The sequence below is a fragment of the Triturus cristatus genome, chromosome 10 (genome assembly GCF_964204655.1).
Source record: "Triturus cristatus chromosome 10, aTriCri1.1, whole genome shotgun sequence".
Lineage (NCBI taxonomy): Eukaryota > Metazoa > Chordata > Amphibia > Caudata > Salamandridae > Triturus > Triturus cristatus.
Genome location: NC_140593.1, coordinates 330,604,025 through 330,748,203, shown reverse-complemented (window position 1 = coordinate 330,748,203; position 144,179 = coordinate 330,604,025). Strand labels below are relative to the sequence as shown.

The 144,179-nt window shown below is 45.1% G+C and overlaps 1 protein-coding gene across 3 annotated transcripts; it reads right to left on the bottom strand.

The window, feature by feature from the left end:
- Positions 1–37,192: 37,192 nt before the first annotated feature.
- CCDC126 (coiled-coil domain containing 126) lies at positions 37,193–142,425 on the bottom strand. Of its 3 annotated transcripts, XM_085631535.1 has the most exons (4): positions 141,900–142,023; positions 113,767–114,397; positions 90,326–90,713; positions 37,193–38,351 (listed from the first exon to the last, which is right to left on the bottom strand). In XM_085631535.1, exons 3-4 carry the CDS (start codon positions 90,561–90,563, stop codon positions 38,170–38,172), a joined length of 420 nt encoding a protein of 139 aa, XP_085487661.1. In that variant the 5' UTR covers positions 90,564–90,713; positions 113,767–114,397; positions 141,900–142,023; the 3' UTR covers positions 37,193–38,169. The 3 variants fall into 3 exon arrangements, with proteins under 3 accessions (XP_085487661.1, XP_085487662.1, XP_085487659.1); XM_085631536.1 differs by lacking the exons at positions 113,767–114,397; positions 141,900–142,023 and adding an exon at positions 142,407–142,425; XM_085631533.1 differs by lacking the exon at positions 113,767–114,397 and having other exon boundaries at positions 141,900–142,048.
- Between the last annotated feature and the right edge of the window lie 1,754 nt (positions 142,426–144,179).

Below are 144,179 nucleotides of genomic sequence, written 5' to 3'. Positions count from 1 at the left end.
TACATAAAATAGCAATAAGTAATCACTCTAACATTAAAGTTAATGGAGAAAAAACCTTTCACTTTAATAACTCGTCCTAGTTGTTAGATATGGTCCAAACTCTAGCCAATCAGGGGACAGCGCCCTCTAGAACCCTCTCCACAGAGGTTCCAGGCGCTCAGATTTTCAAGCACAAGTGTAGTATAAACGTACAATAAAACAGGGGAGCCTCTATGGGGAGGTGGGTGTTTCACATGTGAATTTATGAAAGATACCAATACTGGAGAACCACAGCTTACAGGTAAGTAACTTATTTTCTTCTCCAGTATTGGGATATCATTCATAGATTCACATGCTAGAATCAGAGTAGATAGCAGTTATCACATAGGTATGAATCTGTCATACGGGAAAGAATTATCGTAAACAGGGTACGAAAGAAACACTGTATGTTACCCAATAAGACATACTTAAGAACTATATATATATATATATATATATATAAATAGTCCAATCCGCTCTTCTCACGGCGGAAATGTAGGCACGGACCTCTCGCCTCCAATCCCAAAATTAGTCAGTCCACAATCAGAAGTGGGTGAAGCAAGAGTTTAATACCCAAAGTTAAAAAGCAAAAATATATTCGGACCAGTGTCCTCCATGACGCGTTTCGCTCCACACAGGGAGCTTGATCACATGATGCGTCACCGTGTAATGAGCTCATAAATAGAGAGACGCTGTGCACCAATCAGAGAAAATAGAAGACAGACTGCAAAATGAGATCTTTGTATACAATATACAAGCAAATCCTAATAGGCATGATCAAAACAGACTCCATGTCATGTGCAAATACGCAATTACTAGCAGCAGGGTTCAATAATAAATTACAACACAGACAATGATAGTAATATTGTATAAATATATAAATATATATAAAAATACAAAAATTCAATACTAAACACGCCATTTAGGGTGGTAAACAAATTCATGCATAGTGCATATTATCCTCCTAAAAGGCAACTTAAATGAACCTATATTGTCAAAAAAATGAGCTGTCAAATTTAACAAAAATAGTCAGAGTCCAATACACACGAACCCAGAAAAAATGAAACAAAACTAAATGCGTACTGTATAAGACAAAACTACGTATAAAATGACAAAAATAGCAGCATATATAAATAAAACCAGTCAAACGAGACTAGATCCATAAATATATTAAAAAAGCCATTAAAAGATTAAATATATCAAATTCATTTTATAAAAAAAGATCAGTGGCCAAGGAAAGAGCTGAAAATCCAAAAGGGGAAGGCAGTCTGAAAAAATAAAAATAATAATAAAAAATGTCAAAACGACATTGTGCAAGAAGTGCAAAGACCTTTTCAGCAAAAAAAGTTTAAATGGGAAAGAACGACACAAAGTTTTCAGACATCACATAAGGGCCTAATAATCCTAAAAATATAGCAGAAAGGCACAGCTAAAGTGCAAAAAACAGAGTATAGCAGCACCAAGATACAGGCAATCGTAGAAAATTATGAAGATCCTCATTGATATTCAGACCATTTGGCGCTCTAGTATCTAAGGCTAGTATAAAATGTGATTCTCTCTGTCTCAATAGTTTATCACGGTTGCCTCCCCGTCCGGGGTTTGCAACTGATCCTATGACAGTGTATTCAAAGTCTTTTAGCTTGTTGTCATGAATGGCTTTGAAATGTCTGGCCACTGGATAATTAGAGTCAGAGTTCACTATTGCCCTAATGTGTATATATATATATGCCACGGAACGTTCTGAAATTCACAAAGAACGGGAGGGACACAGAGGGGAATAGGGAAAGGATTTATTTTCACTAAAAAAAAGCTTAAGGCATAACGCGTTTTGGAGCAATTTCCTTTTTCAAATTCCAGCTTCAACAAAGGCACTCCCACCAGATCTTTGAAATAGCCCCAGTCGTTCCGCCATTGGTGGCCATCCAGGTGGGCTGGGTCAAAGTTCCAAACGGACCTGCAGTCGCGTTGGCTGACTACAAGTTATATATATATATATTTATATACGTACATATATATGTCTATCTGTAAATAGTAATTTTAAAACTTAAAAGGAAGTGGGAATAATAGAGGCTCACCTTACATGAAGAGATTACGTAGCACCGCTTGTCCCACTGCTGTATCAGCATTACTGGCAGCTTCAAGACAGTAATGCTTGGTGAAAGTGTGCCTGCTGGACCAAGTTGCTGCTCTGCAAATTTGTTGAATAGGCACTCCGGCAAAGAGAGGTGTAGATGATGAGACTGCTCTCGTAGAATGCGATTTTACTGTTGCATGCAATGGCAAAATTGAATTGCACAGGAAATCCAACATGCAATAGTTTGTTTAGTCATCGGATGCCCTTTTCTTATCTTTCCATAGGCTACAAAAAGCTGGTCAACTTTATGGATACAGGCTGTTTTCTGTAAATAAAATGTTATACACCTCTTAACATTCAGAGAATGTAAAGCCCTGTCTCTGGTGACTGTGCATTAGGGAAGAAAGTCTTAAAAATGACTGGCTCATTTAGGTGAAAATCCGATGGTACCTTAGGAATAAAGGCAGGATTTGTTCGAAGCACAACAGAGTCCTTAGTAAATTGAAGGAAAGGGTGTCGAGTAACGAAAGCATGTATGTCGCTTACTCGTCTAGCCGAATTAAGAGCCAGAAGAAGTGATGTTTTCCATGAAATGAATTTAAGATCCGCCCTATGAATGGGCTCAAACGGGGCTTTCATGAGTTGAGCTAACACAATGTTAAGATGCCAAGGCGGAGGTGGGCGCCTAATTGGAGGGAACATTCTAAATAATCCTTTGAGAAATTATTTTATAATTCTTGAGGACCAAAGGGATTGTGATCCATTTTTCCGTCGAAATATGGAAATTGTGGCAAGGAATACCTTAATAGTAGAATGAGAAAGGCCAGATTTTGCTAGTTGGCGGAAAAAAGGCAGTAATTGTTCTGGTGGAGAAAGAACAGGGTGCACTTCGGAGACTTCACACCAAAGACAGAATCTCTTCCACTTGAGTTTAGAAGTCTTTATAGTGGAGGGCGCTTTGGCGTTAGCTAGAACCTCCCGACAATCATCAGGTATAACTAGGTCGGCAAACTCATAGTATTCAGGAGCCAGGCTGCTAATCGCAGAGCTATTGGATCCAGATTGCAGACTTGGCCGCAGTTCATTGTCAATAAGTTCTGTAATGGGTGTAATAGTTTGGGCTTGCACTCCGACAGAAGTAGGAGCTCTGTGAACCAGAATTGGCTAGTCCACCTGGGGGCTATGAGAAGTATTCGGCAAGGTTCCTTCCTCATCTTCCGAAGCACCCTTGGGTGCTTAAAAGCGTAAGCATACATTTGTGACCAATTTATCGAAAACGCATTCCCGCACCATCCCTGATGGGGTAGCCAACTTGCGAAGAATTGGCATTTGCAGTTCAGATTGGTTGTAAATAGATCCAAACTCGGTTTGCCCCACAACCGAAAGATGTGATCCAACGTTGGTTGGTGAAGTTCTCATTCATGGTTGGATGAAATTGACCTGCTCAGAGAGTCCGCTAGGATGTTGGCCACTCCTGGAACATGAACTGCCATCAGTGTTATCTGATGTTGTATAGCCCAATCTCAAATTTGCTGAGCTTGAAGGGATAGCATAGTTGATCTTGTACCTCCCTGCTTGTTTAAATAATGCATGCTTGTTGCATTGTCTACCCAAATTAACACTGAAGCTCCTTTTATTATGGAACGAAAGGATTTCAGAGCCAGGAATATCACCAACAACTCTAATATATTTATGTGCAATGTTCTTTGTTGACTGTCCCATTTTCCCTTCACTGTCAGTCCTAGTAGATGTGCTCCCCAGCCCTCAAGGTATGCATCGGTTGTTATTATGAAACTTGGTGAGTACACTATAAACGATAGGCCTGCTGCTATGTTTGGGATGTGAGTCCACCATAGTAGCGCTTTTTTCATTTGAGATGTTATTCTGACGAGATCGTCGAAGGACCCCGAGACCTGTAACCATGGTTTGTCTTGAGCCTCTTGCAAGGGTCTCATACGCAGGCGACAGTTGGGAATTAGGGGAATGCAAGAGGACAACAATCCCAGAAGTGATTTGAACATGCAGACAGAAATTGACTTTTTGGGGAGTAGTAGAGCTGCTAACTTGTAAATCCTTTGTTGTCTTTCGTGTGAGACAAAGGCCTTTGCTTGGTGAGTGTCTAAGGTTGCCCCTAAGAAAGTCTTTACCTTTGAAGGGGTTAACTGAGAATTTGTTAGATTTATCGAGAGACCCAAGGACTGGAAGAGAGAAAGACATCTTCGAGTGTGACTGCTACTGAAAAAGATTTCGTCTTTATAAGGCAGTCGTCCAGATAACGGAAGATTTGGACTCCATCCTGACGAAGATGAGCGGCCACTGGTGCTAAGACCTTGGTGAACACTTGGGGCGCAGAACGAAGGCCAAAGGGTAGGACCTTGAATTGGAAATCTCTGCCAGCCACTCTGAAGTGCAGGAATTTTCTGAGTCTGGGAAGGATAGGGACATAAAAATAGGCATCCTGAAGGTCCAGGGTTGCCATGAAATCCTCTTGGTTTATCAATTGGGGCACTTCCTGAAGAGACAACATTCAGAAGGATTGCTTCTTTAGAAATTTGTTGAGGTAACGAAAGTCCAAAATTGGACGCCACTCTCCCGATTTCTTCTTTATGAGGAAAAACCTCGAATAGAACTCTGCTACTTTCTGTAAATTTGGTACGACTTCGATCGCTCATTTCTTTAACATTATTTTTATTTGGGACAAAAGTACCTTTAAATGAGCAGGAGAAGGACCTCTGAGAGGATAATTTGGAGGAATCTTCACAAATTCCAAAGTGTGACCCCCGGAAACTTTGTCCAAAACCCATCTGTCTGTTGTTATTGCAGACCATTTGGAGAAGAAATGGGAGATTCTTCCTCCAACGTTTATCGGATTGATGGGAAAAGTGGTTGGCATTGGGCAGTTGTCACTGTTTCTTGGAGTTATCTCTGCCCCTGTAGGTAGTCTTCCCTCTGTAATGCTAGTAAGAGGTGGCCGGAGGTTGCTTAAATGACTGTTGCTGCTGTGAAGATGTGTACCTTTGTTGTCCTTGGTACGAATGATATTGTTTATATTGATTGTATCCTCCTCGAAAGGATGATGAACCACGACCTCTTGCTCCACGAAAGGGCTGTTTTCTAAATTGCAGAGTGCCGAGAGCCTTTGCAGTATCCGTATCTTTCTTAATGGTCTGAAGAGCTTCATTAATATGTTGGCCAAATAGGGATTCACCATCAAAAGGCATGTCAATTACTTTTGTTTGCACTTCTTGTCTAAAAGAAGTAGCCTTCAACCAGCCCCGATGCCTCAGGACCGCAGCCCCAGCCAGTTGGCGGAATACTGTGGAAGAGACATCCACTGCCCAGTCATTGATCTCAGCAGAGATCCTTTCTCCCTCTTGCAAACATTTTAATGCTTCGGCCTTGGATTCCTCTGGCAACAGCTCTATAAAGGGCAAAATGTCCAACCACATTTGCCTGTCATATCTGCCTAAGACAGCAAGTGAATTGGCCACGCTGACAGTTGTTGCAACCATGGTGGAAACTTTCTTGCCAATGGAATCAAGACGCCTTCCATCTCTATCAGGAGGGGCCGATAATGGAGATGAAGGATTTCTGGCACAACGTTGTGCTGCCTGAGATTTTACAGATATGACTCTGGCGTTGATATATCGACGACATCCTCCTCATCTGGAGGGGGATCACCTGAGTCCTTAGCTGCATTCAACACCTGGGTCAACACTCGTGACAATTTTCTACGGTTTACCCACACAGCAAGTCCTGATACTCTGGACTTTTTGGATCTGACCCTAAAGAGTGAGAATGGTATAGTCACTACCACTACTTTTTATAAACCCACATCAAAAAACTCACTCTTACACTTAAGCAGCTTCCATCCGAGACCTTTAAGGGAAAATCTCCCTTTCGGCCAATTTTTGCGATTACGCAGAAATTGCAGTTCTACCACTGCATATAAACACCAGGCAGCTGCTTTAACCGAAAAACTACAACAGAGAGGTTATCCCCAAAAGATGGTTGCAATAACCAACAAGAGAGCCCGCAATCAGAACCACAATGCCCTCCTTGAAGACCACATGAGAGAAGAAAAAGCCACACCCTTGACATGCGTTATTACTTTCAACTCGGCTAGTAACCATGTGAAGAAAATTATCAAAAAAAACTGGCACATTCTCAATACTGGCACCAGACATTGGGACTTGCCTTTGTTTGCCCATAAACGTGCCACCAGCCTCAAGGACCGTCTGGTCCACACTCGCCCTAAACAAAAGCAACCGACTAGTAATTCCATTTGCAATGCTTGGGGCCTCCCGAATGTGGTGGGCCACTATCCCTGCGGAGATTGCAGTGTCTGCCACTTGACAAAACCCTCAAAATCATAGGATCTGGAGCCCAGTAGCGTGTGGTACCAGCGTAAACACACCAATTGCAACTCAGCTTAAGTAATATATCTGATTGTATGCCCTTGCAATCTTAGATATATTGGAATGACTACACGTAAAGTGAGACTCAGGATCGTGGAACATCGCAGTACGATCCGCTGCAAAAAGACTATAAGTAAACTGACCAACCATTTCTTAGAAATGGGTCACACTCCTAATGACCTTCATTAGACAGTCTTTGAACACTTCAGTTCTCAAAATGAAGACATGACTAATTTTCTCTTGAACAAGGAACAACGCTGGGTGTATCGCCTCTCAACCAACATCTCTGGTCTGAACGATCAGATTTCATGGAACTCCCTTAATAACGGACTCTCCTGTAACTACGTTTCACTGGAAACACTTTTTACATCCAAGCTTTCACTGAAATTTGTTTACATCCCTCCATCATATCATAAGCGTCCCTTTCCATTTCTGGATTCGCTCCCCCCTCCCCCCCCCCATTTTTTTCTTAAACGTTTACACATAGGTACTGCCATGTTGTTGCATAACATGCCCTTTGACATCACTTCCGCGTTAACAATTTATTTTTCTCGTTTTCTACAGTCCCAGGCATTTCTAAAAACCGCCTTTTTTAACTCCTTTTTTTTTAAACTGTCTCTGTTCACACTCAATTTGAACACACAATATCATGCGTGAGGCTGCCTTTCATTTCCCTGCATCTGTGGCGTGTGTCTGTTTTCTATGTTCACAGGCCCAAGTTTTGGCGGTAACCCCGCCCCTCCCAGCTGAACCAGATCTGCCTGAGGCCACTATTTAAACCGGCTCTCTTCATGTCTCATCTACCTTCCATCGGAGCTGGAGAGTGGCCACGGAGGTCTCTGGTAGGAGGTCTGTCAACTGCTAGTAAGTTTTGGATGCCAGGGTTTGTTTTTTTCCTTTCTCCTCTCCACTGCAGATTGCTAGCGGTTCCTCTCGCCATTTGTTTTCTGTCTAGATGGTATTTTGACAGCCCACCGCACTCCAGACTCATGGAGCCGGTCCCATTAATTTATGGAGTAAGCATTTCTAGGTTTACTTAATTTTGTACTCACCTATTCATTTACCGTGTCCGTAGCACCTGACACTTTTATCGCATACATTAGTGCACACTACCACTGTAGCACCTTTGTCGCCGCCTCACATACCGTACCGTTTGACACTTTCACAGCGGTACTCTTTGTCACTTGCTTTTTGTTGACAACCATAGAGGCTAACTACTTGTTATATGTTGTACGTCTGTGTGTCTTTCTTTTAATAGGATTGGATTTAAGAGGGACACACCCTCTGCCAGTTAGGGCACCTTAGCGTGTGCCACACAGACGGTTCTAAACACTCTGCTAGACTCTGTCTTTTTCACTTCTTGCACTGTGGTCCTGATGAAAGCCAGCACCAGTATCTAGGCACTGGCTGAAACATATTGACCCCACAGGATGGTGGTGGCCATTGATACCTCCTGAACCATCCTTCGCCTTCCTTTTAATACTGCCCATGGCCCATCATTAAACTAATTTACTTGATATCTGGGACCATTGGGACAGCTGTTTTTAAGTTACACATGCACTTCACTTGCACTGCACACTCACCTTACAAAAAAAACCCGCTCCGCTGTAGTTCAGGCGTCGCAGCACACCTGGGGTACACTCGGTGCCTCAGGTGGGGGCCGATGATGAAGCATGCCACCAACTAGGTTGGTGGGTGAGGCCTTTGCTAAAAAAACCTAATGGTTTTTCAATGAACTAATCAGTATTTACGTACACATACCTCTCCCTGTTATCTCTGGGGACCAGTTCTTGTTGATTAATTATACTTATACCTAGGGGAATTGAACGGTTTCTCTTTTTTCTTCCTCGCTCTCTTATTGATTCTTAGAATGAGATTTTACAGAGTCAGGTTTAGGTTGCCTTATAAGACAGGCAGGAGAGTAATCCGGAGCCTTGCATTTATTTTCTAATTTAGGCAAGACTGCAGGAATTGAGGCTGGGGTCTTCCTGACCTTTAAGTCCTCCTGTCATATGAAGTCTATAATCGGGATAGCACAGACTTGTCTCTTTGTTTGTTCATTAGAATCATATAAGAAACAGTCAGCTTGATTGGTGACCATAGGAAGCTGAAACCTCTTCGCTGCTCTTTCCATAAGGGTATAGAAACCTCCCAAATCTTCAGGTGGTGAATCTATAGGAGGTGGAGTGGAAGGCGATGGTGTCTGTATCTGGTAATCATCCCATTCGTTAGGGAGGGATACTTTGTCCAACTCTCCCTCTTCTCTTTCTGCATCAGTAGTATGAGTCTCTTCATGATGTTGAGTCACTGTGGGTACTGGAGAAACTGGAGGGGGAGATCTGATGAGCAAGGAAGGTTGCGGAATAGGTGTCTGAGGAACTGAAGATGCCGGCTCCGAGGGAGGAAATCTGCGGTAGTAATCCTCTACCATATGTTGCAAGTTTGATACAAGAGACATTGGCATTTGTACTGTCTGATTAGCTTGTCTTTCCTGATTAGTAACCTCTGGGTAAAAAACGTATTCTTCATCCTCATCATCCTGGCACTTTATAAGGAGTTCGGAAGGAATTCGAGCAGCACGAAACCTACCATCATCATCTGACTCCTCTTCATCAGCTCCATAGTCAAAAATGTCTTCTGGAGGACAAGGAGATACCTTACTTGGAGAGGATGGAACAGGCAAAAGAAGCTCTTGAGAATTCTTTCTTTTCGGCAGTCCCAAATCATCTCTAGAAGTAGCCAAAACCGATGATGGGACAAGCATCGAAGATGTCAAGCCTACTGCAGATGTCAAAGTTGAAGATTTTAATCAGTGGTTCTTCCTTCGACGTTCTGGACGTCGACGAACTGCATCAACGAGGATCTGTATCGGAAATCTTCTGCTCAGTCGATGAGGCTACCGTAGTTGAAGGAGATTTACTCTTGAGAGCCGCCGGCAGTCTCAGCGGCGACGGAGCTTCCGTCGAACAGAAGGCTTCACCTTCACTGATACAAACGTCGACGAAGAAGATGCCAACAACAATCATCTTGGGCTGAGGAGAAGAGAAAGTCGATGTCGTCGTCGTCGTCGTCGTCGTAGTCGAAGGAATCGACGGATCGTCGATTTTTGTGAGGTACAAGCGTCTCAAGAAGAGACCTTGACGCCTGCTTTGATTTTGAAGAGGATGTTGGAGGTGTAGAGGGCACAGATTGACCCTTAAGAGGGACAGATGCCTTTTTTGAAGATGAAGGCTGATCTTCCTGTTTTGAGGTGTGGTGGTGTTTTCTCAACACCTTAGCAGCCTTAGGAGAGACCAGCTCCGCCTCACTAGCTCTCTTTTTAGAAGCTGTTGTCCTTGGAGAAGAATCACTCTCCTCATCAGATAAGGGATTGTCCTTTTTCTTGAGCTTCTGTAGCCACAGAAGAAGACGTACTTCCCTGTCTCTCAACGTTCTACAGATTTTGCAATCTCGCATCTGGTGGTCTGGGTGAAGACAATAGATACATTTTTTGTGGCGATCATCTGAGTGAAGTCTTAGCTTTCCACAAGATTCACAATGCCTCAATAGAGATCTTTCAGAAGCAGACATGTTCAGAAAGTAAAATCTGAAGAAACCTGAAGATAAAGTTGAAGTACTGAGAAGAGCTCAGGTATACTCCCTTCACACGACGTGCGGTAGAAAATCTGAGAGCCTGGAGCCTCTTTGGAGAGGGTTCTGGAGGGTGCTGTCGCCGGTTGGCTGGAGTTTGGACAATATCTAATGACTAGGTTGAGTTATTAAAGTGAATGTTTTTTTCTCTATTAACTTTAATTTTAGAGCGATTACTTATTGCTATTTTATATACCGTGGGAGTCCCAGTTCGACGACGGGGAATTCTTCAAGCATGTGAATCTATGAAAGATGTAAATGTAAATTGATACTTGTATAGCGCACTACTCACCCGCAAGGGTCTGAAGGCGCTTGTACGAATACCGCTGTGGAATCCATCCTGGCTTTCCCTGTGAGGCGTCCACTCCTGGGCACCCCCAAGGTGGAGGCCAGGCATCCTTAGCGTTGTGGGGGCCGTTGTGGAGATTAAGCAAGCTATTGCCCAGAGTTGCAGAGTGGGACTCCATGATTGGAATGGCACCGAGGCGAGAATTATCAGGTCCGTGGAATTTTTTAGCCCAAGACCCGCCGAGGCGGGGAATTGAACCCTGGTCCCGGGCTAGACGTCTGCATCAGGGTCTGCCGCTCTAATCATTGAGCCACACTTCTCCACCCCAATACTGGAGAAGCTCTCTTGTAAACTAGGATCATTAGTATGCATGATGATCTGGTCGCGGACCAACTAATTGTGCAATGCAACAAACCTATATGTAATTACTAACTTTTTGAGTGCAGATACATAGTCTTCAATAGGTTCAGATTTGTTCTATTACCTTTGGAAAAAATGAAACCAATCAATTGCAGTGCACACTGCCGGTTGATAATAATTATCAAGGTCTTTTAATGCATTAATAAATACATCCTGTCCGCTAACAGTTCTAGGTTTTTTCTCCCTTTGGTTGAACACCCTTAACCCTCCTGGGCCCAAACTGTGTAAAAGGGCCTTCTTCATTCTCGCTGCAGGGAAATTCTCCGAGCCTTCATCTTCAATTGGAGAAATTGAATTTAGGAAATATTCCTTCCACTCTGACCACTTCATTTGGGGTTCTCCTGGAGAAGGAAGGAATAGAAGGGGTGGTGCGAGTGAACATGTTTGGGCACACATACTTACCACAACAAACTGTCGTTCGGATAAAAATGTTATATAAACCAACTCAAAGGAGCTAGCAAGATTTAAAATAAAGGCACATTATTCTATATAGAAAAGAGGCTAGTAAGAAGTGTGCGTGTCACAGCGAACTGGTGCCCTTGAGCGCTTTAATGCAAACAATTTTTGAGTGAGTCTCTTTGGCACAAAAGACTGTCGACACCACAGCCTGAAATACCACAAGGCTTGGTGTGTCCAGAAAACTGAAGCAGTCGAAACTCTATTCCCGTATGTAGGAGGAGAGTATTTCACTTGTGTGGTGTGCGTATCATCATATGTGCAGTACACCGTGCCAAGGAGTGTACTAACTCAAAGTGTACGCATGGTGTGCTTATCACAGAGGAACTATAGGATTCAGCAGTAGGCGTGCTTCTTCAAATCCGAGTTAACATGAGGAATCTATTGAATCACAAGAACTGATGTCTGTTGTGCTCAAAAGGATAACGCATGGTGTGCATATCACCGAAAGGTAAAGAATTAAAACCACCAAGATGGCCGCTGGGTCTTGTATGCTTCAAGGTAAATGCATGGTGTGAGTATCAACTAAAAATGAAGAAACAAATACCATCAAGATAGCCACAGACGTGTTGTGTATGTGTAGACGTCTGGGAACAACAGCCACTTGAGACTAGCTTCTGCGACCAGGCAAGGCCTGAAGACACATTGGTGTTGCACAATCAGGCAAACACAACCGACGCGATGAAAGGAGCATGCGCACAATCTCCTCAGCACGTGCTGGTAACAGCTTGTCACGTGTCAGAAATACTCTCCCCCCTGCACCTACCACGAAATCAATGGAATAGGCAGTGACCGCATACCCTAACAAGGACGTGGTCACTATTGCAGCAGTGGCACCCAAGATATCGCTGCTGGCAAGAACCTACAACTGGTCATATGCCGCAGCTGTGTTCACATCGCACATAGTTCCTCTGAAAGTAAATGACTTGCAGAACGGTCATTGGTTTCACGCTGCAATTGTCCCCAAAACTGTAGCGAAGACAACTCCATCCAGGTAAGAGAACTCAAAGTTTATTGGTGGTGCAGGAGGAGAGCTTAATTACAGGTCAACTCTATATGGAACTTCCCCTCCAACTGTAATACTCCAGAGTTTTCAGGTAGAACTCTGCTGTGTGGCATCATTTACCTGGAACCCTAGGATACCACAGTCGCCTTAACCAATTTCGGCCTTCAGTTTTGAGTACAAACATTTCCACAAGGCAACCTTCAGACACACAGTCATAATATAAGAAAGGTATAAACAACTACAGTTGGCTCCTAAGAAGGCCTAACAAGGAGTCTCACAGGGAAAACTGTCTGTATCCACTGCAAACTACGGTAATCTGTGAGGTTCCATTTATCAAAATACCAATAGGCTATAATATAGAGTAATAGCAATCCACATTTGAATGCCTTAAACACATGCTTTTCACAATTAACACGTCAGGTTTAGTGTCTTTATCATATTTCACAATAAACAGACCAGGGCTGTAGCCATGATCCAGCGGCGGCCGGTGATTAGAGCATATGGCGGTGAGCACACACTCACATGCACACACAAACCCATTCACATCATGCACTCATATACACATACATTCACACATACATGCAGGCACCAAACATTAAATAAAAACGTAACACTTACTTTCTGCAGCATCTCTAAAGAGAAGCCTCAGGAGGCTCTAAGAGGGTTGGGACTACTGCCTCCTTTCAATAGTTAGCCATAGGTCACTTAATGAAAGAAGGTGGCAGTCCCTATCTTGTAACAGAGTGGGATGGGGTCAGTGAGGATTGCTGACCCCACCACACTCTGTGACAAGATGTCAGTGATGGACACTCGGCCATGGGCACTTCAGGGCTTAAAACGAAAGCACCCAGTTCCCAAGCTATCAATGATGCACCACCTCGTCATGAGGGAGGGAACCTCGAGGTGCTCTGCCAGGCCAAAGGACATCACGCTCACAGGATATGTGCTGAACATAAAGAGTTTCTGTCACACAGGCTTCATAACCAACTCAGTCCTGCTGTATCAAATATAAACTTCACCACAGGCCAAAACGCGCAAGAAAAGCAGTCTTTTAGTGGAAGCACACAAATTTAGCCCAATCAATCCTGTACTCAGGAAAACATGTGGATGGAGCCTAAACCACCCTCTTAACAGGAATCTGAAAGCTTTGTTTTGTTTGTCACAAAAGGTTTATCAACAGCTGCACTATCAACCCAGACCTAACAATCCATGTAGCCCTGGGCTCTCAAACACCTAAGTGCACTCTGAAGTCTACAGTTAATGACTGCCCTTCTCCAATCTGTGCTGCTGGCAGAGAAAAGCAAACACCATAAATCATCTAGTTATCTAAGACCCTTTTAGAACATCACAGTGTCATGTGTGTGCCCCCTGAACGGTAAAATGTAGCCAGTTGGATAAATAAAGAAAATTCTCTCTGTGGCATGGGTGGCAAGCACTTTTCTGTGGAATCAAACACGTTCTGCCCAATCAAAACATGTACTTCAGACTTGCACAGAAAGAAGGAGCACAAAGAAGCACAATTATTGTTATGTACACACTTTGATAATTATTCACAAGGAAGGGCAATAAGAGGAGGCTAAAACAACACAATGACAAAAACAGACATGCAAAATCTGTATTGCTTTATAGGAAATTTGCTTTTTATTCCTTATCTTGTTCATAAAGACAGGGACACGAACACAGCCAAGACGTTTTGTACTTATACATAAAAGACTTCCTCAGGACAGAATTTCTTGTTCTTTGTAACTCATTGTTACTAAGCTTGTGTTGTACTTCCCACAAAGTTCCCCAAAGGCAAAGGGGGGCACTCCCTGCAACAGACACTCCCAAGTTGCATGTGAATACCGCTCCCCAAGTCCTTCCCACTTCAGGAGACAACAGTGCTTTATAAGTTTATTTTCAAATGCATTCTATAAAGCAAGATTTGCTGGGAGAGTATTTATTTAATTTTTTTCTTGCAGGAGGAAATGCCATACTCAACTATTTGAACCATGTTCTATAAGATCTTGGTGTACAGACCACTCTGTACAGGGTCATACATGCGGATGATGAGATAATCGAGGTGAGAGGAGAGCTGATAGTCAAACCTAGATTGCAGCTCAGCCTCGATTCATGAGATGTGGTGGCCTGATCTAGTTGGGTACAAGACTACAGAAATGACCAATTCCTGATGACTTTGATGCAGTCAACCAATTTAGCTGAACAGAAGGAGCAGTGGACTTCCACAGTTTCTTGTTCGGTTGCTGTTTTTTTGTATTCCTTTCATTTTCCCCAGGGTGTGCACCATTTCCACAAGTAAACAGCTCATGGGTACTGAGTGTCCTCAATGGGGCAACACGCATACTGTTAAGATGAGGAGTGGTCCATCAATCAACAACTTTAACTACAGTATTAACAAACATTGGCATAGCCAATAAATCTCGCTTTTGGGACCTTATAAGTGTTTAGCCATGCAACAGTTAATGTTGTTGCAGTAAGGATAGTGTGCTGCATAACTAAATACTTATAAGGTCCCAAAGGTGAGACCTTGTGGCTATGCCAATGCTTGTTGTGAATGATTTCAACACAGCAGTCTGAAAGAGGCCTTTTGGTGGAACCATTCAGTTGGTCTTGTGGAGCAGTACTGGGAGCAGATTTAAGGGCTTACAGGAGAAGTGTCACACTAAGTATACCTTTTCCCTCAGATGCCAGCTGAGTGAATGCAGCAAATGGCCCTCTGCACAGAGTCCTAAAGGCTTTTCAGTGCCACAGGGTGTGCTTTCATGCAATAGGTGGACTGCAGGAGATAAAACAAAAACAACCCCTTATAGTTTGCTCTTCTGAAATACCCCCAAACCATCTCTGTTGAGGTACTTTTAGAGACTAGACTGGAAGGGTAGGAAGCGCTACAGTTCAAGGGGGTATTTGAGGAGGGTAAGCAGCACATGATGGAGAGAGCTAGAAAACATTCACCCTCATGGAGCCCTGAATGAAAAAGAAATATGCAGTTCCCTAAATGTGAGCAGAGGTAGGATACAAGAAGAAGACAAACCAACGATTAAGAAGCAAGCAGATGAGTTTTTGTTTTCATGTGTATTTCTATTGGGTGCCTGTTGAGGCCCTTATGCAATATTGGCTGTCAACAATAAAATTATGTTTTGAGAAAAAAAAAGATAAAAGAAGCAAGCAGATGAGACTGACAATAAAACCAACCAATTGTAAGCAATGGGCAGGCTGTAGGTCCACTATACGTTCACAACAGGTCTTTCGCAACCAGGCAGCTTGTGATGAAAGCAGGTGAGCCCAAAACAACAAAAAAGATGATTTGGGGTATAATAAAAGGCACTGAGAATGAAAAGGATAGAACAAAAGAGACAATGTGTAAGAGAACGATAGAAGAAAGAGTGGTGAATTAATAAAAACTCACGCTGCAGCAGAGAAATGTTGCTCTTGTGCACCTAGTAGACAGGCTCTGGATTTTCAGAATGTTTCATTAATTCTCCTCCAGAACTGCATGTAAGCTGTATGGCTTTTAGCCAACATACTTGAAAAAACGTGAAATAAAATGCCTTGAGATGTTTTCCTCAATTATTCTTGGGGAGGAGGGGAGCTTCACAATTCCCACAGGAAGAGCTGGGATAACTTGCTTAGTGCCATGCAGGGCTGGTATGAAGTTATAGACCAGGACTGGTTATATAAGTGGCCACTGCTCCCCCACACACTCTAGCCTATCAAGTAAGAAGGAGCAGTAGCTCATAGATTATTTAGCGTGCAGCTACAGAAGGCATTACTGTCTCTTTTCTACCCAACAACAACTTGAGGCTGCAAAGGCTGTAAAAAGGTTACCAAGATTTCCGAGAAGAAGCTCCTGCCTTGACAGGACACCTTCCGGTAGTAGTGGAGGAAGTCACCTGCTAAGTTCACCCTTGAGCAACGGTGAATAAGCTGTTCAAAACTTGTTTGAGGCCTCTGAAGTAAAGAAAGGGCCCCATGCGGCAAAAGAGGAAGTGTCTTGGATTTACAAAACGTCAGATATGGTTGCCAAGCAGTAATTGTGCAGTACGCTACATTGCACAAGGTTGTGGTATATATAGTCCAATGTCAGAGAAATATGTTTTCAGACCAGTAAGCCGTAATCGAGCAGTTATATGCTTGCTAAATGTCAATCTAAGCAAGAAATAAAATGCCTGGAATGGTATGAAAAAACAGAACCTGATTAGCCCCCAGGAATGTCCTGATGCTGGGACTCAAGAGAAGGGTTCGGGTTTAACTGCAAAGATTCTGCACCTATCACAGGGGCCTCGAGTTCGAACAAAAAAGTATAAAGCAACACAAATAAAAACAAGACCCAGTAGGGAAGGCTTATTAAACTGTCCAGTTTAACTGCTAACTTAAATCACTTTCTCACCCTAATACTATATATATACACACACATAGACACACATCCACACATGGCACCACCAGTAAATGTTAAATCAGAAACCACTGCAATTACTAACCCAGTTCACAGAGTGGACTGGGCTATGCACATTCCTTTGCTAGTAATTTCTCACTGTGGATGACATAAGGACACATTCAGGCAAAAGCATCTTCCACTCTGCCAGGGACATGTGTCTGGCAGTCGATGCACAAGGGAGGGTTTAGACATTAGAAATGTAAGGGAGCCATGGTAGTGAATATCTTCTTAATCACATCTGACGGAAATACAAATAGATCAAACACTGTTTGCATAATGACTTCTTACTTTTTTAATAAGCACTTCTTCCATATAAGTGCACAAATATCATTTTGTATCCTGCTTCTCAAAGCCTTTAGAACAGGAGAACCAACCGAAGAGGAAAAATCATAAGATCACAGTATTTCGTCCTTCCCGGATTCACTCAAATGTTTCCTGTTCTGCTTTTACTTTCCAAACGCGTGCAATTGTGAGTACTTGACGGTGCACACCTTGCTTTGAAACCGAATGCTGGCTTTAGAGCATCACCACTTCAGGAAGTGGGTATAGTTTGGGTGTGTGGCCAAGGTAACAGGAAATGACCCAGTACCAACACCACTTACATCTCTAGCAGTGGAAAGGGATACATTGTCAGAACTTACAACCTTAGCTTTCTTCTCAGTAATGCGGGAAAAATGTGATGTCCCACATCTATTTGGATACCCCCTAAGATAGTTTTTGTGGTAGTAGATCTCATTTAAAAAAAAAAAATCTATATTTCCATAGAAACTGGTCGAACGCATCCTATTTGATGCGATTTTTTTAAAAAAGAAGTGTAGAACAAAGTATCATCCTAGAGAAGGTTTGATATTTTAACTCGTAAGTTTAATTAAAGAATGCTCATGCGCAAAATGTTGTAAACCGCTTAAAAATTTGCATTTGGAAGATGCTCTCTTCCTTCTCTGTCCAAAGAGGTTGTACATGGTCAGGTGAACACTGCCTCGTGAAAATTAAGGCTGCGAAGCGCACGAGCAAAGAAATGGTTTATTCTCTTTGCAAGTCACAAAGCGGGCAATATGCCTCATTTGCTCCCCCTTTCCAATGCAACCTGCAAAGGTGTTCAACGCCTGCACTTTGATAACCTCTGCAATGCACATTTGTCCACGTATAACTACTACAAAATTAGTACTTTATAGTAGTCAAACGTGCTGCCAGGAACTTACCAGGCACAAGCCTCCTCCTATTTCTGAGAAACGCATTCTCTATTGTAAAAGGAATCATACTTAACAGCATTCTATTAAAAAGCATGCGACTATAATACCAAGCTTAACACCCCCTGCATGGGACAAAAGTGCTCTGAAGGAAAGGCCCCAAAAACAAAGCATTAGTCAATTTTGTTTGAACAATTATATGAGGGATTCCTTCTCCGATGAACAGAAAGCAGAAATGCCAAAACTAAATATAGTCTGAACAACTGGGAGTGCACGGCCCTGACGACTCACGAGGATTATGAAACAAAAACGAAATGTCGAAAACCACAAAAGAGGATCTTAGATGGTGTAAACGGACATCACTGCTAAACAAAGTTGCTGGGGCCCAGGATAAGTAGTGCTTATTCTGCTCGTGGTTGCAGGTGGTGAGCATGACGCTCTTTTTTGGATCTAGACTGGAACTTCCTTTTTATCACCAGACTTTGACCCCGAGCAAGAGAGAGAAAAACAGAATAGACGCGTAAACGAGATCAGAGGACGGTGACAAAGGGAGAAAGAATGGATGAACAGCGTGTGTGTGTGTAAAAGAGAGAGAAAGAGCAAGAGAGGGAGAATGCGGATGGAGGAAGAAAGAGGCATGAAGTGAGATCAATACAAGTCAGCCTTAGTAGTCGATGTCTTTGGTGACCCCGGTATTCTGCAGCAGTGCTAGTGAGCTCCCAAGAAGAGCTTTATGGCATTATACTTATTTTTTTTCACAAGTGGTGATGAAGATGAGGAAGGGTCAGTAGTCATTAGCGTTTGTTTGTGTTTTTATTTAGTATTCGCTTTACGTAGGCCGGTGCACAGAAGAGAACAATACTGTATGGATGGAGGTCCTAAGTACATACAGCAAATATTGTTAAAAGTCCTAAGTGTATAGTTCCCTAAAAGGTTATAGTATCAACCAAGTGGAGCTCTCGTGTGGGGTATTGTAAGTGAAAAAGGAATAGATGCTTTGTAATGTGGTAGTGAAGGACCAAGCGGGCTTTTCCTCACACTGCCCCAAGTGTCCTGCTGGCTAACATTTCAGAGTGTATAAATCTCAGAAGCGTTTGATATCTTCTTTACTCTTCACTCTGGTTGAACAAAAGTTTAGACAGGGTCCCTCACATCTGCCAGTTTTGGAAGAATGCGTTCCCATTTATAAGTATGATCTTTTCATTGCAAATCAGTATATAGCTAGTTTCGCATTTAGATGGCGTTGGAATCAATAGAATGCTGGCATTTAATCCACCAAGCAGCAGGAAAAAGAAGTGCAGAACTGCACAAGAGGAAGGGAGAGGGACTGCTGACATGGACTGTGAACCTGTGAGCCCCTTTATCTTCATGCATACTTCCCTGTTAGCGGTTCTTGCAATTAATCACACCACTCACATATAGGAACACAAAGGAGTGACTGGAACTCCGGAAATAGGAAGGGATGCGGGTTTCTTTTGATGAAAACCTCGTTGACTATTACCCAGAAAGAACAGCAGTTCTGACCAGTATGTCCGAAGGAGGGCTTTGAAGGAATATCCCATCCAAACAAAACTAGCTCGAAGATCACATCGTAGGTGTGGCCCACAAGCCAAAGAAATAAATAAGTAAACAAATCCACAGATATATGGCAACCTATAACTAACCACGCCACAATGAGAGGACTACAACACACAATGACAAACATATGGTAACCAGCTTCACTCCATGCTCATTGGTGTACCACCAGTAGTTGCCTCCCATGAAAAGTGGCTTTGGGCGTTATTCTGGATGATAACGGGCAATCAAAATCCAACAAGCTTTCGTAGTAGGTTAGTAAATCAAATAACAGTCAACTGAAAGTCATATCAGACTTCTAAAATAAAAGCATCTTGGCTTGAGAGGTGGTGACAGTTCTGCAGTGGAGAGTCAGGTAATCGGACAAGAGCTGCACATTCTACTTGTTCAGTCCTCTTCTAGGTCCTTACAAAGCTGGTTTCAATATAAAGTACTTGTCATGGTCCTTGAACTTGAGAGAAAAGATTAATCCAAATGTTTCTACGGGGTGCTCATTTTAAAAGGATTTTTTCTTTTTAGAATGTGAACGTGTGACCAAGTTGCTTGAAATACATTTTGCATTCACTAAGGTATTGCTGGCACTGGTCTCTGTTTAGGCCACATTTCTAGGGGTTACCGTATCTTTCCTTTGAGCAACCCTAACAACTATTTTGCAGCACGCATTTTCTCAAGACTTGAACACTACACAGGCTACAGACACACATTCTACAATGAAGATGATGCATAAGTTGTAAGCGCTGTATGAGAGCAATAGAGCCAATGTATTTAGAGAACATTGTAGATGATTCCATTCTATGCAAGTTCAAAGTTATCAGCTAAAGTAAAACACCGGATGAGCCATCAAGCAACATTAAGTTTCCAGTTGCAAATTGATCCAAAAGGACTTGGTAAGTAACAAATGAAATCACTGTTCCTTCAAAATGTTTCCTTTGATATTTTGCTACTCGCCAGTGGTGAGTGCACATAATGTGCTCCAAAGTAGAAATATCTCTACTAAGGAGTCCAGGAATGGTGTACCTAGCAGGGGTAATCAAAACCTCAGACTGCCATACAGATAAATGTTTACTAAAGGTTGTTATCCTGTACAAATTAGAACGTTTTTAGTCATGACAGGACGAAACAGAGATTTTTATGCATTTTCTGAAGATGGCAGTAACTACCAAAAAATAAGTTTAAACAAAACCGGTGACGCGCATGACTACAAGCTTTTAATTAACAAGCATTGGCTGCGCGTCCGTCAAAGTGAAAGCGAAAGTAATGCGATCGCGATCAAAGCGAAAGTCATCGCGATGACAGGACGCGCTGTGTGGTAAGCACACGAGTGGTGTGCGCGTGCGCAGTAGTGATTGGCGGCTGCGCGCGTGAACGCAAGCGTTAGGCCAGCGAGGTCTGGTAGCACTTTGGAAACCCGTATACTAAATGTCGAGCCACAGCGCATGCGCTGTTCTAGGCTCGACCTAAAAATGAACCCACATCCATGCAGGACGCACCAACTTAACAGACTTCATAAATATCCAAGGGCTGAACTTGCCAAAGAAAAGGAAAGCGCTTCTGAAATGGATCATACTAAAGAGGTAGATATAGGTATGATTCAAGCAACACACCTCCTCTTGCCACACACAAAGAGGCATCGCTCCTATTGGTTTCCACTCCAATTCCATAAGACAAGCTCTACCAAGACCAAAGGAGCAGCCCTCATGTTCACGCTGGATCTGCACATAACCACGGACAGACATACAAAAATAAAGATGGTAGGGTGGTGGGGCTGAAAGCCCAATTAGGTACACATGCTGTTACACTCTCCTCTATATATATGGCCCTAATGACAAAAAGAAAGAGTCTATGGCTCACTGCTTACACGGATAGTGGACTTCACCAGGGTTGATCTGATTATTGGGGTAAACTTTAATACAGTCCTGAACCCCATGATCGATCACTCAGTAGCACGCTACAGTACATACGCGGTCCCCTCAACACTGACCCACGGGTTAAGTGGCCTAAACTTAATAGACATTTGGAGGTAAACAATGGAGGGGAAAGGGACTATAAATTTTATTCCACTGTTCACAAGACCATAGGACTGTTTTTTCCCTAATATCCTGTTCTCTCCTAACACTAATCACAACGGCCTCTGTGTGCACTCCAGATATTATCAGACCATGCCCCGGTGTCCATTTCTAGACTAAAGTGCTGTTCATCCGCACATTGCCCTGTGTATTACATTAATGAGGTCGCCTTTCAGAATTCACCTCTACAGGACTTAATACGCAAATCCTTAGACCATTAATTTAAACAAAAAGGTCACCAGAGATATCTCTTGCGCTACCCTGGAGGATGTTGCCAAGGCCATGCTGAGAGGTGAACTAATAGCAAAACCGTCAACTAACACTAACCTAGCTAAAACCAACAAGACATACCTGGAGGCCTGACTTTCTCATCTAGAAGCCCAACATCAAGCCATGGACTCGAACAGAGTTTATAGGGAGCTAGGACGAGTTAGGGGAGAGCTAGAACAGCTTTATATGACCAATGCAGCTGTACCTTAACCAAAAGGACTAGGAAAAAGGAGATAAAGCTCACACACTGTTAGCATATAAATTTACAAAACACACAAGATGATGGACGGAATGTTGCACATTGGCAAAACATTCACCCCCAGTCACAGATCTGGGTTTAATCCATCGTTATTTTGCTCACCATGCCACCCCAGTTCAGACATGGCCATATGCAAATCAGTCTTGACCCTGTGCCTCATGGGAACAGTCCAGCCCGAACTGCCAAGCCATGTCTTCCCTGGACCGGAAGAACAAGTTACTTACCTTCAGTAATACTTTTTCTGGTGGATACAGTATCTGCCTATAGATTCCTCACCTTGTGAATATCCCCTGCACCAGCATTCCATGGACTTTTTTCCCCAGCTCTCCACGCGGATGTCATAATACCTCACAACTCCTTATGACGTCACCGGAGCCATAAGAGAGCCACGTCGGCGTGATGACGGCAGTTCCACCCATTTTTTCCGTGCCTCCGAGGCGAACAGGTGGACCGACAACAGATTCAAAGTATACAACATTTGCACAAATATACATAGTACATAAACAAAAGTAAAGCTAAAGAACATAAGCATTTCCTATAAGTGTACCAGATAGAAAGAAGATACAATGTAAAACATGTCAAACAAGGCATCTTTTAAGGTATACAAAAGGTGGACAACGGGGAGGCGGGTGGGTCAGTGAGGAATCCACAGGCAGATACTGTATCCACCAGAAAAAGCGTTACCGAAGGTAAGTAACTTGTTCTTCTGATGGATACATCTGCCAGTGGATTCCTCACCTTGTGAATAGATTCCCACAGCAGTCCCGCTCCTGGAGGAGGGTGTCCACCTTCCTATGCCAAAAAGTCCTGCAAGACAGCCCTTCCTCCACATCTCAGAGTCTAAAGCAATAATGCTTTGTGAAAGTATGGAGGGAGGCCCAAGTCACGGCCTTACAAATGTCTGCAACTGGAACACCCCTGGCCAAAGCAGAGGTGGAAGACTTAGCTCTAGTTGAATGAGCTCTAATACCCTCAAGAGGAACTTTACCAGCAAGGGCGTAGCAGACCTGGATGGTTAGGATGATCCACCTGAACAGAATGCGCTTGTGCACAGCTTTGCCTTTAGAATGTCCAATATAGCCCACGAAGAGCTGATCATTCAAACAAAAATCCTTTGTTCAGTCCAAATAAAAGCTCACTGCTCTTTTAGGGTCCAAGCGGTGAAGTGTCTCTCCTCCTCCTTGGAAGGATGAGGGGGGAGGATAAAACACAGGGAGAGTAATGGACTGCCCCAGATGAAAAGGAGTAACTACTTTAGGTAGGAAAGCAGCCCTGGACCTGAGGACCATCCTTTCAGCATGCAAGGATAAAAACGGGGGTTTCGAACTAAGAGCTTGAAGCTCACTCACCCTCCTTGCCGAGGTTATGGCTACAAGAAAGACCGTTTTAGAGGACAACAGTCTCAAAGGACAGCTATGAAGGGGCTCAAAAGGGGACCCCATCAAAAAAGTTAAGACAAGATTAAGGTCCCACTGAGGCTTCACAAAGGGAGTAGGAGGAAACCTGTTAGTAAGACCTTTGATAAATCTTAATACAATAGGAGATTTAAATAACGACAGCTGATTTGGAAGACACAGAAAAGCCGATATGGCTGATAAATAGCCCTTAACCGTGGCCACAGCACAATCTTGCTGAGCCAAGGAAAGAGCAAACTGAGGCACATTAGAAAGATGGGCTTTTAAAGGGTCAATGGATCTCTTTCCCCACCAATTAACACATTTCGACCACCTGTAGGAGTAAATGGACTTAGTGGAGTATCTCCTGGCCGATAAGATAACCTCCACCACGTCAGGAGGGAGAGAGAAAGAACTCAGGTTGCCCCGTTCAATCTCCAGGCATGAAGGTGCAGGCTCTGGAGGTGGGGGTGTAGCACCTGCCCCTCCGACTGCGAGAGGAAGTCTGCCCTGAGAGGGAGACGGAGCGGAGGGTGCGATGAAAGGAAGTAGATCTATGTACCACACCCTTCTTGGCCAATCCGGAGCGATCAATATAACTTGGGCCCGGGCTTGGCGAATCTTCCTCAGAACCCGAGGAATCAAGGGTATGGAAGAAAACGCGTAAAGGAGTTGTGAGCCCCAACTCAACTGAAACGCGTCCCCCAACGCCCCCTGCATCGGAAACTGCAGAATGACGGGCAATGCGTGTTCTCTTGAGTGGCAAACCGGTCCACCCGAGGAGTCCCCCACGTCCGGAAGATGTGCTGAGCTACCTCTGGATGAAGCCTCCACTCGTGGTCGCCGGAAAACTGTCCGCACGTACGTTCAACACCCCGGCCAGATGATTCACCATCAAGCAAATCCGATGGTCCTGAGCCCAGGAACAGACTCGCAAAGCCTCTCTACAGAGACGGTACGACCCTACTCCTCCCTGCTTGTTGACATACCACATCGCGGTAGTGTTGTCCGTCAGGACTTGTACCGACGGACTGGGAAGGGAAGGGAGAAAAGCCTTGAGCGCCAAACGTATCGCCCGCAATTCTATAAGATAGATATGAGACAATCTTTCCTCTGGAGACCAAAGACCTTTGATCTCCAGATCCCCCAGATGAGCACCCCACCCCAGGGTGGAGGCATCAGTTATCATTGTGGCCACCGTTGGAGGAAGATGAAAGGGCTTTCCTTGAGACAGGTTGCCCTCCACGCTCCACCAAGACCGATCCGCTGCAGCTTCTCTGGAGATCCTGACTGACTCCCTGAGATCCCCGTTGTGCTGATACCACTGCTTGTGGAGACACCACTGGAGCGCCCTCATGTGCCAGCGTGCATAGTTGACCAACAGAATGCAGGAGGCGAACAGACAGAGCAGGCGAAGGACCTTCAGAACTGGAACAACCGCTCCATTGTGGAATAAAGGGATCATCTCCAGAATGTCGAGAATTCTTTGTGGAGGAGGAAATGCTCGACACACAGTAGTGTCCAGTACCGCCCCTATGAATAGGCTGCGCTGAGAGGGCACCAGGTGAGATTTGGGCACATTGATTGAAAAACCCAAGTTGAATAACAGCTGAGATGTTACCTGCAGATGATGTTGCACCATCTCTGGCGACTGCTTTCAGAAGCCAGTCGTCCAGGTAGGGGAAAACTGGAATCTGCGACCTCCGGAGATGGGCAGCCACCACCGCCATCACCTTGGTGAAGACTCGAGGTGCAGTAGAAAGAGCAAACGGGAGAACCGCAAACTGGTAGTGTTGCGACCCAACCGTAAAACGGAGATACTTCCTGTGCGACTTCAGATTGGGATGTGGAAATACGCATCCTGCAAGTCGAACGACACCATGCAGTCTTCTTGCTGCAACGCCTGAAGAACCTGTGCAAGGGTTAGCATCTTGAATTTCTCCTGCTTCAAGTAAAAGTTCAAGACTCTGAGGTCCAGGATCGGACGCAATCTGACGTCCTTTTTGGGAATCGGGAAATATCGGGAGTAGCATCCATGACCCCTTTCCTGCTCTGGAACCACCTCCATCGCACCTTTTTGTAGCAATGCAAGAACCTCCTTCTGCAGAAGAAGCAGAGGATCCTCTGAGCAAATACCTTGGCAAGGAAGGTAAGGGGGAGGAAATTCCCGAAAGGGAAGGGCGTACCCATTCTTCACAAGGTTTAAAACCCAAAAGGTCCGTCGTGACCGATTTCCAACCTCGCAGAAAGTGGGCCACCCGACCCCCAACAGGCCTCACATGATCCAGGATGGGGGATCTAGGGCTGCTTCCCTGTAGCATCATTGGGAGCAGAGGAGGCTGAGGAGGAGGGATTGCGGCCAGAACCACGCCGACCCCTTTGTCTTCCTCTATTGGACCTGTAGAGAGGATTTTGTTGCTGCTGCTGAGGTTGACGGAAGGAACGAAAGGATGACCTTCCAAATCCCCTATACTTCCTGAAGCCAATCCCTTTTGACTGCGTCTGCAAACCTAAAGACTTCGCAGTAGCTCTGCTATCCTTTAATCTTTGCAGGGCGGAATCCGCTTTCTCCCCAAAAAGCTTTTCCCCATCAAAGGGTAAGTCAACCAGAGTGGCCTGAACATTCGTAGAGAAACCGGAAGAGCGAAGCCAAGCCTGCCTTCTAGTGGCTATAGAAGATCCCATAATTCTGGCCACGGAATCAGCCGTATCTAGGCCCGATTGAATAACTTGCCTAGCAGCAGCTTGAGTGTCTGCAACAACCTCCATAAAAGAGCCCTTCTCCTCATCAGGCAATTTAGGAGCTAACTGCTTCACAGAGTCCATCAAAGCATGAACGTAGCGGCCCAATAAGCAAGTGGCATTTGTAGATTTAAGCGACATACTTCCAGATGAGAAGACCTTTTTAGCCGCCTGCTAAATCTTCTTTGAGACCCTGTCAGCTGGAGCTTGTGAAAAAGCACCTGAAGATTGTTTTGAACAGGATGCCTGCACTACAAGACTCCCTGGCGAAGGGTGCGAGGAAAGGAAGCTCGGATCCCCCGGAGCCACTATCTTCTCGCCACAGTCCTGGAAACCGCAGGTGAAGAAAGCAGCTTGCGCCAAACGTCCATAACAGGCTCTAAGATAGCCTCATTAAAAGGCAACAGAGGCTCGACAATAGAAGGAGAATGAAGGACTTCAGTCAAAAGTTTTGGCTTATATTCTGCAGAAGGCAACTGTAAGTCCAACAGCTTCGCAGCCTTCCTGATTACCAAATGGTAAGGAGCCAACTCTTGAGGAGGAGGAGATCTGGAAGAAGAATGCTCCCACTCAGGAGTGGTGTCCAATCCACTTGCCTCCTGAATACCTTCAAATTCATCAGTGGAGTCACCCACTTCACCTTCCTCCACTTCCTCTGCCCGATATTGCTCTTCCTCTATAATCCTCTGAGCCTCTCTTCGAGAGCCAATCAGAGGACACGGCGTCAGAAGCGCCGTACGCGGAGTCGGTGGTGCTGGAGGAGATGGCGACATCACACGCGGCACAGCTGGAGTCGGCACCGGCGTCGAGGGAGGCTCCGACGAAGGCACGCGATCCAGTCGAGGGCGGGAGGAAGGCTCTCCAGACGGTGCCAAGATCTGCCATGACGGCGCCATCGGCAAGAAGGGCATAAAAGGTGCCTGAGCGTAGTGTTGCCATTGGACCCACGGGACCTGGACCCACGGGACCTGAAGGTGCACCGGATGGGAAGGCTGCTCTCTGGAAAACACCATACATAGCATTCAGGAAATGCGTCGGATCCGCACCCAGAGTCAGGAAATGTGGGTATGGGTTTGAACCTGAATCCGGCCGAGGAGTAGCTAGAGCCAGAGCAGACGGATCCTCTACTGGAGCCACAGGTTCACCTTCAGGCACAGGCGAAAGATCAGCAACCTGATCCGGCTCGGCGTCGGAATCTGGAGAATCCACCGGTGCCGGAGAATGCACCGGAGTTAACTTGGGCGAAGTTGACTTCTCCGAAGAAACAGGAGGAGAAGGGGAAGGCGAAGGAGAGACCAAGTCATTACTTCGACATCGAGGCGAAGGTGACCTCCAAGCCCTACTCTTCGTCGACTGGCGCCAAGAGCCATGCTTACTCTTCTTCTTGTGTCGACGACTCCGGCTTGTCTCTTTTTCGAACTCTGCCCTCCTTCTTCGCCTTAGCCATGAAAAGCTTTGCTTCTCTTTCTTTCAGTGTTTTAGGATTCATTTTCCTGCAGCAGGAACAGTCCTCCACATCGTGATCCGACGAAAGACACCATAAACAGTCTTCATGGGGGTCAGTGGATATGTGACCCCCACATTCCCTACACGGCTTGAAGCCTGACTTCATCGACGAGGACATGAGTATTCCAGAAACAGTAACTCACAAGGAGACTACAAAGTAACAGGAGAGTGCTGGAAAACCGTTACGCGTCGACGGCGCGGAAAAAAGGGAACCGACGTCATCACGCTGACGTGGCTCTCTTATGGCTCCGGTGACGTCATACAGAGTCGTGAGCGGAGCCATTGTATTATGACGTCCACGTCGGCATACCCTTCCCACATAGGGCGAACATCAAAACACACAAGATGATGGACAGAATGTTGCTCCATGCCACTGGAATCAAGCTATCCTGGCTGAAGAGGGGTGAAACCCCGAAACCGGTCCTAGGAGGACCTGGCTTGGCAGTTAGGGCTGGACTGTACCCATGAGGCACAGGGTGAAGACTGATTTGCATATGGCTGGGTTCAAACTGGAACAGCACGGTGAGCAAAAAAAAAACGATGGATTTAGGCCCAGATCACTGTACTCATCCTCTTAAAGGCCTACTACTCTGCATTATATCAGGTTAAACCCCAAACTAGTGATAACCAAGATCAATACCTACAAGGGTTTGCCTTCCCACACATAGACCCCATCCTAATTAGAGAGTTGGAAGACCCCATCACATCAGATGATGTAAAGTCATCCATCCACCAACTAAAAGGCAATAAAATCCCAGGGCTGGATGGGGTTCTCTGTGTCTTTTTAAAAAGCATATTGTGACCTGCTGGTGGAGCCCTTAACCAAGGTCTTCAACTCTTTTTTTGATTACTAAAACACTAACTGACACCATGACAGAGTCCGTAGTCATGTTCCTACTGAAGCCTAGCAAAGATCTCACGGCCTAGCCCTCATACAGGCCCATCGCACTGCTGGATTGTGATGTCAAAATATTCACTTCCATTTTAGTCTCCTGCCTGCACTCAATCTGGCCATTGGTGTTGTCCAGCTGCCAATCAGGTTTTATTAAGAACGGACAGGCTCAGGACAACGTGCAACTGACAGTGAACGTTATTGACTTAGCGGAGCAGACCAATAAAAGGACTATCCAGCTCTTGCTGGATGCCGAGAAGACCTTTAATTGGGTGGATTGGACATTTTTCAGAGTTGTCTTCCTGAGGATGGGTCTAGGTCCCACAACAGCATACACGTTGGCCATCTATACCGGATCTTATATGCAATCTCTATGTTGCACACATACCGAAGATTGAGTGGCCCTCCCTCAAAGTGCACACCAAGTTCCATGTGGGCTCTCCCTTTTTAAGTCTCTTTCCCAGTAGGTTATATATTTAGGTTTGGTTTTGGTGCCCAATTCTTGGATGCAACAGTTAATCCAAGTAATGCCCTTAAGGTGTCCGTTAATTGATAAGAGATTTTAGTTGGTTCAGTTCCCTATTTAATTTTTCTTTAGTTGCATGGTTGTTGACCCAATGTAATAATTGAATGATTCAGAATTCATACGTTCTGGGTAGAGAACTCTTATTTTTGCTGTTGTGAGGTTCCCATCCTTGAAATAAATTCTCCTAGCATAGGAGGTTGGTGTGGATTCCATTTATGGATCCTGTATCTTTGACGCATGGTGGAAATTCTTGATTGAACATTATTGTGGTTACTGGTGATGGGTTTGAGTAAGTACCTTGTCTTCATACTACTGGTCATTTAGTAGGGTTAAGGTAGTGTTCAATAATGTGCACAGTTTGGGTCTAGGTTTGGCGCAGGGAGGAGGCAAGGAAGCCACTTGAGAGAGAGACCTTTGTGCACTCTTGCTCTGCTTGGACCCGGAGATTCTTATCCGGGTCATGGTTCCAATCGAGTGCTGGATGTTTCAGACATGCTTTCATGCAGGCATCTACAGCAGAAAAGTCCATTGTCAGGTCTACAAGGGCTATTAAGGCAACCCTATACCAACAGTCTTCCAAGAAGATGTTCAGCATTGATTTTGTTAGTCACAGAAATTTCTGGGTTAAAGAAGCATAGGGGTAGAATCAGGGTCACATATAAGGGGCAGGGTATGAAGTTCATTTTGAAACTTTGTTTCCGTCCTACCTAGCAAGTCTCTAATTTGCCCGTGTGATGCATATTTTTATTTAATGTTTGCAGGAAGGAGGGTATGTTACATTCAAATAAATCTTTTGACCTGAGAGGAGATTTTATACCCAAATACTTAACGGAGGATCCACTCCAGATGAAACCATGCTGCCTTAGGGAGTTCTTGTGCCTCAACCTCGGGTTCATCAACGCCTGTGTCTTGGGATTTTGCATAGTTTATTTTGAATCCCAAGATTTTAAGAAAAGATCAAGTTCAGCTTGTAGTATTTCCAGTGACTGCCTTGGGTAGGTAAGCAAATCATTTGCGAATAGGGCTAGTTTGTGCTCCGCACACTTCGCAGTGGATAGAATGCTGTAATTAATCTCAGCCACTGGTAATTACATGGGCGAAATACTAATCCAGCATTACTTTGCACACCAGGCAACCTCTGTTTGGATCAACCTATAGCCTATTTGCAAATCAGTCTTGACCCTGCTCTAGTGGGAACAGTCCAGCCAATCTGTCAAGCCAGGTCCTCCCTGAACCGGAGCACAAGCAACCAAGGACCGGTTTTGCCCTACTTGGGGCTCACCAGCAAGGTGTAGCTTGGTTCCAGTGACACAGTGTGCATAGGAGGCCTGGGCATACCTGCCCTACTTAGGCGACACCCTTAAGTTGATATTATGGTGAGCATAAGTATAAGAGGGGGCATCCCAGTCTTACTCCCAGTGTTATTGGGGTGTTAACAGACTATTAACTGCTGATCTTGAGTTTGGTGGAGGGATGTTTAGAATGTGTCTGAATAAATGTTTTAATTTTGGGGGCCAACTGCCTCTAGACTCATTTTAATTAGGTATGGCAAATACACCATGTTGAAGGCCGTCTCTACATCGAGTGAGAGAAGGACTATTTGTTGTTTAGTTGGCTCGTCAACTTCCATTAGGGTGATCGCCAATCTTGTGTTGACACCAGTCTGTGTATTTTTAATGAACCCAGATTGCTGCATCATGATTAGTTTAGGCGACAGTGAGTGTAGCGTACCCGCAAAGATGGAAGCAAATAACTTCACATCACAATTTAATAGTGTGATGAGCAATATGAGCCACAAGACATCGGGTCCATGTCTGGTTTTATTAAAAGGGTGAGATAAGACATGAGCATGGTCTCAGTTACAATTTTCAGCATTAAGAAATTACTGAATATTTTTGTGAGTGGGATCAACAAGCAGATTCATAGACGTTTTATAGAATGAGGCAGTGAAGCTACCCGGTCTAGGGGTCATATTTTTAATGGACTCACAAACCTTATCTGTTAAGACATCTTCTTCTAGCTCTTCGAAGTCAAGTCTAGGGACGAGGAGTATAACTTGGGACGCAGTCATCTTATTGGTGTGAGTTTAGCTCTTGGTGGTGGAAAAGGGAGGAATAGTAGGCTGAGAATACTAAAATTATTATTTTAGGGGTTATTAAATATGTATTACCTTAGCCGTTGCCTAACTCTTTGATATGGTTACACATTTATGCATGCCCTAATTTTAACAGGAAAATTTGATCACCCTTATTCCCCTTTCCCGTAATAAGATAGATTCACATAAAGAGGCTTCGTTGCAGCTTGTTTCAACAATAGTTGATCAAATTTCCATCTTATACTGTGTAGCTCCCTGAGGATCCTCACTGAACCGTGTTGTTTATGCTTGTTTATCCCTTTGCTTGTGAAAGTTATTTTTGCAAGCCTAGGTTTTTTTGGGTAGCTTAAACTTTGAAAGGCAGCAGTGTGAGAGATTAACTCACTCCCGATGACCACCATTACTGTTCCCAAAGTGTTGATTGGTTTACTTCCCCATGATCAATCTCCTTGACATATCAGTCTCTAGTTTCTCTAACGTCCTCTAATAGGACTGAAAAGCTTAGAGCTTTTTCATTTATTAACTTTGAGGGTGGGGGGTTACTTTGTATTGGGAAGGGGCTCATTTATAGCCACACAAAGGCATGGTCAGATAGCATTTTAATGCCAACAGTATGATCTAAAACTCTAGGTTGTAGACTTCTAGAGACAAGGAAGAGGTACATTTGGGAATACGTTTTATGTACATTTGATTAGAATGTACTGTACCATATCGCCTTCATGCTTTGGATGACAAATGTTTGTCAAGTTAAAATCTTGTAGTCCTTGGGCCAGAGACGTTGGGCTCGAGTCTGTCGCATGTGGGTTCTATTAAGAAATGGATCCAAAACTATATGAAAGTCGCGACCAATAAGGAGCTCTCCTGGCGAGAACTGGGCTGCTAGGAGGAAAAAGTTGGTATAAAAGTGTTGCCAATTGTCATTGGGGGCATAGATTGAGAACCAGGAGAGGGCCACTTGGCCTATTTTTCTCCCCAGTACCATCATCCTTCCCTCTTTATGTGCTGGTTTTCGAAGGAAAAATGTAATCCTCGTCTAGAGTATTGCTACGCCTCTCGTTTTTGTGGTGTAGGTGGAGTGGAATTGGTGGGAAACCAGTAGTACAATCTTTTGACATAGTTTGTTATGAGATTTGTTTCCTGGAGGACGATATAGCCACCACCAAGTTAGAACCACTGGAGCAGCACCCACCAAGGAACTAAGACACTGTACATTCAAGGAGACCAATGCTAATGCAGTCATTGTGTACTAGTGAGTTTTTGCTGTTGCTGGACTACTAGATTTAACATTCTGAATAAACAAAGTTACCCAGACAAATGTATATTCAACCCTGATCCCAAATTAGTGCACCCACCCAAATCAAGCCCTCATCCCCATGCCCCCTTGCGCCCCACCACACAAGGCCGGAACCATGCATGTCTAATGAAATAGTTTTTCCTGCACCCGGATGTTGGTACTATGTAACCAAAACTCCGTTCTAAGACGATTCGATTTTGCACTTTAAAAATAAAAATATAGGTTTTTATCTTGAGGAGCGTTTTATTTGATTCTGTATGATAACATTTAATAAAATGCCTTTACACATTCCTTATTTTGCTATTATTTTCCACTATCAGCTGGATTATTAATCTGTTTAAAATTGCTTTGATTTGAAAGCCTTTTAGTAATCAGTGCCAGGGCCTTTGATCTCAGATTACTAGATTTATGCCAATAGGACCCAATCTGGAAGTTTTTTTTTTGCTTTAATTTCTACAACATTTTCCCTTAAAAGTAAATTTTGTTCTATCCATTCTTTGTCTCTATTCTTAAAATAATAATTGTGGCGAAAGCATGACTTAAGTGTGAAAAAGTTGAATTTGTTGTCTGAAATGCCAAACACCGATTCTCAGAATCAGGATTCGTTTTCTCCAAACACAAATTACATTTTGTGACTGTAGAACATTTGCAAGTAGTGGAGGTTACGGGAGTTTGGGGGAAGAGTTGTTCATGCGATATGCTTGGAACATGCAAACATGTGGACCTCCGTGCTAATTCACAAACTTTTTGTCTCATCCGACCCTGAAAATGCATGTGTACCTCTTTTTGGTAATAGTGGGGCGAGATTCCAAGGTGGAGAAAAGTGTGGAACACTAATGTTACTTTGGCTTGCAGTGGGAAAAGAGATGCCTTTATCTGGAAATATTTTCTAGATGCAGAACATAAGAAATAAATTACAAGTGCTAATGTACTCGAATACAATACCTACCTCTCTGAATTTCTCACTACAGTATATTTTTTCTGAAATATTTTTATTGACATTTTCATATTACAAAAACAGATTGCGTTACAATACATGTAATTTGACTTAATTTCATGCATTTTGCACCATTGGACATTGCCATCCTTGCATTGGGTGGACACGTATCCTGTATTTTATTGGATCCTTTCAAAAAACAATTTCTATGTATAACTGGGATGCAGATCTGGGATAGTGTTCATGGCACCTAGGGTATATGTATCGGACAGGGTATCAGGGTTGGTACGAATCTTGTTTGTTGGTATGTCAGAGTGCTGCTTGGAGGGGGGGGGGGGGCGCGTGTTGTAAAGCCATTATGGCCTATCTACGTGTCCCGTGAGGTTCGTGGTGGTATTGTCGAGCAGCGTTACGTATTTGCTATAACAGGAGATCTGGAGTGTGTGCTCCTGGTTGGGGCTTGTGATTGTGGGTCCACTGGGGCGTGTGGGGAACCGTCCGGGTCATCGTGTTGGTGGCTGTTTGAACTGGTGCAACAATAGGGTCCACTCCATAGAGATGGGGTGCTTCGCTATCCCCTTTACCACCCCCTCCCTGAGTGTTTCCTCCTCCGCTGCCACCCATTTGTGTACTGCTCCCACCCATGCCGCAATCTGGGGTTCCTCCCTACAGCATATACAAAACTTTGAGTAACAGTAAGCATGGAAATCTGGTATTTTTGCGGATTACCAATGACCCTTGACCCGGTCTTCAAGCAGGTCGCTCCCCCTCACCACACAGCTCCACCAGTGGGACGGTGTGTCCCTGCTGCTTTCACCACAGCGGCCGCAGGTTCGAGGCTCCTCTGCCTCGGTAGGCAGGTACTGCTGAATTCTTGTCTTGCATTCCAGAGTTACTGTATTGAGATTGTATGGTTTCCCTTGGCTTTTTTCCCGTGCCGCCTGCTTTTTTGCCTTCTGTAACCCCTTGCCCTGTTTTGCCTTCTGTATCCCATTGTCTCACCTGTTTTTCTCGCCGCTGCATCCCCTGCGGCAACCACACCACCGAACTCCACTGTACCAACCATCACTGCATCCACTTCACCTGCCGGAAACCCACCACGCACTACCGCACCCAACAGATCCCTCGTCGCTGCTGGAGCAAAGTCACCGAAGATCAGCTAACCACCACCCTCGCCCAGAGCTCACCCACTGACCCCGCCGCCCGCAACCTCAGACAATAGATAGACGACTGCGCCAACACCCTCACCCCGATCAAGAAATCCTCCAACAGACACACAAGCAAGAAAGTCAGCTGATTCACCAAGGACCTCCAGGCCTCCAAGCAAACCGGACGAAAGCTAGAAAAGAAATGGCACCGTGAACAGACACCGGACAGCTACGCAGCCCACAAGAACGGCACCCGCAGACACCATCACCTCATCAGATCCGCCAAAAGGGCCTCCTTCAAAGACCACCTAGACAACAACGCACATAACAGCAAAGAGCTCTTCAACATCGTGAAGGAACTCTCCAACCCCAACACTAACACCAACACCAACGACATCCAACCTTCGCAAGACCTGTGCGACTCCCTTGCCACCTTCTTCCATCGCAAGACATCTACGACAGCTTCAACGTCACGACCCCCCCCCCCCAACAGCCACTGAGACCTCTGTCTCCATGGCCACCATCCACACCGATACCCTGCTCTCCTGGACTAACAAACCACCATTAAAATCATGAACACCATCCACTCCGGATCTCCATCAGACCCATACCCACACCACATCTTCAACAAAGCCAGCACCACCATTGCACCCCATCTCCGGTAAGCCATCAACATCTCCTTCGAGACAGCAACCTTCCCGGAGAGCTGGAAGCACGCCGAGATAAACGCCTTACTCAAAAAACTCAAGGCTGACCCTAAGGACCTCAAGGACTTCCGGCACACCTCCCTGCTCCCGTTCGCGGTGAAGTTCGTCAAGAAGACCGCCAACAGACAACTGACCGGCTACATCGAGGAGAACAGCATCCTGGACCCGTCCCAGTCCGGGTTCCGCAGCAACCACAGCGCCAAAACTGCCCTCATCACTGCCATCGATGACATCAGGGCCTTGCTGGACAACGGTGAAACCGCGGCCCTCATCCTCCTCGGCCTGTCAGTCACCTTCAACACTGTCTGCCACCACATCCTACACACACACCTCCACGATGCTGGGATCCGAGAAAGCTCTGGACTGGACCACCTCCTTCCTCTCCGGCAGAACCCAGAGCGTCCGTCTCCCCCTTTCTGCTCCGCAGCCGCAGAGATCATCTGCGGCGTACCCCAGGGCTCATCCCTCAGCCCGACATTGTCCATTATCTACATGGTTCCGCTCGCCCACGTCGCCTCACTGCACGACCTCAACATCATCTCCTACGCCAACACCCAGCTGATCCTCTCCCTCACAAAGGACCCCTTCACCGCCAAAACCAACCTCCGCGAAGGAATGAAAGCCGTTACCGAGTGGATGAAGAACAGCCGTCTGAAGCTAAACTCGGACAAGACGGAAGTCCTCATCCTCGGCTCCACCCCCTCGGCCTGGGACGACTCCTGGTGGCCGACCGCACTGGGAACAGCACCAACACCCACCGACCACGCACGCAACCTGGGGTTCATCCTGGACTCTACTCTCTCCATGACAAAGCAGGTCAACGCCATCTCGTCCTCCTGCTTCAGCATGCTCCGCAAGATCTACAGGTGGATCCCCACCGAAACAAGAAGAACGGTCACCCAGGCCCTCGTCAGCAGCAGGTTGGGCTACGGAAACGCCCTCTACGCAGGAGCCTCGGCCAAACTCCCGAAACGACTTCAACGCATCCAAAACGCCTCTGCACGCCTTATCCTCGACATCCCTCGCTGCAGCCACATCACACCCCACCTGAGAGACCTGCACTGGCTCCCCGTCAACAAGAGGATCACCTTCAAGCTCCTCACCCACGCACACAAGGCACTCCACAACACAGGACCAGCATGCCTCAACCCGACGACTCCCCTTCTACACCCCCAACCGCCGGCTCCGTTCCGCCGACCTCGCCCTCGCCCGTCCCCCGCATCCAAAGAGCAACCTCTGGCGGTAGATCGTTCTCCCACTTCGCCGCCAAGACCTGGAACACCCTCCCCACCCTCCTACGGCAGACCCAAGACCTGCTAACCTTCAGAAGACTTCTCAAGACCTGGCTATTCGAGCAGAAGTAGCATCCCTACCCCCCAGCGCCTTGAGACCGCCACGGGCGAGTAGTGCGCTTTACAAATGTTCTGATGGATTGAACTCTGTTTTAAAAATAAAATTAAAAAAATAGTGTCACAATTTGTCTGTTTTTTTTTTCAGTGGAAAGGCCCCACTAGTGAACGTACCAAAGTCAAAAGCATGCATCAGCAGCAGAAAGCTAAAAGCCCTAGAGAAGCCCAAGTCTATCAGTCCTCGAAAAGGAAAGTATCAAATAGTTGTAAAGAGGAAGAAGCATGCTGTGAGGCACAACAAGAAGAATTGTCAAAATAAGCATAGGTCAACTTTCAACATGCTTTTATAATAAGGACCAGGTTAGTAAAAAAAAAAAATCTAAAAGTGAGGCTATAAATACCAGATGTATACAGGTATGGGAAGTTTGAACAGATTGCATTCTTTGGAACAAGGCTTGCATCTTTTCCTTAAATCACATTTAATTTCACACACACATTTTAATATAGAAACCCATTTTATTAAACATAAGACCACTTTTTCCACCAAGGACATGTTCCCCACATAATAACATTATATTCCAATGATGGACTACAACCTGATAGATAATGTATTTCGTCTTCTTACAGAAGAGAAATTAACTATTATGACGCAACAGTTTTCAGTTTAATTGGATAAGTGGAGCTGAGGAGTAAAAGTGGAGTATGTCATCAGGCTACAAGCATTTCACAAGTGTAAATGTGGAAAAATAGCTTTTCAGAAAATACAGCAGAAAGCATTGAAGATACCTTAAGATTGCCTTTAGACTGAGAGAAATAGGTTCTTGGAACAACAGTGTTCACTACATAATTAGAGTGTATAGTCTGTCTGAGTGAAAAATTGTGTCACACAATAAGTTAGATTCAGCTATACTCTGATAGGTAGTGCAAATATAAACATACATTCTTTGGATTACTGTTTTAAACTCTATCCTCTGACATAAAATCTCTTTGCCAAGTACCAAAATATAATATTAACAAAGTATACACTTTCCTAGTAACAATATTTTGTAATAGAAGTTAAAATGAATAACTTGTCAGCACAGTGTTTAACGTACCAGACATATTATTTTAACTTCAATAGTAGTTGATAACATAGTACATTTATAATTAAATAATACATTTTCAAGGCTGTAATAGAAGCTTACACTTTAGTGTGATGAATATTACAATTTACATCACGAGATTATAAATTACAGCACTCTATTTACTAGAAGACATTAAAACACATGATTGTTCGCATACAATACCGGACTGGTACAAACTACCAATCAAAACCAGAACATACATACACAATGCATAAACTTGAAGTGGGAACTCTTGAATGAAAAAATATTTCTTTCTAGATGTGCAAATGATAAAAACAAAGCCTGAAATGAAAAACAAAAGCCTGAAATGAAATCTACAGTAATGGTTCCTCTGAAAATCTATGCACTGCTATCTCATATTACTAGCTGCTTGTATGCGTTTACTTGTAGTGGATGACAGTCCATTCCCACTGGTGCTGTTGGTTGCGTTAGTTGAAGAGCCATTTACTACATAGTCAACTTTGTTCTCCAGTTTCACAAGGCGTAGTAAAATATCATCCAGGAGGACAGCTATAGTTCTTTTCAAATCAGCTGGAAGGAAGAAAAAATAAAGTAATTTAATCACTGAAAATAAAACTAAGTCATCGTGAGCGAAATTACACATTCTACACAAACAAGGATGATCTACAGTACAATGAAATGTAAAGGATAAAACGGCAAACTGTCTTGTGTTTAAAGCTCAAGCAAACCTTTAATGTTTTACTTTTGCTCTATATCTTTCTCACACAGTTGCATTGTTGACTGTTCTAACATGTTTGGATTCACACAATACATACAACTTCATTCTGCTTTGGGGAGCTCAAAAGCCTCAAAGTCCTCTTGTACAGTGGAATACTTCACAAGTAGAAAAAGAGAAAAAAGGAAAATGCCCAGCTGCATGTATTCAGTGACATTCCTATTTGCACAGTAGAACGTTTGAACTCGAATTGTGATATGCTAAGAAGATGAAGTTTAGATAGTATGCTTCCTTTTTAGAGCTTCGCCTAACAGTTCCTACTTCAGATGTCAAGCCTTAATGAGAAGGACAATTTCCCTTGAACTTCTCTCCCTGCTAGGATCTCTAGAATTTTCTGTGACAATTAGAAATTTGAAAAGTTCTACACACTCTGCAGTCCTTCTCCCCGCTGATTTGGTATGGCAAGACCTCGACTCTTGTGACCCCCAACTGTATGTGAAACAATAATCAGCGGTCACCGACGTATTTTTGGGGCATTCACTGTGCAAATAAGCCAGGTCATGACACAGCTCAACTGGGCCAATAATCTCAAAATAAGCAAAAGATTTAGCGGTCTTTCAGAAGTTGTTGACTTCTTCCTAGTCATCCATCTTCTCTTATGCTTTGTGCACTATCCATTCAGGAGAACCCATTGCTCTCTTGCACAAGCTTCTAATTCTTCATGTACTTTGATAAGAGGATGAAAAGCCAAGCCAAACCTATTTTCCATTGCAACTGTCATGCATACCTTGTGTTACTCATCTTTCAGTTTTGTAATAGCTTGCTGGAGGAACAAACAACTTATTGCCTGTAAGCCTCTAGCTTGCCAAATGCCAATTCAGATAGATTTAGCCACACACCACATGGGTACAAACATTTTTTGCTGAAGTTGCTTGGATAAGGTAGGGTTAGAAGTTAAACTATAGCTTGCGTCGCTTCTCAAACTGGTGCTGTAGGTAGTGCTTCCAATTTCAACTCTGTAATTTTCAAGTTGTTTGCAAGCTTTAAATCCCCATTTTAGATGCCTGTACCCAACATTCTCTGCTCCCTTACATTCCCATTACTCGCTCTCCTTGTCCTCAATCAACTTTTTTGATTTTTCAAAAACCTTTATTGAAAATTAAGCATAACAATGTGACAAAAGTTCACCACGTCAGATCACCATGCACATTTATACAATAGGTCATAGCGGAACATCACCTCATACACGCATCACTTATCAAAACAAAGGCAAAATCATCGTGGGAGCACTGAAACAATGAAGGGAATCGCGAAAGAGGCACAAAGAATGGAGGGGGAGAGGTTGGGGGAGCAAGGGAGAATGAAAAACAGAAGGGAGGCAGCTCATTGACCTTCACCGGCGGCCGCCGCGGGCAGAGAGCTGGCGGGGAGCGCGGGAGAGGACACAGGGCACTGGGAGTCATGACTCAATAGGCAGGACACGAGTGAGCCCCAGATATCGAGCGGGCAGGATCTGGCTGGCATAAGGTCCCAGAATTCGGACAGAAGCGTCTGGCAGCGCGATGCATCCTCCAGACAGAGGGCCACCTTAGGTGCAGGCCTGCGACCCAAATACATGGAGACCCTACACCGCGGAAGGACCAGTAGCATGGCAATCAGTTTGCGTGAGCCAACGGGGCAAAATTTAACAAACCCTAGCAGGCAAAGCAGGGGAGGGGGGGGGGGGGGGGGGAGGGAATCAGGTTGAACCAATGAGGAGGTGATCTCAGAGATAGCAGTGCACACCTCACACCAGTATGCCGAGACCTTGGGGCATAGCCAGGCAAGGTGGGAGAAATCGGCAGACGCAGAGCAGCGCAGACATCTGTCGTTAGCTAGGAGTCCCATCTTATGCAGTTGGACAGGGGTCTGATAGAGCCTGTGTAGATACTTAAAATGAATAAAGCGCAGACGGTAGGTAAGGGAAAGACGTTAAGTCTGAGCGCAGTAGTACAGCCAGTCAGCTTGGGAAATTTCAACACCTAATCCTTGCCCCACGCCACGCGTGCCCCATCGGTGGAGATCGAAGACGCCTCAAGCGTAAGAGCATAGATTTTAGTGACGAGCTTCTTTGGGGAGGGGGATTTATAAAGGAAGTCTAGAGCGGCCATCGTGGGAGGAGGCTGGGGAAAAGAGGGGTGAAGTTTCCTGCAGACAGCTGATAGTAAAGTAGAGTATCCATAGGACCGGGGTCAGGAGTGGGTGCAAAGAATGTGATCAGACACCGTAGAAAGTCCCAGACGGGTTGTGTGTTTAACCATCCCAGATGATTGAAGAGGGGTGGGAGGCCGGATGGTGAGCAATTGGCATCGTATCTGCGGAGAGTGTCCGAGCCTGAAAATGTACGGAGGCCGTCCCAGGCCCAGCGTAAAGTCTCAACAGTGTCAATCTCGGCGCGTGGGAGTTTCGCCGGAGCGAATAAGGCGGTCGTGAGCGGCCAAGGGGCGGCTAAGTCAGCCTCCACCATGACATGAGGCTGGAACGGAGAGGGATGGAGCCAGAAATGAAGAAAACTAGCCCGAGCGCTGAAAGCGTAAAGTTTAAAGTTTAAAATCGGGGGCACCAAGCCCACCGTGCAACACTGGGAGGGTCAGAATATTGTATGCGATCCTAGGCTGTCGGCCGGCCCAGATCAGAGTGATTAACAAAGAGCAGATTTTAGGGAAAAAATGGGCGGTTAGAGGGATTGGGATGTTGAAAAACAGATATAAAAACTTCGGGAGCACCACTATTTTGGCGATGGCGATGTAACCAACGAGAGACAGTGGTAACCGGCTCTAAAGGGGGGGGGGGGGGGGGATCTTGGATTCAAGCTAATCCACCGCGCGACCGAAGTTAGCCCTCCAAAGCTCATCAACGTCCCTGCTCAGCCAGATACCCAAGTATCTAGTGGGCTCGGATGCCCACAAAAAGGGGTAGTCTGGATCGAAGGGCACCGTGGCATCGGTGAGGGGAAACAGCACAGATTTGTTCCAGTATACCTGGATACCAGAGTAACTGCCAAAGCGTATTACCTCACGATCCAGTGGGCTGAGGTTTTCCTGGGGGTTGCGAACGTAAAGAGTAACGTCGTCCGCATACATGGATACAAGTAAAGCGCGAGCCGCAAATCCAATGCCCCTCTGGGTGTGATCTTGGCGAAGGCAGGGCGCAAGAGGTTCAATTGCGATGGCAAATAGCATGGGTGACCGTGGACATCCCTGCCGAGTACCACGCCCGATTGGTATGGGCTCAGAAATTTGGCCGTTAATCTGGAGACGGGCGGTGGGAAGGGTATAGAGGAGCAACACTTTGCGTAGAAAGACCGGACTGAAACCCAAGCGAGGGAGAAGATAAAACCGGAACGGCCATTCAAAGGTATCGAAGGCCTTGGTGACATCGAGCAGGGCGGCCACTGCCGGGAGAGCTGGGTTGATTTGATGAAGAACGGAGAAGATGGTTCGAAGATTGGGGGAAGTAGCGCGGCCAGGGATAAAACCGGACTGGTCTGGGTGGGCAATGAGCGGCATGAGGGGAAGAAGACGAGAGGCGAGTAGTTTGGTGAAAATGTCTGTATTAATGAGCGACAGGGGACAATTAGAATCTCGCAGCTCAGGCGTTTTTTCCGGCTTGAGGAGTAACGTGAGTAGTGCCTCGCGAAGCGATGGGGGGAAATTGACCCGTCTCAAAGGACTCATACATGGCGGCTAAGTGAGGGACCAGGATGGGGGCGAAGGCCTTGTGAAAGGAAGCCGGTAGGCCGTCCGAGCCAGGGGCCTTGTCACCGGGCATGACATTAATCGCGGCCAGGATTTCCTCCTTGGAGAAGGGTTCATCAAGAAATTCCCGATGGGAGTTGCCGAGCCATAAGAGCTGGAGGGTGTCGAAATATTGATCTAGGACCTCACGCGAGGGGTACAGATCCGGCAGTGTAGAGGTGAGAGAAGAATTCAGTGAAGCGCGCCTTAATTTCTTCAGGGGAGATGGTACGGGCAGGGCCGCCATCCTGGAGTGCGGTAATGAAGGACGCAGCCCGGGACGGGCGAAGGAGGTTGGCGAGGGTTTTACCGGGGCGGTCGCCCTCACCAAACCGGCATGTCCGTGCCTCCCTGCCAAGGAACGCGAGTTCCCGGTTGGCCTCATCGGCAAAGTCGGTGAGTTTCCTGCAAATTTGGGCAAGCGTCTCGGGGTTAGGATCCAGAGAGTATAAAGAGTCGAGATCCTTAATCTCCAGTTCCAGTTTGTTGAGAGATCCGCGGATAGAGTGCAGGACACCCGACTGTTTAGAAATACAGTCCCCATGGAGGACGACTCTAAAATCCTCCCACAGCGTGGACGGGGAATACGACGGAGCCCTCATTAAGCTCGAAGTAATTCGTGATCGCAGTTTGGATCTCATTACAGAAGACAGTCGCGTAGCGCATTAGGAGGAAGTCGCCAGGAGAAGGAGCGGCAGGGGGAGTGCGGGAGACGAAGGCATAGTCGCCAGGAGCATGATCGGAGAGAGTGCGTGCCATGTGGTCAACAGAGGCAAGCCATGCAAGGGCATCCGGGGTGGTAATCCAAAGGTCCAAACGGGACCAGCAGCCGCGGCGGCCAGTAACGCAGGTGCCCTTGCGGGCTTTGGGACGAGTGTGGCACCATGCGTTGTATAGAGAGTTATCAGCAAGGATGGAGCTAAGGAGTGCAGTGGCGTGCAGATGAGAGATGCGGGAGCCCGATCGATCAAGGATGGGGGACAATGTCACGTTGAGGTCAACCCGTCCTCCCGCCCCCCCCCCCCCCCCAAGAGGAGCGCAGCATGGCCAAGGGCCGAAAAGTGGTGCCAGACTTGCGCGAAAAGATCAGGGTCGTCACTATTGGGGCCGTATATTGCAGCAAGTGTCAAGGGCAGAGTCTGTAGGGTGCCATGGAGGAGCACAAAGCGCCCTCTGGGGTCGGTAACCACCTGAGAAGTCTGCCAAGGGAGCCCTTTGCGTAACAGAATAGATAGCCCCCAGGAGTAGTTAGAGTAAAAGGAAGAGTGGATCCCGCCCCAGTGTCGAGCCAGAAGTCTAAAGGAGGTAGCTGGCAACAAATGGGTCGCCTGAAGAAAACAAACATCCACCTTGTGTCGAGTGAGGTGAGCGTGGACTAGGCGCGCCTTTCGGTGGTCATTAAGACCACGCACGTTCCAGGTCCATAGGACAGTGTCAGCCACGGAGTAGCGTTACAGCAAACAAATGATGGACGGAATGCTGACAATGCAGACATTCTCCCCCAGTCAAGAGATCTGGGTTAAATCCATCGTTCTTTTGCCCACTACGCCACCCCAGTTTAGACATGGCCATATGCAAATCAGTCTTGACCCTGTGCCTCATGGGAACAGTCCAGCCCGAACTGCCAAGCCATGTCTTCCCTGGACCGGAATCAAGCATCCTAGGACCGGTTTCTGGCTATCAGCCGTCATCAGCCAGGATAGCGTGACTCCAGTGGCGTAGTGAGCACGGGTCCCACGTCTGGGAATACCCATCCCACTTAGGGCGAAAAGCGTTACAACAAACAAATGATGGACGGAATGCTGACAATGCAGACATTCTCCCCCAGTCAAGAGATCTGGGTTAAATCCATCGTTCTTTTGCCCACTACGCCACCCCAGTTTAGACATGGCCATATGCAAATCAGTCTTGACCCTGTGCCTCATGGGAACAGTCCAGCCCGAACTGCCAAGCCATGTCTTCCCTGGACCGGAATCAAGCATCCTAGGACCGGTTTCTGGCTATCAGCCGTCATCAGCCAGGATAGCTTGACTCCAGCGGCGTAGTGAGCACGGGTCCCACGTCTGGGAATACCCATCCCACTTAGGGCGAAAAGCGTTACAACAAACAAATGATGGACGGAATGCTGACAATGCAGACATTCTCAACCAGTCAAGAGATCTGGGTTAAATCCATCGTTCTTTTGCCCACTACGCCACCCCAGTTTAGACATGGCCATATGCAAATCAGTCTTGACCCTGTGCCTCATGGGAACAGTCCAGCCCGAACTACCAAGCCATGTCTTCCCTGGACCGGAATCAAGCATCCTAGGACCGGTTTCTGGCTATCAGCCGTCATCAGCCAGGATAGCTTGACTCCAGTGGCTTAGTGAGCACGGGTCCCACGTCTGGGAATACCCATGGCTTGGCAGTTCGGGCTGGACTGTTCCCATGAGGCACAGGGTCAAGACTGATTTGCATATGGCCATGTCTAAACTGGGGTGGTCTAGTGGGCAAAAGAACGATGGATTTAACCCAGATCTCTTGACTGGGGGAGAATGTATGCATTGTCAGCATTCCGTCCATCATTTGTTTGTTGTAACGCTTTTCGCCCTAAGTGGGATGGGTATTCCCAGACGTGGGACCCGTGCTCACTACGCCACTGGAGTCAAGCTATCCTGGCTGATGACGGCTGATAGCCAGAAACCGGTCCTAGGATGCTTGAATCCGGTCCAGGGAAGACATGGCTTGGCAGTTCGGGCTGGACTGTTCCCATGAGGCACAGGGTCAAGACTGATTTGCATAAGGCCATGTCTAAACTGGGGTGGTGTAGTGGGCAAAAGAACGATGGATTTAACCCAGATCTCTTGACTGGGGGAGAATGTATGCATTGTCAGCATTCCGTCCATCATTTGTTTGGAGCCACGGAGTAGCGTCAGAGTCAATCGAAGGATTAGCGGTGAGGGAGGGGGAACATATTGTGCAGATGCAAGAAGAAGTGCCATGAATATTGGGAGAAGAATAGCAGTGCAAACCCTGTGTAATCACAATGAGAGAACATGAAACGAAAATTAGCAAGAGCCACACAGAGGGGCGCCAATGCAAACAATGCAGCCCCCAAAGTGAAAGTTGAAGGAACAGAGGTGCAATGAGGCAAGCAGACATTAATCCAACAAATTGCAACAGTACAGCTGGAGTGACAGAACCTAGACAAACCAATTGTGCATAACAATACAAAAAAGCACCACATAGCCTCAGAGGGAGGCAACAAGACCCAGAGACCCCCCACCCAGTCACCCACACTGCCCTCTCCGTCAAACATCCCCAAGCAACCCCCCACACCGCACCCACTCCAGCCCCCCAATCAGGCTGAGATACCAACCGTACCCACCCAAGGGACCCGCAAATGGGAAAGGAAAAGTTAATGTTCAGAGTGGGAATCATCCCGTGGGGGCATGGCGTTGCCCAGCATACACCCCTATCATGAAGACAGGGTGGCCAAGCCATAGGTAATAGCAAACAGCCTTTAAGAAAAAAGAAAAAAAAAAAAAGTGAGCAAGGATCAACAAGCCCAGAACATGAATTTGGGATAACATGCCCAGGGGGCTGCAGAAGCCCAAGTGGCTAGCCTGGAGCACAAGCGTTGGCAATATGGAATACAATTAGAAGACTAATAAGAATAGGCAACACTTCAGTCATTGTCACTGAGATTATCGGCCACGACGGCCAGGGAGCCGGCAGGAGAAGAACGGTGTGATCGGTCCAACTTTGTAGCAAAGGCCAGAGCCTCCTTGGGGTCAGGAAAGAGGAGTAGTTTGGAGCCCTGTCTAACACACAGTTTGGCGGGATATGCCAGGAGTAAGAGATGTCATGTTTTTGCAGGATCTGCTTTGCCAGGAGGAACTCACGGCGAGCTGCCTGTACCGCAGCTGTGTAGTCGGGATAAAATGCCAGGGAATTGCCCTGGTGACGGATGTCGCCCTTCGCCCTGGCTGCCCGAAGTATGGCATTGCGATCCCTAAAGTTCAGGATTTTAGCGATGATGGGGCGAGCCGCTAGACCAGGCCCCGGACGAGGGCCAAGGGAGCGGTGAGGCCGCTCGACAATGAAGACAGGAGAGAGGAGGTCGCCAAAGAGTTCAGCGATGAGCTGCTCGACAAAGTCCTCCATGAGAGAAATATTAGTGGATTCGGGCACTCCAGTAATGCGGAGGTTGCTCCTCCGGGAGCGAGCCTCCAAATCTTCGTTTTTATTCCGAATGATATTGAGCACCTTATTCATCTGTAGCAAGTTTTGATGATCTACCGTGGTGGCATCCTCAGAATCCTGGATTCAACATGCAGGTGGCAGGCGTCGTGAGAATCAACTCTAGCCTTCACTGTGTCTAGACAAGCAGACAGCTGGTCAAGCTGGGCCGCTATACCAGTGACCATAGATTTGATGTCCAGCATGATTGCTTTGAGGTCATCCTCCTGTGTCAAGGCAGTCTCCAGTGGGGCAGCAGGGTCCCCCCCGTCTGAGGTTGCGCCCTCCTAGCGTGTCGGGCGACGCTGATCAAAGGCGACCTTCGGCTGCTTCGGGTCAGTTCTCCCCATGACCGGCAGACACGGGTGGATAACAGTCCAGCAGCAAATGGGGAGACAACGGCGCTAAAAAAAATAAAAAGGAACAGTGTCCAGTGGCAGCTGAGCCGAGCAGTAGCAGGGGTGTTGAAAGTTGGACACCAGTGCCCGCAGGCTGTGGAGCAGGCGGAAGGTGGCCAGGCCAGAGTCTGGAAAATTGAAGCAGCAGACAGCACCCCCCTGGAATTGAGAGGCAGGTGATCGCTGGGCACAGGTGATCAGTGGGGAGGTGACAGATTCAGGAGCCAGGTAGATCACCTGACCTGGCGGCGTGGCGAGAGAGCAGACAGAGGCACCGCAGTCGCAGCAGAGAGTCTCAGCAGCCGTGCCGGGATCGGAGTAGATGCCCAACGAGCCCAGGGGCACCAGCCGAGGGTATCAAGGCAGGCGGTGCGATGAGAGAGGAAGGTCCACCAAGGTGATCCAGAGAATCAGGGACCAAAGGCCACACAGCGCGACCCAGTCACAGAGGCTAGTCCTCCAGGTGCAGGCAACACGAGGACGGGCAAGACCGCAGGGCCAGCAGCAGCGAGGAAACGTGTGGGGCAGGCAGCCCTCGGCGCGGGGCCAGCGTGGCGGACCGGCCAGCAACAATAGTGAGCTGAAAGGCCCCGCGAGACCCCCGCAGGGCAGTACGCGCCCCGGGCACTAAGGCACTGGCAACAGGAGGCCACTGCAGGCAGCCGAAAGAGTGTGGAGGGCGGGGCGTGGCAGAGTCTAGTGCCAAAAAGACCCAAGGCCAAGGGCCCACTCAGGAGGCATGGAGAGCAGGAGGAGCAGAAGATTCATATGGCACGGCACCGCACAGCTGATCTGCAGCCGCGGTGAGGAGGATCCAACAGCGAGTAGCCGGAGGAAGTGTCAGTCGCCAAGGCTGGAGTCAGGCATAGGAGCCGCCGCGGGCCGCAGGACAGCAGAGGCAGAGGAGCGTCCGAAGGCCTCAGATGGCTGTAGTAGAGCACTGGGGGTCTCCCCAGTGCAGGCCACGCGCAACGGGGAGTCGTGGGGGACACGCCACCCCCGTCGCCAAGCTCGGGATCTATAGGCCGTTGCAGCGGGCGCCACGGAGCAGGGAACTGGCATCCGTGCCGCAAGAAGGCCTGGCCTGGGCCAGACGGTGCGGCTCACTCGCCCCCAACCCCGCCGCAAGGAGCCCCACCGGAGGGGACACTCACCAGCACCAGGAGAGCAGGAACTTGTGGAGACCTCCGGCCAGCTCCCCAGGCCCGGGGGAGCCGCTGCGATGAAGAAGCAGAGGGGCCCTGTCTCTCCAGCAGGAGGCCGATAGTGACATCCACAGGTACCCCGGGTCGAGATGGGTTCAGATAGCGGGGTGCTGGGCCGATTCATCATGAATGTCTGCAGGATATTTGCAGATAATAGGCTTGGCCGGCAAAGCCCACTTAAAGTGCAGCCATCTCGCAGCCGGCTAAGCTACGCCACCCTCTCCTCAATCATCCTTGAGTTACTCTCTCCGTGCCTTGTGCACCTCATACATTTAATACATTTATAGATTAATCACATGAAAATAGGTTGATTACATAGATACAATTAAAGCTTCACTAACAGATTTCGGTAAACACAAGCATTGCATCATTAATACATAACTAAATCAGCTTTTCAAGCCTATTCTATAATATACTTCAACAAAGTGTTTGATATCCTAAATAGCATTAGTTTTTTCAGAATAGAGAGTAATCTCAACATCTGGGACAACCACAGGGTCATATGCATAAATAATATGGCAAACATCCAGGCAAGAGTCCATTATGTTGCTTTATTGCATTTTCAAAAAATTCATTTCCACAGAACGTTATTGATAGTTCTTTAGATGGCGGCATTCAGGACGACTTACGGTAACCATCGCCAACAATCCTACATCATTGGTTTATTTGGCTCAGGTTTCTGTTAATCCCATCTAAGAACTACAGAGATCACTGAAGTTATTAATGGTAGTTCATTTCTACGAACATTTGAAATAAGATGTACTGCATGTTATTTGTGTCTGTTGTGCCTTATGATTTCTAAGGCTGTTTTGGGCTGAAACCAGTTCAAGGCAGCATGTATGTTGAAAAGATGGCAGGACTTCTTGCACGAAAAGACTGGTGAAATTCATGAACTGTGCATGAAATCAATTAACTAAACGTTAATGCAGACTCTCTCCTGGTAATGAATTCTCTACAATGCAAGCTACACAGTCATTTCATCAACCAGGCCGATTCATCACTGGTGGTCTATTCCAAAAAGAAGCATAACAAATCCCTTACACAGGATATTACAACATCATGAGATCACAACTGGAGATCAGAGTGGGTTTGCCTCTCTTTAATGACAGCTAAGTTATATATGTTAGTAATTGTCAAGAGCAAGGGGAATGGGAAACAGCCTTACCCGATCCTCTAATTTAACACAACCCCAGTAAACAGTATGTCATTACTGACAAGTGTAACAGGAATTTTCATCATCCAGTTTCACCAATAAGACATTCAGGCTTTGATCAGCTTGATGAAGATTTGCAAAAGGAGTAGGGAGAAATGCGGGGTAATAAATATTTTTCAGTCCATCGCTGCCCCCAAAATGGTTGGTGGCAGAACTTCCCTGCTGAAAATCCTCATGTACTATCATTAGTTGTCCAAGAAATGCAAAAATGCTCAATGGAACTTCGCAGCAAAGCATTTAGCCCCTGTGGCTTTATTCCCAGCAAGTCTTTCAGGAAACATGCTATTATTTACTCCAGGATGGGCATACAGAATTTATCTCCATTTGCTGGGCTATCCAGGCCAGAGTGCTTTCGGTCTAATATTGTTTAATTTCCTCAAAACCCATACACTAGCAGAGTAAGCGATTTTGTATTACTCCATGAAGAACAGGTTCAAATTCCGGTTAACTACATCATCATCCAATTAGATCCCACTGACAATGTTTTTCTCTATCTTGTCCATCAACCTCAAATACTCTTGAAGGCCTCTTCTAACCCCACTACCATCTACCTAGCAGCAATTTTATTTTATTGCATGATCTGCAACTGGTCTAAAAGCATCCAAACTCTCAAGTACACGAGTCAACATTTAACACAGAACATTCTTGAGATGGTCCTACTCAGCCTCCATTTCTTTCAATTCTATCTCAAGACTCTCTATGACTTGATGCAAAGTATTCAAAAAGACGGCCTCTTGTGATTCCCCTAGATGATCACTCTAATGATAGGTCTACAAACAACCCAACACTCTGAAATGTTGCCCTGTATGGCAAATCAAATTGCAGCACCGAACGTGGAGTAATTTTTAACCACCATTAAATTAGTGCGACTATATAGTCGACAGCTATGTGCACCACCACCGTAGCTAGAGCCTTGGCATCACATTAGTAGATGGAGCTCATATGTATATCCCTTCCAATATGAACAGATGGTCTCCTCCAGAAGATGCTGATCACAGATGTTAAATAATTCTTTAGAAGGATTTGCTGCGCACTTCCAGAAAAGTTGCCTTTGGTGGCTTACTTAGTTTTTGGCTTAAAGTCAGTGAATGTTATCACGTATGCTGCTTTTGCATTTGAGGCGTATGCCATCTTTCACGATGCTCAGGTCTTTGAATGTCTAACATGCAGATACTTTGCATGCAACTGGTTTAGTGATAAAAGTTTCATACTTCAAAGTTTACAATGGAGCCAATAGAAAACGTTTGCTAACAAGACCATCATTCAGAGCATATACAGAAGCTGGTGGATCGATATATTCGAATGGGCCTTCATTTAGTTCCAGGTGTACTGTAAGACACTCTTATCAGGCATATCAGGCCCAAGTCAATGCTTGGGCCTTTAAGGGTAATGGCCCTAAGAGGTTCCTTGTAACTGGAGGACGTGCAAGTCGTTCAGGGATCTGATTTTAGTGCAAAGTGGTTGGTCCATTAACCAACCATTCTGTGACCCGCCTCACAGAATAGCAACCAAGTGTTAACCCTACATTTCAGAAACTATAGAGCTGTTCAACAAGGTCTGTTTAGCTTTAGTGAAGCCCTGCTTCAGACCATTCAGCCTTACAAAGTGAAACATAGCCCAGTCGTGGCCAAGCATCTGAGGGTAACAATGACGCAGGTTTCACATCAAGTGACCCGGGTACCAACATGTCCAACATATTCCTGTGGGCTCCACTCACCAAGCCCAAAAGGACATTGCATGGTATTAAGTTCAGAATACCTAATCACTGTACTAGAACAAGACTATGTGAACAAGGGCATACTGGAAGGTGTAATGTGAGAGGATATTTTGCACACAAGATGTCTGGAATGAGCATGGTGTTCACAATTAGAAACTTACATACAGACAAGTTTAAGAACTGTCTGCATGGTGGTGGGGGGGGGGGGGGGGGGTTGTAATGTATAAAAAACAAATCCCAGGACAGTTGTGAACGCAATGTTCTTGCCCAAATATTGAAGGTAAAGAGACAGCAACTTCAACAATGGATTCTCTTTTGGTGCCTGCCCTGTCAAAATACTAGAAGGACACCAAGACACGTATTGACAGATTCTCAAGGGCAAGCTGTGATACCTACAAGGCCAGTTGGAATCCATGGCTACAGGGGGAAGGCCAAGCTATCAGGTAAGGGGTGGCCGAATAGGTTCAGAGCAGGGTAGCCCTTCTTAGAAAATGTCAACTGTGCTTTATCAGCAAAAATAAAAAAAAAGGGCCGGCTTTTAAACATCAATCCTAACAGCTTTCTTAGACTCTTTTCCCTTCTAAGGCTTGCACAAGCATAACCCGGCCTCCCGGCGAATTTTCAAACTCCAAATCAGAAGTAACAGAGGCGCAACAGCAGGACTAGTGCAAGGAGTCAGACCTAAAGTCTTTGGATTTAGCACCAACACATGCCTCATCTGATGTAAGTCTATGCCCATATGGTTTGCATCTCTTTGATAGTCATTGAGGTATCTCCAAAATAATAACTAAGTGGACTGCAAAGCACATATAAATAGGATCTGAATACAGACCAATAAGAAAATAAGGTAATTGTGTCCAAAGTATCATCCTAACCGTGATGGGAAACCTATTACTCTGTACTTAACTCTTCTTAAGTTTTATTATGTTATGTAAGATCACTTGTACATCACAAGAGGCTCAGAAACAGGGACATGGTTTCTATATAGTAGAATTAAGCATAGTAAAGATAATTCAACATAAGAAAAATATATATTCTGTATTTTAAATATTATCAATCCAATGAATATTACTGAACACATCAATCATACAAATGATTGATAAACAAATTGACTGCCGTACAGGTTTGGGGATCACTGCCAGACTTAACTTTGCAAATCGTTGTTTAAATATCCGATTTGCTAATGGGGGTCTCTTATTGTTGTGCCTGCGCCTAGTTTTTGGTCCTATCTGACTCAGATTTTTTCTCCCCCACCTAAAATTGACACGGCTGCACGTCCGTGCCATAATAAATTAAGTGGGTGGAGTGGGCTTACCCCTGGTCCTTTGAAGTATCCTGCCTGTGGTACTGAGTATTTGAGGCACTGAATATTTGGCAAGGTGAAGTAATACTTTGTTTTGGTCTTTTTTGTACGTGTCTTTGGAGAAGCTGCTGCATTGATAAACTAATACCAAAGGGGATGATGGATGGAGCATTTGAGCAAATCAAACACTCGCCCCCAGTCAACTGATCTGGGTATAATCCATCATTCTTTAGCTCACTCCACCACCCCAGTTCAGACATGGCCATATGCAAATCAGTCTGACCCTGTGCCTCATGGGAACAGTCCAGCCCTAACTGCCAAGCCAAGTCTTCCCTGGACCGGAAACCAGCATCCTGGGACCGGTTTTGGGTTCATAACCCTCATCAGCCAGGCTATCTTGAATCCAGTGGCAAAGTGAGCAACGGACCCACGTCTGGGCATACCCTGCCAACTTAGGGAAAACAAAGCGATACCAAAAGGGATGATGGAAGGATGGAGTGGGTCCTGGGCTCACCGTGCCACTGGAATCAAGCTATCCTGGCTGAAGAGGGGGTGAAACCCCGAAACCTGTCCTAGGATGCTTGATTCCGGTCCAGGACGGACCTGGCTTGGCAGGTCGGGCTGGACTGTTCCCATGAGGCACAGGGTCAAGACGGATTTGCATTTGGCCAGGTCTAAACTGGGGTGGCATGGGGAGCAAAAAAATGGATTTAACCCAGATCTCTTGACTGGGGGTGAATGTTCTGATTTGTTCTGCATTCCGTCCATCAATTGTGTGTCTTTTGCATTGATAAACTAAGCATTTTTTTAGGTCTCGCCTAGTCTGCTGCTGCGCTGTCTCTTCGAGACATGCTGTATTCAGGTATAGACTATTCAGGTATGGACTGTAAGCTCTGCATACTCTCCGCTTATCTTTTTAATTAGCTCCAGTCACTGTTCTATTAAAGGTTGGTCTTTGATTTGTTAATAGGTTTATTGGTCCCTCCTTAGCACCTGCCTCTCTTCTGTTACCTTCCATCAGGACACCCCCTTTTACATGCGTTACTCTGTAGTTTTAAATTACAGCCTCCGAGCACTCTTTTGTTAGTGTATTCTCATCCTTGCTTTTGCTGGCAGGACATGCTCTCCTGCAATGTTTTTTTAATTTGTATTCAACTAGAGCGGCCAGCATTAATAATGGCGGCCGTGGTTTCTTTTTGTTCCTTGGGACCGCTGAATGCAGCTGCACGCCTTTTTAAAAAAAAACAAAAAAACTATATATATATATATATATATATATATATATATATATATATACACACACACACATACACACATATTCCAAAACTTCTCGTACTTCCTTTCGAACAGAGAGAGACGGAACCAAACAGGTAAGGCAGTTGATGTAGTTTATGGACTCCCTCTGCAATATATATATATTCACTGAAAAAGCCATAGGTTTCAGGGGTGTTATAATTAGCTGGACTTTTCACTCGTACAAAACCACTGAAATTCCCCAGTTATAGTTAGTTCAGCTAACTATAACTCTCGCACCCGCAATGCACTGCTGATGACGTCACATATTACATCACTCATGACATGGTCAGTGACATCACTGATGACATCTCAAATGACATCACTGAACCTCACTTGAGAGTCACAGCGTGCTCCTGGCTGAGCCCAATGCTGTGTTACACCCACCAGTGCCCGCTGAGTGCCACACACCTCTGTGTTATATTCCACCAGCTAGTGCGTATGCTATGAAACTCTCTAGCCCATGTGCACTGTAACACCACCCCGTGAATATGCCATGCCACACTTGGCTTCGCACGGGTTATATTGCCCCATCTAACGTGCCTTCCTCGATGCCTATGTTATAACGCACAGCGCTATGCCATACATATTACAATCTGGGATCCATATCTTTGTCACAGTGCATATGCAATGTTACACTCCCCAGCACATATTTTATATTACAACTTTAGAGACTAGTTAGGTTACACAACACTGCCCTGTGCATATTACACTCCAAGGCGCATAACACATAGCACGCGCTAGTGCCTGTGCTAACTCGCGCTCTCCAATGAATCTGTCATTGCGCACAATGTATTGCATATTATATTTCACGCCCCGGTTCATCCTATATCACACTTTTTGGTGCATAGTTTATACCATATACTATATCTAGTTTTCATTTTCAATCGTGCTCTCAGGACTATGTTCTGTATAACACTGCGTCCACGTACCCTTTTCACGGGCATTACATTTTGCGATGGGGGGTGGAGGGTCAGGGGGTGTTTCTGCCAAGTGAACCCAGAGCCTGTAGTGTGGGTTAACCACGCCCTATGTACAACGCTAAGTTAGCATAACCTCGACGGCTGTTAGAAAGTCAGCTTGCTGCTTCTGCTGCTGCTGCTTTTGCACGCAACACTGTTACATGTTATTAATTCGAGAACTGCTGACTCGACTTTGCTTCACATGAGAACCGTCTCTAGTTTAACATCCTTAACAGCGAGCAGTGACCTTGGTCTGTACACCGTGTAAGGAACGAGTCTGGGTCACTAGACGGGGCAGGTTGTTGTGTTCAGGTTGATCGTACTACTTCTTAGCCATAACATACATACAGCTGCCAATACCTGAAAGACGAGCCATTTAATATTACAGAGCAGCATGTTTTCTGTTACATTCGAAACGAAGAGCTGATGCAGGAGAGAGCCTAGCTGATCCTGTGATGTGATTCCACTAAGCTGGTCTATAAGGTATGGGGTCCCCCATGCAAGCCTAAGAGACCTTCTATTAGTCTAATAATACCTTATTAGTTGCTAGAGAAAGGAGGGTGGTTGTGTTCCACGGTCATTATTATTATGATTCCTCCTTTTATTTTCTATGGTATTGTAACAATGCTGATGGTGCTGATCCTAACCATTTGTCTACTTGTGTTAGCCAAAGTACTGCATCTTAGGACGCAAGGTTTATAAAATAAACTCTTTAAACTTTTACCGTGTCTTTGTTATTCTGTTGTGGACTGATATATAGCTACCAACGGGTATTTTGGGTTCCTACCACTCCTGAGAGTATCTAAGTCGCTTGTTCTGGGTTGTCTATACATTGAGACCGCCAAGCCAAATCTCGGATAACGAATGTGACACTAAGCTAGTCGGATAGGGGTTCTTAGTTCTGAGGGGAGTTTCTGGTACACAATAATTCTCTGAGGTCCTGGTTTCCTGCGCATAGTTCTGTGCATAAGCAGAATCCCTGCAACATGGCGCACCTATCGTTTGGTCTTTTGATCTGAAACGCCTTAGTAGTGCTTTTATTAGTCTACAACGCCCTCACTCTAGTTTCCGGATAACGTGAGTGACGGCTTAACCTACCTAGGTTTCGACTAAAGGTTCTTTCAAGCTTGATAATTAAAAAGGTTTTCTTTTTCTGAACCCCAGTGCTACAGTATAGCTTTTCGTTGTTCTTTCAAGTGTCCCGATGTCGGTCAATGTTGCCGCGCATAGTAGGGTTCCCCTGACCGCACATTTGAGGGTCTATGGGGTCCCGGATGACGGCTTGGCTGTTATTTTAGTGGTAGGTGCTGATGCGGCATTCCCGTACGAGTTGTTTTACTCTTGGGTGACGTTTGACAAAGTGGATGCAAATGACAATTTGTTCCACGAATATACTCACACCGCGATGCCTGCTGCCTATGCCCCTTATCGGACACTTGAAATTCCCCTTAGTGCCTGGCAGCATACTATTTGGTTTAATGGCGCCCTTCCCCATGTGGTAGCACCGGCGAGAATGGGCCCGTTGTCAATAGCAGGGGCCACATGGCCGGTGCTAGCCGGTTATACACCCCATCCCCGCTACATGACTGTGGCGGTGGCAGAGTTACGTGTGCTACACACTGCCCTGATTACGGTCCATAGGGCGTTAGTGCAGTACGTGTCTCGCAATGTGCAGGTGGGGGCGGTTGCGGGACACACGACTGACCATCATGCGACGGTCATAAGTCCAGTTATGGTTAATTCGGTTGTCGGCAAGCGCCCCCAGCAGAGGGATGAATTCCCTTACTGGCTTGCTGAAAAATTTGATCAATTTGAAGCGGTGTTTCCCAATACTTCTCCTGTGGATAAACACAGGATCCTCACTATAACATTACCCAAGGACCTGGTCCCGGATATTGTCGACTGTGACAATTGGGGCAAGGTCTTTGCTGCGACCTATGCGAAGTGCTACGGCACTCCGTCTATGTCTGTACTGCCCTCGGTCATCAAGAAGGTCCAAGACAATCATGGTGCCGAGGCGGCAATTGAGTTGGGATTGAGGCTTGTCGATAGCTTCGATGTGGTTTGTTCCATGGTTATGGGCAACCTCAAAGGAGATGCCATGCAATTCCAGGTGTGCAATATGATGGCACTTGTGGATCCGGGCGACAGGCCAAAGGAGTTCGCTAAAATTATAGCGAAAGCCTACAGAATGGTGGGTCGTAGCGCCTTGGGTGTGAAACTCACCGTGATCATTCCGACTGCAGTACAGCAGCCTAAAGTGAGTTAGTCTACAAAGGACGAAAAGCCCAACTTTCCGAAACAAAGTTGGCGAGCTAAGAAACAGGGGAAGCAGCAAGAGAAACGGAGGTCTCGTTCTGCATCACTGGTGCAGACATAAAGTGAACGCACTTATGATTTGCACGATCGTTCTAATATAAAGTCACCTGATAGATTTCAGGTTCCTGAACAACGCTCTCCTCGTTCTTCACAGGAAACATCGGCTTATCAATCCGGTGGCGGAGATCGTGGGAAGGGAAAGGGTGCTCAAGGTCGTGAGCAACCCCGTCAGACTGACGGTAAAGGCAAACAGGATGAGTCTGCACGTCAAAGACCCCCATTTCAAAAGAAGAAAGTTGCTGCTCTGACTGCGAGATATGCCTCAGATTGTACGGACACAGCTTCTGAACCAGACATGGGCACTAACGCTGCTAGACAGCGCGGCGAAAGTTACAATAGTGCGACAAGCGCTGCGTCAGTTTCTGGTGGCGACAGCAACTGATACATTTGTAAGTGTTGAAACTGCTGATACTCGCGTAGCTCCCCCTGAAAGAAGGTTTAAAATTACCCTTTTAATTGAAGGTGACATACAGCGTAAAATTAAGGTGGTATTTTGGGATCATCTAACCTCCACCTATGATATACTTTTGGCGGAGGCTGATTGGCCCCCGGCTTTCGTGTTGGAGGCTCCTAGAGGGGAGGTGGTAATCCTCCCTTCCTTTGGGCACACTGTGCCATTGGAACATTCTAACAGGTTAGCCGGGGAGTGGGCGCAGGTGCTTGCGCCTGTGTTGTACCGTACTCAGGTTGGCTGGGACAAATTTTCTCCCAATCATAAGATTCCGTTGCGGTCAGAACCCCAGCCACAACCCCAATACCCCATGCGTCGCGAAGCCCGTTCTCACGTCGCGTCCAACCTTAAGCAATTGGAATATCAGGGTGTAATTGAAACATGTGTGTCACCCATGAATAATCCTTTATTCACTGTGACGAAGCCTGATGGATCGTACCGCCTAGTTTTGGATTACCGGCACTTAAATTCACACTGCCGGACATGTGCGGTACAGAATACACACAGTTCGGCTCTCGTCGATAGTCTTGTGAGAAAACGTTTTAAAACTACTCTTGACATCTCCAATGGCTTTTATAGCCATAACCTGTCTCCTCATAGCTATGACGGCGTTTACCTCGGGTGGCAAACAAAAATGGTTCAAGAGGCTCCCAATGGGCTATAAAAACAGCCCCGGGGTCTTTGCTGCTCGTGTGGTCTCACTCTTGGAGATGATTGACCCGGAAGCATATTCGTATGTAGATGACATCTACCTAACGGACGACGAGTTGCTTCCACACCTTGCTCGTGTGGATAACATAATAACTATGTTTGCAGACTATGGTTACAAGTTTAACTTTGCCAAGTCCCACGTTGCCGAGTTCACAGTGTTGTTTTTGGGGTACGAACTCAATAATGAGGGTCGAGGCTTGGCTCCGCAATTCCTTGAGAAATGCGCACGCCTCAGTACTCCTTCGACACTGAAGAAATTACAATCTTTGCTGGGTTTTCTGAATTTCGGTCGTACCTACATTCCGGATTATGCCCAGCGTATCAAGTCGCTTTATGCCTTGGTACAACCTACTTTTACCAAATCTTGCTGGCTGCCTGAGCATTCGGCTGCATTGCAATCATTGCAGTCTGATCTTCTAGCTTCGAAGTTTTTACAAACTCGTGATAACCACACTAACCTGGTCATTAGAATCGTACCGGGTGCAGTGGGTTTCACCTACTTGACGTTCAATGAGGGCGACACAGTCCCCATTGCATACAAATCTCATTTGTACACTTCGGCTGAGCTGCGCTTTTCCGCTGTCAAGAAAGTACCGACAGCAGTTCAGATGGCGATCTTGAAAGAGCGAGCGCTATCACAGGGAAAGCACATGCTGGTGGTAACACTGTACCCTGCCCTTGAGGCAGTTACTAAAGCCAGTGTACCTAATTCTAAGGCTTTGCATCCGAGGTGGATAAAATGGGCAACATCCTTGACTTCGCCTGACGTCATATATATTTTTGACGCAGCATTACAGACACAGGAGTTCTTGGAGTATGAATTTGTTCATCCGGCTCCTCTGACTTTGCGCCCGCTCGAGGAGTACCATTGTGTCATTTACACTGATGGGTCTGCGCAACCCGCAACTGGATCAAAGCACGCCTATTCAGCGGCCTGCGCAATTGTAGTAGGTACTTTCGTAAACGGTGAGTTCCAGTCTGATGTCGTGCATACGCAGTCATTGGGTGATTGTACCGCGCAGTTGGCAGAGCTGAAAGCTCTGGTGCTTGCACTGGAGTTTACTGATGCTCGGGTCACCACTCTTATAGTGAGTGACTCGTTTTATTGTGTTCAATCATACAACGAGAATTTACACTTTTGGAGTCAGAATGACTTTCATGATTCGAAAGGTAGCACAGTTAAGCACAAAACGCTTTGGGTTCGAGTGGCAGAAGTTAAAGAAGGCCTGCCCCTCGTGAATGTAATTCACACTCTTGGTCACCAGCGTGTTGGTGTCCATGCTGTCGGTAACAGTTTGGCTGACGAGGCAGCAAAAACCGCAGTGGCGACATACTTAGTAGCAGCAGTTACAAGATCCAAAACTAGGATTGATGATGACATCTTGGCAGCTATTGCTGCGTCCGAGACAGGGACGGGCTTTCCGAAAGGATTCCCTTCCCGCTACCATTATCGTTTAAGTCCTGATAACGTCCAGTTAGTGAGGATTAACGACGTTGGTGACAGATTGATTCCCAACGCGGACTGCAGACCATCTCTGATTACAGCTGCCCACGAAGGTGTTGCGTCAGCGCACGCCGGCGTTTCGGCGACTGTGTCTCTTTTACAGCAGCGTTACTGGTGGTTCGGTTTGTACAAACAAGCGCGAGCTTATGTCCTTTTATGTGACATTTGCAAGCAGATGAAACCTTCTACTGTCGCGCGTCCACCACAAACACAGCTGTTTATATCTAAATCAACCACTTGCGTGTGTTTATTTAGATCACTGCGGTCCTTTTTCCTCTGATACTGCGTACAAGTACATCTTGGTTGCAGTGGATTCGTGCACACGTTTTCTGTGGGTGTGGCCGCAAAGGAGTACTGATGCCCGGACGGTCATCAAGGATTTGCGTGTCTTTATTGGGAGTTTTGCATGTGGTACCCTTCATTCTGATCAGGGCCCTGCATTTGCCTCTAGGGCTTACAAAGAAGCCATGAGAAGTTTGGGGGTCCAAGTCAAATTTTCGTCTCCATACCGGCCTGAGGGCAATAGTGTTGTGGAGCGAATGAACCGTGACCTAAAGCAGTCTTTGACAGCAAGGGTATTAGGTACAGGCCGAAGCTGGCTGACCCACTTGTATGACGTGCACTTCATATTCTCCCTAGAAGGTCTCTGGGTGGGCGGACCCCATACATGATGCTCTTTGGAGTACGAATGTTTGTTCCAGACCTTGAGGGTCTAGACATGGCGGCGGCTGCCGCGCCTTTTGACCTAGATGATCACTGTGCTGTATTGCAGAATCTAGAAGAAGCAAGAGACACTCTGGCGAAGGAACACATACCCTCTACATGCGAAGCTGAGCTCCAGATTCCGGTAGTCTGCTGGCTACCTCGAGTTGGTGATCTGGTCCGTGAGAAGGTGGAGAACTAGAAAGAGTTTGGCCCCTCTTATCGTGCACCAGTCCCGGTGCTTGGAGTGCAGGGTACCCGTACAGTCATTTTACCACCACTTCCTGGTCGCAAGGAAAACAGGTATATCTCGATTGACAATGTCAAGCTACAGCGAGTGGCCGATACTTCATAGTATGACACCTTCAGTTTCTTGCCCTTCCATTCTGCGAAATTCTGTTGTGTTGCCGCCCTCAACCATCATGCCTGAGGTTGTCGTTGAGATGCATGCAGTTGCTTCCCCTCTTATACCGCCCGTTGATGGTGGTTTGCCTGATGATCCTGAGTATGCTTATCCTGCAAGTGTCCCGTTGCCTCTTTTACATTCAACAGCGATTAACCAGTCCGGTTCTTCCTTTGACACTGAATCAATGGCTTCCACTGCCCCTTCCAAAATTGCTATATTTTTTGCCTAGTTCAAGAGACATTTTTCAGTGGCACCATGGACTTACATCTGGCTGGTGCTAATCTGTGTTTTTTTGTTCATGACAATTTGCTTTGTGGTAGTGTTTTTTAAAATTATAAATGGACTCTACCTGAATGAGCGATCTTCGATTGAATCCATTGCTGGACCTTTGGCCCCCCCATTCCTCATCACACATTATGAAAAGGGACTAGACTTTTGTGAACATTACTGCCTGGCCTGTGCGTGATGGGATCGCTTGGGATGCTGTTAAATTTCAAATTCATGGACCTACAGAAGTGATTAATGTGCCTAATGTATTTCGTGTTTCTATGGGTGATGTAGTTAAACAGAATATTAGATCTGATGATTGGGATGTACACGCAATAGAAGCACTATTTTCTGATCTGAAATATTATGCTGCATTTGATGCTGAAGATTTATATTTAAATTCTGCTAATTATGGTGAACAATTTTGTTATCAACATTATGGCACACATTTCCTACACAGAGCGAATACTTTTCGAAATTTTGTGAATTACACACAATGGGAACATTGTCCGGCCCCTCATCAGGGCAGTTCTGCAACATTAGTGAACAAGTTCACATACTTTTCGGATTTTAGTGTGTCAAAACCGGCCTCCTTTTATTTTAAGATGGCACCTGAAACCGCCTCGAAGGTGCGGTTGACACATACCAAATTATTGTATTCCAAGTCCTTTATGGACGAATTGGCTGTCGAAGGCTATGAGCTATGGAAAGCTACTATAGATCTTAAATCGGTTTGGGGGTACTAAACCGTGGCAGGTTCAGGGGACAGAAGCTTTGCCTCGTGCCTGTCTCATCCCTAACCATATCTTATTTTTAAATTCATCTATTTTTCAGACGACTTGTTTTGGCTTGTCTACGTCTAAAAGAATGAATTCCCCCACAATCCCGGATCTGGGTGCTTATCCCGGCTGGGGTAATTACACAGATCTTTCCCTTACCAAGTTGCAGTCCCTTATTTCCATCACAACCTTTAATGTTTCGGCATTTAATCCTGAGGGTTGGTTGGTTTGGCAAACTGGTTCAGATTCTTGTCAACGTCGATTTTTAGCACTGACACCTGGGTACACTAAAGTCAGGGTAGATCCTCGTTTTGAATCATCACACACTGTAACAACCTACTCTGTGGGTAAGTTATGCCAGTCATGGCTGCAACATTCCACATTAGCGTCTGTTAAGCTTCATTTGTCACGTTTAGATGACAAAATTGATTTGAATGATTTTATTAAATGTCCTGCAGTAGGCAGGTCCAAAAGATGGGTATATGCTATTTACAACAAAGTTTGGAAATTGTCGCAAATTGAGGCTGCCTCCAGATTACGTGCTATTGACCAGGCCAATATGGAAAAAGTGTTGGCTGTGATTGATAATAGTATAAATACCTTGTCTTCTAGAATTTACACTTTAGATAATATTGTTTCATCTGTCGTAGATATTGTGCAGGATGATTTGTCTGTGTTGTACCATGGCCAGAATCAGTTGCATTCTGTTATGCAATTTGCATGGACTTTGCAAACGTTAAAGGCAGGGAAAGTGCCATGGGATTACATGAATGTTTCCTCTTTGTTCCTCCCTTTTAATTTAACTGCGAAGCAACAGTTTATGTCTATGAAAGATGCCACTTATTCATTGCTGCACATTGAGAAATTAGAACCTTTGCCTTTCTCTATTGCCGAGTTAAATTCGGCCATGTGGCTTATTCACGGCGTAATCACTTTACCTTTTGCGCTTTTTAAATTTAGTTCATGCATGAAACATTATGCTCTGGGCAGGTATGAACAACTTGGTAGTGCGTTCCTGCACGAAGTTTGGTCGCTACCATTTACATATAGATGCATACGGGAGGGCACAGAGGTTTATCTGAAGGGTGAGGAATGCACTTCTGCTCCTGATCATTCTATAGTGTGTAGACATATACAGTTACATGGTGCTTGCAATGTACACGCTCCTAATTTAGCTTGCGTTTTAAAAGATGTACCTGTACCAGATATAACCCCTTCATTGACACTGCTTGCTAACGGTAGTTATTTGCTTTTAAATAATGAGAATTGCTGTGGGATGCTAAAGGGCATTCCGTACATAGTCACTGTTTCCCAGCGTGTAGTTTGCTGTAATAATGTCCTTTCCCCGCCCCCGCATGGCCGGCTCGATGTTTCTATCTGGCCTTCGATGCCAACCTTGAGCGCAGAGTTCAACCAGATGAGCAGAATAAGGGCTCTTTTGTGTCAAAGGGAGGTCGCTTTAACTTCATCCCGTGAAACCTTTCTTCTTCACGTGGCAAACACCCGCACGGAGGTGCAGGCGCTTTTGAATACTGACCTCCCCTTCCATTTTGGAACGTTGATACAGACTATCTTGAATGCCTCGTCTACGACCGGCATAGTCCATTTTTTTAAACTAGTGGGCTCCGGCCTCGTGACCTCCTTTCAGACTATTTTTGGTGTGATTCCCGCATTTTTTCATTCTATTTTTTCCAGCGTCTTCGGAGGTCTTCCTTTGCTTCTTGCCCTTATTGCTGGAATACTTTTGCTGGTTTGCGTCCTATGCAATGGCTGCGCAACTTGCGTACAGAGACAACATGCCCCAGCTGTTTCATCTGCGCAACCGGATGCTTGAATACTATGGCACGTTGCCCCTGGCGACTTTAAGTGTCGAGTATGGATGGTCCTTCCGGTTTCCATTCTTTACTTGTGTACAACCCGTCTTTCACTGCCTGGATTGTCCTTTCCAGTGGGCTCTGGATTTGTGCCTTTCAACCTCGGTGTCACCTGTACCAGATTTTGGTCGACTGATGGGCCCCTTAACGGCTCAGGAGTACGAGTCTTCTGGTGTTGGGTTTATGGCCTTAGGTGCGGCACATGGAGTCCTTGGTAATTGGGCCATCGAAGAGGCTGCAATTGACTTTCTGGAACGAAGTTATATCGAGGAACCTTCCTGTTGTCCCCGTGTGGTGCTGGAAGCTCCAATTGTGAGTGAACACGTGTGTTCCTTTCCCCTGTTAAACTGGATGGCAGATACTTTTGCGGAACGGTCCAATGATTTCCCTTTGGAGGCTGTTGCAACTTACGGTGCCTATACTTTTATAGATTGACTTTTTATCATGGTCGACACTTGATGTGTCGATCGGTGTCGTTTTTTCCCCATTTTTTAATGGTTTTTTTCCACCTGACGACATCTTTTTTATATTTTTCTTTTCGAACTTACACTTACCTTATATGGACTTATAGTTCATGCCCTTGGTTCCGTTCTTTCTAACTTGAACTCTGCGTTCTTGATAAGTGCGCCCCTAGTGGTTAGTAGTCCGATCAAAAGGGGATGTAGTTTGGGTTAACCACGCCCTATGTACAACGCAAAGTTAGCATAACCTCGATGGCTGTTAGAAAGCCAGCTTGCTGCTTCTGCTGCTGCTTTTGCACGCGACACTGTTGTTACATGTTATTCATTCGAGAACTGCTGACTCGACTTTGCTTCACATGAGAACCGTCTGTTGTTTAACATCCTTAACAGCGAGCAGTGACCTTGGTCTGTACACCGTGTAAGGAACGAGTCTGGGTCACTAGACGGGGCAGGTTGTTGTGTTCAGGTTCATCGTACTACTTCTTAGCCATAACATACATACAGCTGCCAATACCTGAAAGACGAGCCCTTTAATATTACAGAGCAGCATGTTTTCTGTTACATTCGAACCGAAGAGTTGATGCAGGAGAGAGCCTAGCTGATCCTGTGATGTGATTCCACTAAGCTGGTCTATAAGGTATGGGGTCCCCTATGCAAGCCTAAGAGACCTTCTATTAGTCTAATAATACCTTATTAGTTGCTAGAGAAAGGAGGGTGGTTGTGTTCCACGGTCATTATTATTATGATTGCTCCTTTTATTTTCTATGGTATTGTAACAATGCTGATGGTGCTGATCCTAACCATTTGTCTACTTGTGTTAGCCAAAGTACTGCATCTTAGGACGCGAGGTTTATAAAATAAACTCTTTAAACTTTACCGTGTCTTTGTTATTCTGTTGTGGACTGATATATAGCTACCAACGGGTATTTTGGGTTCCTACCACTCCTGAGAGTATCTAATTCGCTTGTTCTGGGTTGTCTATACATTGGGACCGCCGAGCCAAATCTCGGATAACGAATGTGACACTAAGCTAGTCGGATAGGGGTGCTTAGTTCTGAGGGGAGTTTCTGGTACACCACAATTCTCTGAGGTCCTGGTTTCCTGCGCATAGTTCTGTGCATAAGCAGAATCCCTGCAACAAGCCACAGTCACAAACGTCCTCTTCTTCCTGAATAAAAGTGAGATTATGCTGCATACTTATTCATATTATTCATATTTTAAGTAGTTCGCACAGACACACATTTTAAAAACATTAAAATTGCCAATACCCACCTTCTCTGAACAGTTAGCTTGCTGCCCCATCCACCTCCTCCCTATCCTCTGTTGTCTGAATCCATGGACTAGCCTCTTCCCTCCTGCCATGCATGGTCTGATGTGCTGCCACTGCCCTCCATTTAGCATGATGTACTAGTCCACTCCTCCTGCCCTCCATTGCCCAATTCTATGGCCTATCATTGACCTCCTGCTTAGCCTCTGTGCTTAGCTTGCTGCCCCTATTGTCCTTCCCCCTGCCCTCCGATGTCTTTGTGCATGCCCCTGCTCCATCCTTTTTTCCCACCATGTTCCATGGACCTGCCACTCCTATCTACTCTGAGTGTTCTGTTGAGCTGCCACTCCCCTCCCACCTGCATAGCATTGTCAGATGACTGTAACCTGTCCCTGCCACCTCCACCCTGCCTGTCCACATGCCATGCCCCTATCCCCTTCCTCCGGTCCTCCATGGTCCATTTTACTGCCACACCCTTCTGCCCTCCCTGGTCTGTTGTGCTGCAACTGCTCCTCCTGCCTGCCCCGTGCGGTCTGTTGTGAGGCCCCTTCCCCTGAACTCTCTTGTCTGTGCCCAGGTCCTGATCCTCCCTTCTATCCTCCATGGTCCTTTGTGCATGCCCCTGCACCCTCCTCCTTCTTGCCCATCATAGCCATTGTGCTGCCACTAACCCTCCCGCTTGCCATGCATGGTCTTCTGTGCTGCCATCGCCCCTCCCACCTTCCCTGTGTGGTCAGCTAGCTGCCCCTGACCCCCTCCGACCTTCCCTCCATGGTCGTGTATGCCATCATAGTCTCACTGTTGCTTTCCATGGTGTGTCTTGTTTCTAGTGCCTATCCTGCCTGACCCCCATGGTCATCTTGCTGCTCCTGCCCTGCCCCCTTGCCCCCAGCCCTCTGTTTCCATGTGCAGACCCCTGTTCCCTCCCTCCTGGCTTGTCTGTTCCATTGTAATGCCCCTGATCCGTCCCTCCTGCCCTTTATGGTCTGTTATGCTGCAGCTTTCTCTCCTGTCTGTCCATTATGGTCAGCTAGCTACCATTGCCTCTTTCCCCTCTGTTCTCTGTTGTCCATGTGCATGGTCCTGTCCCCTCCCTATTGCTTTCTATGGATTGTTGTGCTGCACTCCCGTCCCGCATGCCCTGTGTGGTGTATTGCGCTGCTGCAAACCCTGATGCATGCCCTGTAGGGTCAGTTTGGTGCACCTCTCCATGTCCCTCGTGTCTTCTGTTATCCGAGTCCAAGTCCCTACCCCAATTACTCCTGCCTACCATGATCCAATGTACCATACTTGCGAACATTTTGAACTTGGTAAGAGGGAAATTTTGAAAAAAAAAACTGGGGCATTGATTTTCCCCTTTGAGTTACATTGAAAAAGAGGAGATTGTAGACAGGAGACAGATCAAATAAAGCCCATTTGAGCTTAAAAACATCGGACGTTTCCTGGCTGAAACTGGTCTGTTGGCATGTATGGTTGTACTCCCACTGCCTCTTCCTTGTGCCCACAATGGTCTATTATATTGCCACAGCCTCTCTTGCCAGTCCTGTATTGTTGGTTTGTTGCCCCTGCCCCCCTTTCCACTGCCCTCCATAGTCTGTTGTGCTACCACTGCCCTTCCTGCCTGCCCAGTGTGGTCAAATTGTTTCCTCTGCACTCTTCTAACTGCCTTCAATTTTCATAGTCCGTGCCCCTGGCCTCTGCCTCTCAACAGTATCCCAATGAACAACTAGATTGCTACATTCTATATTTATTACAAAAGTGTGGAACGCCTGACGTCATCTTGATGTAATCAAAACTGTAATACCTAGAGCATTTCCTTTAGAAATTACATATATGAGAGGGTCTTATTTGCATCAAAATTATGGTTAGTGCTCTAAAAAACTAAAAGGAGGACATATTTTCTGAGTTTTCAAATAGCGACAAATAACTTTTAAATTATTTGTAATCTTTGTTTTTTATCCAGTTGACCCCTTGATTAAATGTTGCACTTAGGGGAGATGATGTGGTGTTACTTCCAGAGCTGCAGACTTTGCAACTGGGGAACCAGGTTGGAGTTTCTGCTTCAGCTCAACATTTTGTGATTCTAGTCAAATCACTTAATCTCCCCATGTCTATAACCAAAATGAATTTGATCTTGTGTGATGTAACCAATGCTCATGTAAAGCACTCCAATACCTGACAAGTCTGCAATATAGAAAACTGCAAATACACAAAAAATAAGTGTTTTGCACACTTCTGTCAATGGGCTACATCTGGGTGATATTTGGGCTACATTTGGGCTCTTTTGTCTCTGGTGGCCATCTTGGGAGATTTATTGGTTATGAAGTTTACTAATTTCCTCATTTACTGCAGTCTCCTCAGTAGGAAATACTTTCAGTTTTTTACTTTGGTTCCATCAAGAAGGCATTCAGATGTGTCACACATTTGCCATAAATTCTGAATGTTAGCACTCTAGTTGATCATTAGATGACTGTAGTAAAGCTACTGCTCAGCAGGGAAGTCTGCTGCTGGTATTCAAAGTGCATGTTTCAGTCTGCATGTCAGAATTTTTTTATGAACTAGAAGAGGATTTAAGAAGTCAAAACGTGCCCTAATTTTTCAATCTGCAGCACTAATCCTAACTTCTAATGACAAAATGAACCCCCTCATTTTGTTCCTTTTGAAATTAAATGTTTTAAGATTTACCACTTTATTCCAATCAAGATGGCTTCAGGTGTGCAATATGTTTGTCATAAGTAGGACTGTTAGCGCTCTAGTTGTTCTTTAGAACACTCTAGGAAGCTGCAGTAGAACACAAAGGAATCAACTGACAGTCTCTGCCCTTGTTGGATGTACATGTTTTACTGAGAATGTCAGACTTCATTCTCACATGACTGAGAAAGATAATGTGAATTTACAGAAAATATGCTCTCAGTTTAGCTTATAGATCACCTTCCAAACCTCTGTGGGAAAAGCATGAGAAAATAGTTCTCTCAAACATGATTCATGATATCACAGCAGAAGGCTTTTTCACATGGTAAAATCACCTTAGAACACACCACAATTCCTAAAATGAGTACGGTACCATCAACAAATGATTTATAATGTAACTAAAGTCTTAAAACCTTCTATTAACTGCAATGCTTTTTAAAGAGGTGCTATCATGTATATTGGTCCCAAGATGGCTGCCAACACTTCTTGGATGAAGTACTGACAGCCAATCAAATCTCACGATGAGATGTGTGGTTAAGCTCCGCCCAGATATCACTAACTTTGTTATCCTAATTTTCTCAGGAACTACTGAGCGGATTTACACCATTTAAGGAAAAGGCACGAGTCTGAACTGAGGACTACCTCTGCCAAATTTGGTGTAATTCCGTTCAGCAGTTCGGGCTGTAGCTGCGTCAACGGGTCCTATGGGAAAATGCATGGGGAAAACGTGTTTTGGGACCCCCCTTTTTTCTCGGCCCCCGCTTGACGAATCACCGTGAACTTTTGCAGGATAGGAGCGGACCGGAGCTGGCCAACAGTTTGGAAAATTTCGCGAAGATTCGTAAATCGGCGCCAACATTATTCCAAATAGAATGTTGCAGATTTCCTATGGAAAATAGGTCATAACTATAACTACCTACTGGCGACCGCCAGTAGGATATATATAGATATATATATATATATATATATATATATATATATATATATAAAATGTATTTTACAATGCCATCACCTATGCTGTTGTGGTCTCTTGGTTCACCCACACGATTGGGGTACCATTGTTACCGGTAGACGTGTGGGAACTCCTAGTGTTATGAAAGCTGTGCCTCCCCACAGTTTGCAGAACTTTCAGCCACAGCATGGGAGGAAAATGTGTGTTTTCAGGCAAAGGTTTCTCGGTAAAATTACCTGGTACGAGCCACCACGTACGTCATGCCACCCTGGACTATACCAGGTGTCTAGTGTTCAAATATGTCTGGGTTTGGTAGGGGTTCCGGGGTGGCAGCTGTGCTAGAGCCCAAAATCAACAGCTACCCATGTTGTAAAAATAGCACAGAATCTGCTGGGTAAAATATGAAGCCTCCAAGTCATGTTTTGGGGGCTATTGGCTTGCAGGTGTTCTGCACATTTTTCATATTTTTTATTTCAACAGTTACTTTCTTTGGAAATACTTTGAGGGATCTACACAAGCTTGATACAGATCTTTGAAAAGGTGTTTTGCACTGAATTGTACAAGTATGAGCTATTAACTTTAAAGTACTTGCAGATAAACCACTGGAGGTTAATGAAAACAGCTTTGTGATCATAACAGCTTAAAGAATAACTCTAGACATTCTTAACTGTAATTGGTGTGATCCAATATAGTTTTAAATTATTCACTTCATTGCATATGATGCAGTCCTAACATTTGCCCAATTTACTTTTTTGTATTGGTTTTAATGAACTGTACAAGTAGACTATTTACATTACAAAAAAGACAAAGAAAGACAGCCATTATCCGGAATAAGTTATTGTTAGAACTGGGAGTCTCTAATTGGCTGAGGCAGTTAACTTAGTCCAAATAGGGACCCTTGCTTCTAGTCAGGGAAAGGAGGGACACGCTCTTTGATAACCCCTGCTCACCCCCTGGTAGCTTGGCACGAGCAGCCAGGCTGATCTTCAAGGCGATGTGTAAAGTATTTGCAACCACACTCCCAGTGACAGTGATAACACCACAAATGGACACCGCACTGATGTATGAAAATAGCAGTATCTTTATCAAGAAGAAAAATACGGTAAGACCAAATGATAATAATCCAATATATGCGTATTCGTAATATTTCACTTTGCCAGTTATTAGGCCAACAAACACTTGTAGGTTCTTGCGGTATTAATGAGCAGTTCACGATGTTCAAATGCAGTCCCAATGCAATGCCATGCAGTTAGTTTTGTCAGACTAATGCAGTTCGTAATGCAAGAATAATGCAATCCTCACAGCAAGTAATCAGGCAGTTTGTAATGCAAGAATAATGCAATCCTCAATGCACGTAATCAGGCAGTTTGTAATGCAAGAATAATGCAATCCTCAATGCACGTAATCAGGCAGTTCGTAATGAAAGTATACCGCACTCCTTAATGCAAGTAATAAGGCAGTTTGTAATGAGAGAATAGTTCAATCCTCAATGCACGTACTCAGGCAGTTCGTAATGCAAGTATAACGCACTCCTTAATGCAAGTAATAAGACGGATCGAAATGCAGAAATAATACAATCCTCAAGGCACGTAATCGGGCAGTTCGTAATGCAGGAATAATACCAGGCCAATCAACGTGTTTTGCGTGGGCACCACTAGGCCCCAACCACTGACAACAGTCCTGAACTTCCGAGGGCAGCCCAGGTACTGCCGGGCAAGGTCCGGGCCGCTCGAGGACTCAGCGCCTCTAACGCGATGCAGCGGGAGAGAGACGGGAGCACTCCTGTACTACTCCTGCACGCCGACCCAGGCCACACACGCTTGCGGCGACCGGAGTCCAAGCCTTACCTGGTGGATGCGCTGCTCTGCTCTTTCCCCGCTCGTCAGACGTTCTGCTGGGTGCTCCCGATGACTATACAGCTCCGATGCAAGGCAACACTGTAGCCGGACAGGTTACAGCCCTGCCTTCTCCGTTGCTGACGATCTTGGGCAGATTCCTCTTGCGAAGAACGATCACGATTACCTCATGACTTCCTTAGCTTCACAAAATCCTTCAGCACGTTACGGCACGGGCCGGCGATCTTGATCCGCAGCCTCCGTTACGATGACGACTCGGGCCACAAACCGCTACACAGCAGCGTGGACGATTATTCCGGCTGAGGGGGCACTTTCCAACCAGCACCACGGACCCCACACAGTCTCAGGCTGCACACACACAAAGTTGCTGAGCCTAGGTTCGGTTTCGGGCCACACAGTCCCGGGACAATGCTTGCGAAGGTCTCAGGCTGCAAAAAGCACATGCACACAGTGTCGCTGAGACACACTTGGAAACGTTGATGTTCCCGAGTTTTCACAACAGGGAGCCAACTCTCCTCAGGCCCTTGGAGACAAGTTACTTCGGGACACAGCAAAGTCCTTTCAAGCAGGGGAACACAGCACACAGCAAAGTTTCTTAGCCTCTCCTTAGTTAAATCAGCAAACCTCAGGCTACCCCCAGAACACACAGCAAGGGTCAGTCCTTCTCTTCAGTCTCTTCAGCTGTTCTTCCTTGGCAGAGGTTCCTCTTGACCACGAAGTAGTTTCAATCCTTTTCAGTGTTGATCAGTCCAACGTTCAGGGGTTTCAGCTCTCATAGTTATACCCCTAAATGTTTTTGAAGTCTTTGTGTTCAGGGGGCACTGACCCCTGTCCAAACCAGTTCTGGGTGTCTCTCTGCCAGTGACACCTTCTTCCTTTGATAATGGGGGTCTGTTTCCTCAATCACTCAGCAGGAGGGGGAGCCATTCTTTTATGGCAGCAGCCCAGGCCTCTTCACCTCCAGGGGGCTACTCCTCCCCCTACACCCCAGATGCAGGTCAGCCTGTTACTGTCTCACCTACTCCTCCCCTGGGTCAAGACATTTCCCAGATCCTATCACTTTCAAACCAGACAGTCAATCCACAACCAGGTAGAGACACACCGAATTGTTATACAGACCCTCCAGGATTTCGCGATTTCGCGGCTTCCCGCGAAATCGTCACTTTTGTAAAAATGCCGCGATTTTTACAAAAGTGCCCGCGAAATCGTCACTTTTGTAAAAATGCCGCAATTTTTACAAAAGCTCGAGCTCCGGAGTGGCGCTCGCATCTACAGCATCGGTACAGCAGAGCGCTCAAGACAACCACCAGCTATCTGGACGGAGATTACGGGTGAAAGGAAGGGGAAAGGTTGGGCTATGCCCCAGCAACGTCCTGTCAGTTCATCTGTGCTGGAGCTTCTGCGGGGATCAGCCGTTGGACTGGAGGTTTTCAGCCGCCGAGAGGGGTTACTGGGGATACTGGCATTGGTGAGGCTCTTCACCAGGTCAGAGAAATTCCCACTTTAGCGGAAGATGTACCGAAGCCTGAGGGAAGGGAGATAAAGCTCGGAAAGCAGCTGAGTGTGCCGCCTGTCATGCATAAGGTAAATGCCATAACTTGTTCACCTTTGCCTGACTAATATATGTGACAGCTAAAATGATACAGCCTGACCCCAAACTTCTGAGGCTACTGCAGATCTGGAGGGGGTTTGTTGGATAATTAAGTAATGGGTCCAAGTATGGTGGTGGAGTAAAGGTATAGATGCCCCCAAAATATAACTAAACCACAACGGAGGTCTAGAAAAGTTCGACAGTCACTGGCGCAAGCCTCGAGGATGGAGCATGAGACAATTGACTACAATCTTGAGACTAATGACTGTTACTTTTCGCTGTCCGATGAGACCTGGTTAGCAGACGGGTCAGGCTCACTCACGGAATCTAGTGAAAACAGTATGCCTGATATAAGTGGTGTTGATTCAGCCATCACAGCGCGCAAAGTGACTAGTAAACGAGGATGACAAAATGCAGCCAGGGGAAAAGATCTGAAGTGGGATTATTCACCAACAGAGCAGTTGATTGGCATCTCGACTATCACTCCCCAAGACGCCCATAATACAATACCTCCTACTCTGGATACAACCCTTCAATGTATCTTGTCGCACTGTGAGAAACTCGGCAAGACAGCCGATGAATGCAAGCAGCCATGCGCTAAGTGCAAGGGGTAGTCGGAAAGGTGGCCAAGTCTTGTAAAGCCATTGGGGAACGCTCAGGCTAATCTCCACGCTGCTCTCATAACATGAGTGCAGCGCAGGGATTAGATGGGAGTCTGTCCGAGGGGCTGATGGGACCAGGGATGGAGAATTGCATTTCCAAAGGATAACAGCCTTCACCTGTGAGCTGCTTCCTCTGTTCCATATTCCAGGTTGCCTATTCAAAGTGGAATACTCTGCTAAAAGAGTTTCCATTGATTTAAGGCTGAAAATGAATGATTATGAGTAAAATAAAGTGCCGCAAAAATGCCGCTAAATTTCCATATTTGTGCCGCTAAATTTCCATATTTGTGCCGCTAAATTTGCGAATCCATGCCGCTATATCCTGGGGGGTCTGGTTATAACAAACAAAAAAACAGCCACTTCTAAAAGCGTGGTTTCTAAACACACAATTCAGTTCAGGGGTTTCAGCTCTCATAGTTATACCCCTAAATGTCTTTGAAGTCTTTGTGTTCAGGGGGCACTGACCCCTGTCCAAACCAGTTCTGAGTGTCTCCCTGCCAGTGACACCTTCTTCCGAAATGGAGAGTATTTCACTGTTAGGACATGGTACACACCTCAGTACATGTCCTACCTTTCACAGACACTGCACCCTGCCCAGGGGGGTACCTTGGGCCTACTATAGGGGTATCTGATGTGCATGGAAAGGGAAGGGTAAGGCCTGGCAAGTGGGTGCACTTGTCAGGACCACATGACAGTTAGCAAACTGGGCGCAGGCACAGCAGTGGCAGGCCAGAGTTCTCTCTTTAGGGCTACTTGTGTGGGTGGCACAATTAGTGCTGCAGGCCCACTAGTAGCATTTGCATTACCAGCCCTGGCACACATACTGCACTTTACTAGTAAGGCAAACATAATAATTATGGACAACCAATTATCATAACACTTTATACAGGGAGCACTTGCACTTTGAAACTGATCAGCAGTGGCAAAGTGCCCAAAGCATCTAAGTCGGCAACATACAGTCAGAAAAAGGTCTAGGAGGAAGGCCAAAAGTTTAAGGAACTTTAGCCACAAAGGGCCAAGTCCAACAGTCATCCTTCTTTACTCAGCAAATAGAAGCATCGAAAAACTCGGCCAAATAACTTTTTCTGGTCATAAATAAATTAACCAAACACCCAGAGACGAAAAGTAATATGATTAGTCAATCTTTTTGTGATGCAATTGCCTCACATTTTTGTTCACAAAGTAGAACAAATCTACAATCAATTCTCTGCCTCTTGTGACTTTAGTACTAGTACAGTCCTATAAATGTCCGAGATGCGGATAGTACAAGTCCTTCCTATAATCTTAATCAATTCACAGCTACCACCCCGGCAGATGTCTCTCTCTTATTTAATTCCACTAAGTCAGGATCACCATTTGACCCATGCCCTCCTTCCATATTAAAACAGATTCCAGTTCTGATTGCTACACTCCTAGCTAGCATCTTTAATGAAATGTTTAGCACTGGTATCTTTCCTGATCTTTGGAAAAGGACCTCTATTTTACCACTCTTAAAGAAATCAAATCTAGACCCTGACCACCCAGCCAACTATCGCCCCATCTCTAGGTTACCATTTCCAGACAAACTTGTGGAAAAACTTACACACAATTGTCAAAGTTTATTCAGGACAATCTGTTGGATCCTTCCCAGTTCGGTTTTAGGGCCGAACACAGTACCAACGGCACTAATAAAAACTACAGATGAATTAAGAACCATCCTGGACAAAGGAGGCTCTGCAGCACTCATCCTCCTGGACTTGTTGGCAGTCTTTTATACGGTTGACCTTGTCACTTTTATTTTTCCCCCCTCATCTAAGCGATTGTTGAGGTATTGGTAGGCAAGATCACCTCATCATAAGATAATTTCTAATATTAGAAAACTTTTGTTTTTCCGGTTTTCCTTCTGAGTAGAGACCGCCCTCCTGGGTCATGATGAGATAATGTCTTAAGAACCTCCAAATTCTTTAAAGTGATTCATCCCGGACCCACCTGATGATCCTCCCGAATTTGTTGTATCGCGTAGGGTGTAATCATTGGACATCCTTCCCTACCCTACCTCTTGTTCTTATCCCACAATTTCCAGACTCTGGTCCTATTACTCTTCCCTCTGGACTTATTTAGATTCCTAAACTTCTCTACAGAACAAAACCATTCAGCTACACTAGGAGGAGTTGCAAGTATCCACTTTATGCATATCTCACGTCTGGCCAATAAAATTAACAAATAGTAACTTTTAGTTTTTTTACTTAATAAAGGAGGGGAACCATTACTTTCCAAGATACCAAAAATAATAGTAAATGTGCTTACCTTAATGTTCACTTCTAAAACTTTATCAATAATGTTATCCACTTCTTCCCAGAATGTGTCAAGTTGCGAACACTGATGGAACATATGAATATTGTTCGCTTTTGGTTCCCCGCATTTTGGGCAGTTGTTCACCACCTGTTTATTCATTTTGGTTAGTTTTTCTGATGACCAATAAGACCTTTGTAAAGTAAAAAGATGATTGCTCCTAAGAGATGCAGAAACTATAATCTTCCATAAAAGAGTGCAGGATACTTGCCATTGATGTTGCAATTCTTGTGCTGTGAAGGCTTTTCCATACGTCATCTGGATTGGTGAATTCGTCATCTCCAGTCTGTATCAAATGCCAGTACCACTTCGATATTTCCTTTTATTGGATTCCCTAGTATTTCATTCTCCAAGTCCTCTGTATTTTCTGAGATTTTCTCTTGGTCCTTTGCCCAACTCGCCAACTGATAATATTTAAACCTGGATAATTTCCCCATTTGTTTCTTCTAGCAATGAGTCCCAAATTTGCAAGGCTCCTGATTAAAAAAAGTTGCCCCCATTTTATTATTCTTGCCTCCTTCAGAGGACCTGCTAAAGAGTCTTTTAGACAATCGGGGGTTCCAGGTGACTTCCAAATAGGTCCTAGTCAGCTATAGTATGATATCTTCCATGCTCTTCTCAATTCGTACCATCATTTATAAGCTGTGCGTAGTACCTTTAATTTGATTTTCTTAAAGTATTTTGGATGTTCATATTTATATAGACAGTGATCTTCATCTGTGACTGCTTTCCAATAGGAGGAATAGAAGGGGTGAGCTCTAAAAAGAATTCTTATGTTTTTAATTGAAAAGCTCTATAATTGGAGAGAAAATCTGGACTCGCTATGCCACCTTGATTCTTCCTCCCGCATAGCTTTTTCCAAGCAATCCTCAAACCTTTTGAGGCCCAAATAAACTCATTAATTTCCCCTTGGATCTTTTTAATCCACTGAGATTTAAATTCCAGTGGTATAGCATTGAATAAGAAAGTAAACTGAGGCAAGATGGACATTTTTATAATGTTGGATCTCCCCAGAAAAGAGAGAGATAAATAGCTCCAGGATCTTACTAACTTCCTCATTTCCTTTGCATTTCGATCGAAATTTACTCGAGCAATCGCATCAATATTCTTCAGGATCTCTATCCTCAAATATTTGATTCTATACATTGTTCCCACTGTTACCGATTTTAAATTCCATTGCATTATTTCCGTTTTCTGATGATTTACTTGGTAGCCGGAGATCTTTCCAAACTCGGTTAACAGCTTTGTAATAATGGGGAGGGACTGGTTTAGGTCGCTTGTATACACCATTAGATCGTCGGTGTATAAAGCCACTTTCTTAATCCATCCTTTAAATTTAAAGGGAATAACTTCTTGAGATCTCCTTATTATATTGGCTAAAGGTTCTATGTACAAGTTAAATAAGTGAGGAGAAAGGGGACAACTGTGTCTCGTCCCTCACTTGATTTGAATTTCTTTCGATAAGTTGCCATTTATGCGTATTTTTGCCACGGGAGCTGTGTATATATTTGTTATTGCTCTTAGAAAATGTTCTCCTAGGCCATACTGTGATATTACTCTCTGCAAAAATAACCAATTCACTCGATCAAAATGTAAGGACTGAGTGGAATATTCTCTTGGGTGGCAATATCAATAGCTCCGATTAGCTGGTGGGTGAGGTCAAGCAATTGTCTCCCCTTAATAAATCCTTTTTGATCGGTATGTACGAGTTTATCTGTTATATGCCCTAATCTTGTGGCCAAAATCTGAGTGTAGATTTTATAGTCGTCGTTTAAAAGGGATATGGGTCTATACGACTCACATTTTAAAGGGTCATTTCCTGATTTCAGAATCAGGCTAATGGCGGCATCATTCCACGGTTTTGGAAGTGTTGAACCTTCTAAGAAAATGGAATTAAAAAGGTCCACTAATCTGGGAGCCAATGTTTCTTTTAAAACCGTGTAAAGCTCATTTGGGAGGGTGTCTGGGCCCGCTGCTTTCCCTTTCAGAATTTTTTCTTTCAAGGTATAGGTTTGGAAATTTACAAGTACTCTCCGAGCGTTTTTCCTCAGTTTTTTTAATCTAAAAGGGTCTCTATGCACTCTTTGAACGTCTTCCTCCAGGGTATTATCTTCTATTTCTGGGAAAGATTCTTTCTGTAAATTTACTACAAAATTTGTTATATTCTGCCCTTCTAAACCTTCCGGAATATTTAATATTCGCAGGTTATTTCTTCTTGAATTGTTCTCCAAAATTTCAATTTTTTCTCTGAGCTCTTTCGCTTATTCTTAACTTGTCAATTTCTCTCCGACTGGTTTTCACCTCTTCCTTGGTTTGTTCCACTGTATTCTCCTTCGCTGACACTCGGTCCATTAAGGCGTTCACCTTAGACTCCAGTCTCACAAGTTGCCTATATCTTGCCCTGATTTTTTTCGGACTTGGTGAAACTCAGCTTCATTTCTTTCATTAGTGACCCCAGCAAGTCCTCCGTGCCACCCTGCAAGGGTGACTCTGAACCTCTTCCCTGGTCACTTGCAGGTGTAGTTTGATGAGAATTATCTTTCAGACATCGAAATTAGGACTTGAAAACGATTTTGAATCTCCACTCTTTTATCCTTAGGAGGAGATATCGCGTTTTGCATTTTTTGCTCCTCTCTATTATCGTTTCCTTCCTTACGAGTTGAGTTTTTAGCTGTCAATGTTTCTTGCATTTTGAAGGAGGAGAGGAGGGAGGGCGTTACTTTTATTTTAGATCCTTTTCTTGTTTGTTCAATTTTGCAGCTTTAGCAGCTCTAGTTGATACTAAGATTCCACCCTTTATTTTTTGTCCCTTCTGTTTCTTGTTATTTTTTATTATGTCTACGCTTGAGGTATTTACTCGTTCTTCCCCCAAGGGGGTTTGACCTGACTTCTCTACAGGGTCCAATACAAGGTGTCTGTTCCTTAGGGCATAACTTATACCTGGAATTCGGCTTTTGGTAGTGTCTTTATAAGCGATGTTTTTTTTTAAAATAGATTGCAGTATTTTTTATGGAGTCTGAAGTTAATGCTGCCGACTGTGCTAGGTCTTCTTGCGGCGAATGGTCTACAATATTCAAAACAGACAATTCCCCTCTCTTTCCCCTTCCTCGCCTCCTTACCGAATTCATGCACGCCAATTTTTCCAGCACCTCTTTCTCGTTTCTTTCAGTTTCTCCACGGCTCCCCGACCGCAAAACTCACACAGCAATCGCTGGGTTGACCTCTGAAAATCACTCTCGCTGAAACTCTCCGACGCGTTTGCAGCCCAGCCGCGGCTTCCGTCCACACGCTTCCTTTACTCCTACAGGCAGGCAGGCAGGCAGGAACACAGCTCCCCACAGACTCCTGCCTCCACCTCCACTCCGGCGTGTTGTTGGAATAGAAGTTAATGCGGCACCTGCGTTTCTCTCAGAGGGAATTCAGAGGCTCACGATTCGCACACAGGTATGTAGGGATCAATGCCCCCAAATGTTTCCGTCAGTGTTTAAGCCCTCAATTCAACAGAGTCCTGACCTCGGAGGGCCGCTACGATCGCATTAGAACACCTCACTAGACGGAGCTCCCGACCGGACCCCCTACCCGGTGGCAAATGTTCTCGCCAACCATAACACTTGTCAACCGTCTCAAAAAATTGGGCATCGCCGACAAAGCCTTGGCTCTACCTCAATAATTTCTTAGCAACAGAAGTCACTCAGTCATTCTAGAGAATTTCTCATCTAACTGGCTCACTTCCGTACGGGCTCCCACAGGGATCTTCTCTAAGCCCTGTGCTCTTTAATGTCTGTGTTTCAGAGTTGGTCTCTTTGATCAGATCTTTTGGCTTTTCCCCTACTTCTTACGCGGACGACACCCAAATTGTGGTGTCGGCCGCTAACAGCACTGAAGTAACCATCTATCCGTTTCACAACTGCATGAGGGCAGTTAGTGGCTGGATGGAAAAGCATGGTCTCAAATTAAACACAGAAAAAACTGAGGTGATACTCTTTGGTAATGATCCTTTAATCTGGAGCCCGGCATGCTGGCCAGTAGAGATGGGAACCCTTCCTATCTCTGTTCAAAAGGCAAAAAACTTTAGGTATAATGATAGACGACAATCTGAGCTTTAATAAACAAATTAGCTCAGTTGTCTCGGCCAGTTTTAACACTCTGAGAATCATTAGAAAAAGTCTTCCTTTTATCCCTTTGACCACTAGAAAAACAGTGGTCTCTTTATTAATCCTAGCAAAACTGGATTACTGTAATGGTGTTTTCACTAACCTTCAAAAACAACATATGAAAAAACTTCAGAGTGTACAGAATGCAGCAGCCAGGCTAGTCTTTGACCTGCCTAAATTCCATCCAGTTTCATCCTCCATTAAGGAACTGCATTGGCGGACTGTAAATAACCGCATTAAATTCAAGGCATTCTGCCTTACCTATAAAGCCTTGAATGATCTAGGTCCCACCTACCTTAAAAACACACCTGGCTTTTTAACCTCTAGGCACCCAGTACCCTCACCTTACTGCCAATCAACCAGCGACAAGACACCCATGGGTATTCGAGCGCTTTATAAACTTTGACATAACAGAACCTTAAAAGAGCATGTGAGACTACCAAAGGATCTTCTGCGTGATCCAAGTTCTTAGATTAAATAGGCAAAGTGGTTACTGTTAGACTCATAGCAGACAGAAAATATTAAATTTAGTCTCCAAAGGCTAAACACATTCCACTAAGACAGATTTGTTTGGCGCTATGCAATACGGATCACCTATCGGGTAATAACAAAGAGTGGGGTTATCACACATTCAGACTATTTTGTCTGTGTACTCCACAAACTAAAAATTCATTGCTTCTGGAAAAGGGTTCCATGCACTGAGAAAGTCCTCTGCCCATTTTAGAGTAAGATCAGCCAGAGCTACTGTAGTGGTTGCAAAAAATGAAAGCTTGAAAGGGGTGTGACACATCACAGATTGTTAGAACATAGCACAAACTTCTGGTCTTAAGCTGGGAACCAGAACTCCAGCCAGGTGAAATGTTTGCTAGGCCTAAATCTAGTAGCCATTTGAACATCTAGTATCTAGTTGATTACACCAATTGAATTTGGAAGTAATTATAGCCTTGACAGATATGGGGCTTAAGCTATAGACCTCTTTGCATCCTACCTTAGCATGCAGATACCTTCAACTTTAATTGGGAACCAGGTCAGAAAAATAACAAATTGTATTTTTCTTTAGGATTTGAAGTTAGAACCGATCTATGTATTTATTCCCTTTGTTCATGGTCTCCTGGGATGTGGTTCACACCAGCAGACATGCAATGCTGCTGATTCGGAATATATGAACAAAAGTTACTTACCTGTAATCTGTGGTTCTCCAGTATTGGTATCTTTCATAGATTCACATGCCTGAATCATTCCCAGTCGTCGGAATGGGAGTCTCACGGTACATAAAAATAGCAATATACATGCATATAGAAACTATATCATAGGTAACCTAGAACCAGGAAGTAAAGTAGCCAGAAATCAAAAGGAAAAAATCCTCCACTTTCATGACTAGTCCAAGTCATTATATATAGTCTAAACTATAGCCAATCAGGCGACAGCACCACCCAGAATGTTCTCCCCAGAGGCCCAGGCTCTCAGATTTTCTACCACAAGTGTGATCCAGAGTGAAAAGAGCATAGAAAAGCCTCTGAGGGGAGGCGGGTGGGTTGCATGTGAATCTATGAAAGATACCAATACTGGAGAACCACAGATTACAGGTAAGTAACTTTTGTTCCTCTCCAGTATTGGGGTATCTTTCATAGATTCACATGCCTGAATCAGAGTAGAGAGCAGTAACTCCTTAACAATACCAGTGATATCACCACAACATAAGCATATGCATATCACAGGCAATATGTAATCACAGATATAGATATTTCTATTCATACACATATATATCTCTCTCTACGCATATATATATATACACACATAAACAATCATAGAAGATCTGCATGTCAGAAAATAGCAAGAGGATGGGGGGCGGGGGGTGGGGGGGAGAGAAGAAGAAAGGCTCACCTTATTTAAAAAGATTATGGAGAACCGCCTGTCCCACAGTTGTGTCGGCATCGCTGGCAGCTTGACAGTAATGCTTGGTAAAGGTGTGCCTGCTGGACCACGTAGCAGCTCTGCAGATTTGATGAATAGGCACACCAGCAAAGAGAGCGGTAGAGGAAGAGATTGCTCTAGTAGAATTTGCTCTGAGTTGTTTGTAATGGTCTGCCTACATGCTGATCACAGAAACAAATTGCAGCAGAAAGCCAACGAGCAATGGATTGTTTGGATACTGGGTGTCCTGTACGCACCTTTCCATAAACTATAAATAGCTGATCAGATTTCCGTATTGAAGATGTCCTCTGTAAATAGAATAGGAGACACCTCTTGACATCAAAAGTATGTAAAGCCCGTTCCGCAGGCGATTGAGGATTAGGAAAGAAAGTCTTTAAAATGACCGGTTCGTTGAGATGGCAGTCCGAAGGTACCTTAGGCATAAAAAGGCGGTTAGTGCGTAGAACTACAGAGTCCTTAGTGAATTGAAGGAATGGCGGTTTAATAATGAAGGCTTGAATATCACTGACCCGCCTAGCTGACATGAGAGCCAACAGCAGAGACACTTTCCATGAAAGAAACTTCAAATCTGTCCTATGAATAGGTTCAAAGGGGTGTCGCATGAGTTGTAAGAGCACAACATTAAGATGCCAGGATGGAGGTGGAGGGCGGATGGGAGGAAACATGCGAAACAATCCTTTGAAGAACTGCTGAATGACCCTAAATGAGTACAGAGAGTTGGAACCATCCTGTTGAAACCTTGAAATAACAACCAAAAATACTTTACGAGTAGAAAGGGAAAGGCCTGATCTTGCCAAATGTAAAAAGAAAGGCAAAATCTGTTCCGGTTTTGCATGGATTGGATGAATGTTTGCGGCTTGACAGTTTCCATTTGAGCCTGTAGGTCTGGTAGGCGCTCTAGCATTGGCCAAGACTTTCCTACAGTCCGAAGGAATGTCTAAGTGAGCGAATTCAAGGTGCTCAGGCGCCAGGCCGCTAAGCGCAGAGATGCAGGATCCAGGTGGCAGATCTGTCCGTTCTAAATGGATAGAAGGTTCGGTATTGGTTGCAACTGAATGGGATCACATTCGGAGAGAAGGAGAAGTGCGGTGTCCAGAACTGGCGAGGCCACCTGGGAACGAATACGTTCGGTAGAAAATCTGACAGCCTAAGCCTCTGGGGAGAACATTCTGGGTGGTGCCGTCGCCTGATTGGCTGTTGTTTGGACTATATATAATGACTTGGACAAGTCATGAAAGTGGAGGATTTTTTCCTTTTGATTTCTGGCGACTTTACTTCCTGGTTCTAGGTTACCCATGATATGGTTTCTATGTGCATGTATATTGCTATTTTTATGTACCGTGGGACTCCCACTCCGACGACGGGGAATGATTCAGGCATGTGAATCTATGAAAGATACCCCAATACTGGAGAAATATATACATGATATATATATGACAAATATATGAATGGTTCATTTTTTTTGTTTATAACCAATTTTTGCTGATTTTATTGTAGAAGAAAAAACTAAAACAAACCATGCACACAGTGTAATTATAGCAAGAGAAATCATCAGAACATTGTAAAAAACATTACAGCATATCAGTTATTGGCCAAGATATAATAAACACCCAAATTTCTAGTGTTGATGTGGGCAACCTCATGCTTTGTAATCAATTACCACAATTCGGCATACCAATCCAAGGCGGCTCCACACTATGCCAAAGGAGGAAACTTTGAGGTCTGCCAATATATAGCAATATCCTACTAGACTATTGTTGTTCCAGTGCCCACCAGGGTACACTCCCTTCTAAGGTCACCAACATCCTCCAGAATACCCAACAGAGCAATACAGGAAGAACAGTTAATCACTATTCCAGTATTCCAGGAAGGATGGAGAAAACTTAGGACCAGTAGCGCCCAATTCTAGGACATTCCTGTACCATATGAAAGAAACCACTGTCATCACTGAAGCAGGTAGGTGAGGTTAGTGCGTCCATTTCCAACAGGAGCGAACAAGTAAAATAAGACATTTGTCGGTGCTTCAATTGTATAAGGTGTAGACTGGTGGGGATAACCAGTTCACGCGGGCCCTTCCTGGTATTCCCTCCAGTCACTGTAGTCCAGGGGGCCCACTCAACCTTCTCACCTTTCTCTCAGAACGGTAAAACAATCCAGAGAATGTATTACCAGGGACTTGTAGAGGCACAAGAAGCATTCCCTGCATAGTAGGCTCAGGATGACTTTAGATTATAGCGGATTATGTGGTGGTGGCGACTCAGACACTACCGGCTGATAAACCATAAGGACGTGACACAGTTGTAAGTAAAATTGTGTTTTATGGAGTTCGAACTCCGCCTAAAACTATAAGGGCGTGCCGCCCCCACATCACCCAATTTAGAGATGCCAATGAGATTTTAACGTTCACACCCCTCCAGGCGGGTGGTTGGAGAAGCCGCCTGCCCTGTCAAAGGGGGGTCTTCTGCGTAGCTTTCCAGTCCAATTAGATCCATCGGAAGGGTGCCAGTAAACTAACGATAGGCACCCTCTTTACTTGAGGGAGTCACTCTGGGAGGAGTGTCTCCATATAATAGGCCTACAATACATTGCCTACTGATTAGGGACACCTCCAGGAGAAACACAGGGTCCTCATGACCACCAAACAACCAATTATGATCACTTGGATTGGGAAGCCGAACGGGAGAGGCCTGAGCCAGCCATGCCCGTACCAGCCTCGTTCACAGATTGCATACATTTGTGGAAAGCTATTAGGAGTTATTTTCTCACAGAAAGGCTCACACTATCACAAATATGGCCTTGACCTAGATCTGCAGGAAAATTAGAGGGGGATGGTAGTTCGCAAGACAGAGAAGCAAGGGTAAAACCAGAATTTTAAATAATGCCACCCTGCCCAGTACATGGAGAGGCAAACCTACCTATTTAATCATCTCTTTTAAGAGATTGGGTTAGTAGGGGAGCAACATTGAGCCTCCAGGGCGATGTAAATCACCAAATAATGGAGGCTTACTTTGCAGACAGGGAGACAGGACTGCCAGCCAAAAAACTCTGTAGCTCTACGGAGGAGGACCAGGAGTGATTTGGACCAACTAACTTAACTTTGGGGCCTCGTCGTATAGATCGAATATTTGGATAAGTCGTGAACCAGTAATATGTAGCCAACACATAAAGAGTAGTATGTTGTAGGAATACAGCACTATCTGGTATTCTGGGCAGTCACTCCACCTGAACCCAGAGACCTGTGTGTCGCACCGCATCCATCCGGCTGGAAGGATCTATAGCCAAGGCAAACAGCAGTGGCGAGAGAGGGATAACCCATTGCATGGTGCCTCTATTATTCTGGAATAGTGGCAAAAGAATGCCATTCACTCGGACATGTGCTTGAGCGGAACGTAGAATACTCTAACCAATAGAGAGGAATCAAGGTCCGAACTTCATCCACGAGAGGACTTGGGGCATGAACGACTAGAGAGTGAAATGCCTTTTAAAAATCCAAAAGCACAAGTGTGGACGTGGTCTTTGAATCCAAGACTGTGTGCCAGGGAGATATGTAGTCTACAAATACAGTAACTAGTGGGGCACGCAGCTATATTGACCAGGGTGGACAAGTGACGCAATCCCCTGCAAGAGCCTGTTGGACAGTGTTTTAGTGTATGTTCAAGACAGCATAGGAGTGTCTTCCCATATAATAGTTAGTCATAATCATATCCGTTTGTATGTGGCTCCAATTTTATTTCCAAATCGATAGTTCGATGTCCAATAGGATTAAAGAACAGCCAACACATTTTTCACTGCCTTGGGCTTATATACTTGGGGCTTTCTCAAGGTTGTAACAATCAAAGGAAATGAAAAGTAGTCTTAATTACAGATCCTTGGTTCTCAAGGGGACCATCACCAAAGTGAGACTGAGAGGTCATTCACAATGTGCACAGTGCTTAAATCTCGATTCTAGAACACATGTGAGTGCATTAGATACTATCAGGTAATGTTCACCGCGAGTGGAGGTAGTCGCAGTAGTCCAAGGTGATAGGCAAAATAAAACTAAAGAGATAATACTAGTAAAGTGAAATTCAGGATAACTGCAAGACTTTATGTGCTTTATTTAGTAGAGCTGGTTGTGAAGGAGACTCTACGACAAACCAGATTGAGGTGAAAGTTAGGTTTGCTTCATGCCTTAATATCTTTATCGGATTAAAACAACCAGGGTTTGGACTCTTAATCAGCAAGGCAGAGCCCCAATACACAATAAACAACAATATGCCAATACTGATCACTTCTTCTACCTTATTTTCTAACACATCACAATGAACCAAACAAAGTGACCATAAGAACTTTTTCTTCTCAGTTATTGAATCAAAATGTATTAAACCACAAATTCAATTTAATGGACTATTCAAAAATCATTATAATAATTTTACATGTCAATAGGTCCAAAATATGACAGGTCGTATTTTGGACCTATTGAGTGTCTTTATATGGCGGAATTATTTGCGATTTTGATAGTTATTGTGAAATTCATTCACCTTAGGTCTTGTTTGCTTTAAAATATTGTTTTTTCTAAACTATTGTTATGTATAAAAAATTGTTTCCTGTACGAGTTGGGGGTGTGTAAGAATGACTGGTTGTTTGGCTGCTGGAATGAATGAATTAGAGAAAGTTGGAACATTGAGTGGGAACTAAATCAGGAAATGCGTCTAATGTATGATTGTTAGTATGAGAGAGTTGTCTATGAGTGAAGTGTGGGATTTGACATGTATAATTATTATAATTCTGCTAATAATTTAGAAGAGACTGGTATAATGGAATTATATAGTCTGGCAGAAGTGAGGATTGGGTCAGCCCTTTTAGAACTGAACAGTGATCCTTTGACAGTTTAGGGTGCGAGTTGTGCTAATGATATCAGGTTCTTTAGTAGCTTTGGCCACTAGCTTATATCATTTAGATTTTCAGTTATTTAGCCCATGGGTTGAGGAGGAAATGTTATTGTTTCTCTAGATCCAACATTAATAATGCTGGGTCTGGTAAGACTACCCCAGAGTACATGTTTTTGGCATACCAATGTGTTTTCAGGGGATTGCAGGTGAAGATTTAAGTTTAAGCAATCTGTATGGCATAGTTGGCAAGATTCTACCCTATCTGGGAGGTTGGTAATCATTGAATTTTTTTTCACACACTTAACAGACTAGACCTAATGACCCTTTGTTTGAAGATCTACTTCAGAGTCAGTACTTTCTATTTAAGCCAGTGGTGCTATTCTGCATCCCTGTTTAAACCATGCTCCACTGTCTCAAATCGAATGATTACAGCACTTTCTTCCTAATGTAGTTAACCATTTCCCCCTCGTTGGTTCACTTTTACTCTACGTAAAGCACGAAAGGAAAAGTTTCTTTGAAGCAGAAGTGATGTGAGAAAATGTTCAACTAATGTTTGTCTCATATCTTCTTTATGAGTGTTGCGATAGTGTTCTTGTATCCTTATTTTAAGAGGTCTAGTTGTACTTCCAATGTAATGCAAGTAGCAGGGACAGGTTATTAGGTAGACTACATTGCAGCTTTCACAGTTTATAAAGACTATTATAGTGAAATGCTTTCCATTGATACGTAGTTCCTTATATTAGGTTCCCAATTTGAAGATTCAACAGTTACGGCAGGTATAGAAGTCACTGGGTGGTTGTAGGAACTTAGGAGGTATTTTTTAATCATCCAAGGAGGGAGGGAGCCAGCTTATCCATCACATTTTGTGCCAGTTTGATGCTCAAGTGTGGAAAGGTAGAGACGGTATCCTGCAGGGTTGTATTCTCAGTTAAGAGGGGCCAGTGTTTTTTTAGAGTTAGAGTATGTGTTGGTGTCCATTACTGTATGCAATGATGAACCAGGTTGTTTGTTATTCTTGTCTTATTTTTTCACACCATGTAAGATTGAATTTTGATTCAATGTTGAGAAACGTTTTTGGTTTGATAAGAGTTTACTTGTGTCATAACCACATGAACTCAAGTGTCTGGTAATCTCTAACTTATACATCATAATCCATTTGCCTGCTGCAGTTTCCTCTTTCTAGTCTGTATTCTCCTGTCTGGATATTAGAGATGGATGTTGTGGGTGGCAACTGGTTGCATAAAGTATAGAATTTGCTGCTGTTTGTTTCCGATGGATCAGTTTCCAAAACACTGCCCTCCTCTTAGATGGTAAGATCAAGCAATTCTATCGATGTCTGAGAGATGGTATGAGTGACTTCAATGCCCCATTTATTAGGTGATAGACCATCAATGAATTGTAAGAGGAGTGTTTTGCTCCCTGGCCAGATTAGGAGAAAGTCATCAATGTATCTCCTCCAAAAAAAACTATGTTTTGTCAGATGTTCCTAGTTGTCATTCCATAGTCAATGTTTTACCACTGCCCCCATTAGGAGACAGGTATACGGTGGAGCACATTGTGCTCCCATCGCAGTACCTTGCAGTTGTAAAGAAGAAGTCCCCTCTGAATAGTAAGACACCGTTCTTAAGACAAAATTCTAAAATTTCTAGAATTATTTGATTTCTCTCCAGGTAATGTGCACATCTTGTTGCAAACTGATTTTTTACTGCTTCCAATTCATCTGGATGTTTAATTGACGTATATATACTTTTACATTCAATGTCCTGTAATTTCATTACAATGTTCTTTGTGTCCCTTGTATATATCGGCAGTGCTTTCATGAAGGATCGGAGTTCAACATCAATGAATTTTCCTTAATTGGTGAAAAACAAGTTAATGCCAGCAATTATCGATATTCCCTTTGAGGGATTACCTGGTTTGGGAACTTTGAGAAGTGTATTGTCGGTGTTGCAGGATGATTGATCCAGAGTGATTGTTTTTCTTCCCATGTAATTAGGCCATTGATGTACCATTTCTGGATTAGAGTTTGTAAATGGCATTGTACTTCCTTCCTTGGATTTTTGGATAGTCTTTTGTAACAGTTTGTATCATTAAATGTTTTAGTGTATACCTTAATCTCTGCGTTTATAAGAAGGCGATTAAATGGGCAGCTCTCTGGGAGTGGCCCAACTCTGTGAAAGACTACGATGGTGGCAAGGTCAAGGATTCATGCATAATTTGACCATTGTACGGATTTGCCAATGCATGTTGACCAGCACTAGGATCTGTTCAGGGATTCCCAGGACTATCCTGTACCATTTTGAAGGAACCATCTCCGATTTTAGAAAGTTTCAGGTCTTGTTGAAGAATCCAAAGGCTTATGGGAGAAAGTGGTCATCAAGACCAAAGATACAAATGAATATGGTCTTCTTGTCCAGTTGTGATTAAACTGTAAACAATCATATCAGCCTCTGGTTTTGCTTTAAAATGCAGATTTTCTATATTAATCTACAATAAGGTTGCAGTTCTATTTAAGGCAGAATTGTGTAACTTCTTTTCTTTTAACATACCAAAATATTTGGTGAACTGAATGTTTTGAACCTGCTTCCTGGCTGTTACATTTTCACCGTTGTCTTTGTACTAAGTGGGGTTACTTTTTTTGATTCACATACAAAGTTGGATTATCTGATCACAGTGACTAAAGGAAGTGCTGCTTTGAACTCAGTGAGGAAAGGTAAGGGCACATTTGGTTGGAAAGCTACAAGGTTAAGGTTGGAATACCCTGAGGTTTTGGTGGATAGCAATGTTCACATCAAATTAGGAGCCTTGCCAGGAAGTGGACAGTGAAGTAAGGGACAAGTCCGGATTGGGTAATTTTTTTGGTTTGGACTATTTTTCCGTGTACAGTTGACAATTAAAGCGGATTAATATTAAGTTGTTGATGACTGTTTGCTAGCGAGGCTTTCACAACAAGGGAAGAGACCAATAACATTTTTTTTCCATGGCTTTAACAGAATTGCTAATTTTATATCGGTAAAGAGAACTGAGATTTTGAATAACAAATTACTGGGAACTTAATGGTTGCACGTGGGTCATAAAATCTTACTGTTAAAAATGATTGTTAAGCAAGTACATTCCACTGCCCAACAGGGTTTGAATGGGAGTGAAAGAAAACATGCTAGTGTGTAGGAAGGCAAGGTACTTTTGCAGGTCTAATTTTAGGCAATTTTATAAGTATACATAGTCGTTTAGCTCCTCTGACAAGCAATGTCATTATATCTGACTGGCACCACAGTAACGTTGCCATTTCATATCAGCACTTCAGTGCACGTAGGGCGATAACGATACAAACAGTGTGTAAAACAGGACGATTGGCCACAATTATTGTCCGAGCAAGTGGCATTGAAATTTTTCTATAATCTCAAGCTACATAGTGATAAAAATGATCAACACATCAGGAAATAAAGGTGATATAGTGTGGGCATCACCTGTGCATTCTTGCACAAACACTGAAATTAAGGTGCCTTTTAGAGTGTACAACTGAGAACATTTTAAAAAGTATGATTTTCTGGTTAGGATGGACTCAAAATTAAACTCAACATTGTCAAGTGGGAGAGTTGCATCCAACTGACACCATCCTCTACAACAAAACTATAATATTTAGTAAACATTTTCATCATAGAAGGCAAAGTTAAGTTTAATAAGTCAGCAAAAACTGAAAAGCTGAAGGAGAAAAGGTAAGCAGAGACCCATATTAAATCTTGATGAATCCAACAATCAAGAATCACCTAAAAATAGGCAGTGTTAAGACCAAACCACTTAAATGGTTTTAGGTGAATGGATCTTAAGAGCTCTAGACAGTCCAGTTTTGCACTCAAACCAAAACACGTAAAACATTGTATGTAAAAGGTTTTACCATATCCTGCCATGGAGCCTCCATTTCCACCATCTACCATGTCCTTATTCTCCTCTGCAAGTGCTCGCACGTATTTCTTACTCAAGTCCAGTATTTGTTCACGCAACTCTGAACTGCTTTGCTGCCTTGGATGCTGAAATGTATATCGCAGTAACAGGACACCCCACATTAATCCAAAAGCAAGCAACAAAAGGCTCAGTTTCTGAGACATGTTTTTTCTAGAAAACGATAGAAACATTGTAGTTCAGGAGAAGTCGTCTGTAAGATTGTTCATCAGAGACGTGCAAGGATTTTTTGGTTACTACATGGTAGTTAAATAAAGAGAACCGCTGCCATCCAGATTCTTCATGTAATATCGCGTTGATATTTAAGAAGCAGTGGTGAAATACTGCAAAATATAAAAATAGATAGAACAATTAGTGTCTATTTCAAAATGAACATAGAAAATGTATTATTAGTATTTGATTGTAATGGGTTAGTTATAATGCATGAAAATTAATATATATTGGTATTAGCTAGTACTGATTATTTTAATCTGGCTACTTATTCTACAGAAAAATATTTTGTTGATGAGTCGCTTGGCTATATAATGATGTATCCTATTCATTGCATTTCATTTTCAGTGTTGAAATATTTGAATAAATGTAAAATAAAAACAAATGTAACTTCTTGTTAACATATTAATGTGCAAACAGGTCAGCATATATAACAACATATTTCAGTGTGATGTTACACTCACAGTGCACCAGTTCAAACAAGCATTGGCTTTGAAAGTAGTTTGCTGACCGTTCAGCTTTAACAAATGCTGCCATCAGCAAATAAGGAACAAGCATTTGCAATGCAATCGGTCTCGCCTTTGGGACCTTATATGTTTTTAGCTATGCAGCACATTAGCCTGGGTGCTGAAACATCTACTGTTCTTTAATATGGAGGGAAAGTAAGCACCAAACTGCGTGACACGCCAGGTATGGGAACACATGGAGAAAAATATTGCCTTTCAGCTGGAAATGGTATAGGTCAAAGCTGTTTTTAATATAAAATCAGGACCTTCGGTGGTTATATCACTGAAAATATAAGATTTGAAAAAAAAAAAATAGTCTAAGGACTGGAGTCAAGAGAATACTAAAGTGATTCAGGTATTTTACTGACCTCTGCTGGTCGCTTTCTATCAAGAAAGTTAAATAGAGGCAGTTGCCAGAAAAATACAAAAACAAGCATTGGCATAGCCAATAGTTCTCACTTTTGGGACCTTATAAGTGTTTAGCCATGCAACAGTTGCATAACTAAATACTTATAAGGTCCCAAAAGTGAGACCTATTGGCTATACGAATGCTGGTTTGTTTATTACTGCTCTGTAGTAATGGCGGCACACGGGTGCCACCATTACTACATAGAAGTAATAAACAGGAAAAAAAAAAAAACTGGCTCACGGAGAACATCAGAGCGGCCGCGAAAGTGATCGCGATCAAACATCAAAGCGGCAGTGCGGCCGCGAAAGTGAGGCGCGCGCACATGCACTGAAGCTCTAGGCTACAGTGGTAGCACTTTGAGCCCTCACAAAAAGCCTCGCCAGACCAGCGCATGCGCTGGGTCAGGCGAGACCTCAAGAGTCCCTCAGCAGAAAGCAATTCTGGTATTTTACTGACCTCTAGTGGTCGATTTCTATCAAGACAGTTACATTGAGACTGTTGAACAGAAAAAAGTCCCTAAGCAGAAGCAGACCAGTCCTAGGGCTGATCTCCAGAGTCCACAATGTACATACACATATAAGTATATACTAAGGTATATAGAAGAGGAGGTCTCGAATGCTCGACCTAAAAAAGACAAAATAGCTGCCTGCAGTGTGATGACATATATGCGCATGAATCACTACTCGCACTCAGGAACGCATCATGAGACTGTTATGTTCAGTTTTTTCATTACACATTTAAATTTACTGTTCAAAGATGGCGAGCACCAATCTTGGAGTAGACAGTTAAAAATTAAAAAGTGAGTGTAAACTTTTTATAGAGGAAAACCAAACGTAGCAAATTGCTACCAAGCCTTTCAAAAAGGATAACAAATGAAAACAGGACATAGAGGGGTAGGGTATCAACAGAGAAGCAGGTGGAGGGTGGACAAGCAATTCAGTGGAAAGGACGGTAGAGAATTCTGAGCACCACAACAGTGAGCAGGAACGAGAAGGCAACATGGAGGGATTTTTTAACAAATCTGAAAAAAGCAGAGAATTATGGAAGTGGTTGTGGAAGCAACAGATGAACTGGAAAGAAGGACAAAGAGCATGGGGTGTGCAGGGAAGGAGCAAACAGGGGAGAGGGAACAAAAAACCCAAAAAACTCCTATGGAGTGCGGAAAGAAAACCAAGAAATGAGTCCCCTAAATGTAAGCAATGAAAGGATCCAATCAACACAGAAACTGAAATGATACTAGGTGGGAAAAACACTAGACTAGGGAGGAAAGACATCAAATCTGGAGCAGGGGAGTAAGATACATAATCACGAGTAAGGAACAGACACAAAATCTACACTATGCAATTGATTGTTCACAATAGGACTTTCACAATACTCAGCAAAAGCAGTCTAGCGGTGCGACCTAAAAAGAACAAGGTTCCATCAAGTGCAAAGACAACACAAGACCAAATGCACTTCGAGATAGAGAAAGTGGAAGATGCAGGAGGCTCTCAACAAGGCACAGGAATGTTTCTCTAACAGGGTTCTACAATTAATGTGACCAATATAAAACAACTTCGAACTGATAGATTCCCAGGTTAGGCCTATGTAGCAAAGCAGCAGATTTCTTACATTGACCTCACAAATAACATTTCCAAGCTGTGACCTTTTACATATATTTGCACACACAACAATGTTGGATTAGTTTCTCTGAAACTAAACTTGTTTTACATCTAGCTTCATACAACATTATCACAATGCCCTGAACATCATGTACAAGGTCTTGTTCCTTACTACGTTCAAATGTCATCACTATCTTCATCCACGGGGCGACAGGGCTATCTACATATCCACATCACTAATCAGTGCTTACATCGCAAGGCTGCTTTCTATTAGAAAAGATGAGCATCAAGTCAGATTAGTAGAGGAGGTACTTCCACTGACACGAGGGTCCCTGCATGCTGAGTAATCACCACGCAGCGGTCTGACATCTCGTGAGGGGCGTCCAGTTTGTGACCAAGACTTGAGTCATTCACTCCATCCCATCAGATAATGGGGTTGGAGTGTCCCTTGGGGAGGGGGGAGGGGGGGGGGGGGGGGGGGGGGGGGAGTGGGGGATTCTTGGCTCTACACCTACACACACTAGGTACACTTCGAGTAGGGTTTGCATAGTAGGAGTACACTAGATTACTGTATTGTTTATATGCCTGCATATATTCACAATTGTTTATCACAATGGTAGAACTATATCTACAATTTACGTTTTTGGTGCTTGTAATCACGTTTGCCTGCTTCGGTCTACTAATCACTGCAGCACGTATTTTATGCAAGAATAACCTTGGTTCAATAAATATTATTGAAAACGCCCCACTGTGTATTCTTTGTGTATTTGAGAATAAGTAAGCATGAGTGACAGGTACTGTAATGTTTCCACGATTCCAGAGGGGTCAGGGCTGTCCTATTCAGTGGTTCCCAGAAACCATTTGCTCCCTGGTAGGTTAGGGAAGCGTACGGTGGCATTGTGAGCTAGCTGGTCTACAAGCCAACATATCCTGCGGGGATGACACCAAGCCCTTAGTTTATGTTGTCCGAACAATGTGCAGGTCCTACGGATTAGAAAAATGTGCACTGAAAAGGCTACAATCCATTTTAGGATTCTTGAATTTTGGCAGGACATACATTTAGGGTTACACAGAAAGTGCAAAATCTTTCTACGACTAAATTAGACCTGATTTTTCAGTGCATTAATGGACACAGAAACATACCGATATCCTCCGTTCGGTACAAGCTGACATGGTAGCTTCCAGACATTTACAAACAAGTGTCAACTCTACTAATCTGGTGATCCGCATAGTCGCTAGACCAACCAGGTACACCTACATCACTTTCAATGTAGGCGATACAGTACCTATTGCAAACAGATCACATTTGTACTCAAACACTGAAATGCATTTTGCACTAACTGGAAAAAAAACACTCACATTAGTAAAGAATGCTGTATTGAAAGAGATGGCAGTAGTGCAGGCAAAACGCATAACTGTTGTAACCCCAGTACCGAGCTTGGAGGCAGTTACAAAGGCAAGCATTCCGAACGCTAAAGCACTGCATCAACGCTGCAACAGATGTATAGTACACATTTGATTCTACATTACAGACACAAGCACTCATAGAAGTATGAACAAAAATATCCTCTGCCGAATTAAATAATGCCTCTAGATCGATAGGAATGTATTGTTTAATAACGATTAATCTGCCCAGCCAGCTGAAGGAACAAAACAGCAATATTCCGCAGCATGCGCAATTGTAAAAGGACGCATGGAGGCCGGAAAGATTCTTCCTAGCAAAACACACACGCAGTGTCCAGGATACTCTACAGCACAGCTGGCAGAACTAAAAGCCCTAATACTGGCACTGCAAAATACAGATCACTAATTCCCCACACTCGTACTGTGCCATTCATTTTACTGCGTCCAGTCCTTTAACCAATATTTACATTATTTGGGCCAGAAAGGATTTAGGGATTCCAAAGGTTGCACAGTAAAGCACAAGATGCTCTCTAAACAAGTGGTGAAGCTCAAAGAAGGCCTGCCATGGGCTCATGTTATTCATACATTGAGTCAATGTGTTGGCGTGCACGTTGGAGGGAATTCAATGGTGGATGAGGGCGCCAAGGCAACAGTTCGAACTGCTGCCGTTGCTGCAATAACTCGCTCTAGCACGAGAATAGACGGAGCAAGTACGATAGCTGTCAATGCCACGCACAACAGCTCAGCTCTGCCAAAAGGTTTCCCACTCAAGTACTCCTATAAATTAGATGTGCAAAACATTCTGTATGCTCAAATTCCAGGAGTGGGGGATAGAGTAATGCCAAACACTGATCGCAGATTGGGATTATTACTAGCTGCACATGAGGGTTTGGGTTCAGCACATGCAGGGATCCCCGATACGGTTTCACTACTAAAGCAGCGCTAATGGTGGCCAGGTCTAACTAAACAGACCAAGGACTTTGTCTTCAAATGAGACATCTGCCAGCAGATGAAAAGCTCCACTGTTGCACGTCCACCACAAACACCGTTATTGATCTCAAACAAAACTCTTATGTGTCTATTTGGAACACTGCAGTCCCTTACACTCTGATGGGGCTTACAAATACACCTTGGTGGCAGTGGATTCATGCTTTAGATTCCTGTGGGTTTCGCCCCAGCGCTTGGCTCGTACTGTTATAAAGGATTTGTGAATCTTTATCGGCACACATACAATTGGCACACTATAATCCGACCAGGGCCCAGCGTTTAGCTCTCGGTCTTACAAAGTATCCATGGGAATTTTGGATGTGGCCTTGCGGTATTCCAAAATGTATTCACTGGGCAACATAGTGTCTTCCGCGATTGACATAATACAACAACATAATATTATAACATGGACAATCATGTTCTGGCCACGAGCCATGGCGTTACATCAACAGTACAAATCGGTTTTCAGCATACGATCTAACAGAAAGACAAATGACACAGATGTGAAATATACCATGTTGTATATTGAAAAATTAGCCCAATTACCTTTCACCGTGACTGGGATACCATCCACCTACTTGATAATCCATGCTTACATCACCCTACCAGTCAAAACCTTTCAATTCCAATACTGTCTCCAATACCAACAGGTAGGCAGATAAGAAGGGCTAGGGGAAGGATATGTGTACGAGTATTGGGAATTACTATTCAGGTTTAGATGCAGGAATGGAGACACAGATGTCTTTCTTAGTGGCTGCAACTGTGAAGACACCTTAAGCAGCTCCTTGGTTTGCAAGGACATTTCCCTCCATGGGGCATGCAATGCTTCAATGGTGAACTTGTGTTGTTATCTGAAGGGTTCCCCAGCTGCCGTGATTCATCCTGTGTTCAGGCTGCTCTCGAATGGGAGCTACTTGATGCTGAATGATCAAGGTTGCAGCAGAACGGAGTTGCTGATCTAGTGACGGTTAATTCCATTGTCACTTGTTGTACTAAAGTACTGTTTCCACCTGCCTGCACAGTTAGGGAGGCAGCGCTATGGCCTTCGACAAATGTTTCCAGCATAACATTTGCTAACTGAAAACCATGCTTTTACAGCAGGATGTGGCCTTAACTTCAGCCAAAGAGACGATTGATCTCCACGTTGCAAGGTCCTCTTCTTAGATACAGACACTACTCCACACTAACTTCCCGTGGCACTTTCGGGAGCTTGTCCATCGTATCTTTAACATGTCTGATACAAAAGGAATAGTGCACTTTTTGTAAATGCATCGATTCTGGTTTAGTTTAGTTAGCACCTTTCAGACGATATTCAGACTTATACCATCGTTCATAGTTGGGAAGAGTTTTCGAAAGGGCTGCTGCTTGTGGCAGGAACACTGATTTTATTCTATCTGCTCTGCAATGGCTGTCTCAGTTCAACTTGGATTGGAGACGGCACTGTAAGTGCTGCGTTGCCGTGAGTGCATGATAGGCTACTTCAGGACACCTTGGCTTCAAGAACTAAATGAGCACTGGTTCTGGTCATTCAGGCTTGACTGAATTCAACCAGTCTTGCGCTGCCTGCTTTGTGGCCGCGAATGCGTCCTGGATATATGTCTCAGATCAGAATTGGTTGCGCCACCAGACACTGATGTACTGATGGACCCCTTAAAGGCCCATGTGAATTGTTCTCCCAAGGGTATTCCATTGATGATGAACACATTCTTAGAGGCACCCTAGGATGCTTATGCTCCTAATAATGTGAACGATGGCTCTGGGGACAACTTGTGGGACATGACGCCTCCCTCAACTGCAGCTATGACACTGGATGGAATCACCTTTGCTCCATAAAGATGCTGCAAGGTGTTCCTCTGTCAACGTCTGTGGATATGGGCCACAACAATGTTACATCTATGAGGGGCGTGGCCACGGCACGTTGCAAGACGGCTGCCTGCTGAATGAGCTCCGCAGGCCGGGCTACATCATCCGGCAAATAGCATCCTTACAAAGCATCCTGCACTCGAGGAAAACATTCGCCCGGATAGCTGAACTTACTCCGATCAGGAGGCTGCAAGCTGCAAACATGAGACCGGCAGAGACTCCCCAAACTGAGCGATGGCGACGATAGACGGAGCTGGCGAGAAAATGGCCGCCGACGGTTAAGGTGAAGCCGCGGGCGCGGACCTAATCTGAGGAACGAGAGGCTGTTGCGATCCAACAGACTACGAGCGCAGTATCCTGCTGAGCTGTGACGGCGCCGTGGAGTGGGGACGGGGCACCCACTGGCCCACCCACAGAGTGCTTGCGGAACGGCGTCTATCGTTTGCTAAAGGCCAGCGGAGCGGGCTACTGGTGAATGCCGGGCAGCTACCCGACGAGACCGAGAAGGATCGCTGAGCTTGCGGGTCTCCCCCCAGGAGTTTGGCACGTATAAGGTAGGAGCATTGGGGCCTTGTGCGGCTGCGCTGGGTTGGGCATTGCTGTCCGGCCCGGGCCTGATCGGACGCAGATGTGGTGAGGGGCCTGCGGCCGGTGCCGGGTTTACTTAGACCTGTGCGGGTGCTCTGGGCCTAGTCTACACCCTACACTTGAGGCGCTTCCCCTTAGGCTGCTGTTGCTGGGTGGGTACGGCACACAGGGGGCCGCAGGCATCGCCTAACCCCCCCCCCCCTTGCAGAGAACACCAGGGGGGGGGGGGGGAGGGGGAGTGGTTTTCACGGTGTGTGGGCTGCCCTTCCCTCGTGCGGTGGTCGGGGTGGGGCCCCCTCAACCAGTGTTCGCTCCTGGCCAGGGGCTGGAATCACGAGAGGCCCTTGCTGGCAACATTGATGACCCTCATATGTCTTCCACCTGGGAGTGTTGACGGCTGGCTGCGGATGGGACAAGATTTGACGCCATAACTTCTCTCCTGCTTGACTGCCCGGGTCCGGGCCTGGAACTGCCGGAGACAGGCCGCACGTGGCAGAGAGATCTGGTCACCCACCTCATCCTGGGGCATATACATTTCTGAAGCGACCTCCCTCATTTTAGCTGTTTTTGGTCAGTCCGAACCTCCACCAGCACCATTGTTTGCCACAACGCAACAAAACAGACTGTAAACCGCAGCCCGCTGAGACACCATTACTCTGCGAATATGGGCAAAACAGACCCTAAACAGCCTAAACTCCCATTTGAAAGTAAGCGACACACACGCACAGCAGAAACGCAGATGAGACGGGCGCTGCGAAGGGCGCGTCGGACAAAATGGATGACCCAGAGGAAGGTATGAGGTCTATTTTGCTCGAGGTGCAAACTGGCTTGAAACTATTGAAAGCAAAATCGATGCCCTAGTGACCAACCTCGACGCAGTCAAAAAAAAAAAGTGGACGTGCATGAAACCAGGCTGGATGTACTGCAAAACAGACACGCAAGACACCACCGCTGAAACGAAGATGCAGATTCTGAACATGGAGAGTGCTGGAGGTCATAAAGATGAAGAATGAAGACTTATAGGTGCATTCACGCCGGAATAACATCGGAATTCTTGGCCTTCCGGAATCGACAGCCACTTCGAAATTGGAGACTTACATTGATAACCTCCTCCGTGAGCTGTTCGGCCCGGTGCTATCCCCGGTGATGGTTGTGGAAAGAGCATACCGATCACTTGGTCCTCGGCCGGTCCTGGAGCACCACCGCGCTCGATAATAGCACATCTTCTCAACTATGCGGACAGGGATGCTATCCTTAGAGAAGCGAGAGCCAAAAGTCCTGTCACCCATCAGGGCAACACCCTATCATTCTTTCCAGCCTACACTCTGTGCAGGCTGCTCGCAGGGAGTTTGTCGGTAACAAGAATCTTGCAATCTGCCTCAGTCCCATACTCCATGCTATATCCTGCTAAATTGAAAATCATTCATGAAGGCCAAGCACACTTCTTTACAGACTGTAAATTGGCTCTGAAATTTGCAAAACATATTTGCCCTCGCAAATCTGACGAGACTACCTCCAGAAACTTAACTTCGTCACTGTCTCACAATGATGCTGATTGATAGTCACACTACACCGACGTTCACTAGGGGTCCCTAGGTGTACGACCGCATCAGTATCCTGGTTACTCGGTCACAAAAGGGGACGTTGTGATATGTCAAGGGCACGGTGTTGTGGGTCAATTATCCACTTTGGTCTATATTTTAGCAGCACAAAAGGGCTGCTCCACTGTTTCTTATTCTTTCAGAGTTCCTCGAGTGGGATGGTTACACTGTTAAGGTAGTCTGGCCACCCTGCCGAGCGGCAGGTGTTCGCTGGCGTTCCTCCCCCCCCAGAGGGTGATCCCCTATTTGGTGGTTATTTTTATTACAGTTTGGGGCAATCATTGGGATGAGGAGGGGTTTGCTTTCTCGACCTAATTGGGAGGTTGTAGTGGGAGGGAGGTGGATAGGGGGGCACTGTGCGTCAGAAATTAGCCAATGTACTTGTGTAGCTTTGATAAAGGCAGTTTTCCGTGATTGTAGCGACACCATGCTTGTATTTTGTACCGTTTATTCAATGTACCAAAACATTCAGATGTTTAATGCACTTGTGTATTACACCACTAACCAGGCCTATGGGTGAGAACTACAGACTATTTACGTGGAACATTAGCGGGATAAATTCCCAGAAGAAATCCCGGCAGGTGCTTGCATATCTGAATCTACACGGCACCCAGATCGCATTCCTACAGGAAACACACCTGACCAGGGCTTCAGCTGAAAAATTTGCACGCAAATGGGCGGGGTTCACGCTAGCCTCCTCATATTCATCCTACGCCAGGGGGGTCATCATACTGGTCAAGAAAGGGGTCCTGTTCACACCTCACCTAACCCACACCGACGTGGAAGGCAGATGCGTGATGGTCCAGGGTAAGATGGGGAGGGGGGGGGGGGGGAGGGACACCTCAAACATGTATGGCCCCATAGCTGATGAACCCAAAGTATTTCACCGCATGTATAGCACACTCATACAGTGTCCCGAGACAGCTATAGCGTGGGGGGGACCTAAACACAAATCTAGACCCTGCACGGGATAAGTCCAATCCACAGAGCAACCACACCCCTGGAGTAGCTCGGACTGTTAACCAGGCTAAGGTGCGCAACCATACAGATAGGGAGGGCACGCACGCCACGTCTGCCCACAACAGCTGGTCCAGGCTGGACTACTGGTTGCTCAGCAAGAGCGCAGCGGAGTGGGTATCGGAGGTCATCAACCACCCACAAACGATATCTGATCACACCCCCGTACAGCTCACCCTACATATCCCTACTCCCACCCGTCGCCCGTTCACATGGCGCTTTCGATCGGAAGCGCTACTCGATCCACTGTATAATGATACTGTACGAGAGGCGAAAATTACTTCTTAGAGAATAAGGGTACTGTTGACAGCGCTGCCACATTATGGGAAGGGTTTAAAGTAACGATTCGGGGAGTCTGCATGAGCACCACTGCTGGCATATTGAAGGATCTACAAGCACAGCTTGGCAAGCTGGAGGCCACCCTAAAAAAGCCTCGAGAGCGCCTACACTGATAACCCCTCCCCAGACACGCTATCACACATCCAAGCTCTGATTCATGAATACGGTGCGGCAGCAGACACGGAAATTTGATACATTAACCGTCGGCACGTGGCCAGGCGTTATGGTGAAGGCAGGAGACCGGGCCGCACCCTGGCTGGGAAATTTATATCGCGAAGACCACTACCACATCGATGAAATTGTGGACTCTCAGGGTAGGGAGCACTATGCTCCACTGCACATACTAGAACAGTTTAGAGAGTACTATGCTGGTATGTATACGTCTCGTGGGACAGGACCATACTCTGCATCGGAGGAATATCTAGACAACATTGCTTACACATGGCTGGCTGACTGTCATAGGGAGTATTTGAGTCAACCGATGGACGTAATGGATATCAAGGCTGCGATATCTGCTTTGCTGAATGCCAAAGCTCCAGGTCCGGACGGTCTAACTGTGGAATTTTATAAAGCCTACGTGGACCTCCTGGCTCCATATCTACTGGAGATGTATGCGGAGGCACATGATGCTGGCGTGCTGCCTCCGTCCCTTCGGCAGGCTCTTATCATCACACTTCTAAAGAAAGATAAGGCCCCTGATGCCGGTGAATCTTATCGGCCTCTATCTTTGATCAACACTGACGCAAAAATACTAGCTAAGATTTTGGCCATGAGACTCCAACCATCAATGAATTGCTTGATCCTACCAGACCAATCGGGGTTTATACCGGAGTGCGCTACTTCTCACAACTTACCAAGGAGTTTGACTCTACAGAGTGGACCTACATGGTTCGCATTCTACAGCGTATGGAATTCCCGCCATTGTTCCTGGGTTGGATCAGAATCTTATACGCAGATCAGTCGGCTAGAATTCGAGAGGGGGGGCTCACATCTGAGGCTTTTTCCATTGAGAGTGGCACCCGGCCAGGACTGTCCCTTGTCGCCATTGCTCTTTGCCATCGAGCCACTGGCGTGTGCAATACGGCAAAGACACAGAGTGACTGCCTTAAATTTCAATCACCGGCCGGTCGGCATCTTGCTCTACGCGGATGATATGGTTTTATTTTTGAGGGAACCTGTGCGATATCTGTCGCAGGTGCTGCGGGAGTATACCAGATTTGGACTAATCTCGGGCCTTACTATCAATTGGGATAAGTCAATCATTATCCCCCTGACAGCAGTCACCTCGGCACCTTCTCTGGAATACCCGAAAATATGGACAGCAGACCCAGTAAAGTACTTGGGAATCTGGGTCCACCGTGACCCCGAGACAGTGGTAAGGGAGAACTACGGGCGGGCTTGCACCAGGCTAGATCACCACATAGATACGTGGCTAGCATTGCCGTTGTCCCTGGCGGACCCCATCTCTATTATTAAAATGGTGGTGTTGCCTCGCTTCTTGCATCTCTTTTCTAACATCCCAATCAAACGGACAGAGTTTTTTCTCTGCACTGCGTACCTCTACTTCGGCTGGTCTGGGGGGCAGGCTTGCACCAGGCTAGATCACCACATAGATACGTGGCTAGCATTGCCGTTGTCCCTGGCGGACCCTATCGCTATTATTAAAATGGTGGTGTTGCCTCGCTTCTTGCATCTCTTTTCTAACATCCCAATCAAACTGACACAGAGTTTTTTCTCTGCACTGCGTACCTCTACTTCGGCTGGTCTGGGGGGCAAGCAGGTCCGAGTGGCCTGGGACATTATCACTCTAGACTATGCCAGGGGTTTTTTTTGCGTACCGGACCCATATATATACTAAGTGTGCAGGCACAATATGCGTACTATTGGGTAAATACACATGACTTCATACCCCCAAGTGGTGGTTGAGGATGGAGACGCTTCACCGGTCCCTCTTCGCCGCATTACCACTCATACATGGCAGGACACCCCAAAAATAAAAAAATAAACACGATCGACACTACGATAGCAACATGGCGTGCCATTGGGCAGCTTGCGAACAGACTGCCGATGACAATAGAATGCCATGTGGCGAACTCAGTGCCGCAGGAAGCCGGCCTCATTCGTTTGCTCAAGGAGGCAGGACTGACCACCATGCAAGACCTATACTCGGGCGGCACCTTCTTAACCCCTGCAGATCTACAATACATTAATAATCCCACGTTGCTCTTTCGATTCGCCATAAACCGGTTGCGGCATGCCATCAGAACGCACTACCCCACATACCCGGCTGAACCACCGAAACTCCACTCCCTTCAACTACTACTGACCACCCCCACATGAAAGAAGTTAATCACGAGGCTGTATAAGGCGATTCGGGCTGAGATAGTCAGTCAGCCAGCCAGAAGGGAGCCTAGCAAGGTGGAATGCTGTATTGGTCATGCCCCTGACACCAAAAGACTGGGAGCATGTGTGTAGTCTCACTAGCAAACTCTCCCCCAATGGAAACCTCTGCATAATACATTTTAAATATCAACATCCGATATACCACACGCCCCTTCGCCTGTATAAATTAGGTTTGAGGGACAATAGCAGATGTAAACGTTGTGGGCAGATGGAAGCTGATTTTATGCATCTCGCTTGGGAGGGTGGCTTGCTACTGGGAGAGTGGTGCAAACTGTAAAAGAAATGTCTGGTTCAGATGTCCAGTGTACACCTCTGGTTTGCCTTCCGAGTTGTGTCCCTCATGTGAAAAGTCTTGGGGAAATTCGTGCGCATCGCCCTGCCTATGGCCAAGAGAGGAGTTGCCATAACGTGGGACAGTACACGAACGCCAAGTGTTGCGAACTGGATCAGAGACATGGTCTATTGTAAAGAGACGCTGGAATTATATGCGGAGGAATTGCCGCTCTCCTCTAAGCCCAGGGACATTTGGGAGCCACTATGCCAGTATCTGCAAAAACAAGCCAGCGCCGACACACAGGGTGTGGCGGACTGAAACCTATGTATACAAGTGTTCCGCTCAACTGAGAGCATTCATTGTCGTAATCGGATTTGTTAGATCTTCTTATGATGGTGTTGATTGATCACGTATCATATTAGGCTGTTCTGACGAAAAACGGTATTTTGTAACAAAGTATTGGTGTTTCTCATTTTTGAAATGCGAATAAAAAGATTTACAAAAAAAAAAAAAAGTTACGTCAACGAAGAAGAACGTTGGTTCAATAAATATTATCGAAAACGTCCCACTGTGTATTCTCTGTATATTTCTCTGAGAAAAAGTAAGCACGAGCGACTGAGCTAAGGGTACTCTGTTTCCACGATCCCCGAGAGATCAGGGTTGTCATGTTCAGTGGTTGCCAGAAGCCATTCCCTCCCAGGTAGGTTAGGGGGCTTACCGTGGCACTGTGAGCTAGCAGGTCTATAAGCCAACATATCCTGCGGGGGTTTCTGGAATTAGTCGACACCAAGCCCTTAGTTTATGTTTTCCGAACAATGCGCAGGTGCTACAGATTGGCAGGAACTACACAACAGAACTCTGTTGATCTGAGTGCACTACTATAAAGACTCGTCCACCATGAGGAGTGTGCAATATCACTGTAGTTCTACCAGGTGCATATTCTTGTCCTGTCTGTGGCCATAAAATTCAAAAGGTTTCGGAACAACCACCACTAAATTTTAAAAAATGGTGGTAGAGTTTCCAGGACGAATAACATAGAACACATATCACATTTACAGTTCTGCACCAGTTCAATGTAGGAGCAAACACTGCCTATATTGCAGAAGATAAAATCACAAAAAATTAATAAAAAAGAAAAAAAAAAAAGAAAAAAAAAAAAGGAAAAAAAAAAAAGGGTCAATAGAGTCCTAACATGTATAGTACATGGATAATGCCAACTGCATCTTTTACCTCGATAATTGTTTCATGCTGAAGCAGATGCACATTTATGCTGCAGTCTGCGTTGCTTTTCAAGTTTCTATTCGAAGTGTGGAACTATTTGTACCGGCCTTACATTTATTTCACTTTTCAATTCTAAAGTTGGTGCAAACATGAAACTTATTTTCCTCTCTAGTCAGATGCAATTTTTCACCTACTTTAAACGTGGAGAAAATTAGGTCCGTTCTATACCTTTAGGTGCCATTTACATTATGAAATGACACTAAATCAGACCTTCAGTATTAATCCAATTGACCTTCAAATTAAAGTCACCATCGAAGTCTATTATTTTCTTTTAAAACATTTATATTCTAAGTGACAGTGTACAATAACAAGTTACTTCGGTACCAATGTATATATTAGTTATCGATTCCTCACCTTAGAATTACCGCCAGGTGTCAGACTGGCTCCGGAGAATTTTTCTTCAGCAGTATCCCTGCGCTTTGGACTCCGCGTCGTGGTTGATGGTATGATGTTGCAGTACCTACTTAGACGTCACCCCGGCGCACAGACGTCAGTGCTTACATGACTTTCCATGCCAGAAGCGCAGAGCCATGAAAAACACTGACCACTGGTGGCTTTTCTAGGGCCCTGCAAGGAAGACCCTATCCTTAGAAGTCAGTTTGCAGAGCCGGGAGGGTGGATGTGGCAGTAAGGAATCTATAACTAATATTTGTTTCTTACAGATAAATTATTACAGAATGTAAGTAACTTGTTCATCTGAAAGAGACTATTCGTTATAGATTCCTTACCTTAGAATAGATACCCCAGAAATACCAACCCGGAGAAGGGACTGCGAATCAAGTTCACACCAGAAAGCTCTGGAAGACGGAACAGGCAAAATAGCCTTCCCTCCGGACATGACTATCCAGGCAGTAATGTCTGGTGAAATTGGGCACAGAAGCCCACTTTAGGTAGGAACAATGGCCTCGTTCTAAGCACCACTTTGTTTGGAAGCACCGAGAAGAAAGGGGGCTTAGAAGAAAGAGCCTGAAGCTCACTCACTCGGCAAGCAGAGGTGATAGCAACAAGAAAGTCAGTCTTCAGAGTAAGAAGCCTAAGAGGACAGTTGTTAAGAGCCTCGGAGGGAACGCACATAAGGTAAGTCAAAACAAGGTCAAGTCCCGCTAAGGCATTATGAAAGGAGATGGAGGAAAAAGATGAATAATGCCTTTAAAGAACCTACTTACAATAGGGGACTTGAACAAAGAGGACTGATCTGGTAACCGAAGAAAAGCAGAAATGGCTGCCAGATAGCCTTTAAGAGTGCGCAGAGCCTTTCTAGGCCAAAAAGAGAAGGAACAAAAGAACCTCAGAAAGAGGGGCAGAAAGTGGATCCCCAACCTTTGCTGTGCAACATGCCACAAAGTTGTATCTACAGGCGTATACAGTCTTAGTGGAGGGATGCCTGGCTGCCAAGATTACATTACAGACATCGGGAGGAAGTTCAAAAGCTGTCAACTGTTGCCACTCAATCTCCAAGCAAGGAGGTGGAGGGTGGAAAGGTTCGGGTGGACTGTCCCCTGCTGCTGCAACAGAAGATCCTCCCAAAGGGGCAGTCTGATTGGAGGATCAATAGCCATGCTCAGGAGCTTGGGGGTACCAGACTCTTTGTGCCCAGTTTAGTGCCACGAGAATGACTTCGGCCCGGTTGCGCTTGATCTTCAGCACTCGAGGCAGAAGCGGTACAGGCGGAAAGGCATACAGGAGAACGCAGCTCCACTCGTGACGAAAAGCGCCACCGAGCGCCACCTTGGAAACTCCAATGCGCAAAACTGCTGACACTGTACGATCTCTTTGGTGGCAAACAGATGTAACCAAGGCTCTCCCCACTGCTGAAAGAGACCTTGCACCACCTCCAAGTGAAGACATCATTCGTGATCCACCAAGCACAGACGGCTGAGTTTGTCCATCCTGGCGCTCAGAGAACCTGCCAGGTGTTGAACTACCAGGGTCATGCCCTGATGTTCCAGCCATGTCCAAAGGCGAAGAGCCTCTTAACAACGGGACCACGACGCCACCCACCCAGTTTGTTGCAGTACCACATGGCAGTGGTGTTGTCTGAACACCTGAACTGCCTTCCCCTTGAGGGAGGAAAGTAATGCCTTCTGTGTCAAGCGAATCGCCCGGAGCTCCAACTAGTTGATATGGAGCTCGGACTCCGGAGACCAGACTCCTCTGATCTCCGCCAATCCCAAAAGGTCATCCCATCCCAGGAGTGATGCATCGGTCACCACTGTGAGTTCAGGTTGGGGAAGCGAGAGGGATCTGCCTCTGACCCTATCCTGGTTTGTAAAGCACCACTGCAGTTGTTGCGTAGTTCCCTCTGAGATCTAGACGTAGTCAGAAAGATTCCCCTTGATGCTGCGCCCACTGGAACTTCAGGTCCCACACATGCCATCTGGCATGATCCACCAGCAGGAAGCAGGAGGCCATGAGGCCCAGCAGCCTCAGGGTCAGTCTCACCGAAACCCGGGATAGAGACTAAAACAACGGTATCATAGCCTGAAAATCCCGGACTCGCTGCTTGGGAGGATAGGCCCAGGAACCCCAGCGAATGCAGGCGGTCTGCCTAGAGGGGGAGACAACAGCCTGGGGCGAGCCTGCCTTTAACAGTCAGTTGTCGAGGCAAAGGAAGACTGGGACCCCTGATCAGTGCACATAAGCTACGACCACCACCATCACTTTCATGAACATCCGAGGAGCACCGGTAAGGCCGAAAGGGAGTACGGTAAACAGAAAATGCTCATGGCCTACCGTGAACCGTAGGCACCGTCTGAGCTAGCAGGACGGGGGATGTGGAAAAAGGCATCCTCCATGTCCAATGCCACCATCCAGTCTCCAGGGTCGAGGGCAGATAGGACCTGAGCCAGGGTTAGCACTTTGAACTTCTCCTTCCGGAGGAAGTGGTTGAGGAACCGGAGGTCTAGGATAGGACGTGGGCAGTTGTCCTTCTTGGGCATCACAAAGTAGCAGAAATAGCAACCACGACCTACTTCTGGCGCAGGCACCCTCTCGATAGCTCCCTTGGCCAAGAGAGCCAAGGCTTCCTGGCGGAGAAGCGCCAAATGATCCACAGACATGCGATCGGAAGACAGTGGCAAGGATGGATCCTGCCCGCTGGTTCCCAGAACCACGTCACTGGGTCCCACGGCCACGCAGAGGCTCGGCAGCTTGCATGGACCGGTGGCTGGACTGGGTCGGATGTAGTGGGGTGCCCCTTCCGCAGCCACGAAAGGGGGAAAAAAGCAGACTGTGCCGGATGGGAGGACGTAGCGAGGCCCCAAGCATCTGGCGGTACCCCAAGAATCCTTAAAGCGCTCCAGAGCAGAGTCTGCCTTGTCACCAAAGAGGAGACAGCCATCGAAGGGCATGTCCAGCAGAGTTGACTGAACATCCCCCGAAAAACCAGACGTCCTCAACCAGGCGTAGTGCCGAAGGGCTACCGACGTGGCAATCGTTTTGCCCAGTTTGTCGGCGGTATCCAGTCCACAGTGAATTGTGCTGCATCTCTCCCATCTGCCACGGCTTGGGAGAGAACAGCCCGGGCCTCCTTCGGGCACTGAGGCAGTACCTGTGCCACCGTATCCCAGATGGTATGGGAGTATCGGCCCAAGAGGCACACTGTATTCACAGACCGCAGTGCCAAGCTGGAGGAAGAGAACATGCGCTTCCCAAGATGATCCAGCTTCTTGGAATTCCTATCCGGGGGTGCAGAAGGGAATGTGCCCTTGGAAGAGGCTTGGACCACCAAGCTCTCTGGGTAAGGGTGTTGGGTGAGGAAAATGGGATCGCCCGGAGCCAGGTGTTGGGCTATCGTCCGTTCTACAGGAGCCACTGTGCTGGGCTTGGACCAAGTCCCTAGAAGGACGTACGTGAGGGCTTCATTAAAGGGCAAGAGGGGGTCTGAGGAAGTTGCCGCCAGTTGAAGCTCATCTGTCAGGAGGTTAGCCATGACTGCCACTGTAGGGAGCTCCAGGCCCAAGGCCTCGGCTGCCCTACGCACAACCACAGCATAGGACGCTCCCTCCTCCATAGTCACGGTAGGGGGAGAAAGCATGCCAAGGTCTGGGGAGGTATACAGACCACTGGCATCACTCAATTCCTCTCTCCAGTTTGGTTCTTCCAGTTGGTCTGTCAAAGGGTCCAGTGACAGCTCCCAGTCCTCATCACCACCCTCAGGGCGATGGGTAACACCTGGGATGAACAAGGAAACAAAAGTACCCCCGGAGTCGTATTCAACGTTGGTCCGCCTCCATCTCGGGGATAAGGACGGAATCAGCGGGGGACGGGGCCAAGGGCTGTTGTCGCTGGGGACAGGGAAGGTCGACCAGCATCGATCTGGATACAGGCCTGGATCTAAAGGGCCCTCCGGCACCAGAGCTGCCGGCATCGAAGGCCCAGGGCCCCCAACCGGCTCCGAGGGCCAGAAGGCCGAGTCGGGCTGCCCAAACACATGTGGAGGACTTCGTAGAACATACAAAGCTGGACTGGGGACACCCCGACTCCTGGAAACGGGGGGGGGGGGGGGGGGGGGGAGCACGAAGTCGTCCCTGAGTCGGGCGACGGAGCCTTAGCGCGACGACACTCTGGGTCCTACGTCGCGTCAACCGACCGATGGGGGGAGGGGGGGGGGGCAGGGGATGGGGTGAAGAGCGACTGTGCTTCTTCACCTTTTTCTTGTGCTTCAACTTACCCGAGGAGTACGAAGACTTAGACGAGGTATGGTGGCTCTGACTGGTCTCAACACCTTCCCCTCCAGCGAGACCGGGAGCGACATGAAGCAGACTGCCGGACCTCCAAAAGCTTTCGGGATCGCTCCTATAAAGACTTTGGATTCATGGCCTGACAGTCAGAACACAACTTAGGGTCATGGTCGCACACTAGGCACCAGAGGCACATGAAGTGCGGATCCGTCACAGACATCAGCTTGTGACAGGAGTCACAAGGCTTGAATATGGTCCCACGATGGGACATCCCGTGCGCACCAGGAGGCGAAGACACGGAAGAAAAAAAAGTCAAAAAATGTTTAGTCAAAAAACTACTATGGGGCAAACTCTCTCCGGATCAGCGCTAGGCTGGCGCGGAAAAATAAATAACTGACGCTGGGGCAGCATCTAAGTAGGCACCGCAACGTCATCCCGGCGACAACGATGCCGACAACATACATGGAGTCAACCGACGTCACCTACCGATGAGCAGGTGTACTGCTGAAGAAAACTTTCGGGATCCAGTCTGACAACTGGGGTAATTTTAAGGTAAGGAATCTACAACTAATAATCCCTTTCAGATTCCAAGTATTATTGTTAGAAAAATTAGATAAAGGACCACCCTCCCTTTCGAATAAGGTGGTTCCAATGTATCATACGTAAAGACTGTAGTGCATATTCTTTATTTACGGACTTCTTTTAAAGCAAGGATTAGATCTTATGGCATCAGGCCCTAATAAGAAATAATTTCCATGAACAAAAGAAAAATTATGGAGAACTGTAAGATTTAAATAGGGGATTTGGGACAAAAAAAAAAATCCAGCCACCACTTTGAATCACATCAGTCGGCACTGGGGGCTTGTTTGGGGGATGGGTCAACAGAAGCAAACATTGGAAATCCAGCAATTTCAGTGGGTGTCTTCAAGAGCTTACAATTAAAGGGTGGATTAGCTATTTATTTTACAACTTGTACATAGTGGTTGGCGATTTGTCGACTAGATGAAGATTCTATCCTCCAGCTATCCTAGACTACTCTTCTCTAGCTCAATCAAAGAATCAGAGGCATGAAATCTAGAGGTTAAGGAAGGTTGTCAGAGTGCTAGTCTTCGTGAGCCCAGCTCATATGCACATTCATGTTTACGTAACGGGATTAGTGTAGAGGGACATAGTTCTCAACTACTTGGGTAGTCACAGTAAGCCCCAGAGGGGCAAACTGGGTGGGACAAGCTACAGCCACGTTGATAAAAAAAATTCGCAAACATTCTTGTGTTCAAACCTTGATCAATAAAGGTAGGGCTATCAGATAGCACTGTTCCACCATTAGGTCAAACCAACCTCCTCTTTTGCTGGGTGCCAAATGTTCGGAGATCTGTGGCAGTTTCATTCACCATCTGAACTGCGAGAGCCGGGACTGTAGTCTTCTGAGAAGCATTCAACCTAGTTGATCGGACCATTCTCTGGGGTAAATTGAGAAAGATGAACATTTCCAACTTACTACTGGCAGTCTTAAAGGCACAGCATGAAAAGAATTGGGCATGGGTGGTGTTACATGAGAATGTCATGCTCTCTCGTACTATGCATTCTCGCACCAACCTGGTTTGCTCGGTTCCATGCTGATCTGCCAGCAGTCTTACAATCAACCCACTCATCCTCTCATCAGATGATTGGACAGCATATGTCAGGTCTTCTCGGTGTTGATGATCTTGTTATCTTGAATGTAACTCAATTGGGGTAGCAGGGGAAACTAGATGCTGTTGACAAATACTGCCAGGAGAACAAACTTTTAATTTTGAAACCACCAATACCCTGCTTATAAGGAAGGATAAGCATTTCTATCGGAAAATTGGTGATTTTTCCGCCTATGTACCAGGACAAGGAAATATAGGGTGTAGCTTGTCTCCAGCTACTCAGGATCTTCTTAGGCACAAACATGCATGTTCTTCATAGCTGCTGGTGTTCTTCGAACATAAGGCAGGGAGCAACCCTTTTATTCTGGCTGGGAACAAGCCAAAAGGCTATGCTGAAGCTTTTGTGACCCCCTTTGCTGCTGCTTCTAACCATCCATTTGTGGAAACCCTCAGCCTGTCTAAGGAGCCAAAGAAATGGATAAAGCACTTAGCAGCATTCTACCCCTTAGCAGAGATTGGAAGAGGACTGCTTCAAGAAACTGCTTTTGCAAGTGCAGGTGAACTGGGTGGTGGACTCTACATGGCAAGCACACTCCCTTCTATGACCACATTTGTTACCGTGTTAATCAGTGTCTTTAGGGTGGAGGTTCAGCAACTGGTCAACTTGTGTGCTAGCTAATAAAGGAGGAACTGCATAGTCCAGTCAGGGGCCTTTGTACTTGTTGGAACTGTCTGTGGGTTACACTATGGTTTCCCCTCCTTTGGCATAAAGGTTTTTCCTTCATGTCTACAAAGCCACTGGTCCAGATACTCATTTTAAAGGGACCACCACCTAACCCTAAACCTGGAGATAGGATTTACTCCCTGGACACTGCTTCCCACTTTACTTGCTGGTTACCACTACACTGCATTTGACCACTATATTTCTTTTGGTTTTCAACACGTGTTCATAATTACTAGGACTGTATAATGTAACATTCATTTGTTTGCGGTAGGAAATTCCCTTTGCACATGGTCTTCCTAGTTTTTAAAAATATTTAGTAGACTGGATTATGGAGTCTGGACACTGTTAGGAAGCCCTTCAGCGTCCCAGTGTGTGTGTAAGCACGCATCGGACTTGAAACATGCATAAAACTGGCTTGTTCAATGTTTAACTAACATACCATTAGAGTCAATGGGTTCACCCCATTTCCCTCGGAACCGGGGGGAGGAGGAAGGGGGGGGGGTGGGGGTGTGTGTGTGTGTGTAGCTACAGTTGGTTTGTTTCTTTAAACATACAATACACATCAAATGTATATATTTATCATGTCACTTCAAACTCAGTTAATACAAAATGTCAAACATAAACCAAAAAAACACAGTAACAATACAAAAATTCCAAAACATGACTGAAGTGACAAAAAAGTTAAAATAATTAACGTGTCAGATTGAAACAAAAGAAGACAATAACAAATTCTCTATCCTTCTCTGGTCTTTCACTATAACATGCACTGTCTATTTAATTATTAGTTATAGTGAGCCTGGACATGACACTGAATTAAATTGAAGGTGACCAAGCTCACTACAACCAATAATTAAATAGACAGTGCATGTTATAGTGAAAGACCAGAGAAGGAAAGAGAATTTATGTTATTGTCTTTGTTTGAATCCGACACGTTAATTATTTTCACTTTTTTTTCACTTCAGTCACGTATTGGAATTTTTGTATTGTTACTGTGGTTTATGTTTGACAGCTCGTAGTAACTGAGTTTGAAGCGAATTTTTATGGGATTGATAAAAAAAAATATCTAAAAATATAAATACATTTATATATTTTTTATATATTGTTGTAGGTGTGCTGTATTTAGCTTTTGTCAATCACAACAAATATATACATTTGATGTGTATTGTATGTTTAAAGAAATAATAAGGTTCAAAAACCTTTCAGTGCTTACCCAACGGAACCAACTGTAGCTTTATATATACACAACTTTTAAATAAAGCCTTTAAAACCTGGCACAAGAACTACACCATTGGCATAAAAGTAAAATGTCACATGTGGACTGTGGTGTACATTTAAAACATTCACATGGGTGTGGCCAAGATGGCAAATGGGTAGGAAGCAATCTGCTGCCCTCCACCAGACACCGGCCAAGATCAGTTGTTAAAGGGGGCTGATGGCCCCTGTACTGGTGTGGTTTCGATGCAGATTGCGGAGGGATCTGAATGAGGGGCCCAGCATGCGCCGATGGCCTGGTCGACCCCAAGAGAAGACATTGACAGACAACGGAGCTCGCTTTCAAAATAGTGGTCGCCAAGTGATCTTTGGTTGTGTGAATAAGGAAACTGCGAAACTGGGCGACCGGCTGTAATACCGGGGGTGGTACATACATGTGGATGGACACTGTGGAAGTGAACAGCCTAACACCTTCCGGAGGAGAGCAGTCATGTTAATACAGTTTGAGACCCCTACATCCTCACTGCGTCTAACAAGAGCTGTCTTGTAACCCCACACAAGCATTGGTATTAGTCTTGTGACCCCTCACACAGCCAACATGGTGTCTGTAAAATCCATGAAGGACAATCGCGTACAAGACTTACCAGGTTGACAGTGTCCAAGTCTGATTCACTCTGCAAGAATGGTCTCCTCAGGGTTCACCCAGTGACGCACTGACTTCTCACTCTTCAGCAGATGTAGAACCCCTCAGTAAAGCCGCCCTTCGGGGAATCCTCTTTTGGTGTCCTTTGTGTGGACCTACTGGATGTAAACCAAGACCTCATCGGCAATAGGGTGTCTGCCTTATAACACTCTGGTGTAGCACGCAATGATGAGGTAGAGATGTAGAAGAAAATAATCATCATTCTGAAGCACCAATAGTTTGACTTAAAGGCACACGCAGAAGCTCTAGAGCTCAATCCATGCGAAAAACCGTACGAATAAGAAGGGTCCAACAGAAAGAAGGCGGCTCCGACATAGGCCAGTATGCACAGAGACTTTTTCAACACATCTTGTCCGCCGATGACACCTGTGAAATTAAGTGACAGGGTGCATAGAGTGAGTCGCCCCGGAGCAAGAGCTCCCGACAGCCTAGTGTGCCTCTTCCCTTTTACAGTAAGAGGGGAGATCCTCCGAGCAGCAAGGAAACACTGCAATATCGAGTTCAGGGGCCACAGGATCTCTCAGTTTCAGTTCCTCTGACATCACACTCCATGAAACACAGGGTCTTCAAGTCTGTTACAGAAAATAAGAAAAGAAAATGTAGCTGGGAGCACCCATTTTGCATTATCTTCAGTGACCATAAATAGCTGCCCAAGACGGCAAACCGCTGCGCCCCCTGGCTCTGCTTGGATTTCTGGGAGATGCCCTTGGGCTCTATGCTATCAAAAAAACATTTTTGGTATGTTCCAGCATTATGGTTCCGGTTTACAGATTCATGTGTTAGTTCCAAAAGGGTTTAATGATAGACTTGCACTCACTGTCACTTTCTAATACAAATGCTCACGTCATCTTACTTACACGCAAGAGGCAAACTTTTGTTGGCGTCCACCATCTGGGTCAAAGTGGTAAGCTTTAATGCTAGGGGTCTAAATAACCCAGCAAAGCAGCTTGCGGTGTGTTCTACCCTATATAAGTCAGAATGTGATATCTGCCTTATCCAGGAGACTCACCTATTCCCAAGGGTTGGTATAGACACAAATCTAACTGGTTAACTGAGCATTTACCCCAGAGAATGTAAACCTATGACCCTTAAAGACTATGTCCCAATATCCATTGATCTTTGCTTTTCTAGGAGGGCGAAGATCATGCAGCCCTTGGAGTCTTTGCAATGCCATTATCTCATCCTAAACCAATAAATCGTTTAATCAGGCAGTCATCACCCAATTCTTAACTGAAAACAACCCAAGGGAGATCAATCGCAGTACATTATGGGATACCCTAAAAGCAGAAAGACGGGGGAGTGGCCCTACTATCCAAGGGACAGGGTGCCAGTATTCAATTGAAAAATTCAATAGTTCCCTTGGTAAGCCTAACAAGTAAACCACAATCAATCATGCATACCACATATCAACCTCATCATTGTGTATCAATTCAATCCGTATAAGGAGAACCCAGCAAAATTACAGACATACAGTGAAATATGTAAAAAATATCACAGAATTTTATGTTATCAATGAAAAAAAGCATTCATATGACATCATTAAAAACAAAATTATATCAACAATGTATACAGCAGCCTAAAATGTACATGCGACAAATCAATAAGACATTAAAAACGAAAGAGAGACAGACGAAAGTGACAAGTTAAAAAGTCATCATAGAAGCATTCGATTGAATCTATTGTGTAACATCAGGACTACATAGGTAATTTCAGATTCAATAGTTCCTCAAATTTAAAAAGAAAACCAGAGCTTTGACGCGTTTCGATGTGCTGTCAAATTATGCACCACCTTCATCAGGACTTTTTCATAATAACGGTCTCTTTAGGCAAAATTCACATAAAGACATATGTATCTTACTAAACGGCACCCAAATAAATAGTATGTACCGAAGGTATAATGTTTCCACTAAGGACCTTCAGAGTGAAATTTGAGGAACTATTGAATCTGAAATTACCTATGTGGTCCTGATGTTACACAATAGATTCAATCGAATTAATGCTTCTATGATGACTTTTTAACTTGTCACTTTCGTCTCTCTCTTTCGTTTTTAATGTCTTATTGATTTGTCGTATGTACATTTTAGGCTGCTGTATACATTGTTGATATAATTTTGTTTAATGATGTCATATATGAATGCTTTTTTAATTGGTAATAAAAATGTGATTTTTTTTGTACATATTTCACTGTATGTCTAATTTTGCTGGGTTCTCCTTATACGGATTGAATTGATACACAATGATGAGGTTGATATGTGGTATGCATGATCGATTGTGGTTTACTTGTTAGGCTTACCAAGGGAACTATTGAATTTTTCAGTTGAATACCCTAAAAGCAGTCATTAGGGATCAGTTAATAACCATTTAACCCAATGATAAGGCTAGAAGGGAGATAGGGGTTGGAGGACTAGAAAACATAGTAAAGACACTGAAAGCGATCCACAAATTAATCGGAGGCTGCTAAGGTTCGACAAGCATTAGGGGCTGCATGAGTCCAACAGCAACTATCTGACCTTGACAGGGTGTATTATGCCCTTCTGAGGCTCAAACACAAGTACTTTATAGGCAGCAACAAAAGCAGCAAACTACTATCCTATAGACTTCTGGTGAAAGTAAATAGGGAGAGGGTGGAAAACCTGACAAATAAACAGGGAAATGGCATAAGGGGGGACAAGCCGATTGTGGCAGAATTCCAGAACTTGAATAAAACGGTGTACAGCGCAAAGGAGCTGCCCACCATCAATATTCAACCCTATCTTGCGCAGGTTAGTTTACCTCAATGGACCACCATGCAAGCTGAGCTTTTGATCAAGCCCACTGCACTGACGGAGATCTTACTCCCATTGCTAAATTAAAATTTAACAGGGGGCAAGTTCAATGTGGTTGTAAGACCTTTTGCCAAAGTCTGGTGCCGGTACTGACCGACCTGTTCAACTCGCTCGCAGAGGCTTTCTTACTCCATCTGTGTGCTCTGCAAGTCTATAGCAATTCTTTCCAAACTGGGCAAGGTCAAAGCTCAGTACAGCTCTTACATGCTCATCTCATTTATCAATTTTCATGCCCAGATCACGCAGGGCCTAATCATTCTGGATCACGCTGGCTTAAATCCCGAAAGAAGATGCGCAGACAACACTTAAAGGTTATTCTATATCATAAACAAGGTTCAGAGCTCAGCAAAACTGCCAGACTATTTCTTATAGATGCAGAGAAGGCATTCAATAGAATCCACTGACCTTACTTAATGGAGACCCGCAAGAATTTTGTGTTTTGGAAGAAATTTGGCCAGTGGATACCATGTGGCTCTACATCCCCAGAAGCCCAAACCTGAACGAACGGGTTTCTGTCCATCCCTTTTCGCATCCAGAGAGGTATATAACAGGATTCCTTCTATCACCACTCGTACGTGCCCTGTACATGGAGCCCCTAGCACAAAGAATCAGAGCTGACATGGACATTGCAGGTATCACCATCTGCTGCAAACTCACACCCCATAGCATGGGCACAGATGATGCAATTCTTGTAATCACAGGCCCATTTCACTCCCTTTCAGATACAGTGGAGGAGATGCACAACTTTGGGGAGGTTTCAAGTTTTAACTAAAATCTGCAGAAGTTGCAGATCCATAACCACTTAATCCCACCCTAAAAAGGACATGCTTAGTTCCTTGTTCTAAATAATTTGGGCACTTAAACATATTACCTATTTGGGAAAACAGTTGGCAAATGCATTATATGCAACATCAAAAATAAATTAGTGGGCTTTTATTCAACAGATTTGAGTTTGGTCAGGACACAAGCTCAACTGGTCTGGTTGGGTAGAATCGCTGCTGTGAAGTGGGGAGAGATATGTCAGCAAAGCGGTGGTATTTCATAGACCAAACAATTGCCGACACCGACATATGGAAGCGCCCCTGGATGAACTAGAGACAGAGAGCCTGGTCATCAGATCTACATTAATAGTATGGAACACTATGGCTGAAAAAACTGGGCCTCATAATGTTCCTCACTCCCCTCATACCAATAATTCCCAATCCAGAATTCACAATAGCACTCACTATGGAGCAATTTAAGGCGTGACAAACTGCAAGTGCAAAGGGACATGTTTAATAAGGAGGGGGGGGGGCAATACCCTTTGACCAATTAAAGAAAGATTATGGGCTTGCTGAGGAGGAAGATTTACGCTACTTGCAGTTAAGGCAATGGGTGTCTAACAAATTGATCAAGGCTGCAGTGAGTAGACCGCTTACAACATTTGAATGATGGATTCTCTCCAAAAATGTCCGCAAATGTCTACGCTCTGAAATTTCAGCTTTTCTGTCCGAAGCCACACAACGTACTGGGTACACACGTCCAGACAGGTGGGAGAGCGAGTAGGGCCGGACTCTTGTGGAGAAAGAATGAGAATGTATTTCACAGGGTGTGTACCACTGCACATTCTGTTGTAGGCAGGTAAACCATGAAGAAAATAGTTGCATGCCGGTACTACACTCTGGCCCTCAGGTACAAATGGTACCCCCATGAGATCAGAGAGATGCTGGAGAGGATGTAGTGGAGCTGGAATGTTGATGCATATCCTCTGTTACAGTCCCAAATGGGCATGCTACTGGGGTAACAGTATACAACATGCAGAATAGCCAGGGTGAAAAGGCATCAATTTTAGATGCTTTGTGATTGGCTGGCAATGCAGGGTGTGGTCCCCTGTGATTGTTGCAGTATTTGCTTTTGCAAAATGGAACGCATTTTTTTTTTTTTTTTAAATAGCATGATTTTTTTTTTTTTTTTAAATACAGGAATTACTATTGAGAAAGTTTACCATTTTGGTAGGTTAGAGGGGAGAGGGAAGCAGGCAGTTGACCACAGCTCTCCTCAAGGCTGAAGCACAATTCATACGGGAGATGGTGTCCCAAGGGGACACTTTTCCTTTTGCTCATCAGTTAACACCCAATTTCAGGGGTCGGTAACTCAACAATAGCTTCAGTTGCAATTACAGTCACATACCAAAATCAAAAATAATGTTCCAACTTGTAAAGGGGCTACTGAGCTTCAAGAAAAGATCTATGGTGGTTACTAACCCAGATTTAGCAATTTATAGGGTTTGCGACCACAAAAGGGATTTGTACATCTGGTTCTTAAGTCTCTCTGGCAGTTCAGATACATCCCAGAGAAACTGATCCTGGGCAGGCCAATGAAACCTCTACTTACTCCACTGGATAGGAGGCCAACCAGCAGGATGGTCAAATTCCTTGGCATGTATCAGGACAAGGAGTCTGATAAAGGTCATCACTCTCCTCCCGATGGGGCATCTTACATATATCTTGATGAATTAAATAACCACCCTTTTGTATCCAAGGGTCCAACATCGTTAATGGAACAGGGGTGCATTGTGTAGTATAGACTTAATTCCAACTGTGAGCATTAATTGAATTGCACTTTATGACTTACTTCATATGCAAACGTTCATTAGTATTTTTTAAACTATTACTGCTCCATGGTGTAGATGCTCAATACAGGATTAGATTGACTGCCTAGCTAAATATTTAACAGGGCAAACTGTGTATGGATAAAAGCACATGAGTAATCAAGACATTGACTGAGAATTTCTTTCAGAATGCATTTCCCCACACACACACCTACTTAGGTGAGTGCAATATGGTGGGCAACATAAATATAAACAGGATTCCTGTCTAAGAGAAGATCTGATGGAGTTGTTGGCAGTTGCAATAATCATTTATACAACAGCACAGAAAGTAATTTTACTGAATTACACTAAGACTGAATTTCTCTCTTCTTCTCCATGTTGACACATTCAATGTACATCCTTAGCAACATGCATGTGAGGGTTATAAAATATGGACTAGCCCTGAGCGCGGACACCATGAGGATCTAAACACAGGAGTGGGAGCACTGTTATTTGACATTAATGTTACAGGACACAGAATCTTAAGGAAGAGTGTGCTTGGCTCAAGGGTTTAAGTTTACTACCCTTAACAACAGGGACAGGACAGTTCATTATTCCCAAAGCAAAGCAAAAATGCCACGGTAAACCTTGATGTGCTGCAAACAGGTGTCTCAGTGCATCCAGCACAATTTTTTTTTTTTTTTTGTTAAATTAAAACACACACTATTCATGTGATACCATTTCATTGTAGCCAAAATATGATGCTATTGGAAATGCAGCAGAAAGTTATCCAAATAAACAGAACAATGCAATTTTAGAGAACTGTTCTTAATGTAGTCAGTCATTCCGCGTTTAATCTAATACCTGTAAGAAATTGGATTTTGGGGTGATGAGGTTCAAGACCCTTCTCAAGCAAAAACCACAATCCAGGTCAGAGTGAACCATAAAAGTCACTAAATTAACCTGTGCTTAACCCTCTGGTATGCTAGGCACAAAAGCAGTCAGGCTTAACTTAGAGGCAAAGTGTAAAGTGTTCATGCAAGCACAAAAACAGCAAAAAACTGAAAACACAACAAATGGAAAAATCACACAAATTTAAGAAAATTGAGGACAATATTATTAAATAAAATTATACCAGAACAACTAAAATCTTATCAGTAGAACAGGAGACATGCAATTTCAAAGTTGTATGTAAGTATAGCACCTAAAAGCACAAAGCGTCACTCGCGATAATCTGGTTGTGCTAGACAGGGGGAAAGCCACAAGTTCTGACTGACCCCGATGGAAAGTGGGCCAGATAGAGGGACAAGGTTAGCCCTGCTGAAATATTTACTTTTCAAGTCCTTTGCGAAGAGTGCATTTTGCGGTGCAGGAGGCTAGGCATTGAAGACGATTGTCACTGTAGTGTGAGGAACCAGTCAAGTATCGAGGACAGACAATGGACAATCTTCATATTTGCAGTCACAGCAGGCTGTCTGTGTTGTAGAGTACATGTGCAGATATTGAGTCATTGGTGATCGCTTTAACGCAAAGAGTCTGGTTCACTGGCGCTCCATGTTGCCGCTCAAAAGCAAAAACCAAATAATGGACGGAATGCTGAACAATGCAAACATTCACCACCAGTCACAAAGAACTGGGTTTAATCCATTGTTTTGCTTTGCTCACCATGCCAACCCCTTTTGGACCCAGCCATATGCAAATCAGTCTCGTGGGAACAATCCAGCCCGAACTGCCAAGCCAGGTCCTCCCTGGACTGGAAACAAGCATCCAGGGAATCACCCCTCAGCCAGGCTAGCTAGAATCCAGTGGCGTAGTGAGCACAGGACCCACATTGGGCATACTCTTCCCACTTAGGCCGACAAAAGCAAAAAGAACAAATAATGGACGGAATGATAAACAATGCAAACAGTCACCTCCAGGCTCAAAGATCGGGGTTTAATCCATCGTTTTGCTTTGCTCACCTTGCCACCCCATGTTGCCGCGCGTCGCGGACAGCAGAGTCTAGGCTCAAAATGGCCCGGTCGCAGAGTCCAGATTTTGGATTTCACATTTCTTGGCAGAGGAGTGCGCTCAAATGTCAACCAGGGATCCAGGACTTGGGGAGGCACATCTTGGGGATTAGGGACTCCCTCTAGCAGAGGTCAGCAGGGTTTAGGCAGGTCCAATTACTGGCCAGCTGGGCAACTGCAGGGCACCTCTGGAGCTTCATGTGTCACTGTAGCGCAAAGCAGGAGGCCAGTCAGCTAGTCCTTGGAGTCAATCTTCTTCTGAGTCTTCCACAGGTCCACAAGTGATCTGATGAGTGGTTCAAGAGGTCCAACATTTCTGCCTGGTGCCAGCCTTTGAAGTGGGGGGCTCGTATACTACCTCTCCCCATTTGGGTCTCGAAGGTTCCTTCCTTCTCCTGTCAAGTCTCCAAGTAGTCTGTGCTGCAAAAAGGCTGGTGTCAAGTTACTTTGTGTGAGCTGGAGGAAGCCCCTTCAAATGTTAAGTGGGGCAGGGAACAGCTCCGCCCCAACCATCTTGGTAGGATGGCCAATTCTGCCAACATCTAGTCCTCCTTTGTCTAACTGTCTGAGAAGAATACATAAAAGCTAACTGCCAGCTATTCAGAGTTTTGTGAACCAGGACACAAGCAGCAGGCACCAAATGGCCAGGACAAGAAAATTCAAACTTTCTAAACGTAGCATTTTCAGAACGGAGGCTTGAAATCAGACTTTACCATTAAAGATGGTTTTAAATTACAATTCTTTTGAGTGTAAACATACTTTCCCTATCTGCTCCCAAACACAAGTTATCACTTATCATATGTAAAAAGGTAACGCAACGTTATCCTATGGGGTAGATAGGTCTGGCAATAGTAAAAGACGACTTTAGGAGTTTTTCACTAAAGGGAATGTAAAACTTCAACCCACATGTCTGATTTTTAAATACAATGCACCCTGCCCTATGAGCTTTTATTGCCTACATTAGGGATAGTCTTTATTTAAAAAGGTAGGTTTAGGCCTGGCAAAAGGTTCATTTTGCCAGGTCAAACATGCAGTTTAAAACTGCACTAGAAGCTGCAGTGGCAGGCCTGAAACATGTTTGGAAAGGCTACTTTGGTGGGTGGCACAAATGGTGCTGCAGGCCCACTAGTGGCATTTGATATACAGGTCCTGGGTACGTGCAGTACCATTTCTAGGGACGTAAATTAAAGGTGCCGAATGGGTTTTAGCCAACTGTACCATGTTTAAAGGAGAGAGCACAAGCACTTTAGCACTGGTTAGCAGTTGTAAAGAGTGCAAAGCACTAAAGCCAAACAAAACTAATTCAGAAAACAGGAGGGGCAAATGCATAAGGTTTGTGGGTGATCATGCAGAGGGCCAGGTCCAACAATACCAATACTTTCAGGAATGTTTGGGAACAAACTAATCATGTTGGAGATGATAACTTTCTGGCAGAGTCAGTAAATTCTGGGATATTTTTGCAGCGTGCCAGAAGTTGCATGATTGTGCTTCTCCAAGACAATCTCTCCACATTATGACTGTGGTTTGGGTCAAATTGTGGGCCTTTCTTGGATTTGAAGCCTCATGTTTTGCTGCTGTCGCCTGTCTGAACACCACAGCCTGGAACAGTAAAAGGTGGATGGGGATATAGAAAGTGGCTAATGGCTTCCAGACCACACACACTGAAAACAGTAGAGTGACTAAAACGGAACAGTACCTCATTCAACAACCAACAAACATGGAGAACATCTTGGAATGATGTACGGCTGCTAAGCTCCACCAAGAATGAAACAGTCTGCTTTCATATACCCTTATTTAGCTACAAATTATGATCTTTTAGAAATCACATAAAGACATAGGTTATCATCAACATGAGCATTAATATAAAAAAATGAATGAAAGCTGTAAAGAAGTGTCATCTTTTTTTTTTTTTTTAAATATCACTAAATGACTTTTGGAATTACAACAGAGCACGTTCAGATGAGCGGTGTACACGGTTGCAGGCATTACATAAGATTCAGTTTCCTCGACTATAGTCATTGTAGCCGCTTTCTGCATTCTAATAGTTAATGTGCACTGTTACTGCTCAGCGGTAATTAGAAACATTTTATTTGATAAATTAATCCTTATCCATGGTGCAAGCAAAGGAGTACGAACACACACCCGCCTCCCCTCCATACTGCTGTACAACAGGTAAATTCTGCGCTGGGCACACGCATCAGGAAACCACAGCCATTAAATAACCAACAAGAGTTTCTCTAGCCAATTTCAAGTTATGGAACTGTGTGTGAGGCCTCTTAGCCAATGAGCAGCAAGAATTTCCCTAGCTTCCCCAAACCAATCTAGAGGCATTATGTTTAACTACAGTGCATTTCCTCCTATCAGATTATATTTTTTGGATTAGGTACAAGTCGCCCACCCTCCGCATCAGCCACTTAGAGTCATCCCAACAGATCACACTTTATGATCCCTGAAGGCTTGAATGCCTCTAGCACGCATATGCGCGCGCACACACACACATCTGACAAACTTACAGAAAGTATTGGAAACGGAATAGATCTTAAATATCAATCATAACACTGACATGGCACTTTGTAACCTCTCAAATACGTCTCTTGAACAACTGTTTAGGATCTTCATGTGATAAAATAGGACGATCGCCCTGTTTTTTTTGGATTCACTGTCACCAGAACTATCATATTTTATACATGTAGAAGTTTAATAGAATATACTTTTCATAAAACAAATTTTTTTTAGTCACACATTAACCCACAATAAAGACGTTACATTGAGTCTCTTTTCTAAATATGCTGCGCGAAGCGAATAGAAATAATTTGAAAGCACCACAGAAAAGCATTTTTGTGATTGCAATACAGTGCTTTTGCTAAATTTATAGACTTAGCGAAGAGCACTAGCCCTTATAATATGTAGACATTTTGCACAACTCCAACAGATCACTACTCGGTACGGGAGAAATAAGTCCAGTTTGCTGAGAATTTTATTTAAAGTGAAGTGGTAAAATCAGCTCTATAAGCAGCAAAAAAATGTGCCTCTCCTTAAAGAAGCCACATTACATTTCTAGTCAAAGGAATAAAGCTGTGGGACCCAAGGCAATCGAGTGAAATTCCACTCTACACTATTTGTATTCTTTGACCATTTCTATTGGAATCCCAATAATTGACCATGTCATTTTACCTGAGGGGGCTTTCATAGTTCCCGCTTTTTGTGTTTTTTTATAGTTCATTCCCAATTAGTTATTATAATTAATTAAAATTGCAGTTAAGAGCCTGTGTAATTCTACATGGATGCAATTCAGCAAGATTAAATTGTCAGCATAAGTTAAAGATATTTCTCTGCCTCACCCAATGTAGAAGGATCGCACTTTGTCGTTTTGTTTAATCTCTATCCTTGTTATCTCAAAACAACAAAGTGCAAATATTCAGCCTTTTTAGGGCTGTTTATAGTGAGAATCGTCTAAGAGAGCTAGCCTTCCATAAGACACTAACCAAAATAAGAGTAAAAATGCATAACCAAGCATAGTAGATCAAGCTTCAAGCCAATTTTGTCCAAATTTTAAACTTGCCAAACATGTACCTTTAGTCCAGAAAACAGCATAAAATATTTGCAGACTTTTTAAGACGAGCCCTAGATGATAATAGAAGTGGCAGCAAGGTTACCCGTTGTTCCACATTTGGCTCTAAACCCCACTTTGCCATTTGGTAAAATATTGTTCGGAGACACCATATGTCTTAGATACTTAGCAAGTAATTTCTTCAAGTGTCCGACACAATAGTTACGTGATCAATATTAGTATTTTTTGTTAAACTTGTTTTTATAAATGGGAACCAAATGGCTGCCACATTTAGAACCATAAATTAACTTGTTTGTAGGACACGGAGAAAGACAGGGAAGAGTGCAGTTGCATGTTTTGGGCTATCAGGTTAAAGATCCCATTAGGACCAGGAAGTCTCTTGTTGCTGAAACTATTTTCACCTTCAAGTCAAGAGTTGTATTAAAGCTACTGGAGTTCAAAATAATTTACACATAGGCCATCAGTGTTTTTCTTGCCATAAAGACCATTTAAATAAGACAAAGTCAAATTAATTAACAGTAACATTTTGATCAAAATAGTTTAAATAAAAAAAAGATACCTATGACAAACAGAGGACCAGGCGTTAGGTAATTAAACTGCCAAGAGTTGCAGTTGGTGGGGATAAATTGTAGCACAGAATAGATTATATTAGTGAAGACATGCATTCGGCTAGGATAATTATCATTTCTATAACTACTTAAGCATAAAGGTGATAAGGTACACGTTTATATCAGATGTGGGATAAGATTCAATGCATGTCAAGATTCACGTTGAAAAACATGTTCTTTTAGTTTTGAATTCTTGGACAGGCAAGGCTGCTAAATCGTTGTTGTGATTTAATACCCTTTTATCACCGGAAAATAGAAATAGATTTACAAGTTCCAGAATGAAGAGTGCTGTGGATCAGAGAGCCTAAGCTAGATGAATAAGTCACCTCGGATTTGAGATGAGCTGACCCTCAAACCTCCCAAAATTTGTAGAATTAAAAGGAAAGCTTGTTAAAGAAATGTTCAGAGCCCTGCAAGTATCCAAATCACATAAACTGCCCTTCACATACTAAAAAGAAATAAATTTAAAAAACCTTAGTCCACACCACAAACCAAACTGGATCTCTGCTACTCATGGATGCAAAGAGATGCAGTCTGGGTTGAACATATTGTAAAAGTATGTGCTATCTCTCTCTTCCTCTCCGATCAATCTTGTGAAGAGAGTGTAACCCCCATCTAGAATCATTTTCCATCACCCCAAATGCCTCAGCTCAACAAGTCAAATGTTTCCTGTTAGACCGGTCATCCTTAGGGCGGTCTTCTCCCACACTTTGTCTTCCTCCTCCATTTTTTGCTGCTCTCGTTTTAGCTGGCTTCAAGGCTGTGCACAATTTACCACCGCTAACCAGTGCTAATGTGCATGTGCTCACACCTTAAAACATTGTAACATTAGCTTATATTCAATTGGCATATTTAATTTATTTATAATCCCTAGGAAAGTGGTACTACATGTACCCAGGGCATGTATATTAAATGCTACTAGTGGGCCTGCAGCACTGATTATGCCACCCAAACAAGTATCCCTTTAAACAGGTCTCAGGCCTGCCATTGCAGCCTGTGTGCAGTTTTAAACTGCCATTTCGACCTGGCAAAATAAACCTTTTGCTAGGCCCAAGCTTTCCTCTTTAATACATGTCACCCCTAGAGTAGGCCCTGGACAGCCTTGAGGGCAGGGTGCAAAGTATTTAAAAAGTAGGACATATACTTTTAATGTTTTACATGTCCTGGTAGTGAAAAACTCTTAAATTCGTTTTTTTCATTACAGCAAGGCTTACTTCTCCCATAAGCCAACATTGGAGTGATCGTATTACCTCTAATAAGTGATAACTTCCAAATGGGGGCAGGTAACCAGTCATGGTCGCCATCTTTGGAATTGTAATGAAAAAATACTCTCTCATGGTGAATTCAGATTTTAAACTACAATTTTGAAAATGCCACTTTTAGAAAGTTGGCATGTTCTTGCCTCAGCCATTTGGTGCACAGAGCCAGTCCTGGGTCCCACGATTAGATGTTGTTGACAGTTGGGCTTTGTTTATTCCTCCTAGACAGCCATACACAATAGGGAGGTTGACTGTATGGTCCATCCCTGGCAGAATGGGCAAACTGAGCAGGGTGCAGACCTCCTTACACTTGAATAGGCTATGTCCTGCATCCACACAAAAGGATGTATACCACCCTGTAGTTAGTCTGAAGCCAGGACAGGGAAGGCAGGATGCCTGGGGACTTCAAAGGGAAACCTAAAAGCTACTCTCACTTCAAAGGCAAAGCTATGTATAAATACTGACCTCAGGCACCAACTCTTCAGTACACTCCTGGACGTGTGAATACTCTGCCAGGAAGGACTGGTGTGCTGCTGAAAGGAATACCACACTGCTGCTCTTAAAGACTGCTGCCTTGCTGTGCTGACCGTCTGCCCTCTTCCCTGCGTGAGAAGGACTGGACCTGCATCTGTTGAACACAGGACCTCAAAGTGACTCCAAGGGCTAGTTGGATGTCCTCCCGACTAGAGTCTCAGGGACATGAGGCTCCAACAACCTTGAATCCAGCACCTGGACACTGCCTTCTGTGAGTTCTATCCTGCCAAGTGGTGCCAGCCCAGTCCTGGACCCTTGGAAGTGGGGCTGAAGGTGCTCCGCCAGCCCATCTATGGATCCAGCAGAATTGATGCATCTCTTGCTCTGTGGTGCAGCCCTGAGCAGAACCGACACCTCTGCTGCTAGGGTTCTCCTGACGCAAGGACTCCATATTGACTTTGCAGACCGCATCGAAACCATCACCAATGCATAGCTTTCCCAATGCAGGCCCTTGCATCAGAAACCTCTTGTCAGGGCAGCCTTGACGACAATGCAGGTTCTCGCATCGGAGCCTCACAGCTTTTCAGAACTCATGATGCATCCTCAATGCAGACTTCAATGTGAAGGTGCTCACTGCCGAAATCGGAGAGCATGATCTTCTGGGCTGTGGCTGCGCTCCCTGGGAACAGTGACCTTTTTGAGAACATCGGACCGCCAAATTATGCCCCACTGATGATCACCCATCCATAGTGGATCAAAAAGCGAGGACGTCCCATGAGAACCAGCCGCCACGGAGATGATGGTCTAGACTGGAGCTGCACAGGGACTGACTAAAGGAGAGGAAGTGGTGGGCCTACGGCCGTCACCTGGGCGCAATCAAATATGGACGAAGCAACCAGAAGATGCACTAAGAGTATACCGGAGCCCAGACGGTGAGACGCTCATCTGCAAGAGAGGCTGGGGCATTTGCCCACAGTCTTTCTTTACGAAGTGGTGGGGAGGGGGTTATCCACTTCACTCAATACCATAGTATGCAAGAGGACTGACCCGAACAGTAGGCCTTAATACTGCAGGACTCGTCTCTTTTACTGACATAAGCCCATTTATTTTTCGCTCATGTGGCTCATCACCTGCTGAACCCATAGGCATATGGAATAGGAATCCCGTACTGTTGAACCCTTGACTTTAGTTAATACAAAAGATACTTTCATGCTCCAAAGTGAAAGGGAGGGGTAGTTGATTAGTTATAGTTAGTAGAATTCCAAATGCTATTCTATTAACTTGATGGACAGCTGTCCATGAGTGTATCAATAACTTTGTCAATGGCAAATACATAGAAAGCTTGTTGTAAGGTACTGAGTCAGAGCATGTTGGGGAAATGGGACTTTCCAGTTTCTTCCCATTCAGTTGGGCTCTCAACCCCAGTTAATAAGATGGATATTTCAATGTTCCGAAATGTAAGTGGAGAGGGGGCCGTGAGGGTAGTTGCTTACTTATAATTAGTACAATTGCAAATGTTGCTCTACTAATCCGATTGACAGCTCTCCACAGCCCAATAGATATTTTGTTCTCAATACAATGGTGATACATTAGTGTGTTACCAATGTCCCTATCTGATGTGTCTCCTTTTTATCTCCTTTCATCTTTTGCCAACACTTTGAGAATCAGATGTCTGGAGACACTTCCACACAAAGGCAGGTGGATACACTCATATCAGGAGTCGATAAATCCTCATTCCAACTAGATTTCTTCAGTCTCTCCTCATACTTACATCAGCTAACAATGGGAATACAGGCACGTGAATTATCTGATCATGTCCCACTAAAACTACAAATCTCAAGCTCTAACCCAGAACATTGTTCTCCATGGAGGCTGAACTCCTGGTGGCCCACTAAGCAAGAATTTCCATATACAACACAACTCTACACCATTTTCAACTTAACACACACACTGTCGCCTCAGCAGCCACTTGAGGCATAGAAGGCATTATCCGGGGGGTTGCCATATCAACTATATCCCATCATAAGAGGGTTAGATATGACTGATGGATAATGAAGGCGGCTTTGTTGAAGAACCAATTGATACACAACTTCATCAATATCACAGGCCAACTTTCAGTACCAAACAATTACTATTGGATGAGGCAAAACAGATATGGTTAGCATCTCAAAATAGGTTATATGAACATAGGAATAGGATAGGTAAGCTACTCCACTGACTGAGCCAGAGAGAAGACCACTGCCATATACTTTGCATTTGGGACGATACCAGTACCATCCACACATTTCCCACAGATATTGCCAATGCATGTGCATAAAACTACATCATACTCCATCTATCACACCTCATTATAGAACAATCTAGAACACTTGATGAACCCCATCTGCTGATGAAATTAGTAATGCTTTATCACACCTGACCTCTGGGAAAGCACGAGTTCCAATAGAAGTCGCTCTCAGCACACCCAATTCAAACTCTCCTGGAATCATTTTTTTTTTTTTTTTTTACAGCATCAATAGGTCTCCTTCAAGCCTAGAAAAGAGACATATCAGAGTGACCCTTACCCCAGAAAAATTTGAAAGTCAGTGAGCTTCGTACAAACCATATCTCCAACTAGTAATGAAACCAAAATCATAGTCATGGTGTTGGCTACTTGTATATCTAGGCTACAACAGACCTACAACATGAACACCAAAGTGGTTTTATGCCTAACAGATCCACCAGGGACAATATCAGGAGAGTCTTTAATGCTATAGCCTAGCATATACTATCTGCTTTAGCTCTAATGCTCATTCTTTTTGAGAAAGATTGACAGTATCTTATGGAATCACCTATTTATTAAACACAAAACACTGGGTTCAGCATTATAGCATACACCAAACCATTATACAAGGCTCCCATAGCACATGTCACGATAAAGGGTGCTCTCTCTGCTCCAACTGCATTAGGGAGTGGTACAAGGCAGCACTGCCCTGTGTCTACCCCACATTTTCCATTAGCTGGTGATCCTTGACCCAGTATAAAAGTATCAATGAGCAGATAACAGTGTTGCTGGTTTGATAGGATAGAGTATAAGGTCTCCCCTTAAACAGAAGGCCTCTTTTTCCACAGCAACCCTCCAATCCTTGGCCCACACATAATTCTGGCACATACGGACTTCAGGCACCCTCTGGCAGTAAACTAAGTAAAGCTAGAATATATCCAGTATGCATGGAATCCGATCATGTACAGTCAGAGAGGGAGGGACTACTGGTTGCACAATGCAGCTTTAAATATTTGGGTATGGTGGTGATGGGTGGGAGGGATTCACTCCTCAAACGTATACGTAAAAATAGACAGTGGCTGACCTACCCATTATCGACAGTGGTAAGAACAGCTCAGTTCAAATCTTTATTTCGGCAAGAACAATAACATAGTATAAAAGATTAAGATCAAATGAGCCTATACCAAAAAGAGCAATAAAACCTGCTTAAATCAGACATGCATCATAAATTATTTGATAAAATCGATACAGCCAAGCAAAATCATAAACTGAGTCAAATGAGTCTCAAAAGTAAACAAATACGGGACCTCGAATACTCCGCATTATGCAGATATTTAGTCAACACTTGGGCCTGTTTATAAACGCTAGAAAGTCGATATTGTGGCCTCTTCGTGGATGTTTGGAAATGGGTACATGGGTGGAAGAAGTAACACTAGCCACAGCCGGGTACAAGTACATCTCGTCCTCTCAATTGGTGTCGTGTAGTGGAAACATCGCTCCCATTTGGACGCGTACGCAGGCTGAGATGGAGTCCTGGGCGTGTATGCCCTATCCATATTGGGAAGGTCGGCGATATTTAAGATGGTATTCTTCCCGTGCCTTCTTTATCAGCTGCAGAACCACCCCTTTCAGATACCGGGCTTCTGGTTCCATCAGCTCAACTCAAGACTAAGCCGCTTCTTTTTGAATGCGCAAGCTTCTAGAGTTGTGGTTAAAACGTTCTTCCAATCAACATACTGCGGAGGCATAGCAACCCCTGATACCCAATAATATCATGCAGCATCCCATCTCCTGGTACTTAACGATTGGTGGTATGGGAACAGCAACGACCCAGCCTACCAAGTGGAGAAATGGCTCATGGGAGACATACTACCCCATAAGATTTTATACACCCCAAGAGAGGTGCGGTGACTTCCGCTGGTCACGTGTGTGGTTTTTGGAGTTTGGAAGGAATCGATGTGCAGAATGAGGTGATGGAAACGATGGACGAGAGAGACGCCCCTTTGGCAGAGCAGACTTATACCGAAGGTGTCCACCTTAGTGGGGTTTAGACAATGGGACGCCATAGGCATTTCCACGTTGGAGGTGTAATGCGAGGTACCATCATGAAGTCCTTCCAGGAGCTCAGTAACGAATTTGCTATGTCACAGACCCAATTTTATAAATATTTACAACTGCGGCATGCCTTATCCCCATGTATCACGCATTTGGAATCTCTCCCAGAGTTTAATCGATAGAGGCAAAGGTTTTTATGGGGGACTTGGGGGAGCACAAGACTGCAAAGATATATCAAACTATAGTGACAAACCTCTCCACAACCTTAGACTTACTCCGGGATAAATGGCAAACAGACCTTGGTCCCCTGGACAGTGACGACTGGATGGAGGCCTTGGAATCCCCGAGGGGCGCCGCAATAGCTTCTCACCTCAGACTTATTAAGTTTAAATATTTACACCGAGCGTATTTTACTAGACACAGACTATGGAGGGTGGGGTTGATAGATTCCCCTACGTGTCTACAGTGCAGTAGTGTGGAAGGCACACTTGTACATACCATTTGGGAATGTAATGCGGTTAGCAGATTTTAGAGGGGGGTTACAAATTGCCTATCATAGGTGTTGGGGTATGAAATACCTTTGTTTCCCAAGCTTGCCCTACTACATTTCATGCAAGAAATAGGGGGAAACAGCTTTAAAAGACACCCATTATTCTTAGGCCTTACACTGGCAAAGAGGGATATAGCTAGGGCGTGGAAAGATCAGACGCCGCCTAAACTGGGAGCCTGGAAGACAGGCCTTGATTGGTGTATGGGTCAGGAGCAGCCTATCTTTAAAGCGCTGGGATGCCCGCAAAAGCACCCAAAAATTTGGAAGCGTTGGGCAGATTTCAGGAGCCTCATATTGGAACCTCCTTCACCACAAACTCCTGCTGTTGGGACCCCCTGAGAATGTATCACAGAGACAAGCGACGATAAAAGGAGCTATGATATAGACGGTATGGCCTGATGGGTATGCAATATGGACTACTACACGATATGAGACACAGTCGTTTGTAAAGTTAGGGGCTGATATGGACAGACCCGAAAAGTTTATTTTTTTGTATTACAAATGTCATAGAAGTCACCGGCTTGAAAGCTATTGTATTGCTCAATGTACATTCTTTTCTCCATTTAGAGAATGTGATTATTTTATCTGCTGACTTATTAAAAAGAGTTTTGGAAAAAAAAGTAAACAAATACAATCTTGGTCCATAAATTATCAATGTGCTGGTGCATATGGGAAAACTAAATCTCTAAGGGCACCCTATGCTTTACTAATGTGCAGATGCAGTCATGGACTACAACATCCCAAAGTGCTAGTGCATGAGGGGGGAGCATAGACACAGGGAGCACTCTGTGCTGTTGTGATATCAGATCCCACAGTAAGCTTGGACATCATGCACCTAGTCCTCTTCATTGTAAAACGGTAACGAGAGACAGCAAAAACAATGCTTTGTCCCATGTCGTACCTTAAAATGCAAAGAGCCTCAACATGTTTTTAACATCTAACATTCGGCATACTGGGAGTATCCATTTTTTCCTCTCCTTCACATTGGCAGGACAGAAGAACACTGCATTCTCCACAGTTTCCTGACTGTCACCACAGAAGGGGCATGCCCACCTATCCTGCTCATGTGGCCATCCCCAGCCAAAGGTGAAGGAGAGCAGGGGGAAGGGTGCCATAACGAAACTGGATCAAGAGTTTCCTGGCTGGCGCAGGTTAAATCTCGTCAAGGAACTGCTCGGTCTTAAAATTATCCTTCACCAGAAGGAAAGCATCGGTCAGGGGGCCAAAGGAGGGTTGTGACTGCATTAGGTGCATGTGTGCAGGCCATAATTGGCTTTAATGGTGTTCTTACTAATAGACCATGTCGTCATCGGGTTATCCCACAAAATCCCATTGATCGACTTTCTCAGTGTGTTTCTGATGTATCTAATCCATGGGATTTTGTCAGAACCAGGCATAACCAAAATTTCTTCCAACACTTGGCAGTCCAATATAAGCTCAGTAGACCAGAGCCTCCTCCAATAGAGGACTTGTTTCATCCCTATCCATTCTGAGATCGGCCGACTGCCCATATCTAGCCTGAGAAGAAGCAAAGGGGTGCTGACATGGAGACCTGGCAGCTGGCGCAGTAGTTTGTTTTCCACTAGATTAAGGGTCGCTGCATCCTTGTGGCACCAAAGCTACACCCCGTAAAGGGCAGCCCCACTATGGCCTATTTATAAATTTGCAGCACCAGTGAAATTGGTGCTTCTTTGCACTTTTAACAACACCCCAGTATGTTGTTCGAGTTTACGACTGCACCGATAAATATGGCGAGACCAGTCAAAGTGCCCTGTGACCTTAGAAAGATAGTTTGAGAAAATACTTTGAAGGACCTCGATTGTTTGAAGACTTGTAGCAGCAAAACGAGGTGGTACTTTACAGTGCTCGGAGGTGCGCATCAGTGTATGAAATAGAGCTGCACTCTCCCTTTATCGCGTTTGGATTTACGTTGTCAGGAGTGTTGAAGGCATATGGATTCCTGGTCATTTCCCTCACCCCTGTCCTGAGGAGGCCTAGATGTTTCATTTGGCCGAAACGCGTCCGCGTCGACAGATTTTGTTAAGAGGAGTCTGATAAGAAAGTGTTTGATTTATTCCATGAAAAAAAATTTTGCACAATTTTGTGATTAGGGTTCTGTATACCTTTAGAGCCACTTGTGCAAATAAGACTACCTCCAAGTGTATCACCTATAGGTTTTAGGTGAACACTCTTTTTGAGACGATTTGGGTGGAAGGAACTTGACATTTTTGTTATCATTATTAATTTTTTGCGATTTTGTATAGAAGTGTTATATGTGTATGTATATATACGTATATGGTATATTGAGAGAAACTCCAAAATTATGATGAAGTTTATCTAGATTACATTAATTAAATTTTGTAATCATTTGGTCTTTGGTATGTGATTGTTTTTCCCTTTTTTTAAATGTATGTGAATGAATAATAGGACTATGTTCTATCAATGGAGGAATATTTAGCCTCCTATTGAGAAATAATTCTTTTTTGTATATTTTTTCTTCCTGGCCATTTCTTTGATTTTTTCATTGTATTTATAAATTTGCAGCACCAGTGAAATTGGTGCTTCTTTGCACTTTTAACAACACCCCAGTATGTTGTTCGAGTTTACGACTGCACCGATAAATATGGCGAGACCAGTCAAATTGCTCAGTAACGATCAATCTGAAGTACTCAAAAGTGTGCACATGCCCCAGTGAGGAGCCATTAAGCCGTAGATTGGGTATAGTGTTGCGACAAGGACGGAGTACTAAGTATTTTGCTTTTGTGACGTTGATTTGCAGTCCCCTCTTAGTGCAAAAAGTGTCAAAACTGTCTAGAGTCCTCTGCAACCCCATGGGTGATTTTGATATTAATAAAGTATTGTCTGTGAACATGAGGGCAAGAACCCTGATGCCTGCGAGACTTGGGGAATCTTCATCACACCTGTTCAGATGGTCAATCAGATCATTCACATAAATTGTGAAAAGGGTAGGTGCTAAAACGCAACCTTGCCTGACCCCCCTTGTTAGGTGGGAAGCAGTCTGTCAGCTCGCCTAGTTGACCACACCTCACCGGGCGCATATTTGTGCTCATGTCGTCTTATGATGTTGGCCAGTAAATATTTAGGGACACCCATATCGGCCAGCGCCTGCCCAAGCTTAAGCCTCAGAACCAGGTCAAAGGCAGAATGGAGATCTACAAACAATACATAGAACCTTTTGCTTCCCAAAATCACTGTCTTCGCAGGGGGCTGGCAACCTCCGATATTCGGTCTTATTAAGTAGCAGCACATGTACTTGTCTTAAACAAGTGGTGATATGGGGACAGAGCGGACCTGGCGTATGCCGTGGAGCGGCACTCCATGGGTGACCGGTCCCTACATACCCTTCTTTATTCTGCTCCATTGAGGCGTCCCCTTCCGTCTGCCACGCGGATTGTTTTTCAGCTTTGGAGGCAGGCGTTGGAGGATGGGCTGGTGGAACAGATTGACTCGGGAGACCCCATTATGGCACAATGGCCGCTTTCTGCAATTGCTGAGCCTCTCTGGGTTTCGCGATTGGGACAGCATTGGGATATCTGCTCTGGGGGACGTTATGCGGGGCACAATTTTTAAATCCTTTCAAGACATCCAGAAGGATTACCAGATGCCAATTTACGCATGCTATCTCCCCCAGCTTGGAGGGCCTGGACTCGCTGCCGGAGTTCAACACAGTAGAGGCGAAGGTATTTATGGGGGACCTCCTCGACCATAAGATCTCCAAAATCTATCAGTCCCTGGTCACGCACTGTTCCCCCTCATTGCAGCGTTTGAGGGATGCCTGGGAGGGAGATGTAGGTCAGATGGAGGAAGAGGACTGGACAGAAGCCTTGGCTTACCCGCGAGGGGCTGCTATTGCAATGAGCCTGCGGTTGATTCAATACAAATACCTCCACTGGGTCTATTTTACCAGCGTTAGGCTCTGGAGGGCAAGCCTGGTGGCTTCCCAGGTGTGTCTCCGTTGTAGGCATGAGGAGGGGACTCTGTTGCACAATATATGGCACTGCACAGCGCTAGCACGATTCTGGAGGGAGGTTTCTGGCTTGTCTCTCTGAAGTACTAGGGTGGGAGCTCCCTAGTTTGCCGAAGCTTGTCCTCCTTCATGTGATGGAAGGGATCGGGGGCAATATTTATAAGAGACATCTCATGCTCCTAGGTTTTACTTTAGTGAAGAGGGATATAGCTAGAGCCTGGAAGGCGGTGGTTGCCCCTTCAGTTTCGATTTGGGAAAATGGGCTGGTCTGTATGGGCCTCGAACTCCCCATCTTTGAAGCTAGAGGGTTCCCCCGGAAACACTGGGCGGATTATCGGAGTCTGGAGCTGCCACAAGGGGGCCGGGGCCGAGACCCAGAGTAACCTGTTGGCCTCTCCCGTAACTTACGCTTTTTCCATGTGTTGCTCGCAGGTCCTCCGCGGGAATGTTATTGTGGACGTTGAGCTCTTGTGTAGATCAATGGCAGTCTGGGTGAGTGATATCTTGTTACAGAATAAGGAGACAGTGCGCTGAAGGGTGGGGAGGGAGGGTACAGATGTTGGTAGTTTTGCAGTGATTGATTTTATTTGTATGCCTCTCATATTCTTCTGTGCATAAATGTGTAAAATCGTCAAAGTCAAATTGTTGTATCTTATATGTGGCAGTTGTCTCTGGGATTCAGAGATCTGCATTGTATGTGTTACGCTGACAAATAAAATATGTTTTTAAAAAAACAAAAAAACACGGTCTTCCAGAAAAGCAATTGGACGTGGAAGACCTGGTCCAGCATGCTGGTGCTGTTCCTAAAGCCAGCCTGTAGGGGGGAAGAGCACTTCCTCTGCAACTAGTTATTCTTGTACTCTTCCTAGGCTGATTCTGCTGAATAGCTTTTGGGAACAATCAAGAAGGCTTATGGGCCTATAATTAGATGGAGGTGATGGACAGCCTTTTTTTTATATAAGGGAACAATTTCTGCCCTCAGTCAAGTAGGCGGAACGGTTTGCCACTTCAATAGAGCATTAGAAATAACTGTAAAAATAACGACCCCAAATGCCCATCTCACTGCAATAGAGGTTGCCTGGAATTGTATCAGGACCTGGAGCCTTATTAGGAATGATCTTAAGGAACGCAGATCTGACTTCTTGAGGCGTAATACTAGGAGGCTCCTCTCTATAGTGCACGTGTCTTATGTCCACTACGGTATCAAAGTTAGAAGCTACCAAAGGGGGACTAGCCTCTCCAATTAGGGAGCATAGGCTAGATATATGTATGACCCAATAGGCAGCAGGGACATTGGTCTCCACAATATGGAATCCCTCTGCAGAACCTGTTGACATCAGGTTACAAAAAGACCACTGGTCTCCCTTTTGCACAGCATCTAAAACTCATTCCCACTTCATGGCCTCCCACTCCCCTTTAGCATGGCATTTAGCTTTTTTTATAGGCATCCCTCCACATTCCTGATTACTAGCTTGAGGGATGGACCATGCATTATCTTCCTCCTTAATCAGGGCCACTAAGTTGCTTAACAATTCCAAGGTCGAAGAAACTCTTATGCGTCCCAGGTCTAAGGTACACATTATAAATGTACAGGGCGAACTGCGGGAAGGTCTGGGAGATACACAAGATGTCCAGGGAGAAAACTGTAAGTTCCTCCACCTTGCAGGTAAGGGCTATGCAACCCACCTGGATAGTTACCCCGATAGCACCCCCTTATTTATAGCTAGAGCTGCCTTACTGAAGTTAACATAACCCATCTGATGCACCACCTTGGTGTGTCAGGTTGCCTGGAATAGGCAGAGGTCATATAAATCAATAACCTCGGCCCAATCATGGCAACTCAGCTTGGAGGTAAGCCCAGCAATATTCCAGGAGGGGAGTGTGAAAGGGGGGCTGGGCTGAGTAAGGCTTGAACATCTACAGTGCTAGGCCCTTTCCTACCACCTGCCTGTGCAAGGATTAGGACAGGGAGATACACTGAAGAAGGGGACCTGTTTGCACCTAAAGGGTTTGGCACTTGACTGAGTCAATGGCATACTGACTATAGGGGAGGAATTAGTTAGATCCCCTATGGGTGTAGATGGCTCAATGGTTAACTCTGGCTTGGACAGGACCCTCTGCCTATGATTTCTTATTGCTGCAGGAGGTCTCATGGCTAGAACGTCGGCCCGTGAAATGAACTGAGGCCGTTCAATCATAGTAATGTCTGGAGACCTTCTCCCTGATACTAAGGTATCACTCAGACAGCATAGTAAGGCCCCCCAGTGCGTCCTCAACGCCCTGATTCCTTGCATGCAGTGCCTCAAATGGTACATGTCTGTAGAAGCTCCCTAAAGGGGGGTGGGGGGGGGGCGGATGGTCAATCAACCTCAGCAAGGACGTCGAAAAGATTGGAAGTGGAGAAACCCAAAACCCCTTGCGCATATGCGGGATCACTGGGTGCATGAACCAATACGGGAATGGTCCATGAACACGGTTGAGGGGCAGATGACCTATAAAAGTGCTGGGGTTTGTAAAAAATAGCCCAATGGAAGCATGTCAATGCCCGAGGAATCCACCCTTCTAATATGCGGACCCAACAGTAAACATTCCTTCAAATGGGGAGACCTAAAACTGGATGACCACAGTCACAAGGGTGATCAGCCTTGCATGGACTCAACCACCCCACGAGTTAGCAAGATTATATTTGCTTGGGAGAGGGTAAGTTTTCAGATCTCACTAACCAGTCCAAAACGTTGTTGGTAAGCTCACCCGGGGCCTCTCTTTGTCCCTCATGCAACTGTGGAACACCTGCAAGAACCACAACATAGAGGTAGGTCAATCACTGGGTCACTCTGAATTGGGAGCGTGAACTTCTGCCAGGGGCAGACGGGACTGCGGTATGCTATCCTTACTGCCCATGGTGGTCCCTTAAAAGCCCACGTTTCTGCTTAAGCTAGAGTGTAATGATGAAGCTGTAGGATGTGTACAGCATGAAGAGAGATGGCCAGGTAGGGGGCTGTTCAATGTTGCACCATCTAGAGTGCCAGGAACCTTGGGGGCTAAAGAAATAGACTGGCCAGAAATAGCCCACTGGATATCCCTGGGGTGGTGCCTAAGGCCTGAGAAGCATGTAAAGTATGAGACTGACCTTGAATTAGACCCCTTGGCCCTTGTTCAACTGCATGCAGTCGGTCAAAAATAGAGAAAGTTCAGCTGCAAGTAGGTTTTTAAACTCTAATACAAGCCTCATTTAGGTGTGCTAACCAAAGTGGGGCAGTGGCTGGCCCATTGACTGCAAGAAGGTATTTAGGGTGGTTTGAGGTGGCCTTGGAACCTGAAAAACGAACAGGATCCCACCTTATAAGGTATCAAATGGTAAGTCTTGGCTGGCCGCCTATGCTGCTTAGCAGTCGCTGATGGTTGAAGGCAAGCCACGGGGGGACTCCTCGATGTCACAACGGACTCTAGGTAGAATAGGTCAGCGGACCCCGTTTCCTGCATTGTCTGAGATACTGCCAAATGATCAGCTGTGGATATATTATGAGTGGTGGGAGAAAGAGACCTCACATCTGGCGCCATAACTTTTAGGGGTCCAGAGCCCAAGGACAATCTCTTCTCAGAAAGTTCCATTTTTGTTTTGATTTCGCCCATCGGGTATAATGTCAAACGACAACAACAGGAAAAATGGCAAAAACTCAAAAAAAAGCCGGAAGTTTGCAAGAAATAGCAACAAAAAATACATAAGTCACTTAATTGTCCAGCTCATGAAAGCCCACACTGTTACAAATAGGGAAATAATTCAACCACACAGCAAAACGTGCAAAATTAGGGGTATTTGCCCCAGGGCAGGAGCAGAAGAGAAAAAAGCTCATTAATAATATGCACACCAGATATGTTCTTTTGCTCTCTACGCCATCCCAGTTTGGACCCAGCCATATGCAAATCAGTCTTGGCCCTGCTCCTCATGGTAACAGTCCAGCCCGAACTGCCAGGCCACTGGATTCAAGCTACCCTGGCTGATGTGGGGTGATACCCCGAAACCAGTCACAGGATGCTTGTTTCTTGTCCAGGGAGGACCTGGCCTGGCAGTTCGTGCTGGACTGTTCCCATGAGGAACAGTGTAAAGACTGATCTGCTTATGACGTGGCCCGAGCTGGGGTGGCTTGGTGAGCAAAAGAACGATGGATTAAACCCAGATCTTCCTGACTGGAGGTGAATGTTTGCATTGTTTATCATTCCGTCCATCATTCATTCCTTTTGCGCCCTAAGTGCAAAGGGTATGCTTGTTTCTGGTCCAGGAAGGACCTGGCTTGGCAGTTCGGGCTGGACGTCCCATGAGGAGTAAGGTCAAGACTGATTTGCATATGGCTCCGTCCAAAGTGGGGTGGCACAGCGAGCAAAAGAACGATGGATTCAACCTAGGTCTGTGACTGCGGGTGAGCAGTTGAAAGGTTTCAGCACTCCGTCCATTATCTTGTTGGGTTTGCTATGTTTGCCCTAAGTGGCCATGGTTATGCCCAGATGCGAGTCCCTTGCTTGCTTAGCCACTGGATTCAAGCTAGCCTGGCTACTGAGGGGTGATACCCCAAAACCAGTCCCAGGATATGGTTGTTTCCGGCCTAGGGAGGACCTGGCCTGGCAGTTCGGGCTGGACTGTTCCCATGAGGTGTGGGGTCCAAACTGGGGTGGCACAATGAGCAAAGGAATGATGGATTCACCCCAGGTCTGTGACGTGGGGTTGAGTCGTTGAAACGTTTCAGAACTCCGTCCATCATCTTGTTGTGTTTGCTATGCTCTTTAGGATATACCAAATAAAAAGAATAGATTAAAACAAAATTAGAAAGAAGTGGTGTCTACTGAGATGCCATGTTCATGAGGCATCTGCATCTCTCTTTGGTGATGCTGCTAAACGTAGAAATACTGTCTTCATTTAACATATGTTGGGACCACGTATTTACTGTAATAATTATGTGCAATGAAAAACTGAAAAAACACAATTTTAAAATTAATTTTGCTTGCCCTAGCAGTTAACACAGGGTAACGAAAATGAAAAATTACATTGTAGTGCATTGTAAGTGCATTTACACAGAGCTACCCCAGATTATAGCATGTTTGCTTTTTTCTTCCATGCTGCTGCAAATTTCCAAAGACATTTAATTTCTTTGAAATTATGGCAGTTAAAGTAAGCGGGACTGTAACCATCATAAACACCAAACGCATTATAGTGGAAAAATCAACCTGGTACGGTTAATACATGTACACTGTGGGGCAGATAAGGTTACCAGCGCCCGAAACACCCATGTTTCTAGTCCTGGGCTTTACTTCAGCACACATGAGCCTTCTGGAAGTTGTGGTTTTTGTTTGCTTTCAATTTTCTGCGTGCTTCAACACAAATGAGTATAACGACATGAAGAAAAAAATCAGACGACTAGAAATTGGGTCTTTAAATGCAGTGCTAACATATACATGATTAGGCTAATGAGGCAAACGATTAATTAAGCTTGGGGAGAGCAGCTGTGTAACGTACAGCTCGTCAATCCAAAGAGAACAAGGATTGGGTAAATTTGGGTACTCAAGTAACCGATGACCCAGCAGGAATAAGTTCTCCAATGGCAGACCAAGCACCGAGTATGCCTGTGGGCTGCATTCGTCTCCCCATTTGGAATGTTAATTCCCTACTACAATGGCTAAAGTATAAGGGCCTCATTTAGTGTTTGAGGGAACTGGTACATACGCCAAAAGGAGGGAGATGTCCTGTGCACCTTATTTATAAAATACTGGCATCTATACATTCTAAATAGAACGGAGTGAACATCAGATAAACTCTTAACCAAGTCTAAGCCAGTGCCTCTCTAGCTCCAATTAAGCATCCACCCATCCCACCTTTACCGTTAGCATCACTTTAACCAACTGTTACTTACAAGGACCGTCCGTGAATTCGGCCTCATGACAGACGCCAGTAGTGATCTTTCAAAGCAAAGGATGTTTTTCTCTCGCAACTGTTGTACTTCCGGTTCTCACCACAACCAATCTTAAGGCTGAACGCATGATAAGAGTCCAGTGGGAGTGGATTTTACTTTTAGTATGGGACGTGACCTAGGATTGGATCATTAGTGATAACACCCACCGCTCCCCAAGCTAATCCTACTGCGCTGTAGGAATTCTGAAGTGGTGATTGGTTGTGGAGTCGTTCGTTTGATCCCGCCTCTTACATTTGGCGGGTACGGCTCTTCTAACTAAAAAGACGAGGCATTCTGTGACTCGGACGGTGAAGTTAGACTAGAGTAGACTGCTGAATTCTACCGCTCTGAGTAGAGCGGAGTTAGGGGAGTAGAGCGGAGTCGACTCCCAGGTGATGAGAGAGTAATGGTTTGAGCAAATCCTGATATGGCCTGTTCGCAACTGACAGCCAGGCAAGCCCATTTTACCTTTGTTTCTGGGACCCATACCCGGCGTAGTTACTGGGCGGCAGTTGTTTAAAGCATGTGTGGCATTTCCTGTGGGCGTGACCGGAGAGGCACTACGTGCCCATACTTTTTTAGGTCTCGGCTGGCGTAGGCTGCGGGCATGCGCAGTCTCGCTGGCGAGACTTAATGTTTACGGGTATTTTTGGTAAAGGGCTTTAAGACCCGCCCCTCTTTTCCATTGGCTGGCGTCACCGTTTATGGTAAACGGTGGCCAGCCATTGGAATAGAGTTGGTGATGACTATTTGCTCGTCTTTTTGAGCCTTCCCATTTGGACGGGCTCGCCTGCCTTCCTTCTGCTGCAAAAGGTTTCGTATCTTTATGGGGCCAAACACATGGCCCCATAAAGATCAGAAACCTTTTAGCAGGCGAGGCCGTCCAAGTGGGACTGCAGAAAAAGGTGAAGAAAACGTCAGGGCGAGCGCTTGTTAAGAAAGGCAAGAACTTCCGACCCTGCCTCCATGGTCTGAAGTTACTGAGAGCTGCTGGTACCTAGTTTTTTTTACTTTAATAAGCGTGGGGCACGCTAGGCACACTGCGCTCATTTTGTGCCCTGTGTTTCTCTGCCAGAGACTAATTGTCTGCAGCCCTCTAGTCATCGCACCGCCGGACTGCCTGGACCGTTTTGCCTCTTCCAGCCCTTTACTGCCCCTGCAGCCCGTACATGTTTGTTGCGCGCTTGACCGATTCGTGTACGGGCTCTAAAAGCCAAGCCCGGCACTTGGCGCTCGGCATTGTTGATTGGTTGGCTCGCCCGCCTGGTTAATGAGAGGATGTGGTCCGTCGGCTAGACTGCCAACTTTGATGCTGGAAACCAGGGTTCGAGCCTCGGGGTCGCGTCTACATCCTGTGATTCTGGGCAAATCACTTGATCTCCCCGTGTCTGAATATGTAATGTAAATACGGTGCTCATGTACAGCGTTCCAATACCTTCGGGTCGAGTTCGCGCTATATAAAAGATGCACAAAAAAAAATGATTAAGTGTATCCCTCTCAATCAGCACTACGATCAACTATGGAGAAAAGCAAGAGCCAGTCTGTCCTTCCACTTCCATAAAAACATGGCTCTCCTTTTGCTGATAAGAAGGCGAAATGAATTTATAGCGTGCCACTCATATCTGCGGTGGTGTGTGGCTTCCGTATGTGCTTTGGCAAGGACACCGCAGCATTCTGTCACCTCATATTGAATCAGGGTACCACTAAATAAATTGAGTGGTAAAACAGGGTGCTTAAATTAATGATCTATATTTAGGCTATTATGTCACGTGTTGTACTAAATTTGTGAACAAAAAAACATTCTTTATCGGATTAGTGTTAAATGTTGGTTGCTATGGGCTGGAAGTATTCCACAAGGAATTAACAACAATAGCCTGATTCACACAGAAAACGAAGACGCCGCAGGTTCATCAGGACGCCATTGCAGAACTGTCAGCTGAAGGGAATCATTCACTCAGAGCCGAGACGATGAGCCCACCACGGTGAGGAAACTGGGATTCATCGGACACAGACTCCGTTCAGAATATCTGCTTTTTCAGAACGGATATTTTACGCAAAAACAAAACTACTCAAACGATTCCAGTTCTATGCAAATTTGTTTGGGGTAAAAGTTCTGCCTGCAGTCACTGTATAGTTGCTTCGCAGAGCTGAACATCACAGTATTTGCCACCGAGGTGACTATCAGTTTGTCATGGTGGGATTCAAACAAGAAATGTGCAACTGACGCAGCATCTCGGTGGC

Coding starts and splice junctions, on each gene's coding strand:
- CCDC126 (XM_085631536.1), bottom strand. CDS start 90,563: ATGTTTCTATCGTTTTCTAGAAAAAACATGTCTCAGAAACTGAGCCTT. Junction 38,352..90,325: donor AGGCTCCATGGCAGGATATG/GTAAAACCTTTT, acceptor TCTTCCTTCCAG/CTGATTTGAAAAGAACTATA.